Source organism: Taudactylus pleione, unplaced genomic scaffold, assembly GCF_031769625.1.
Source record: "Taudactylus pleione unplaced genomic scaffold, aTauple2 ptg001386l, whole genome shotgun sequence".
In the NCBI taxonomy this organism is placed as follows: domain Eukaryota; kingdom Metazoa; phylum Chordata; class Amphibia; order Anura; family Myobatrachidae; genus Taudactylus; species Taudactylus pleione.
Window position 1 is genome coordinate 695,974 of NW_028285786.1, and position 144,179 is coordinate 840,152.

The 144,179-nt window shown below is 46.3% G+C and overlaps 2 protein-coding genes across 5 annotated transcripts; both read right to left on the reverse strand.

Annotated features, from left to right (window-relative positions):
• Positions 1–29,721: 29,721 nt before the first annotated feature.
• On the reverse strand, positions 29,722–59,869 carry LOC148442941 (uncharacterized). Of its 2 annotated transcripts, XM_088463503.1 has the most exons (7): positions 59,167–59,869; positions 58,254–58,380; positions 57,466–57,616; positions 55,458–55,581; positions 54,386–54,502; positions 51,639–53,905; positions 29,722–30,701 (listed from the first exon to the last, which is right to left on the reverse strand). In XM_088463503.1, the coding sequence occupies exons 3-7, from the start codon at positions 57,511–57,513 to the stop codon at positions 30,000–30,002; spliced, it is 3,258 nt and encodes a 1,085-aa protein (XP_088319629.1). In that variant the 5' UTR covers positions 57,514–57,616; positions 58,254–58,380; positions 59,167–59,869; the 3' UTR covers positions 29,722–29,999. The 2 variants fall into 2 exon arrangements, with proteins under 2 accessions (XP_088319629.1, XP_088319628.1); XM_088463502.1 differs by lacking the exons at positions 29,722–30,701; positions 59,167–59,869 and adding an exon at positions 59,053–59,102 and having other exon boundaries at positions 50,349–53,905.
• Positions 59,870–60,976: 1,107 nt separating this feature from the next.
• On the reverse strand, positions 60,977–93,494 carry LOC148442942 (uncharacterized). 3 transcript variants are annotated; one of them, XM_088463492.1, is made up of 10 exons: positions 93,302–93,494; positions 84,722–84,826; positions 80,633–80,725; positions 80,031–80,138; positions 76,636–76,749; positions 74,949–75,059; positions 72,735–72,839; positions 65,959–66,168; positions 64,505–64,667; positions 60,979–61,954 (listed from the first exon to the last, which is right to left on the reverse strand). In XM_088463492.1, exons 2-10 carry the CDS (start codon positions 84,753–84,755, stop codon positions 61,270–61,272), a joined length of 1,623 nt encoding a protein of 540 aa, XP_088319618.1. In that variant the 5' UTR covers positions 84,756–84,826; positions 93,302–93,494; the 3' UTR covers positions 60,979–61,269. The 3 variants fall into 3 exon arrangements, with proteins under 3 accessions (XP_088319621.1, XP_088319618.1, XP_088319619.1); XM_088463493.1 differs by lacking the exon at positions 93,302–93,494 and adding an exon at positions 93,106–93,274; XM_088463495.1 differs by lacking the exon at positions 93,302–93,494 and having other exon boundaries at positions 60,977–61,954; positions 84,722–84,770.
• Positions 93,495–144,179: the final 50,685 nt, after the last annotated feature.

Genomic DNA, 144,179 nt, shown 5'->3' on the forward strand with positions numbered 1-144,179 from the left:
GGGGTGGAATAGGAGAGGAAGGGGCCCTTCTCTCACCATGGTGCATTTGTGACTCTAGTAAAATGGTGCCTACGCCATGTTCCCGGTGATTTCTGTACTGCAAATGTACAAATCTCTGGGAAAATGGCATCTGTGTAATTTTCTCGGTTACTAATGCAGCGCTGATGCGGGACTCTGGTGAGGTAAATATACTAAGTGCAGGGTGGGCCCCCATGGACCCGTGTGCACCACCCACCCTGCGCCCATTAGATATGTCACTGCTGCCACCACCTGCTGACTAAGGGTCTCATTCAGACCCACTCACAAGCGGGTCGATGTTTCCCAAATGCGCATGCGCACGACGGAGGTGCCTCCGTCGTGCGCATGCACGAGACCCGAATAACGACGGGGTAGCCGGGGCTTGCGACGAGACCCTATGGGAACGCCTACCGTCTGGGGCCGGCCCCACTGACATCACAAGTGATGTCCGTGGGAGTGCTCTCGGCTCTGATAGAGCCGAAAGCACTCCAGGGCTTGCGGCAACGAGACCCTACCGCAAGGGTCTCGTCGCAAGCCCGATGGTCTTGACCATCGCGACCATCTTTTTGGCTGCTCGCTATAGCTGTGGGTGGTCACCCACAGCTATGAGAGCGGCCAGGAGGCCGCTCAAAAAAAACAGAGTGACGGCCCTGATTCAGAGCGAGTGCTCTGTCAGAGCATCCGGCTCTGAATCAGGGCCTGTGGGTCTCATTCAGACCCGCTCGCGAGTGCAGGACGCTCGCAAGCGGGTCGGTGGTACCCAAATGCGGATGCGCACGACGGACGCTGCTCCATCGTGCGTATTCGCGAGACCCGGCGAGCGACGGAAAGCCGTTGCTCGGGGTCTCGCACCAAAGGGGGTGTGCTGTCGATGGTGAGTGACAGCACGCCCCCTTTGGTGGGCGTGCCGGGGCGTGGCTGCCCAGCGGATGCGATCCCATGGGAACGCCTACCGTCTGGGTCCGGCCCCACTGACATCACTAGTGATGTCAGTGGTAGTGATTTTGGCTCTGATAGAGCCAAAATCACTCCAGGGCTTGCGGCAGCGAGAACCCTACCGCAGGGTCTCGTCGCAAGCCCGATGGTCGCAATGGTCTTGACTATCGCGACCATCATCATGGACGCTCGCATAAGCTGTGGGTGGTAACCCACAGCTATGCGAGCGTCCAAGAGGACGCACCAAAATAAAAAAATTAAAAAATGCCCTGATTCAGAGCGGGCGCTCGTTCAGAGCGTCCGGCTCTGAATCAGGCCCTGTGTACCTAGGCATGGAATGTCAACCTCAGCACTCAGCAGATGAAGGTATTGATTAAATTACTCAGAGATAATAATATACAGTAGATTGGCTATTTATTACGTATAGGTACTGTACTGTATGTAGTGTTTTACACACAGTGTCATGTCCATATCAGTTACCTAACTTTAATGATTTTTCTCCTATACCAGAGCCCTATTCAGTTCTTATCACTACAGAACAAACAGATCCACTTGCCTACGCCGACCACAAGCATACCGGGATCATGCAGTTCTTCCATCGCTACGAACAATGGTGGCGACAAGAATGTGACCTGATGGAAGCTCATTTCAATTTGGTTGGTTGGTACTTTGGGCCTTATTCAGGGTGGATCACACGGTTGCGTTCGCACGCAGATGGCCGATGTTTACATTCTGCGCATGCGTGTGCATCTCAATGCATGTGCGCGATCTGGCCAATGCGATCGGGAAGCGATCACAGTGAGCACGCAGTCCAATCGAATAGTGATTGACATGGAGGGGGGGCGATCAGCGGAACGCAGACGGCCTGTGCGTTTGAACGCCGTTACAGGGGGCGTGCATAATTAATCCCCTGCGGTGGCATACGCTGGCAGAGGTCTAGATGGCGACAGGAAGTTTAGCAGATTGTGAGGTAGGGTCAGGTCTCCCACCACTGTGCGAATGGTTCCGATGTTACCGATGTTTTCGCTGACTTGCGGATGCGTGTCATGGGAACTGGGCGGCTTTATACATTGGTGGGCGTCTTGGTATAGTGCTGCGGTTGCCGTGCGATTTAATTCATTAGCATATTATCGCATCGGCTGGGTACGTGCGAACGCAGTCGTGCAATCCACCCTGAATAAGGCCCTTTATCTCTCAACATGTTCTCTCTCTCCCCCCAATCTTTGATAAATACCCCCCTATATGTACTCCCATGTACTAAAGTATATCTGCTTGAGTTTTTCAAAAGGACCCCACCCCCGTAAGCATACATTGAATCTCTGTTTTAAAAAATAAATAAAATAACTATTGTAAGATTCCATTAAGGATAGACAGAGAGAAACCATTAAAGGTCACCATTCAAGGACTAAGCCAGTGATTCCCAAACTGCTCCAAGCACTTACAGGGGTGACGCAGCTGGGGGGTCCAGTCCGGTCTCTAGGGGGCCGATCTCTCGTCGCCAGTAAAATGTTTTACATACAAGATTTATTTAAATAAAAAACAACAACTCCAGTTACTGGCCGTATAGCTGCCTGACATATGGCTGCGAGGGAGGGGCAAGAGATGTCCGGTCACCCAATGAATTGCACTGACACCTTGGTAACTGCATGTGTGGGCATGGTGGTGACGGAGAGTGATGGCTTGTGCTGCCCACCCCTCATCTTTCTCCTATCAGGTTAGGATGCAAAACAATGAAGAATGAGAGGGGTGCAAACAGAAGCGCCCCCACTCATTACCCACAACTGCCCACATGCTGCATTGATGACCTTAGTCTCTATTTCCATAGGGGGGCACAGCTCTACCTCCACTGGGTGTTCAGTAGTGTAATGTATCCCCCCCAGTATGTGTTTCACTATGTACTCTCCAGGCCCCAGTATGTGTACTACCATGTCCCCCCAGGCCCCAGTGTGTGTGTGACCATGTCCCCCCCCAGGACCTAGTGTGTGTGCCACCATGTCCCCCTAGATCCCAGTATGTGTGTGTCTCCATGTCCCTCCCAGGCCCCAGTATATGTGTCCCCCCCCCGTGGGTGCATCACCATGTCGCCCCTCAGGATCCAGTGTGTGTGCTACCATGCCCTCCCAGGCCCCAATGTGTGTGTCAGCATGTAACCCCCAGCACCCAGTGTACTGTGGGTCTCATTCAGACCCGCTCGCAAGCGGGTCGATGTTGAGGCCCCCGCACTGCGCGTGCTCAAGCCCCGGAGCGAGAGAGAAATTCTCTTGCTCCGGGGCTCACTACAAAAGGGGCGGCTATCGATGGTGATCAACAGCTAGACCCATTTTGTAGGCGGGGTGGGGGGTGGCTGGCCAAACGGAGGCGTTCCAGACGGAATGCCTGCCGTTTGGGGGCGGCCCCACTGAGTGATGTCAGTGGTGAGCTTCCGGCTCTATTAGAGCCGAAAGCTCACTGGGGCTTGCGGCAGACGAGACACTACCACAAGGGTCTCGTCGCAAGCCCCGATGGTCGCGATGGTCTTGACCATCAACCTGGCCGCTCGCTAAAGCTGTGGGTGGTCACCCACAGCCTAGCGAGCGGCCAGGAGGCCGGGTCGGAAAATAGATGCGGCCTCCCTCATTCAGAGCGAGTGCCTCTGAATGAGGTCCTGTATGTGCTACCATGCCACCCCAGGGGATCGGTATGAAATACCGCCGGACGGTTCAAATCCCGACAGCGGAAGACCGGCAGTGAAGATCCCGACTGGTATTTAAATTATTACTAACCTAACTCCCCCCCCTAACCCTCCCTTAGGGGTGCCTAACCCTAACCTCCCCCCACAAGTGCCTAACCCTAACCCCCCCTGTAAGAGCCTAAACCTACCTCCCCTTCCCCGCAGCCTAAACCTGTCTCCCAGGGGGGTGCCTAACCATCCCTTACTCTAGCCTAACCCTCCAGGTGGGGGTGCCTAATCCTAAATCCCACCCGGGAGCCCCTAACCTAAACTTCCCCATCACCTTCCCTAGCGCCTGGCTTACCTTCGATCGGTATGCTGGGCGTCAGGCTCCCGGCGTAGGTAAAGACCCCTGCCGGGATTAGACAGTCGGGAAGCCGGCGGTCGGCATTTCGGTTGTCTGCTTCCTGACTGCATCCCCGCCCAGGCCTTAATGTTTGTGTCACCATGTTGGCATCCCCCGGGACCTACCGTGTGTCACCATGTCCCCCCCAGGTCCCAGTATGTGTGTAGCTTTGGAGAGTGATAAAGTGGAGCAGTCATACCAAGTACCAACCAATCAGCTCCTAACTGTCATTTTTCAAACACAGCCTGTAAAGTGACAGTCCCCAAGTATGCGGCAGGTGTTTTCTTCATTGCGCAGAGTAGCGGCAGGTGCATTTTTGAAGAATTTTTAAAATTAACTTTAGGGACTTAAAAATATGCTTACTCCCATTTTCATGTACCCCAAATTTGATAGGAATAGTTATTTTAACGAATAAAAAAATCTAAGTGCTATTCTTCACCACTTCTTAATAGCCGCAAAAAAGCACCTGCCGCGTCTATTTAAAAACCCTTCAGCAGGAGAAAAGGGGGATACCCACAGTTATCCCCCATGTCTGGACATCATTAGGGGAGTCCCAGGATGAATTCCCAAAAATTCTCCTATTTTTCCCGATACTTACCTTTACGCAGGCTCCTGTTTTCGCCGGCTCCAAATTGAATACGGGGATAAAGGGGGCATGCGTCCGATACTTTATCCCCAGAAAACAAACGATGTGGAGCGAACACTCCATCACGGACTTTTCGCTTCCTAATTGAATAAGGCCCTTAGAATCGGTAAGAAGAGACTACCAGAGTGAAATAACAGCAATACAGGATTAGTTATAGCAGTCAGTCGGGAAGGTGGAATAAGAGTTTTTATCGAAGGAATATACCGTATGCATCAAATAAATAGCTTAACTACCCAGCACAAGCTCCATAAAGTTAAATTCATAACTAGAACCTTCACCACAATTAATAAAGTTCTTAGCACCGCTGATGGGGTGGGGGATTTCACCCACAAGAATTTCCTGGTGCACTCACAGCACTTCCGTCTGATCCTCAATCAGTGAACACTGAATGCTGGTTGGCATTCCTTTTTATACATCTCTAATTCGTTGTTTATACATAAACAGGTTCCCCCTATCAGGTCAGCAGGGTTTGAGATCAATAGAGGGTCCCTGTGATCCAATACAGGGTTATCTGGTCTAACCAGGATGTAGCCAAAAACCTGACTGCGGAATGCCGGCTAGGTTTATGATAGGCATCGAAAAACTGCTGTCTATCATAATTCTGACACCGAAACGCCGAGGACACCATCCCAAACTAAAGTAAGTCTGGGGCGCCCTTAGCGTTAGCCGCAGGGGGGCGGGTAGGTTAGAATTAGGGAGTCTAGTGGGATTAGGGCTAGGTTTGGGGGGGGGTATTAGGGTTAGGCACCCCTTGGGGGGAGGGTTAGTGTTAGGCACCCCCATGGAGAGGTTATGGTTAGGCACCCCCCCCCAGAAGGGTTAGGTTTAGGGAGCAGAAAAGGGGGGTTAGGGATAGGCACCCCTGTGGGAGGGGGGTTAGGCACTAGGGGGGAGGTTAGGATTAGGCACCACTAAGGGAGGGTTAGGGTACTTACCAGCCCTAGTCGGGATCTTGATCATGTCAGGCATCCACTGCCGGCATTTCAATCCCATTCCGGTCAAACCAACATGGTCCCTGCTTTAAAGATACTGTGACTACATAGCTCACTCTTCAACTTTCTCCTTCCTGGATCAAAGTAACCATCATAATCCTTGTCTCAGCCTCTATAGCACAACTCAGTGGCATACAGGAATCTGTAGATGTGAGGTAGTGAACCTGGCTATAACAGGAGGTCTGGTTCTCTGAAATTGAAGGATTATGGCTTGTAGAGATAAGAGATGGATATCTCCAATTTTGGTTTCAGGAAGACAGGAATTGCTCCTTCTCCCCAAGTCTGTATTAGCAAGGGTCAAATAGAGGACACACAAACCAAATCACATTTCAATACCATATTATATATATACTCGGATGGAATAATTTCTGGCGATTATTCCCCAGATTAAACACTACACTCAGGCCCTCATTCAGAGGCGGCCGCTTCATTATACAAGTGCGGCCTCCTGGTCGTAAGCTAAGCTGTGGGTTGCCACCCACAGCTTAGCTAATGACCAGGGTGATGGTCGCGATGGTCATCACCATCGTGACCATCGGGGCTTACGACGAGACCCAAATGTTGGGTCTCGGCACTCGTAAGCCCCAGGGAGCTTCCTGCTCTGTATTTGGTTCAAAGTAACTCAATATTTGGTAGCACAGTTCCCAGAAAAAATAATAAACGGTGTATGTAAAGTCTCCTGTTCCGCTGATAAACAGCAGTTCCACTTCAGGATATGAAAAAGAAAAAAAAGATAGAGACTGCAAATACGTCCAGTTAAAACACTGTTTATAGTGAGGCTGTGGAGTCTCAGTATGGGTTTCCGATGGCAATTTTAAACAACATGCATGTTTGGTGAGTGTTTGTTATCCCACTCTAATTTCAACCACAGTGGTATCCCTTGTGTCAATCGCGATGCTGTCGTGGGAAGCGGCCGACGAGTTTGAGCCGGAGAAACGCGTCACGAGTGCTCACCTGTTGATAAGGCTACGGGTCTCTGGGTTTCCGCTTCCCACGACTGTGGTTCTCTGCTGCATTGGAAAGAGAAACGGTGAATGGTAAACTATACTGCTGGCTTTTGACAAAAATATCATTCTCCTGTTTTTATGTTGCTAAGCAGCACTGAACTATGGCCCTGATTCAGAGCCGGACGCTCTGACCAGAGCGCTCGCTCTGAATCAGGGCCCACCTCCATTAATATGGAGCGTCCTCCTGGACGCTCGTATAGCTGTGGGTCACCACCCACAGCATATACGAGCGTGCAGGATGATGGTCGCGATGGTCTTGACCATCGCGACCATCGAAACTGCGAGCAAAAGCCTGCGGTTGAGTTTTTCAACCGCAAGGCCAGGAGTGATTTTGGCTCTATCAGAGCCAAAATCACTCCCACTGACATCACTAGTGATGTCAGTGGGGCCGGACCCATGGGAACGCCTCCGTCTGGCAGGCACGCCCCCGGCACGCCCACCAAAGGGGGCGTGCTGTCAGTCAACATCGACAGCACACCCCCTTTGATGAGACACTACGAGCGAAGGAAAGTCCTTCGCTCGTCGCATCTCGCGCAGTGCAGACCATCGACCCACTTGCGAGCGGACAGCCGCTCACGAGTGGGTCTGAATGAGGGCCTATGCTTTATAGGAGTTAATATATTCTCTATGCTATTCAGTATTCCATCTACTTTGTGTGGTGCGTACTGATTTTTGTATTCATTATTTTTCATTTTTTATTTGTTTTGGTCATTATTCAGGTATTTTTTATTTTCAATTGATGTCATTATTTTTATTGTTTCATTGTGTGATGTCTCCTGGTTTTTAGTGATGATTTGATCATTACATGTGTCATGTTTATGTGTTATTAAATATATCACCTGTTGACTAGCGCCCTTACGCTTTTCTTTTTCTGGTATCTCTTTTTTGGGAATTATCCAGTTTTTCCCATATTCGTAGGGCCAGCTGCATAACAGGTGGAGTGTGCTATTAGCAGGCCCTTGCTGTTTTCATAGGTATCAACGCCTTGGGGTTTTTTTCTTTCTAGCTTCCTGCTCTGTTTGAGCAGGAAGCTCCCCAATGACATCATTGATGTCAGTGCGGCCGCCCACAACATGGCAGGCGTTCGCATGGGAACGCCTCCGTTTTGGAAACCCCCCCCGTTCCGCCTACAAAACGGGGCGAGCTGTCGATCAACATCGACAGCCGCCCCTTTTGTAGAGAGCTCCGGAGCGACAGATTTTCTCTGTCGCTCCGGGGCTTGCGCAAGCGCAGTGCGGGTGCTGCGCGTGCGCAGGACCAACCATCGAGTCGGTTGCGAGCGCATCGGCGCTCACGACCGACTCTGAATGAGGTCCTCAGAATCAGCTTAAGGAGCAGAGACTTAAGGAAATATTAAACTCTTCTTATCACATTGTGTGTTAATACTGTGTGGGGAAAAACACAAGCTTTTGTTTGAATGTACATCAGTGTGTTTATACAGGTGTTATATTCTATTTGCGTGATGCAGCAATTGTGTTAATGCTATGTTCTTTGTTGTAATCTTACCTGTCCTGGTTATCTAATTGTGCTATTCTCTTGCACTTTTGCAACGTATAAAGTTTCTGTGGATAAACCATTAGTGTGTATTTACTCACCTGTTATTGCAGAACCACACTCCGCGGAGATCAGAAAACCTGTAGGTAGATTGAGAAGGTATATTAGAGTGTTATCCTTGTGAGAGAGTAAGGGCCTGATTCAGAGCTGCTCGTAAGCGGCCACTCGTTCGTTCTGACCGATGTTCGCACATCTGCGCATGCGTACGGATTGTAATACGCATGCGCGAACCAGTGCGGCCGAAAATCTTTTGTTCGCTATATAGCGAATGCCAGCTACTTTGAGTGACAGAAGGAGGCGTATGTGGGTGGTAACAGGGGAAGGTGCTTGAAAACGGGGAGTGGAATTCAGATCGCAGGCGTGCTTAAAGGTCAAAACGGGCGTTTTAAGGGAGTGCATAATTAATCCAGCAGCGTCATTGACCACATCACTTGTTTTTTTTTAACTCAGAACTGCTCGCAAAATAGCGGTTGAAAAAACCAACCACAAGAATAGCGAGCAGTTCATACGCTGTACGATGTACTCGATTAATCTAATAAATAGCGGACATGACGTATGGTGCGAGCGGCAAGGGGGCGTATTTTTCAAAATTACAACCGCCAGTTTTGCTCGCTCGTTCAGACTTAGAGGCGTGAACAGACCGCAAAGTGCGAACGGTTCATTTGAACCACCCCTTTTTATAAAACGAACGACCGCAAATAGCGAGCGGCTCTGAATCAGGCCCTAAATGTGCCCATCCACTAGACCAGGGGCGGGGAACCTTTTTTATGCTGAGGGCCATTTGATATATATAACATTATTCGCAGGCCCGGTGCAGGCCACGCCCTCTACATGTATGTCACACGGGAACGGGGCCACAATTGCCGGTGATTACAGCAATGCCCGGAGAATCCTTAGGATGCTAAGGGGAGCAGTAAGGGCAGCGGTGTGACCAACTGAAGCGTCCTAGGCACCATGCTAGCCAGGTTAGGCTAGCAGAAAAAAGCTCAAAGGGCCAGACCAAATGACTTCGGGGGCCTTATACGGCCCCTGGGCCTGAGGTTCCCCATCCCTGCACTAGACGATTTAATTGAGCGATTGAATGATAACAGTAAATCATTTGCAAATCGTATGGAAAAATGTCTAAAACGACCAGCGATGCGCACTCCCGCTGGTTGTTTAGACATCTATCATCGGGCAAACATGCTGGACAACCTGACAATAATATCAGCTTCAGCATGATTGCAGATGATTGATGAGCCTGCACTGAACGACTGCTCGGTCAGTGCAGGCTCATCACAGACTAACAAACGACAGCACGATTACAATGTCGTAATCGTGCTGTCGTTTCTATGTCTGTTAGTGGATACGCACCTTAAGCTATAACATTTCATTACAGTACATCAGACTGTTTTGGGTTTTCCCAAGCAGACCCAGAACAAATACATTCACAAGCTTGGGTGGAAGCACTTAGGGGTATATATTATAAGCTAAAGTGAGAGTTTTTAGAATTGGAGATGTTTGCTCATAGCAACCAATCAGATTCTAGCTATTATCTTCTAGAAGGTGCTAGATATATATTAAGTAGAATCTGATTGGTTGCTATGGGCAACAACTCTCACTTTAGTAAATAACCCCCTTAGTTGAACACCCGCCAAAGTGGGTTACATATGTATCCAGCATTGTTCTTATTAAATTATGTAGAAACAGAAGCTTCATAATTGTATGAATTGTTGCTCTGTACTAACAGCCTAATGCATACCTCCCAACATTTGCTGGGAGGGAGTCGGGACCTGCGTGTCCGAAAAGGGGGCGTGGCCTAATCGTAAAGGGGGCATGGTCAGATGACGCCCCCGTTTACATCACTCCGAGATGCTGGGCAGCCCCTGGGCTTCCCCCCGTACTCTCAATAGATGCTGTGCGCATGCGCACAGCGTCTATTCTACCTCTGCATACACGCTGCTCTGCATAGCAGAGCAGCGTGTATGCTTCCCCCAACTTCCCCCCCACCGCGGGACACTACGGCCCGCGGGCGGGACAGTCCCAGAAAAAAGGGACTGTCCCGCTAAATGCGGGACAGTTGGGAGGTATGCTAATGCAGGAGAGGTCACAGAAATCACCTGCAGAAGGCCAAGTATGGCTGCAGACAGCAGCCCCCATTATTATCAATGGGGACTATGCTATGACCACTATGTGCTAGGGGTGCAGCAAAATCTGAGACTCTAAGGGGTAAATTTACTAAAATTAGAGTTTTTGGAAGTGAGTTTTAAAAGTGATGTTGCCCATAGCAACCAATCAGATTCTACTTAACATTTATCTAGCACCTTCTAGAAGATAATAGCTAGAATCTGATTGGTTGCTATGGTTTTCATAAGTGACAGCATATTCAACTAAAAATAATACTAATAATGTCTTTCCAAATAAATTGGATATTAAAATAAAGTCTATTTTAGACAGTTGTGTTTTGATTTCAATCTATTTTACTCTGCAGGATTAAAGTACATCTGTAACATCTAAACTACATTTTGACCATATACTGTATATTTAAATGTTTTCAAATTTTTTATAAAAATTAAAATAACTATTGTAAGATTCAGCTAAAGATAGGAAAACTATTAGTATTATTATTATCCTTTATTAATAATAATGGTTTATTTTTCTATCTTTAACTTAGTATTACAATAGTTATTTTAATTTTTACTATTAAAGGACACCATTTGGAGAATAAAGAAATGTTAGTTATAAATCAATGAGTTATTGTTTTTGCTTTAGCAACGATGGTAATTTGGGATTGAATCAGTGTATTGATGTCTGTTCACCTGTGAGAAAAGGGAAATAAAGTGGGAATATTATGTAAAGTACGGTAATGACAAAGTGTATCTGTATATATAACTTCCTTACAGCACCATTATAAAGGTATATACTGCTGTATAACGTGTATATCGCACACTCACACCAGACAACAGGCGCCACGGAGGCGGATTATAGTGCACTTAATGGAATATACACGTTATAATAATAACATGGCAGATTATTAATACAGCGAAACATCTGAGGAATGCTTGTTATTTATTTATTAACAGCATATTCCGTAACGCTTTACAACTGGTAACAACATTAATATAGCAAAACTGGGTAATAAAAGACAGACTTAGGAGTTAAGAGGGTATGCAGTCGGGATGCCGACGGTCTAAATGCCGACCGTCTAATCCCAGCAAGGGTCTAATGACAGGCGTTGAAATGCCGACACCTGTCATTTTACCTACGCCGGTAGCCCGACGACCGGCATCCCAATCGAAGGTAAGGCGGGCGCCGGGCGCGGACAGCCGCGGGGGGGAGGGTTAGGTTAGGGGCACCCGGGGGGGGACTTAGGGATAGGCACCCCCCCCAGGAGGGTTAAAGTTAGGTTATGGGAAGGGGGGGGGGTTTGGGTTAGGCACCCCCGGGGGGAAGGTTAGGGTTAGGCACCCCACCGGGACGGTTAGGTTTAGGCAGCGGGGAAGGGGGGGTTAGGTTTAGGCACTTAGAGGGGGGTTACGGTTAGGCAGCCTAAAGGAGGGTTAGGGGGAGGTTAGGTTAGTTAGTACTTACCTTTAGCGTAGTTGGGATCTTCACTGGTGCCGGTCTTCCGGTGTTGGGATCATACCGATTCCGGTGAGAGGACCCTGCTCGCAGGCTTACACTCTGTACCCACAAAATGCTCACTTAGCATATCATGGACAAACATAGAGAAACACAATCATGCATATAAAAATTGTATTATAAAATATTGTATGTTTGATTTTTTCAGGCAAATATGACTTAGGGCCTTATTCAGCATGAGACAGAATTGCAAAGCTGCACGCAAGCTATAGATGATGTATGCACGCAAGCACCTTTCCAATTCCGTCCTTGCAATCATGGTTATGCAGGAGGCGTCCAGCGTCCCACTGCATTACTTATCCGAGCTGCGTTGAACAACACAGCATCAGATAATCTGCGGGAACATCATCCAGTTAAGTGACTCATGAGGTCGTGCAAGCCGGCCGCCGCAGAGGCCAGGAAATCTCCATCTGACGATGGAGATCCTGGCGTCTTCCCTCCCCCCCAATGGCGACAACAACCCTCCGTTTCAGGAAGAGGCCCGCCCACAAATGGCGGCAGACTGTCAATCACTGATAGTCTGCTGCCGGACTGTGTGCAAACATGCAGGACCCGTATGCACCTGCCCAATACAGGTCCGGCGCCTGCGCAGATTCCCAACCATCGAGAATCTGTGTTCACGCTAGAGCACTGCTGAATGAGGCCCTTAGAGTGTTACTCAGAGGAGAGTGTAAGATGTTTGTTATTAATAATAAATGGGAACTTACCACAGAGCAAACACCAGGATGCCTGGAAGCTGCGTATTCCTAGGTCTTTGTGTACTTCTGCCGTGTACTTTTTTCTGACCTTATTCCCATTGGCATCATACTGTATGTAATTAATTCAATTAAACTGTTAACCAAGGAAAAATGTTGTTTATAGACAAAAAAAAAGTGGAATAACTTGCAGGTTATTTGCGGCTTTGTGTTAAGACACCACACCCCAAGGTAAAACTTTTCCAACGCCTTTTGACGCTCAGCGGCATCTTTTTCAGGTGTGTACCTATTCTAAACTTGCTTGTTTGCTAATAACAGGGTGTGCGTTTAAATGAGTTTAAAATAGGTATACACTCACCTTGAAAAAGACGGCGCAGAGCGTCGAAACGCGTTGGGTGAGTGTTTTCTTGGGGTGTGGTGTCTTATACTGTAGTTTATTTTCAGTCTGTGCTGGGACCCCCGAGTTCCATTTGTCTACCTGAGTGAACTTGAAAATGACCAACACGTGACTGGTGACCTCTCAGAAGAAGTATTAAAGATACCTTCATGAGCTTTCCATCCACAGTACCAATTATATGTAAGCAATTGTGCTGTGCACAAAACCTCCTTTCCTCTGCCACACATCAGTGATGTCCAATGCCTGGTGGGACTCTTTCATTTGAACACTCGCTGGGATTGTCTCACAAATATCTGTACAAGTCAGACACATGTGAGAGTGTTTTCCTATCTCATCAGTATTACGCTAGTGTCTTGTTTTTGCTTTTTCATGCATTTCGCCAGAGGACGTCTTTTATAGAGAATAAACTGGAACCTGCCGCGGCAGATTGGGATAGAAAACCAGCCCAGGACATTTATGGAAGCAGCACTAATGGGGGCAAGGTCTGTGGAGTGGGCGGGATCCCTCCTTTTAGGGCTTGATTCTGAGTTGGACCCAGGGGGTACTTCCTTGCGTCTTTTGCTGCAGTTACATCTGTGACTTTATGCTAACACCACTACAATGCCCTTCCCTGGTGTACATTCAAATATGCAAGGACTGAGACGCCCGCTGTCAGTGTCTGCCGATGCTGCAATCATGCTTTGTGCGTCTTTCTCCCCAGCGCTATGATAGGTGCAGATCATGTGTCTGTGTATGAGTGTGAGCAATTCAGTGTCCAGCAACACTCCCATGTCACATGTCACTCCAATAACCCGCCCATACTATCTTACATCTGCGTCTGTTCAGCCAACCTCCTGTAATCGCCTAGGAGCGCCCAACACATGTCTAATACACATCTTGGTGCGTGCGTTTGAATCTGTACTGCGACTCTGTGTGAACACCATTGAGACGCATGTAAAGTGCAACTTAGAAACATGCACATGTATATATACAGCCGCACCATGAATGGGTAGTATTGTATGATCACAAATACACTTCACATAACAGAGAGATATTCTTTTTTATCGGACTGCACACAGGTATTTCCTCTCATTCCACTGTCTTGGTGCAGTGCCGGCATCAGTGTGACTCAGACGCCGTTTAGTGACACACGGAGTGGGCTATATCATACACATGAATGTTAACTACAGGACAGTTCTCATCAATGCATAACCGGATATTATTTCCTCATCGGATCACACAACAGCAAGGTTAAATTATACAATATATTTTAACAGGACAGCACACGGCATTCGCCAATGCGCATTTCGCTTGACAGCTTTCTCAAGGCATATAGAGCCGTCGCCCGCCGGGTTGAATATTTAAATAGCGCTTCCAGTCCAATCACAGGGGAGGATACAAACCTCCAATAGGTAGTGGATTTGCATAGGGTGTATTCCTTGTTTCTCTTCTTATTGGTCCCTCTTATTCCTTATGAGGACATCCTGATATTATCCATTTATTCTTTCTATCCAAATTAGACATTATTATTATATTTGTAAATATTTTTTATTTATGATGTTAGATAAATGAATCACGAGCATTTCATTCTACTTATATTAATTCATTATTATTCCATCTTAATAATGTAAATAATTAATATCTATGTACTCTATTTAATCTATTTTTTATTTATATATATAAATCTTGATATTATATATTCACATATATATCAATCCACTAAAATTAAACCATATTTAGTCCAAAATAATTTTGTAGCTTAATATCATCTAATGTGTTTATTAAAAGTATTCAATTCATTATCTTAGATAAGTGTACTATGTTATTATTTCTTACAATCCACTCTTTACTCTTAAGTGTTATATTTATAGTGATTGATGAAGAATATTAAAGAGTGATATAAAAAATGTGAACACTAGTGCTAGTGAAAAAGAAAAAAATGTAATGTGAAAAAACATTGGTACAAATTGTAAACTTAAAGTGGAAAAAACAAAAATAAAATTATCTTTATTAGTATGATATTATACAAATAAAATATATTGCACAATTACCATATCATATGTATAGGTGAAATAATATAGTGTACTAATAATAAATTTTTTTTTTAAAAGGTGACATCAAAAAAACTGGTGCAGTATATAAGATATATGAATCAATACTTCCATGTGTTCCAACTGTATATCAGTATGTATTTATTATAATTGTATCATCATTTATAATATTAGATTCAAGATTATGATTATTCACCTATCGTTTATTCATATATTATTATTATCATCCTGTTAGATAGGATAGAAAGAATTTTTTTCTTTTATACAGGACTATGTAGCATATCCTGTATATTCAAAGGAGCATTTTTAATATATATATATATGCATTATTTTATTAATGCTCACAAATATCTACAGAAATGCTGAATAATGTATTTCCTCATTCAGTCCCGAGGGTTTTAGACTATTAAGAAGAAAAATTTGTCTTGACTCATGTCTGAGGAGTTCTCTATTTATATCTCCTCCTCTTATACCCAGTTCTATTTTTTCAAGACCGAAAATCTTCATTTTATTACTATCCCCATTGTGTTTGAATAGGAAGTGTTTGGCCACGCTGGTCAGTTTTTTCATGTTCATGTGGTCTCTTGAAGCATTTCTGATATTACCAGCATGCTCTAGAATTCGTTTTTTAAATTGTCGCTTTGTCATGCCCACATATCTTAGATCACAAGGACAAGTTAAACAATAAATCACTCCTTGTGTCGAGCAATTAATGAAGTCCAAAATTTTCACTTTTTTATTATATCTGTTCATATAATTTTTTGTAGGTTGTATATATCCACAAGCTTTGCATTTTCCACATTTAAAACAACCTATGATTTTTCTTTTACTATTGATGTTAGTTTTCTTCATATTAGTAAAATGACTATGTACTAATTTTCCTTGGAGATTCTGCGACTTCCTCCAACTTATATTAATTTTGTCACCTATATGCTCTTTGATATCATCATCTATGGTAAGTATATGCATATGTTTTTGCAACGCTTGGTTAATACTTTTCCATTGATTACAGAAAGTGCCAATAAATCGTGTTCTTCCCTGGTTATTAGTAGAGCGTTTCTTGGGAATCAGTAATGATGTTCTAGGGATTTCTTTGACCGTATTGTAGGCCTGTTTCAATTCCTTACTATTGTAACCTCTTTTCAATAGTCTCTCTCTTAGTTCCTTAGCTCTTTGTTCAAAAGTATCTTTGTCAGAACAATTTCTTTTAGTTCTTATATATTCCCCCTTTGGAATTCCTCTTAGAGTAGATGGAACATGTGCACTGGTATGATGGAGAATACTGTTGGTAGCTGTAGTTTTACGATGCATGTCAGTAATCAGTCTTCCATCCTCACTCTTTGTAATTTTGAGATCCAAGAATGTTACAGAAGTGTCACTAATATCTTGAGTTAGTTTGAGATTTAGATTGTTAGTGTTTAGAATCTTAATAAAGTCTTCCAATTTCTCCTTCTCTCCTTCCCACAAAATTAGGATATCATCTATGAATCTATGCCATCCAATGATATGTCTGGCATAGTCTTCATTGGCACTGTTAAATACTACTTCCCTCTCCCACCATCCGAGGTACAGATTAGCGTACGTCGGGGCACACGTACTGCCCATAGCTGTACCTCGGACCTGTAGGAAGTATTTATCATCGAAGATGAAGACATTTTTTGTTAACACAAAGTGAAGTAGCTTCAAAATGAAATCATTGAACTCTTGTTGTCTCCCCATGCTTAAAAAGTATTTTATAGCCTCAATTCCTGCCTCATGTTCAATGCTGGTATACAGCGATTCCACATCGCATGTGCATAACCAGGTATTCGGGAGTACTTCAATGTTTTCCAATTTTTTTAGGATATCCATTGAGTCTCTAGTGTATGACTCCAATTCCCATACAAACCTCCTCAGGGATTGATCAATGAAAGTGCTCGCTCTTTCCGTAAGACTTCCTATGCCTGATATTATCGGCCTACCCGGTGGGTTTTCTCTATTTTTGTGGATTTTAGGCAGCATATAATATGTGGGTGTTTTTGGATGTGATGTTCTCAGATATTCCACTTCTGTTTTTGTAATAATTTGATCTTTATAAGCGTTTTCAATAAGAATCTCATATTGTTTTAAGAAATTCGCAGTAGGGTTGAAGATTAATCTTTTGTAAGTTGTTGTCTCTAAGCCTCTTTCAGGTAAAGTTCCTTGGCCCATAGTACGATATTCCCTCCTTTATCGGAGGGCTTTATTATTACGTCATCCCAACTTTGTATTTCTTTCAAGGTTTCTTTTTCTTCCTCATTAAGATTGTTCTTATTGATATACTGACCCTCTTCTAAGATCTTGTCAAATTCTTTACTCACCAGGTCTACAAACACTTGTACTTGAGGGCATAATAATGGATTTGGGAAGAAGGTTGACTTTTTATGTAAGAGAGGTCTATGGTTCACATTTTCATCCAGGGTCACACTTTCCATAGCTAAATATTCCAATGCTTCAAGAGCTTCCTCATCTTCTGGATCAAAATGAGAGATAGGATTCGATATATCCTCCAAATTTATATCTCTCTTCTCTTTTATGGCAAAAATTTTTTTTAATAACAATTTCCTAGCGAATAGTTGAAGGTCTTTTTGTAATTCAAACCTATCCATATCTCTGCTGGGTGAAAAGCTTAGACCCCTTGAAAGTATTTTCATATGTATTGGATTAAGAATACGATTAGTTAAATTGATAATCTGTAATTCGTCATTACTTAGAATTTCTTGTACGGTCTCCTTATTCTCTGTGGGTATTTTTCCCAATCTCTTCTGTCCCTCTTTCTTATGTTTCTTCCCTCCGCTTCTGATCTTATTGGATCTGAAGGACCTTGTTCTCCTGGGCCTCGATCTAAAAAACGAGCTTGTTTCCATTTGTTCAAAGGTGTGTCACTATGTCCCTCACTTTCTGATGTTTCAAAATCAGAGGAGCTGTAATTAGTTGTATTTTCTACATTGATCTTTTTAGGTCTTAGATTCCATTTAATGACAGAATTTTGGATATAATCGTTCTTATCCCTTAGAAATTTTTGTTTCTTTCTTTCCATTAGTTCATTTTCAAAACGGTCTAAATCATTTCTGTATTTATCATACATTTTATGAAATTCTTCCTCTTTTTCAAAGGGTTTTAGCTTTTCACTAACTCTGTTGATATCTGCTGTGTATTGTTCCATCAATTTTGTATCATGTTTTACCAAAATCATCATAAGCTCCTTAGAGCATTTCAATAGGGCAAGTTCCCATTCCTTTCTCAAATTCTCTTCCAACTCAAAGGAGGGAAATAGTTTAGGTCTTAGACCACGTGGGGTCATTTCAAATTTAATATAATTTTCAAAAGTTGTTTTGTTCCAATATGTTTTAGTCTGTTTGTACAGAAGATTTTTTAATTCAATTAAGTTTTCTGACCAGTGTTTAGATCTCCCTATTGTGTTGCAATCACTAAACAGAGAGCTGTGGCCTTCATTCCATCTTTCTCTTCTATTGTCTAGTTCTTTACTTAGACTGAAGTCTGCCATTTTATGCTTCAACCTTTTAACAATATATATAGTATTGATACGTTTAATGATATCTTATGAAAATTATATATTTCCAAATAATCGTTATGGATTTGTTTTATTTTATTCGTTTATAAACCTGTGCTGGGAAGATAAATGGTTGTGTTTAGCAACCCTAAAGAAACATGAATTGTAACAGGATTTTAGAAAGGACCCGCACCAGGTAAGGTATTAGTAAATCTATGAGGGGTGATATTTTTAGCTAGTCATATCATGCAATATTATACCAACATATGCTTGCTCCAAATTAACAGGTGCTACCCATTGATTCAAAATAAACGTATATGAATTTGGGAGAAATATAGGAATCAACTACAAACCTGCAAGAGACAAGCAGTTTGTCTTTTTCACTGAACACGATTAGTTACATATGTTTCTATGCCAATGCTACTACTGTTACAATATACTTGATTTAACATTGTAACTCTTATAATACATGTGTAGAAGGCAGTTTACTTGGTGTTTGAGCTGTATGAATAGTACAAGATAATTGAAATAAGTGTATTACTAACAGGACTACATCACACACAGCTATACATCTTATAATTATAATTAAGGACAGCACACGACCTTGTTTTTAATCAATTTATTGATTATGTCTGTATAATCTTTCACATATAATATTCTATCTTTCACTTTATGTGTATCTTTTCTTTCATGATTTTAATATTTCGCTTATGAAGCCCTATTTATGGGCATAATTGTGATAAATATCTGATTAAATAAAATGTATTAGCCATAATTGGCATCAAAATAATATATCAAAACTCGATTGCTCGTTACAATATTATAGGAAATAAAAACGAAAGGATATCAAAAGTAAATTTTAAGCTGTTTAATAAAGTGATCATAATTTATTTTTCAAAGAGGGTTTGAGTGCACTCAATTTGTAGTTGATTCCTATATTTCTCCCAAATTCATATATGTTTAGTATATGTCCCTGGGGTCAGGCAGGTAGTTCATGCGCTCTTATATTACATCATCACCTCACTATTATGACTATACTCCTGTTACATCATCAGGTGGTGATATGCAGTATTGTGTACATTAGACCATATGTATCAGCTGCTCTTGTACAGTATATGTACAAGGGCTGTCGCTGCTCCCGGCTAGCGCCAAGTACCCGTTAGCCGAAGCAGTTGACGGCTTCTGGTTTGAGTTCCAGTGGACCCGGCAACTAGTGTCAACCAGCCCAGCAGGTACTGGCAGCCGGCCCACCGAGAGCATGGGTTGGCCCAGCGGGAACTTACCCACTGGCCCAATCCACCCCTGGGAACTGGTGATTGTATTTAAAGCTTGAGGACATTATGGGGGTCTATTTACTAAGCCTTGGATGGAGCTAAGGTGCCAGCCAACCAGCTCCTGTCATTTTTCAAATACAGCCTGTGACATGGCAGTTAGGAGCTGATTGGCTGGTACCTTATCACAGAGAACTTTATCTCCATCCAAGGCTTAGTAAATAGACCCCTATATGTGTTGGGACAATCTGTAGCACATATGTGACCAACCTCCTGTAATCTATCTTGTCTCAGAATAATTATCTAAGACGCTGAGGCCAGCACAAATGCGAACAAGTTCACAGTGGATGACTAGAAGAAAATGATGGCACCACACCTGCGTTTTCGTAGTCACCCCCTACATTGCCCACACGGTCACTAATTTACAAATAAATTCTCCATGTCCATCAATAATCACAAGGTAGCTGTGATGCATGCGCTGTGGCAAAGAATCACGTGACTGCGCCAAATATTGACATTGCGTGCACCTCTGAATCAGAACCACGGTAAAATATTAAATATGTGTAGCGAAAATGCAGATTTTGCGTCCGCATGGGCATAACTGCGCAGGATATGTTATTGGTATAAACATGTAATGTCCTTTGTATGTGGATAGGTGACAAAACTCTTCTGAACTAATTCCCTTTTGAAGATGAGCAAATAAGGTCATAGGAAGGATTCAGTATGATTTACCACATGGCCGGCGGGTCAAATCCTGACTGCGGCTGCCCGGCAGGGGTGAAAATTCTGATCGTCTAAGGCAAGTATTTACTAACCTAATCCCTCCCCCTAACCCTCCCTTAGGGGTGCCTAACCTCCCCCCAAGTGCCTAACCCTAATCCCCCCTCTGTGCCTAAACCTAACCCCCCCTTCCCCGCCGCCTAAACCTAAGTCCCCAGGGGGGTGCTAACCCTAACCCCCCTTTCCCCTAACCTCCCGGGGGGGGTGCCTAAGCCTCCCCTAACCCTTCCCCCCCCCCCCCCCGTGGCTGTCTGCGCCCGGCATCTCTTCGATCAGGATGCCGGGCACCGGTCTCCCAGTGTAGGTAAAATGACAGGCATCGAGATTTCGACGCCTGTCATTTAACCCTTGCCGGGATTAGACTATCGGGAAGCCGGCAGTCAGGATTCCCTCCATCGGCTTCCTGACTGCTTCCCCATAGGAAGGTCTGTCTTCTGCCCATAAAACTGTCTGGATGTTTAGGGCATAAAGAAAAATGTTTGTGCGACATCAAGCCAGGCCCTTGATAGCCAATCTGTAAGAGTTCTGTGTAGGGTCAGAGATCAAAGACGGGGGTCTGGTTATAACCCCACAGGGGGTCAGGCTTACAGGCCAACAAGAGGCAGACCGACCAGCAAGGTGTCTCCTAACCTCTGAGCTCCAAACAGGAGGGAGTGAGCAGTTACCTAACCCCTGCTCCTATGACTGGGAAACCCAGAGGCTTTAGCCAGCTGGACAACCCTCTCTGAGCTGACAAGTGTAAAACCACCCCAGGGAGGGGGGGGGGGGTCAGGGTGTGCCTGAAAGACAGGCATAGATATGTGATTCAACTATAGTTTGTTGTTCATTCTGGTAGAGGCTATCGACAAGGTACAGATGATCCGAAGCTCGTCAGTAGGACTGCCTCATGCCCGGACCACGGTGTGGTTAATTTCTCCAAATTTGTTATTTTCTTTTCTTTTATTTCTTGGAAATTGTGAGTTATTTGTGTGAACCCTTTTATTGTAACATTATTATATCTTGTAACTTTTTGTAACTAAGTTTTGAAGATTTTCTTGAATTAAAACATTAATTCTAGTTCTGGAACTGTGTTTTTATGACCCAAGGCCTCATATGGCCCATGTTACCTATTTTTCTAAGTATTGATAAGGGTGTACGCAGGTGAGAGCAAAAGCTCACCTTATGCTTTGGCATTACAAATTTCTTTTGCTGGTGGCAGTGACTCAGTTTATTGAACCACGCGTGCTGAGATAACTTGCAAAAGCGGCTGGCTGGGGACCCAGTAGGGGGGCTGACTGGGGACCCAGACGGGGGGGCTGGCTGTGGACACAGAAGGGGGGCTGGCTAGCTGGGGACACAGAAGGGGTCTTGCTGGCTCGGGACACAGAAGGGGGTTGTCTGGTTGAGAACACAGAAGGGGGGCTGGCTGGGGACAGGCTGGCTGGGTGGTGACATAGAAGAGGTCTGGCTGCAGGGACAGAAGGGGACTGGCTGGGGAAACACAGAAGGGGGCCTGGCTGAGGAGACACAGAAGCGGGGCTGGCTGGAACTGGAGAGACACTGCATGGCTGGAGTTGCAGAAACACGGGGGCCCTGCCTATTTTGTCAGTCTCAGGCCCCACAATTTCTGATAGCAGCCTTGCATGTTATTGGTCCTAGAGATTGTGATTCCTTTACCATTTTTCTATGTGGTGTTAATGTTACCTTTATCTCTTATATCGCACAGATCTCACCACCTTCACCTCCAGAGGGTGCCTACTTCAAAGGAGTCTATTGCTGGGTCCAGTCTGCGTGGATAGGACGAGAACCATATGCGGCTGGCATAGAGCTGTATGGGCACGTAGCAGCTGGTAAATGTATTGTGATATAAGTATTTGTGAAAAGGGAAATAAAGTGGGAAAATTATGTAAAGTACTGTAAAGACAAAGTGTATCTGTATAACTAAATAACTTCCTTACAGCACCATTAAAAAGTTATACTGCTGTATAACGTGTATATCGCACACTCACACCAGACAACAGGCGCCATGGAGGCGGATTATAGTGCACTGGATGGAATATATACAGTCAGGTCCATAAATATTGGGACATTGACAGAATTTTCATATTTTGTCCTCTATTCACCACCACAATGGCTTTGAAATGAAACAAACAAGATGTGATTTAACTGCAGACTTTCAGATTTAATTTGAGGGTAATTACATCCAAATCAGGTGAACGGTGTAGGAATTACAATGGTTTCTATATGTGCCTCCCACTTTTTAAGGGGCCAAAAGTAATGGGACAAACTAAACAATCCTAAATCTAACTTTCACTTTTTAATACTTTGTTGCAAATCCTTTGCAGGCAATTACAGCCTGAAGTCTGGAACGCATAGATATCACCAGACGCTGGATTTCATCCCTGGTGATGCTCTGTCAGGCCTCTACTGCAAATGTCTTCAGTTCCTGCTTGTTCTTGGGGCATTTTCCCTTCAGTTTTGTCTTCATCAAGTGAAATGCATGCTCAATCGGATTCAGGTCAGGGGATTGACTTGGCCATTGCATAACATTCCACTTTTTAGCCTTAAAAAACTCTTTGGTTGCTTTTGCAGTATGCTTCGGGTCATTGTCTATCTGCACTGTGAAGCGCTGTCCAATGAGTTCTGAAGCATTTGACTGAATATGAGCATATAATATTGCCCGAAACACTTCAGAATTCATTCTGCTGCTTTTGTCAGCAGTCACATCATCAATAAATACAAGGGAACTAGTTCCATTGGCAGCCATACATGCCCACGCCATGACACTACCACCACCATGCTTCACTGATGAGGTGGTATGTTTTGGATCATGAGCAGTTCCTTTCCTTCTCTTCCCATCGCTCTGGTACAAGTTGATCTTTGTCTCATCTGTCAATAGGATGTTGTTCCAGAACTGTAATGGCTTTTTTAGATGTTGTTTGGCAAACTCTAATCTGGTCTTCCTGTTTTTGTGGCTCACCAATGGTTTGCATCTTGTGGTGAACCCTCTATATCCACTCTTGTGAAGTCTTCTCTTGATTGTTGACTTTGACACATATACACCTACCTCCTGGAGAGTGTTCTTGATTTGGCCAACTGTTGTGAAGGGGTTTTTCTTCAACAGGGAAATAATTCTTTTGTCATCCACCACAGTTGTTTTCCGTGGTCTTCCAGGTCTTTAGGTGTTGCTGAGCTCTCCGGTGCGTTCTTTCTTTTTAAGATTGTTCCAAACAGTTGATTTGGCCACACCTAATGTTCTTGCTATCTCTCTGATCGTTTTTTTTGATTTTTCAGCCTAATGATGGCTTGCTGCACTGATAGTGACAGCTCTTTGGATCTCATATTGAGAGTCGACAGCAACTGATTCCAAATGCAAATGTCACACCTAGAATCAACTCCAGACCTTTTACCTGCTTAATTGATAATGAAATAACGAGGGAATAGCCCACACCTGTCCATGAAATAGCTTTTGAGTTGATAGTCCCATTACTTTTGGCCCCTTAAAAAGAGGGAGGCACATATTAAAACTGTTGTAATTCCTACACCGTTCACCCGATTTGGATGTAATTACCCTCAAATTAAATCTGAAAGTCTGCAGTTAAAGCACATCTTGTTTGTTTCATTTCAAAATCATTGTGGTGGTGAATAGAGGCCAAAATCTGAAAATTCTGTCAATGTCCCAATATTTATGGACCTGACTGTACGTTCGCAGGGTGAATAACATGGCAGATCAGCAATACTGCTAAACATCTGAGGAATGCTGATTGCCCACATAAGGCTCACTTAGCATGTCACAAACAGATGGAGAGACAGACACACAATATGTCCTCATACATCTAGCCTCAATACGCTACGCACCGTGACTTGCCTGGCGAGAGTGAGCCACAAGGTCCAATGTTACTCTGCTAACGCCGGGTGTCTTTTTTGCCGAAAATGCATCTAAGTCGCAATGCGTTGTGACTAGAACGCAACCAGCAGGCTGCGCTGATTAATTTGATATGTGACACTTGTATATCTGTGTGCGACTGAGTCTGTATATGAAGCACAACGGAGCTTGGAATTAAAAAATCTTCGGCCGCTGCATTGTAGCACTTCATATACAGATTCAGGGCACACAGATATACAAGTGTCACATATCAAACTGATCAGCACAGTCTGCTGGTGCGTCCTAGACGCAACACACTGCGAAATAGACGCATATGTCATTTTGCTGATCTTATTCCCCTTGGCATTATATTTAATTTAATTAATTAAAACTTAATTATTATCCTTAAACGGGGATAAATATTCACCTGCATTTAAGCAGATGAAAAAAAATGCAGAATTGGGGTTAAGAAAATGAGCCTGCACCCTTGGGAATGACCCCTTAAAACGAACTGTGTCAAAAAAAGTAGAAAAAAAAAAATCGGGACACCCCAAAATTTTTTTACAATTTTTGGGGTGAAAAAAAAAAAGAAAAGAAAAACCACTTCTAAAATAGTTAAATGTAATCAAGAGGAGGTCAGAAGTATGCGGCAGGTGTTTTTTTCAATGTGGGTGATAGCGGCAGGTGCATTTTTGAAGAAATTTCAAAATGCACTTTAGGGACTTAAAAATATGCTTATCCCCATTTTCATGTACCCCAAATTTGTTATTTATTTTTTTTGAAAAATAACTATTCCTAAGTGCTATTCTTCACCTCTTCTTCATAGCCGCAAATATGCTCCTGCCGCGGCTATTACAAACCTCGACTTCCTTAAGCAGGCAATAATGGGGGCAACCATAGTGATCCCCCATGTCTGGACATCTTTAGGGAGGTCCCAGGCACATTTCCCGAAAATTCAGTTTTTTTCGTAGATAGTGCAAACAGTGAATTTAAATAGATAATTTTTCACGTGCCTTTAGCAGGTAAGAAAAAGTGCAGAACTGGGGTTTAGGGGTGCAGGCTTAAAAAAAATAGCCTGCCCCTTAAAACAAAATGTGCAAAAAAAAAACGGGACACCCCAAAAAAATTATTAAAAATTTTGGGGAGAAAAAAAAAAATAGGGAAAGTGTTTAAAAATAGCAAAATATGTTCAGGGGTATTCTGCAAGTATGCGGCAGGTGTTTTCTAAAATAGGCTATTAGCGCCAGGTGTTTTTTTGTTGAATTTTTTAAAATTTACTTTAGGGACTAAAAAATATGCTAGCACCCATTTTCAGGTACCCCAAATTTGATGGGATCACTTTTAAAATCGAAAAAAAAAAGCTAAGTGCTGTACTGCATCACTTCTTCAAACTCAAAACACCTGCCGCAGCTATTTAAAAACCCGACTTTCTTTTGCAGGCAAAAACAGGGGTACCCATAGTGATCCCCCAGGTCTGGACATCTTTAGGGGGCTCCTACAATTATTTCCCAAAAATTCCCGTATTTTTTTGCCGATCAAAGTTTCGCCTGTTCCCGATTTCGCCTACTTTGGAATTGAACACGGGGAATAGCGGGCACTCGCGCGATACTTTTCCGCCTGGAAAACAGGCGAATGAGGCAAAAAGTCTGGACTTTTCGCCTCAAATTGAATACGGGCCATAATTTCAAGTTCTAAGCAATGTTAGACTGTTATAAATCAATCAGGTATTGTTTTAGCTTTGGCAACAATGTTCATTTGGGATTAATCTAATAATCAGTGCATTGAATTGTCTGTTTCCCTGTGAGGAAAGGGAAATAAAGTGGGAAAATTATGTAACATACTCTGACAAAACAAAAAAATAACTTCCTTACAGTATTACGTCTACAACATGACTATTAATAAAATTATGCTTAATAAAGTAAGAACAGTTACTTTTTTTTATTAAATCCTAGGAGATAAATTAATTCTCTTGTTATTGAAACAAGCGCACACTAACACCAGACAACAGCCCATGGAGGCTGATTATAGTACTGGATGGAATCCTCAGGATCGCAGGGTACACCGCATGGCGGATCAGCCACACGAAATAATCACTTAGCGTGTCACAGACAGATGCAGAGACAGAGAGAAACACACAAGAACTTCAATCATGTATCTAAAACGTTCTACACAAATGCTTTATCTATTTTCTGTTACTTTTACATTGTATTTTTGTTCTTTTGCATGCAAATGTAAATCACTTTGGGCTGTATTCATTTGTTCTAAAGTGACTGGAGATCGCGGGGCGCTATTCAACTGATGCCGGTTATCTCGCTAATTGCGCCCAATGAGGTCGTGTTTAGCTACCCCCCGACCAAAGTGCTGGGCACGATCCCGGAAAGTGCCGATTGGGCGCTAAAAAACGGGTCACTTTTCGCCCATTTCAGCTCGCACTTCCCTGGGGCTGCAAGCTGAAATGATGCGCAGGCAGTTGATCGCGCCCGACAGGAGCAACAATTGAATAGCTCCGTCGGGTGCGAAGGGGGATGGAAGCAATTGAATTCCGCCCTTTGAGTCTTATTCTGAATAGAGGCCCTGATTCAGAGCCGGACACTCTTTGAGAGCGCTCGCTCTGAATCAGGGCGGCATTACTTTTTTTTGTGTCGGCCTCCTGGCCACTCGCTACAGCTTTTGCGAGCGGCCAGGTGATGGTCGCAACCATCGGGCTTGCGACGCGACCCATGTTCTAGGGTCTCGTCCATCGCAAGCCCCAGTGAGCTTCTGGCTCTAATAGAGCCGGAAGCTCACTACTGAGGCCGCCCCCAAACGGCAGGCGTTCCTTCGGGAACGCCTCCGTTTGGCCAGCCACCCCCCCTGCCCGCCTCCAAAACGGGGCGAGCTGTCAATCACAATCGACAGCCGCCCCGTTTTGGTGCGAGACCCGTAGTGACGGAGCACCCGTCGCTGGCCGGGTCTTGCGCATGTGCAGTGGGGGACCATCGACCTGCTGTGCGCTCGCGAGCGGGTCTGAATCAGGCCCAGAGTGTGAGATTTTATTTTACTTTATAAAAGTCCAACAGATGTGCGTATCAATAGATGATGAAATGCGTTACGTACACTATAAATGTCCTTGTGTTCAACCCAGGCAATAAGTAAAACTATAGATATACATACAGTATCTCATAAATCTATTTTAATATTTGTTTAAACTTACCATACATTCCTCACATAGAAGGAATAGCTATGTAATGTATATTATGTGACTAGTGAGACATATCGTAGCTCCTCCAAGAATGCTGCCACCTGGTAACGGAATCCTATTTACTTGGCACACAGAGGAAGCCGCTACAGTGATTACATGAGAGCAGAGGCACCAGTGCCCAGACTATAATGGGCGTGAGGTGCACACGGGACCCACACCGCACACCCTGCACCTATATACTGTATTTAGTACTCCTCTCTCCGCAATCCTGTGGCGGTGGTGGTGGCGCTGCACACATCCCTGGGAAAATGGCAATTTGTGCCATAGAAAAATCACCGGCCATGTTCCCAGACACCTGCGCATTTGTGCAGTTGACTATAGCTCGATGCCAGAGAGGAAGGGGGCCACACGGAGACTGCACACGGCCACCCTCCTCTCCTAATACTCCCCTGGGAGGCATTGTTATGGTGGTATGCAGGTATATCTATTTATAATCGGGAATCTGCGCAGGACCCATTCTGTGCATGTAGAGGGAAGAGGCCGGGATCTCCATCGGCTGGAAAAGATTTCCTGGCCTCTTTCCCTTAACTGCTATGGCCGACCTGCATGACCCCATGGTCACTCTACAGGCCAAGGATCATGCAGATGATTCGATGCTGCGTCCATGGACGCAGCGCGGATCATTAATGCATGCAAGAGGCATGAAGCTCCCTGCTGCGTTAACATTCTTGCAAGGACAGAATGACAGGGCTGCTTGTGTGCTTTGCACTTCTGTCCACTGCTGAATCAGGCCTACGGGCACAGACGCAGAGCAGTCTGGTAGATGGATTGTCGTTGTAAGGTGCCAGGGAAAACCATTTCCCACGGTAAGGAGCATTATTGGTGTACATCAATCTTTAGCTTAACATTAAGCTCTATATAAAATAAACAATAACATAAAAAAATTGAAAAAAAGATGACTGCAACAAAAACTACATTTTCAGGTTCAAGCAGTCAGAATAATACAAAAACAAACTATTAAACTAGCCTACGGAACTACATTTACGGGATAGGCCGGGATACCTGATCGCTGTAACGGACTCACTCAATTCTATTCTCTCTCAGCACGGAATCAGCATGGCCGGCGGTTCAAATCCCAGCAGCGGCAGGCCGACACAGGTGGAAATCTCGAACGTCGTAAGGCAAGTATAAACTAACATAGTCTACCCCCTTACCCTCCCTTAGGGGTGTCTAACCCTAATCCCCCCTCTAAGTGCCTAAACCTATCCCCCCCTTTCCCACCGCCTAAACCTAAGTCAGCCGGGGGGTTGCCTAGCCCTAACCTCCCCCCAAAGGGTGCCTAACCCTAACCCCCCCTTCCCCTAGCCTGACCCTAAGTCCCCCCCAGGAGCTCTAAACCTAACCCCCCCCGCGGCTGTCTGCGCCCGGCGCCTCTTCGATCGGGATGGCGGGCGCCGGTCTCCCGGCGTAGGTAAAATGACAGGCATCGAGATTTCGACGCCTGTCATTTAACCCTTGCCGGGATTAAGCAGTCGGCTTCCCGACTGTTTCCCCTCAGCACATGGCCTGCTGAGTGGTTTTCAGTGCCCTGAATTTCCCATCTGAGTATTCATTAAGGGCATCAACATCCGCTCAGCAGACCAAGCAGTGAGGAGTAAATACACCAGGCTTCTCCCCAGGAGGCTCTATACAAGCTAAGTACAATATTGTCTTTGTTTTTATATTAGCTGCTTGAACAGCACCAAAGCTAAACTTTCACTTCTCGGTACAGTTTTTTAGGGTAAAAATAATTGAATAGAATATGTTTCTTGACCTCATGGTGCGTACACATGGAACGATCGACAGCGATAACGATATCGCTGTACGATCTCCTGCACCTTCCCAGAGTGCTGGATGATCGATATCGATCATCAAGCACACCACCAACGATGGGCCAGCAACCTGCGATCGCGTGTGGCCCTATGTAACCTGGTCGATATCGTTATCGTCCATCCGTGCCCGTGCATGGCTAGTCGTTTTGGGATGGAAGGGGCCAAAAAATACACGATATGAACGATAACGATATGATAGTTATCGTTCATATCGTGCGTACGCACCATTAGTAAAATACATTTGCTGTTGATAACAATCGTAGAAAACAATGAAAACTTAAAACAGATGCTTTTCTTTGTTTGAATTTATGGCAAGTGCAAGGATTTGTGGCTATGGAGCAGTATAAACACAACCAAACGTTTAAGGAAAGGTTATGGAACATCTACGGCCATGGGATTTACAGTACTGTAACACTGGCAAACTCCTACATTCACGTGTAATATCTGTAAATGGAAAAATTCAGAATTATGTTTTCACAATTCTGACGTCACTCATAAAGGCTGCATGCATTATAATGTAGTGTGTCCGGCAACACGCAAACTGTCGCTATCGGTAACACGGCTTTCCTCACGGACTCCAGTCTCCGGCTTGTTCAGCTGAATCCTGAGCCCACTTACGTGTAGTGCGCTTTAAATGTACTTTTCTATGTTTGATAAGGCTTGAGTTTTGACTGAAGCCCTTTCCACACTGATTGCAGACGTACGGTCTCTCCCCGGTGTGCGTCCTCTGGTGTTCGATAAGATTGGACCTCTGCGTGTAGCTTTTCTCGCAGACCGAGCAAGTGTAAGGCCGCAGTCCTGTGTGAGCTCTCTGGTGGGCAATGAGGTTCGAGATCTGAGTGAAACGCCTGCCGCATTCGCCGCAGGAGTACGGCCGCTCCCCTCTGTGCGCCCGCTGGTGAGTGACAAGATGGGAGCTGCGGGAAAAACTCTTCCCGCATTCTGTGCATCCGTAAGGCCGCTCTCCTGTGTGCGCCCTCTTATGCGTTACGAGGTTTGATATAAGTGTGAAGCTCTTATCGCAGTCATTGCAGATGTAGGGCTTCTCCCCCGTGTGGGCTCTCTGATGGGCAATGAGGTTTGAGCTGTCAGTAAAGGTTTTGCCACACTCGGTGCATACGTACGGTCTCTCTCCGGTGTGGGTCCTCTGGTGTTTCACCAGATTGGAGCTATCGGTAAAGCTTTTGCCACAGTCCGGACAGACAAACGGCTTCTCTCCTGTGTGGATTCTGTGGTGGGTGACCAGAGATGATCTCCGGGTAAAACTTTTCTCGCAGTCGGTGCATGCAAACCTCTTTTCCAGTCGTGCTCGGTGTCTGCTCTGTTTTTGTCCCCCTTTACCCAGTTTGTGTATTTTAAACCGGGCGTGTTTATCTGCTGGAGTGTTCTCTCTATTCCCTTGTCTGCATGCCTCATCCTCACTGGACTTCAATTCCGGAAAATCGGATTTGCTCTTCAGAGACTCGCGGTCGCTGTCCGAGCTGCAGGTTTTATCATACTGGGGGTTGTTATCACCCATTGTAACTGGAACAATGGATTATATGCTTAGTGATCTTCAAATCTGCAAAAATTAAAAATGTAAATGTCCTTTATTAATTCATTATTATTGTTTAAATCAGATACACTGGGGATGGAAATTAGGCTTCAATGTTTTATTATTGTGCTTTACAATTGTAGGGTGTTGACTATTTAACATAAACTTCAGATATATATTTGTATTTCATGTTTTTACATTTTAATTTTTTTAATCAAACCATCCATTGATAAACCTGCAGGCTATTTTGTAACTAACCAGCATCCCCGGCAACGCATACTATCAGAGAAAATGTAATAACATTTTGGCCAATATTTTGAACTCTTTTATATTATTTTATTGTTACTTCACTTTTATTGGTGTTATTGTAACAGGGAAACCTGTACTTCTCCTGTTGTTTCCTGACAATGATTAGGGTATTTTCCATACATAAATAATATAGATAAGCGTTGTAACTCATTGGTCCCTGAACACCCTGCCAATGTGTTGTGAAACGCGTCAGTAACATTAATGTCACCTGACAATGTTGTTTTTTTAGTTACAGCCACACTAGGAGGTCTATTTACTAAGCTTTGTTAGGAGATAAAGTGAACGGTGATAAGGTACAGGCCAATCAGCTCCTAACTGCCATGTCACAGGTTGTGTTTGAAAAAATGTCAGTTAAAGTGCCAGCCAATCAGCTCTTATCTCCTAACACAGCTTAGTAAATAGACCCCTAGGTGTCATTTACAGTCACAGTACAACACTGCGGTCAGCAGGATTAATACCTGTATGAGCGCTACAGCACTTCCTCTCAGCCCCTTCACACTGCTTCTGAGGTGATTCAGCTACAATGAGGGCTTGAAAAGCCTTGAATGATATCTAAGTATGCGGAAGCAGACATACACCACATAGTATGTTGGTCATGCGCCGCGTATTACGTCGCCCATGCGCTGGGTAGCAGAATGTTGGCCATGCACCGCATAGGGGAATGTGCCGCGTTGGAGCATATTGGCCATGCGCCGTGTAGGAGAATGTCGGCCATGCACCGCATAGGAGAATGTGCCATGTTGGAGAATATTGCCCATGCGCTGTGTAGGAGAATGTCAGCCATGCGCCGCAAAGGGGAATGTGCCGCGTTGGAGCATATTGGCCATGTGCTGTGTAGGAGAATGTCAGCCATGCACCGCATAGGGGGGACGTGCGCGTTGGAGCATATTGGCCATGCGCTGTGTAGGAGAATGTCGGCCATGCACCGCATAGGGGAACGTGCCGCGTTGGAGCATATTGGCCATGTGCCGTGTAGGAGAATGTCGGCCATGCACCACATAGGGGAATGTGCCGCGTTGGAGCGTATTGCCCATGCGCTGTGTAGGAGAATGTCAGCCATGTGCCGCATAGGGGAACGTGCCGCGTTGGAACATAGTGGCCATGTGCCGTGTAGGCGAATGTCAGCCATGTGCCGCATAGGGTAATGTGCCGCGTTGGAGCATATTGGCCATGTGCCGTGTAGGAGAATGTCAGCCATGCGCCGCATAGGGGGAACGTGCGCGTTAGAGCATATTGGCCATGTGCCGTGTAGGAGAATGTCGGCCATGCACCGCATAGGGGAATGTGCCGCTTTGGAGCATATTGGCCATGTGCCGTGTAGGAGAATGTCGGCCATGCACCGCATAGGGGAATGTGCCGCTTTGGAGCATATTGGCCATGTGCCGCGTTGGAGCATATTGGCCATGTGCTGTGTAGGAGAATGTCAGCCATGTGCCGCATAGGGGAATGTGCCGCGTTGGAACATAGTGGCCATGTGCCGTGTAGGAGAATGTCAGCCATGTGCCGCATAGGGGAATGTGCCGCGTTGGACCGTATTGGCCATGCGCTGTGTAGGAGAATGTCAGCCATGGGCCGCATAGGGGAATGTGCCACGTTGGAGCATATTGCCCATGCACTGTGTAGGAGAATGTCAGCCATGTGCCGCATAGGGGAATGTGCCACGTTGGAGCGTATTGGCCATGCGCTGTGTAGGAGAATGTCAGCCATGTGCCGCATAGGGGAATGTGCCGCGTTGGAGCGTATTGCCCATGCGCTGTGTAGGAGAATGTCAGCCATGTGCCGCATAGGGGAACGTGCCGCGTTGGAACATAGTGGCCATGTGCCGTGTAGGCGAATGTCAGCCATGTGCCGCATAGGGTAATGTGCCGCGTTGGAGCATATTGGCCATGTGCCGTGTAGGAGAATGTCAGCCATGCGCCGCATAGGGAGAACGTGCGCGTTAGAGCATATTGGCCATGTGCCGTGTAGGAGAATGTCGGCCATGCACCGCATAGGGGAATGTGCCGCTTTGGAGCATATTGGCCATGTGCCGTGTAGGCGAATGTCAGCCATGTGCCGCATAGGGGAATGTGCCGCGTTGGAGCATATTGGCCATGCGCCGTGTAGGAGAATGTCAGCCATGCGCCGCATAGGGGGAACGTGCGCGTTGGAGCATATTGGCCATGTGCCGTGTAGGAGAATGTCGGCCATGCACCGCATAGGGGAATGTGCCGCTTTGGAGCATATTGGCCATGTGCCGCGTTGGAGCATATTGGCCATGTGCTGTGTAGGAGAATGTCAGCCATGTGCCGCATAGGGGAATGTGCCGCGTTGGAACATAGTGGCCATGTGCCGTGTAGGAGAATGTCAGCCATGTGCCGCATAGGGGAATGTGCCGCGTTGGACCGTATTGGCCATGCGCTGTGTAGGAGAATGTCAGCCATGGGCCGCATAGGGGAATGTGCCACGTTGGAGCATATTGCCCATGCACTGTGTAGGAGAATGTCAGCCATGTGCCGCATAGGGGAATGTGCCACGTTGGAGCGTATTGGCCATGCGCTGTGTAGGAGAATGTCAGCCATGTGCCGCATAGGGGAATGTGCCGCGTTGGAGCGTATTGCCCATGCACTGTGTAGGAGAATGTCAGCCATGTGCCGCATAGGGGAATGTGCCACGTTGGAGCGTATTGGCCATGCGCCGTGTAGGAGAATGTCAGCCATGCGCCGCATAGGGGGAACGTGCGCGTTGGAGCATATTGGCCATGTGCCGTGTAGGAGAATGTCGGCCATGCACCGCATAGGGGAATGTGCCGCTTTGGAGCATATTGGCCATGTGCCGCGTTGGAGCATATTGGCCATGTGCTGTGTAGGAGAATGTCAGCCATGTGCCGCATAGGGGAATGTGCCGCGTTGGAACATAGTGGCCATGTGCCGTGTAGGAGAATGTCAGCCATGTGCCGCATAGGGGAATGTGCCGCGTTGGACCGTATTGGCCATGCGCTGTGTAGGAGAATGTCAGCCATGGGCCGCATAGGGGAATGTGCCACGTTGGAGCATATTGCCCATGCACTGTGTAGGAGAATGTCAGCCATGTGCCGCATAGGGGAATGTGCCACGTTGGAGCGTATTGGCCATGCGCTGTGTAGGAGAATGTCAGCCATGTGCCGCATAGGGGAATGTGCCGCGTTGGAGCGTATTGCCCATGCGCTGTGTAGGAGAATGTCAGCCATGTGCCGCATAGGGGAATGTGCCGCGTTGGAACATATTGGCCATGTGCCGTGTAGGAGAATGTCAGCCATGTGCCGCATAGGGGAACGTGCCGCATTGGAACATATTGGCCATGTGCCGTGTAGGAGAATGTCAGCCATGTGTCGCATAGGGGAATGTGCCGCGTTGGAGCATATTGGCCATGCGCGGTGCAGGAGAATGTGGCTCATATGCCGCATAGGGGAATGTCGGCCATACGCAGTGTAGGAGAAAGATATAATTTTCCATAATGTAGTTATTATTGCATAGCTATAGTATGTATAGAGCTGTTTCAGTGCATTGCTTCATTAAATACACCAGTTCTCTATCTGCATCTTACATTCAATTCATTTTAATATAGCACAGCTATTGTGATGAAGGATTGCTGAGCACTGGACATGGCCCGGTCCCTGGTCACCCCCGGGTGAGCCCTGCACGCTGTCCCTGGAGCCCCGGCTGCACAGTGTACACCCCCGCCCGGCTCTGTCTCACTCCCGCGCCCCGCAGGCGGCTTCTCTTACCTGCAACAGTACAGCCCGTACATATTCAGCAGCGATGGGCGGAGCTTAGGGGATCGCCCGGTGGGTTCTGGGAGTCGTAGTCTCCTGCGCAGCGCACACACAGCAGAGCCTATGGCACCGTGGGAGAGACTGGACTACAAGACACAGGTACCCACCAAGGGTGACTCCAGCACCTCAGATGCAGCACAATGTGATCATTCTCATTTTAGTCGCTGGTTACTATGGATCAAAAATGGGGGAAAAAAAAAACAAAAAAAAAAACACGAAAGCTGTAAAGAAAAATGTCATCATGTTATACCCTCCATGTTTATTGTCACCATGGTATGAGGTGGTTACGTGTCATCATTGTGACTGCTCCTGGGGCACTAGCATCAAAAGTAAATAAAATATTGTTTTTTAGGTTTAGTATTTAAAAAAAAAAAAAAAAATTAAATTTGCAGCCCTAGTTCTATATAACACATACATTACATGGCATTGTATTTAGCCTTAGTTCTTATTGTAAGTACTATGGCAGTATTAGATGAACCCAAACTCATGGTAACTACCATAGGTGCAGCTGCTATGGGGCCCAGAGCTGAGGGGGGCCCATCTTCCTTGTCAAAGTTACATGTGTTTTATACATTGAGGGGTATTCAATATGGGAGCGAAAAGTCCGTGCTGGACTGTTCGCTCCACTTTCAGAGATTTTTCTGGGATAAAGTATCGGGCGCGCGCCCGATACTTTATCCCCGTATTCAATATAAAATCAACGAAAACGGGACCTGGCGAAGTGGGATTTGCGATAAACTACGAAATTTTCCTGGAAAAAATTGTAGGACCCCCCTAAAGCTGTAAAAACATGGGGGATCACTATGGGTCCCCCCGTTTTAGCCTGCAAATTAAAGTCGGGGATTTAAATAGCTGCGGCAGGTGCTTTTTTCCCGACATTGAAGAAGTGATGCACATTTAGGTTATTTTTTTTAGTTTTTTTAAGTGGTCCAATCAAATTTGGGGTACATGAAAATGGGTACTAGCATATTTTGATGTCCCTAAAGTAAGTTTTTAAAAATTCTGCAATTGTGCACCTGCCGCTAATAATCTATTCTAGAATACACCTGCCGCATACTTGCAGTATAGCCCTGAACCTATTTCCCTAGTTTTTAAAAATTTTTTCCCTTTTTTTTTCACCCCAATTTTTAAATTAATTTTTTGGGGTGTCCCTATTTTTTTTACACTTTTTTTGAGTTATTTTTAAAATGACATTCCCAGGGGTGCAGGCTAATGTTTTCAAGCCTGCACCCCTAAACCCCAATTCTGCACTTTTTTTCGCCACCTATTCATTTTTTTTCAAAGACTTTTCGAACCTGCGAAGTCTTTGAAATTGAATAGGGTGTAAAACCAAAACCTGCGATAATGACGTCATAGGTGCGATATTAACGCAAAAACTGAGTTTTCGCCCCATATTGAATTCCCCTAATTGGGTGGTATATAGGGGCCCTTATAAACTTTTGCTCTGGGGCCTTCAAATACCTAGTTACGCCCTTACCCACACTTACCTATTCTTCTGTAACATCTGGGAGACTCCAGTAAGAGCGGGTTACCCTCCTGCATCACACCCACTTCCTAGAGAAAGGGGCAGGACAGGTGGCCGCAGTGACGCATACTTGCCCACTTTCCTGGGAGACCCACACATTTTTGGGGAGTTCTCGTGGCTCCAGAGAGAATGTGTGCGAAGTGGGTGGGGAAGGGGGGCGCAGTGACGCCATTTGCTATGAACGGCATTATCGTAGCAACTCCTCCTGTGACAAAATGTGGGGAATTGCAGTGAAATATTGCAGCGTACCGGTGGTGCAAATAGCGTCTCTGCGCTCCCACCCTGGCTGGACCTGCCCCTCCACGGACCTTCTAAGACAGCTAAAGTATGCGCAGTTTGATGCACCGGGTGTGTCTGCAGATAGGTGCAAATACATACTGATGTTAATGGCGATGGCAAGCTCTAGCTAACCCCTTCTGATCTGCCTCCTGAAAAAGTCTGCAATTGTGATATCATGGTTCACATTATCACAGCTCGCCCACCACCGTGTGATGGTGCATGATCTGTCATACAGATGCACCTAGTTCATTGTGGCTGACCGCACCACAAAGGATAGGGCTATGGCGCGTCCCCGGTCGCGAGAGTGCATCTCCATTCAGTCCTATGGAGACGCGAATGCGCGTCTCCGATCGCGGGGAGTGCGTCTCCCATTCATTCCTGTGGAGACGCAAATGCGTGTCTCCGATCGCGGGAGTCTGTCTGGCGCCACGCGATTACAGGCTAAGATGGAGCTGGGCATATCTGTAGGTAGGTGTGTGAATTCCCCCTGGCCCACTCTGACGGACATGTTCCCCAGGAAGAAGTAAATGGGACAGTGAGGAATAACTATACTAACAAATTCTTACAAAGTTGCTTCTGGTAATCGGAGAAAACTAAACATTTTGAAATAGAGTAAATAAATGATCCAATATTATTGAGTGATAAAATATATATGATAAATGATAAGTGCAAAACACTGACAAGTCCTTCAATAACCCATAATCAACCAGATCCTCCATAAAGGAGAGATGTGGCGGGAAAAATATTTCTTCTCCCTCTGTAAATGAACTTATATGAATGAGGCAGCTTCCAGGGGGTCTTTCCCTGCGTTGATTTTGATATTCAAGAGATTTCCCATAACATTCACAAATATGTATACAGTGATGTGAAAATGTTTTTGCCCCCTACCTGATTTCTTCTATTTTTGTATATTTGTCACACTTAATTGTTTCAGATCTTCATCAAAGTGAATCTGAGACAAAATTCAGTTTTTAAATGATCATTTCATTTATTGAAGGAAAAACTGGCCCTGTGTGAAATAATATTGCCCCTTCATTACTCCTTCAGCAAATGAACCAAACTGAATTGATAATTTTGTTCAATTAGACTAGACACAATCAGGCCTGATTACTGCCAGCACTGTTGAATCTAAATATCACTTAAACAGAACCTTTCCAGCAATGTGAATTTAGCTAAAAGGCCTCAACAAGCAGCACTGTGTGCCACCATCAAAAGAAATTCCAGAAGAGATGAAAAAGAAACTTATTGAAATATATCAGTCTGGATAGGTTACAAAACCATTTCTAAGACTCAGGGACTCCAGCGAATCACGGTGAGAGCCATTATCTTCAAATGGAGAAAACTTGGAACAGTGGTGAATCTTCCCAGGAGTGGTGGGCCTACCGAAATAACTCGCATTGACGACTCAGTATCTGGTCAGATTGTCAACAGTAACCATGTTAACATTAATATAGTCGACATTAGAATGTTAACAGGCACCATGTCGACATGTTCAGAATAGTGTACAAGTCGACATTGTCAGAATGCCGACAGCTAGGGGCCGCCGGGAGAGTTAGGTTTCTGGTGGAGGTTAGGGTTAGGCTGCAGGGAGAGGTTGGGATTAGGCTGTGGGGAGGGGGGGATTAGGCAATAAGGGAACAATTAGGCTGCAGGGGGAGGACAGGCTGTGCGGAGAGGTTGGGCATTAGATCGCTGGGACCTGGAAGAAGCTGAAGACGCTGCAGCAGAAGGGACCATGTAACTGACCACTCAGCCACCAAGGACATTAGGTCAACATTCTATCAAGTCGACCTAACATACCACACCCGGCGACTCATCTGGGAAGTCACAAATAGAACCTACACAAACATCTAAGGAACTGCAGGCCTCAGTTACTGTCAGCATTCATGATTCCACCATAAGAACGAGCCTGATCACAAATGGTATCCATGCAAGGCAAAAACCACTGCTAACCAAAAGGAACATAAAGGCTAGTCTTACATATGCCAAAAAAACACACACTGATGACCCCCCAAGCCTTTGTGCTAATGTTCTTTGGACAGGGGAGTCAAAAATTGACCTTTTCGGAAGGCACAGGTCCTGTTACATCTGGCATAAAACTAACACATCATACCAATAGTCACACATGGTGGTGGTAGTGTGATGGTGGGTGGGGATTGCTTTACTGCTTCAGGACCTTGGAGACTAAAGGCCCCCATACATCAGCAATCGATTGTGGCAATTCTGCAATCGATTATGTATAAAAATCTGCAATGTATGGGCTTCACACATCGCAGATTGCAACCAAAAAGTGAATGGAATTGTTAAATCAGATTGTCCAACATGTTGGATTTCACAGATGGATTGGGGCTGTAGATTGCTAGTGTATGGCCATGATCAGCAGATTTGCAGACCGTTACCAGTAAAATGATGGGCCTTTCAAGATTGTCCGATCTGTGTTTTCTGCAATCGATCTGCAAATCACTGAAAAAGACCTGTAATGTATGGGCGCAGATTGCTCGATTGGGAAATTCTAAGATCGGGCAATAAATCTTCAAATTGTTCAATTGTGGTTTTCAGATTGCTGATGTATGGGGGCCTTTACACATAAATGATGGAATCATAAATTCTGCTCTCTATCAGGAAATTCCTAGGGAGAATGTCCGGTCAAAAGTCCGTGATCTGTAGCTCAAGTGCAATTGAGTAATGCAGCAAGACAGCGACCTGAAGCACCTCTGGCTCAAAAGAAACAATATTAAGGTTTAGAAGTGGCCTAGTGAAAGCCCTGAGATGCTATGGCAGAACCTTACACGGGCAGGTCATGCTCGAAAAAAAACCCAATGTGGCTGAATTAAAGCAACTCTGCAAAGAAGAGTAGGACAAAATTCCTCCACAGCGATGTAAAATACTGATCTCCAGTTATCGGAGGGCGTTTGGTTGCAGTTGTTGCTGCTAAAGGTGGCACAACCAGTTATTAAGTTTAGGGGTGCAATTCATTTTTCACTTGGGATATAGGTGTTGGGAAACTTTTATCCTATAATAAATTAAATGACGGTCATTTAAAAAGTTGTATACTGTATCTTTGTATTCAATTTTGTTTAAATATCTGAAACAAATAAGCATGACAAATAGGCAAAAATAAACAAAATCAGGAAGGGAGCAAAAAGTTTTTGCGCCACTGTATAATAAGCAAGTGATGTTAGTGTACGGATAAGACACTTAAGGTGCCCATCCACTAGATCAGGGGTGGCCAACCCGCGGCTCTCGAGCCGCATGAGGCTCCTCTGAGCTCCTAATACAGCTCGCGGCTCGGGAGACCCCCATTGTTACGGAGAACGCTGGTCTCTAAAGCCATCAGAGGCCAGCGTTCCCAGTAATGCAGTGCACGGGTGACTTCATGACGTCACCAGCGATGTGAGGAGCCTGCGTGTCTGCTGGATCCAGTTAGGTACAGCAGGCGGCGGAAGCGGCATCAGCGACAGCGCGGCTGGACTCGGGAGCCCTATCATCGTGGAGCGGTGCCAGCTTGAAGGTAAGTTTCTTCATAGGGAGGGGGGGGAAGCTAGTGCTGGGGGCACGACTACAGGGAGCATTGCAGGAGGGGAACAGCTACAGGGGGCATTGCTTAATGGGCACAGCTACAGGGGACAGTGCAGAAGGGGCGCAACTACTGGGGGGCATTGCTTAATGGGCACAGCTACGGGGGGCATTAAATAATGGGCACAGCTACAGGGGCATTACAGAAGGGGCACAACTACTGGGGGCTTTGATTAATAGGCACTGCATATGGGGTACAACTGCAGAGGGCATTGCAGAAGGGGCACAACTACTGGGGGCATTGCTTAATGGGCACAACTACAGGGGGCACAGCATAATGGGCACTGGCATTCTCAATGTATTTTATGTGGTTCTGGATTTCAATATGTACTTTATGTGAACGTGGCTATGTCAATGTTCTCTATGTTGCTCTGGCTTTTTCTTTCACTTCAACAGTGAAAAATGTATATTGGGAAGACTATGTAAAATGTTTATTTTCAATGTCCTGGGCTCGCCCCCAGCGTGACTAAAAACGGGGGTGTGACAACGTCATGCTCCTGCAAATGTCATGCCAAAGGCGTGCACACAAAAATGGGGTGTCGCCTTGTGACAAATAAGCCACACCCCTTTTTTGCGCGCGCACATGCTATCTGCTCTTTCGATCGACTACATATCTTTTTTCGCTCTTTGCCTCTGACTGGTTTGTCACCCCTGCACTAGATGATTAAGTTGAGCGATTAAACGATAGTTCAATCGTTTTTGCAAAAATGTCTAAAACGACCAGCGATGTGCGTACCTGCTGGTCGTTTAGACATCTATCATCGTGCAAACATGCTGGTCAACCTGACGAGAACGTCAGGTTGAGCATGTTTGCAGAGGATTGATGAGCCTGCACTGAACGATTGCTCGTTCAGTGCAGGCTCATCACAGACTGACAAACGACTGCACAATTACAATTTCGTAATCGTGCAGTTGTTTTCATGTCTGCTAGTGGATGGGCAGCTTTAGTAAATGTATAATAGACATGTGATGTTAGTGTACAGATAGGACACTTAGAAATAGCAACTGCATATAACAACTCCATTGTCAGTACTTATAATCAGGGAGCTCTGGTACCATCACTATGGCATTTACTAGGGAAATTGGTGCTGTAAGAGAGATTTCACACCCTCCCGAGAATGACTACAGGTCTGAAACAGATGGACGCTAATCCCGGCGCAAATCCTTATTTATGCGAATACCGCAGCCGATGGAATTTGTAGAGGCTCCCCACAGGCTGCATCGCTAATCCACCGCTTTGTGTAAAGTCGCATTATCGGACAATTGGAGCAGTTCTATGGTTGAGCAGACTGTCTGTCGGAACATGGTCGCCAATGGCATTGCAACTGCAAAATAAGACAGTCGGTGGCCGTGACACATCTTTGTATAGCTAACCACCCCCGTAATCACCCGAACGCCCACTGAAAAGGTCTATGTATCCAAATTCATTCTGCGTCCCCTGGCGGTAACCATCGGAACGCATGTGCAAACTGAAAACATTGGCTACTTACGTCCATCAACGCTGCTTCAAAACCACTGCTGCAGGCCCTACATATAAATATATAACATAATTTTCCATACTGATTTAATGCTACAAATAACCGGTTTATTGCTGTGGTGGACCGGATTGTGTCACCACTTTATGGAGGACATTCCTGGTAATGTAAGATAACAACGCTGGGTTTCCATAGATACCTATATTGCGAAACGTATCTGTCTGTGCTGAGGACACCGTGTACACAGCGCTGGTACTAGAGCAGGTCAGCGATAGATTTCTACAGGTATGGCTTTCTTACTACACAAATGGTCACACTCAATATTAACCGTTGTATTGTCTGTCATTCTTGAAATTTACAAGATGATATATATACGTCCTCTCACTGGTGACTTCACAACTTTACTGTATTTTGAAAGCAGTAGACCAGTGTGGTTAGCATGGGGATTGTGACTGTTAAGAGTCCGGAATGTCCATCGAGGCTGGTCTAAGGGATCGACGGAGGGAAGTGTATAAGGTTTGTGCCTCTCCCAGTGATAGAATGAATCCTCAATATGCTGACCAAAATTACTATGTAATAAATAAAGGAGAGAAGACACTCAGGGCCTGATTCAGCAAGGAACGCAAGTGTGCGCACACACGCGGCGTGTATATGCTAATGCATACGCACGGCAAACGCAGCATAAGACACCCAGCACTAAACATCGGCCAAGTGCAAAAACATTGGAAAAGTGCGTGCGTTCTCTCACTTGCGTTCCTTGCTGAATCAGGCACTCATTGATGTTTAAATGCCGGGAACCATCTATATAGATCAGACTCCAAAGTGATGCTGGCGAGCTACACGTAGGGATAGCCATCGGTGGGTTAACCTTTGATGGCCACCATTATTTGCATGAAACGATTGATGGGGAACCATTGATGGTGTGCACACATTGATGGCCCTCCCTGCTGTGGGGAATGACAGGCTGCGGGCCAATCAGGGAAGGCATGGGGCTTAGCAGGTCACCGGCACCAAGGTAAAAAAAAAATATAGAAAACCATTGCCGCCTTTCCTGCCATTGATGGCAAAACCATGTTAACCACAGATGGCCAAATGCCATCCCTAGCTTCACAAGATATTATCATGTTACAGAACAAGACTGATTACATACTAGTCTGACAATATCGTAGGAGCAACTTCTTAGATACCCAGGACCTAGGCGACACTGGGCTTTACGATTCACGGTGGACACTGCAAATTGTCAGAAATGGACTTGTGCAGTTTCAGTTTCGATAACTCAACACTATCCAGGGGAGTACAGAAATTATATTGTGCCTCAAAAAAAACATAAAACGTGGTAGAAGACACGTCCAAGGTGGACAAGTTTCCCAAGATGTACATGGAAATGAGGGCCCAGGTACAACAGGTCTTAGTACCACAAAGTGTCAGAAGATAGTTTAGAAGAACCAGGAGGATGGGAACCTGCAGCTCCAGGACATCTAAAATATTCTCAATAAAAATATTAGTCACTATTTTCTGGGGTTTATTTCGCACTAGGTTTCAAAATAGTTTGGCAGTAGTAGAAATAGTTAATCTATAATCTTAATAATGTGCAATTCAAAACGCCATGTAAGAAGCAGAATTACTCGTCAGGCACGTTGTGTCTCTCTAGTTTGCTATATATGTTCCACCTTATTTCTGTGGTTCCGCATTCTCTCTCTAGAACATGAATACATAGGCAGAATAGCCCTTACATGTGGAATTTTATAAATCCATAAGAGATGTCTAGAACCCTATTGAGAACATAAATGCAATGACATCAAACTATTCAAACGTATTTCCATAGTTCTAATGAGCAAGAGGTTTAAAATGCAAATTCTAAATGTAAGATTTCCAGTGCCGAAAAATATGTATAAATATGGGTTATAAAAGGAGGAGCCCTGGAAATTCCATATGTATGATCATGTTCCCACATCTACAGAACAGCACAAACCATCAATACGAAGCTCTGTTCCGGGTCCTCCTTTCCTGTTAGTTAATATCATAATAGAATTCATCCTTGTACTGAAATAATATGAGATATGGTAAGAACTTACCCTTGTTATCTCTATTTCTACGAAGTCCATAGGGTTCCACAGGATACCTTGGGGTATAGGTGTGACGTCAGTCGCAGGGCACCAAAGAGTTAAGCTTTCAGCCTCCCAGGATGCACTAGGTCCCCCTCCTATACCCCGCCCCCGGGCCAAGGCACCTCAGTTAGTTACCAAGCCATAGCCCGGAGGAGGAGAAGGAAGAGAGAGAACAAAGATCTGGACACATACAAGAATCACATTCTCACCAGAGGGAGACGGAAAACCGGTGACCAGTGAGCAAAGCCCATCTGCAGCACAGGTGCGACAGGGCGGGAGTCCTGTGGAACCCTATGGACTTCGTAGAAATAGAGATAACAAGGGTAAGTTCTTACCATATCTCATATTTTCTACTTCAGGGTCCATAGGGTATCCACAGGATACCTTGGGGATGTCCCAAAGCAGTATCCTTTAAGGGTGGGGACGCTCCTGTGCAGAAAGGAGAATCCGCTGCCCGAAGGAAGCATCCTGAGAGGCGAAGGTGTCAAACCTGTAATACCTCACGAAGGTATGGACAGAAGACCACGTAGCAGCCTTGCAGATCTGAACTGCCGAGGCACCACGTCGAGCTGCCCACGAAGGACCCACAGACCTAGTGGAATGAGCCTTCAGAGAAGGAGGGACCGGTAGGCCTTCATGAAGATAAGCTTCAGAAATAGCCATACGGATCCAGGCTGCCAAAGTTTGCTTTGAAGCAGGCCAACCCTTTTTACGGAAGCCATAGAGGACAAACAAAGCGTCCGACTTCCTAAACGAAGAAGTGCGGTCAACATAAGTCCTTAAGGCCCGCACAACATCCAAAGAGGCCTCACCCACGGAAAGACCCGGCGAGTTAAAGGCCGGAACAACTATTTCCTCGTTAACATGAAACTGGGAAACAACTTTGGGAAGAAACTCGGGCCGAGTGCGGAGCACTGCCCTGTTCCCATGAAAAACCAAGAAAGGGGGTCTACAAGAAAGAGCCCCTAACTCAGAAACACGTCTGGCCGAAGCAACGGCCAGAAGGAAAACAGTCTTAGCTGTTAGCCATTTAATATCCACTGAGCCCAGTGGTTCAAACGGCGGTCCTTGGAGAGCCCTCAGGACCACAGCCAAATCCCAAGGCGCCATAGGTGGAACAAAGGGCGGCTGAATACGGAGAACACCTTGCATAAAGGTGCGCACATCCGGGATTGTAGCAATCCTACGGTGAAACCAGACAGATAGGGCCGAAACCTGTACCTTCAAAGAAGCAAGGCGAAGCCCATGATCTAGTCCCGCTTGCAGGAAGGCGAGAATCCGAGACAGACGAAACTCCCGCGGTGCATAACCTATCGGTCGACACCACTGGAAGAACGTATGCCACACGCGATGGTATATCCTCGCGGAAGACGGTTTCCGAGCTCGTAACATGGTACGCACCACAGAGCTGGAAAACCCCCGGGACCTCAGCATGGCCGTCTCAACAGCCACGCCGCCAAAGACAGCCGAGTCAGGTCCGGGTGAAGACAAGGACCCTGAGACAGAATGTCCGGTCGTAGCGGCAACCGCAGAGGACTGTCCACGGACAAACCCTGAAGGTCTGAGAACCAGTGCCGTCTGGGCCACGCGGGAGCTATCAACAGGAGCATCCCTCCTTCCTGTTTGAATTTCCGGATTACCCGTGGAAGAAGGGAGACCGGAGGGAACAGGTATGCGAACCTGAACGTCCACCGGACGGACAGAGCATCCACCAGAGACGCCCCTTCGTCTCTTGTGCGAGACCCGTACACCGGCAACTTGTTGTTGTGCCGGGACGCCATGAGGTCGATTTCTGGAAGACCCCACCTGTCCACCAGTAGTTGAAAAACGTCCGGGTGCAGGGACCATTCCCCTGGATGAACGTCCTGGCGACTTAGAAAGTCCGCCTGCCAATTTAGCACTCCCGGGATGAAGACCGCTGATATGGCCGGAAGATTGCGCTCCGCCCAAACCAGGATCCGAGAGACCTCTACGAGAGCCGCCCGACTGCGAGTTCCTCCTTGCCTGTTTATGTAGGCCACGGTGGTAGCATTGTCCGACTGGACCTGCACCGGGTGACCCTGGAGAAACCGCTGTGCCTGCAGGAGAGCATTGAAGACCGCACGGAGTTCCAAGATATTTATTGGAAGCTCCGCTTCTGTCGGCGTCCACCTGCCCTGGAACAAGTGTGGACCCGAAACTGCTCCCCAGCCCCGAAGACTGGCGTCCGTTGTCAACAGGACCCAATTTGGAACCCAGAACGGACGTCCCTTGTTGAGGTGGGTCGTCTTTAACCACCACGCAAGGGACAGGCGAACCTCCGGGGTGAGCACAATCGTCTGGAACTTCAGAGACTGAGGCAGCCCGTTCCACTTGGACAGGATCAGGTGCTGCAGAGGTCTGGAGTGAAACAGGGCGTATTCCACCATGTCGAACACCGACACCATGGAGCCCAGTAACCTCATCGCCGAGTGTAAGGACACCCGGCGGCTGTGCAGACAACTGCACACCCTTGACTGTAAAGCAGAGATCTTGTCCTCCGTCATGAAGATCCTTTGCTGTCCCGAGTCCAATAAGGCTCCAAGATGCAGAATCCTCCGAGACGGGATTAGAGTGGACTTCTGCCAGTTGATTAGCCAGCCGTGCCGTTGCAGCAGTGCAATGGTCAGGTCCAAGTGGTGTAACAGGAGCTCTGGAGATCCTGTCACCAATAACAGGTCGTCCAAGTACGGCAACATGCGGACTCCTTGCAGCCGCAGAGAAGCCGCCATGACTGCCATCACCTTGGTGAAAACACGTGGTGCTGTCGCCAGGCCAAAAGGTAACGCCCGAAACTGGAAATGGTCGCTGCGGATTGCAAACCGAAGGAACTCTTGATGGCGCAAAAGAATAGGGACATGCAGGTAAGCGTCCTGTATGTCCAATGACACCATGTAGTCCCCAGGTTCCAGCGCCAGAATGATGGACCGTAGGGTCTCCATCCGAAACTTCGGGACCCGCAAAGACTTGTTGAGTGCTTTGAGGTTGAGAATCGGACGATATGACCCATTGGGTTTCTGTACCAAAAAAAAAATTTGAATAGAAACCCTGGCCCTTCTGGGAGAATGGAACAGGCACTATAACTCCAGCCTGGAGCATAGTGTGCAATACCTTCCGCAGCTCCGTAGCCTTGTTCCGGTCTGATGGTAGACCCGTGGTGAAGAATCGAGCCGGGGGTCTGTGCCGGAAGGAGAGGGCGTACCCGTGGGAGACCACCTCCAGAACCCAAGTGTCTGTCTTAGTGAACGACCAACACCGGGAGAACTGCAGCAGGCGGCCTCCCACCCTGGGATCCCCCAAGGGGAGACCCGGACCGTCAGGCCGCAGGCTTGTCATCTGGCTTGGGGGCCGGACGTCTGGTACTCCATGCCTGTTTCCGGGGCTTGACCGATTTCTTAGGGCCAGCCTGTCGAGGAAACGACTGTGGTTTGGGCCTGCCCTGGGCCCTAGATGACCGAAAGGACGATGGTCCAGAACCAGAAGGAGCAGCGGCCGACGGGAGACAAGCAGATTTGGCTGCCGCCAGCGTGGCCACAATCTTATCCAGATCCGGACCGAAGAGAACTTCTCCGGTAAACGGCAACGCTTCCAGACCTTTCTTGGAATCTGCGTCCGCCTTCCAGGATCGCAGCCACAAGGTGCGACGAGCAGCTACCGCTGCTGAAGAAATTCTAGACACCAGAGTACTAATGTCTAGAGCCGCCTCGTTGATGTAGGTGGCCGAATCACGGAGATTGCCAATCAACTCCGCCTGTTCGGCCGGACAGTCGGATTCAAAAGAAGCCTCTAATGAATCCGCCCAGCGCTCCATCGCTCTGGCAACCCAGCAAATGGCCATAGCCGGCCGTGCTGCCCCCCCTGCAAGGGAATAAGCGGACTTCAGGCAGATTTCTACCTTGCGGTCCGTAGCATCCTTAAGGGAGGACATGGATGGCATCGGCAATGTGGCACTACGGACAAGACGGGTCACGTGAGAATCCACCTGTGGAGGGGATTCCCACTTAGCAAAATAATTATCCGCGAACGGATAAGCCACCGCCAGGCGTCTCTGCGGCTGGTATCTTTTGCCAGGTTGTTTCCACGCCTCCTCTAAATGGTCCACCAACTGACCCGAAAGAGGAAAGACTGTGGCATCGCCCTTCACATCTTTGAAAAAGGCATACTTAGATTTAGCCGCTGGGGGAACTTCGTCCTCAATCACCAAGGCTGTGCGGACCGCCCGAATAAGTCCAGGAATATATACTCTGGACTTAGCATCAGCGTCCTTAGTATGGAGAGGTTCCTGATCGTAAGGATCCAGAATCTCCCCATCATCAGACGTCCCTTCGTCATCCTCATAAGGAGCGGACAGAGACGCCACCGGCCTTTTATGAGGCCGCATCACAGACTCCCCTTGCAACACATCCGACAAGTGCTGTACAGAACTCGTCAGGGAGTTAACCCACGCTGGCTCCTGAGAACCCGGGAGCGGGGAAATAGGGAGACTGTGGGGTACCACCAATTGTCGTGGGAACCCCTGCATGGGTGACGACACCACAGACTGCTGGGACAAACCCATCGGAGTAAACGCGGGCTGCGGAGCTAACTGGCCCATTAAAGCTGTTAACGCCTGAGCGAAACAAGCCCAGGGCAGCTCCTGTACCGGTGCTGTAACCGTAATAGGCCGCGCCATGGACAAACACTGCCGGCAAAGGCCCTCCGCGCTACCCTCCCCCTCCGCTAACGGTACTTTGCACGTGGTACACTGTAGCCGGAGGGGAAAATCACTTTCAGACATGATGGCACCACGTATGTGACCTCTCTCACCAATTAAGTATTAAATAGGTGAGAGACCACCCTGCAGCACCGCACCGCAAGGGCTTTAGCAGAAAGAACAGGGACAGTAATAAAGCTGACAGTTTAGAGAAGAAAAGTTACAGGCAGCGCTAGCACAGTCACATACAATGCAGAGAAATAACAATTCCTGCACTAACAGCGCTGATCACTCAACTACACAGACACAGGGCCTGGTAGGACACAGCGCAGCATACACAGACCTGAGCCACAGCGGAGGAGAGGTATGCGGGGGAACCCAGACCACGATGCTTCCTTCCAGACTTCCAGCAGCGTTCACCATGCGTTGCAGAGAAGATGGCCGCCGAGGAGCAGAGAGAAGCTGGCCTGGGGGAGGAGCGCTGCCACAGGACCAGTCGGCAGCATGCAGAGAGGGCTGTGTGCAGCGGGGGAGGCGCCGGCTGTGAGACAGGGAAGGCGCGCTCCCCTGGCATGCATTTAACCCCTGGGACGCCGCAGCGCTACCGCTCTGCTGCGGTCCGCTGTCCCAGGGGGTAGTGGAAGCGCAGGTTGGTCGCCTGGCTCCACGCTGCAGCCAGTCCCCAGGGAGCCCCCTGCCTGGGGACTTAGGACCATGTGATCAGCGGGGACCCACCGCGGGACCCCGCTGCTTACCTCTGTCCCCCTTGAATCCGGCCATGGTCCGGAGCATCTGGGGTCACCGCTAGCTGTGACCCCAGACGCCCACCAGCATCCCCGGATCAGTACCGGCGTTCTGGTACCGGCGGGGTGTAGGGAAGACAGCATGGACGTCAGGACTGACTGTCCATGCTGTTCATCCAGATGTGCAGCCACAGCTGCATGAAGAAAAAGCTTCAGGGGCTCTTCTAGCCCCCACTCCAACAGGTGCACCCGACTCCGGCCGGGCACCAAACTAAACTGAGGTGCCTTGGCCCGGGGGCGGGGTATAGGAGGGGGACCTAGTGCATCCTGGGAGGCTGAAAGCTTAACTCTTTGGTGCCCTGCGACTGACGTCACACCTATACCCCAAGGTATCCTGTGGATACCCTATGGACCCTGAAGTAGAAAGTATCTAATGAACTGCTCTCTATAGGCAAAAATGTGTTTGTGGGTTTCCTCCTAAAATGTAAAAGTGTACCTGGTAAGGTTACTGGCTTCTACCACAACAGTCCCTAATGTGTGTGCAGGGAATTAGACTGCAAGCTCCAACGGGCAAGGGACAGGTGTAACGGATTCAGTATCTTCCATAAGGTGCCGCTATATAGACTATAATAAAATATATATACTAAGAAATATATCTACTAAGCAGTGGCCACTACCAAGTGTTTCACATGTAAATTTACATCAATTATATATACAGAATATATATTTTTTTGCTATACTCTCCACTTAGCCAATGTACCCTTATTTGTCAGAACCATTATATTCAGTACCCAGCCATTAGCATTTACATACTGATGGACAGAGCCAATCTTTGATGTAGCACCTGAGCGCAAAGGACGAGGTGTCCCCACCAGTAGACAAGCCACTACAGACACCTGGATTTGCCCAGCCCTACCTGCTTCCACTTACCGCCAGACGTTCGCACCATGCTGATAGATCACAGAGACACACAGCAAACAATCCCAAAGATAGTGACACAAGTGGAGATACTTTGTCTCCCCATGGTGAGCATATGTACAGTGCTTCCACTTATGGAACGGTGTATCTCAGACACACAAACTCATTATTTCCATATGGTGGTATGTAGATCGTTTAATACGGTGTTTTAATCTCTCATCATTGTTTCATACTTAAGAAGGGTACAAACTGAAGCTCATAATAAATCCCCCATAACAAGATCAAGGAGGTATTCCTGTATCTTTACCCAGGAGATGATCTTCCATGAAGGACCCGGGCTTAGATAATCACTAGCAACATTCCCTAATAACCTAAAGAGCACGAGTGCAAATATAGGGGTCTATGTACTAACCCTTGGAAAGAGATAACGTGGAGAGAGAAAGTACCAACCAATCAGCTCCTTTCATTTTTTTCAAACACATTGGTTGGTACTTTATCTCCATCCACTTTTAATTCTCCCCAAGGCTGAGTACATAGACCCCATAATTACCTAAGAGTCTGCCGCAGTCTTCTAACACCACCCATGCACCCACCGGCTGTAATAGCTGACCGTTAACCAGTCAGGAGACATATTCTGTAGTCAGAAAACAGAGGTAGTGTAGTAGCTTTTTGTATTGCCAGAAAACGGTTTTAGTTTAAGAAGGAAAGCATTATATGAAAAGTGGGTTGACATTTAATAGCTAATCCCTAGTACAGCGCTTTTTTTTTGTTTTACAACCCTGCACACATATAAGTCTAATGGTGCATACACACGGTCAGATTTTTCTTCAGATCTGAACGATAACGATTTAAAAAATCGTTCAATCGTTCATATCTGAAGGAAAATCTAACATATCTGACATGCCTGAAAGATGAACGATGCGCGTTCCCGATGGTCAGATAACGATATCTGATGGGTTTGCAGTCAGACTTGGACGATTCCATTCATTTTAATGCAGTCAAAAATCGTTCAATCGTTCAAATTGTTACATCTGACAAATCTGACCGTGTGTATGCTCCATTACAGAGATGTTAGTAAACGTTTATTTCTATTTCGGCAATTCCCATGGAACTATTTCCTACATTCAGGGCACCGTTATTTTGGCGCTGAGGTTCTACCACGACTCCTCGACAGCACTTTTCACCAGTGTGAGTTCTCTGGTGCTTTACAAGAGCGGATCTCTTGGAATAGCTGGCCCCACACTCGTGGCACGTGTACGGCCTGTCTCCCGTGTGCACCCTCACGTGTTCCACCAGTGAAGACTTCCAGTTGAACCTCTTCCCACACTCTGAACAAGAAAAGGGTTTATTCCCTGTGTGGACGGCCTGGTGCCTCGCCAGGCCGGAGCTGCTCACAAAGCCCTGCCCGCATTCCGGGCAAGCAAACGGCTTCTCCCCGGTGTGCACCTTCCGGTGTTTATCCAGATGGGCTTTCTGACTAAAACGTTTCAGACACTGGGAACAGGAGAAGGGCTTCTCGCCCGTGTGTATTCGCCTGTGTTTTATGAGGGCCGAGCTGACGTTGAAACACTTCCCACACTCCGGGCAGGTATACGGCTTTTCTCCCGTATGAATTCTAACGTGTTTAGCGAGGTCGGACTTCTGGGTAAAGACTTTTCCGCACTCCGGGCATGCAAACGGGCTCATGCCTTTGTGAACCTTCATGTGTTGCGAAAGGGTCGAGTACTGGGTGAAACTTCTGCCGCACTCGGAGCAAATGAACGGCTTCCGTTCCGTGTGCGTCGTTTGATGCCGCACGAGGTGGGCGTTGTTTATAAAACACTTCCCGCATTCAGCGCAGGAAAACGGTTTCTCTCCCGTGTGAATTCTCTCATGCTGTTTCAGGTTGGACTTTCTGTAAAAGCACTTCCCGCACTCGGGACAAGAAAATGGCTTCATCCCCGTGTGGATTATGAGGTGCCTAGAAAGGGCAGACTTGGTGACGAAATGTTTATCGCAGTCCAGGCAAGAGAACGGTTTCGCTTTGGCGTGAACCCGCTGGTGTTTTACCACGTGTGCTTTCTGGCTGAACTGTTTGCCGCAGGTAGGGCAGTTAAATGGCTTCTCTCCCGTGTGAGTTCTCAAGTGTGTAGCAAGCGCAGATTTCTCAGCGAACCACTTGCCGCACTCGGAGCACGCGTGCGATTTCACACCCGTGTGAGTGCGCTCGTGCTTTGCTAGCACCGAAATACTGCCAAAGCACTTCCCGCACACAGAACACGGATACGGCTTTTCTCCTGTGTGCATTCTCATGTGTTTGGAGAGTTCGGACCGGTGGGCGAAAATTTTCCCGCACTCCGTGCAAGTGCGCGGCTTCTTCTCGTGCGCTTTTTGATGTTGCGCGAATGCCGCTTCCCGGGTGAAACACTTCCCGCACTCCGGGCAAGAAAACCTCAAGTCTTCATCGTGCACCGCCTGATGCCGGACCAGATGCCTCTTGCGGCTAAAACGTTTGTCGCAGCCAGAGCACGCAAATGGCTTCTCCCCTGTGTGTGTTCTCTGATGCTGTTCGAGGTTTGACCGCTTGTAGAAACATTTCCCACACTCAGCGCAGGAAAAGAGCTTATCGGTGGAGTGTACTCTCTGGTGTTCCACCAGGGAGGACTTCCAGCGGAAACTTTTTGGGCACGCCGAGCAAGAAAATGGTTTCTCCCCCGTGTGGATTCTCACGTGTTCCAAAAGGGACGACTTCCACCGGAACCGCTTCCCGCATTCAGAACATGAAAACGGCTTATTGCTGCTGTGGATCAGCTTGTGTTTTGCCAGGTCTGCCGCAGTCAGAAAGTTTACTCCACACTCCCAACAAAAAAAGGACTTGTCCGCAGAGTGGACGATCTTATGTTTTTCCAGATGCGACTTCTGTCTAAAACATCTACCACAGACGGAACAAGGAAAAGGCTTCTCGCCCGTATGAATCTTGTAATGTTTGATCAGAACTGAGCGAATGTTGAAGCATTTTCCGCACACCGAGCAAGAAAATGGCTTATGTCCGGTGTGATTTCTCATGTGGTTGATCAAGTTGTACCTTTGGGTGAAGGTTTTTCCACAGTCTGAGCAAGAAAATGGTTTTTCGCCCTTGTGAATTCTGTTGTGCAACAAAAACGTTGAGTATTGTGTAAAACATTTCCCACATTCGAGGCAAACCAGCGGCTTTCTGTCCGTGTGCGTTATCTGATGGCGGACGAGGTGAGCCTTTTTCCCAAAACACTTTCCACATTCGTGGCACACAAAGGACTTCTCGGCCACGGGAGGGATCAGAAGTGTTTGTTTGTGAGGAATCGGCTTCCCGCTTTCATCACGAGGGAGTGTTTGCTCCTGGGCGCCACTTTTCTGTGGTACCACAACATCTTGACCACTGAGGCACGCAAGACTCTCTGTACCCAGCAGGCTTGGTTTTACTGCCATATAGAGCGGTGGGGAGTCCGTAGATGCAGCGTTTTCATGTCGCCATACCGGCTGTGTGTCTGCAAACAAACAAAATGTCATTGCTCAGTAAAACACCGTGCCCAAGACTTTAAAGTATCATGACATCATATTAACATTTCCTGACGCAACTAATCAGCGACATAGCGTAAACAGAAAGCCAATCCCTGCTGGTGTCTTTCAGAAGGGAGATCATGCAATGGGAAAAGCTGTAAGAATGCAGACAAGAGCAGTCAAAGGTCACCGGAACTATATGGTTTTTTTTGTACTGGCGTTACAAAAACATTGGACACACATACAACGATAAAGAGCGAGACACGGACATCGCAATCGCATCCACACCTGCAGGAAGCTTCCGAGCCTGGTCACAATTACCTTATAATGCGTTTTTAATAACAGAAGACAGATGAAATGGCGGACAGGAGACATGTTTTATTTGTGAATTACAAAATGGATATATCATCATGAGAACATTAATACACCTTTATTGTAAATTAATGACCAAAGATTGTATTAGTTACCTGAAGTGGCGGCGAGAAGTCTCCACCTTACATTAGACGGATATCCCTCCGTTGTTACCCATGGCTCTTCCCCTTTCTCCATCAAGGATATTATTTCAGGCTTTACATGGATATAACCTTGAGAATAACGAGAGACAACAGAAAGATGAATCTCTGTTGGTATTAATTCCAGCTGTGAGTGTTCTAAACATATGAAGCCCTTACACACCCCCAACCTCATCTACGTGCACAATCTCTCCCACCACCTCCACTCATCCTCCAACTGCCGCCTCACTTCCACTCTAGTCACTTCCTCACAATTTCTCCTGCAGCCCCCCTGCGCTGGGGGAACGCACTCCCTCACCAAGTCCATCACTTTTAAAAGCTTACCAGCCCTCTCTTACCTCCTCTCTCACTCCCTCCTTCTACCCACAATGTCACATTTCCAGGCACCCCCACTTACAAAAGAATGCAGGGCCCTCTTCCCTCATATCAGCTTCTCTGACACTGCCTGCTCTCCTATATAACGGGTACAGGATCACAGAGAGCTGTTGTGCCATCCCCTACAGCTCACCACTGACTCTGGCTACAGCGTGTTACACTACTGGAACAAAAGGTCGACAGGGACAAAATGTCGACACACTAAAGGTTGACATGTACAAATGATCGACATTATTTTTGCTTAAGCCCTAATCTTCACCCTAACCCTCCCCTTGGTGCCTGACCCCAACGTCCCTTCTAGTGCCTAACCCTAAATAAAAAATAAGGTGTTGACCATTTTCATGTCGACCTTTTGTACCTGTCGATCTTCTTACATGTCGACCTATTCACTGTCTATCATCTGTTGTCTATCTAGACATTGTCGACCTTTTTACAGTAGATCTATAGACCGGATCCCATGGTGACTTGGCGACTGGAGGGGACACCTCGTCCTTTGCTCTCAGGTCTTGAATCAAAGATTGGCTCTGTTCATCAGTATGTAAACGCTAATAGTGTCTATCTAGACATTGTCCACCTTTTTACTGTCTATCTATAGTCCGGAGCCCCAGAAATGATTGGTGTGTGCCCAGCATAGGGGAAGGCAGACATATACCTAAAGATGTAAGGGAGTAGAAGGTTTCCATCATCACGTCCTTGTAAACGTTCTTCTGCTCCTCCTGTAGACATCCCCACTCCTCCTCGGAGAAATAGACGGCAACCTGATCGAATGTCGGCACCTTGCAGAGAGAACCAGGTCAGTGCTTTTTTCATAAATTCCAGCTCTACTAATACACTTACAGGACAGAATACGCCATCAGGTGTTGTACAATGCCATCGGCAAACACGCATTGCCATTGCATGCTGAGATTTGTAGTGCCACAACAGCTGTCAATGAGTAAACCAGTCTGTTTTTTAAAAGTACTGTCTGCATTGGGAAGCATTCGCTAAGCTGTGGGTTTATAACAATCATCCACAATACAATGCACACACTCCAAAGCGATAAGTGATTTAAAAACACGGTACCGCGGAAACTAAAACCTTACTGGAAATATCTCCATAATTTAAAAAAAACCTCCTGAAACCTTCATACACACAATATTATTATCTCTAATTTTCAAGGCAACACAAAGTGTCAGCAGTGATGTACAAGGAATACACATAGTATCTGTTTAACTTGACATACAGTACTGTGCAAAAGTTTTAGGCAGGTGTGGAAAAAAATGCTGCAAAGTAATGGTGCGTTCACACGGAGCGATTTAAATGAGCAATTTGAACGATATCGCTATGGTTTAAATCGTTCGTTTCTAGGACCCTACAAACTCACCAACGACCTGCGATGCGCGGGCACGCATGGTCGATATCGATCATCGCCCATGCATGCAAGTCAACTTGCTCGATATCGAGCAAGTTGCTATAGGGACCCGCGATCGTTATAGCCGTTGGTAGGTAGATGGTGTGCTGGATGATCGATATTGATAGTCCAGCACACCCGGGAGATCGAACAACAATGTCATTATCGTTGTCGATCGTCTTGTGTGTACGCACCATAAGAATGATTTTAAAAATAGAAGTGTTACTAGTTTATTTTTTTATCAATTAACAAAATGCAAAGTGAATGAACAGATAAGAAATCTAAATAAAATCAATGTTTGGTGTGACCAGCCCTTAAGCCTCCAACACAGCCGTTTCAGTTTCAGTTAATGACTGCGTTTCAACCCACATATAAAAATGATGATCATTATCACCTGTTTGCTATGATTGGCTAATCATACACCCGACTATAATCCTACAAAATCCCTGACTTTGTGCAACTGTACCTAGAAGAATTGATGCTATTTTGAAGGCAAAGGGTGGTCACATCAAATATTGGTTTGATTTAATTTCTCTTCAGTTCATTCACTTTGCATTTTGTTAATTGATAAAAATAAACTATTAACACTTCTATTTATGGAAGCATTCTTACTTTGCAGCATTTTTTCCACACCTGCCTAAAACTTTTGCACAGTATTGTAGCATAAGTACAATACACTTTAAATGAAAAATAACTTGCAATAATAAAGTGACAGACTAGGAATACCGGACGGAGGAAAAGGGGTGAAGGTAAGATAACGCATTATCTTGTAGGACAAGCTGGGGTACACCGCAGAGAGGAGAGGGGAGGCAGCATGGCTCCCAATGAGCCTGTACACATGAGGGTGAGCACACAGTATTAGGGGCGCTGCATAGAATCTGGAAACAAATGACGAGCAGCACAGGTGGCATGGATAGTGCTAAGGGGAGGACGAGAGGACTGAGGGCCCTGCCTGCGAGAGCTTACATGTACACAATCTGGTATATACTTTTCCCTGAACACAGGGGGACAGAAACTTGTCCAAGGAGCAGACCTAGAACTGGAATCTGGTGCAGATCCCTCAGGGACAGCAACCAAAGAGCTCTCTCCTTCTCAGTCATGTTTGGACAACACTACGTCCGTTGACAGAACAAATGAGAAACTATGATTCATGATTCTGTATGGGACATACTTCTAGATCTAAACATTCAGCCTTAGGAAATAAGAAATTAACTGCATGTGCGCCTCGATGTATAGGGAGATAAAGGGCAATCACCTGAATGACATTTACCTGTTGAGCCTGCAGACGGGATACATTGTGTGAGTGAGCGAGCGTCATTCTCAGGTGCGGATTATCTCATGCGCATTATATGTACTGTATGTTGTCAGAGACTTTGCAGATTGGATGTTGGTTATGGGAGCATCCCTTCCTTTGGTAAACTCTGGAAACAGAATAAATAACACTCAGTCACAACACAAGCATCATAGAAGAGGTACATACATATATATATATATATATATATATATAATATATATCTCATCCCCTTCTTTTCTCTCTAAACATCTCCACTAATAGTTGCATCCATCGGTTCTTTCAGTTTAGAATAGCACTTTTATGGCCCTGTCATTTCTTGCTTGGACTATTGTAACTTCCTACTCTGTGGCCTTCCTCTATCATGAATGTCCTGTCTTACATCTATCCTCAATGCTGCATCTCGTCCTATCCTGCCACTTTGGGTCAGCCACTCATCTCCATGCCAGGCTCCCCCTCCCTTATAGAGTCCAATTTAAAATCCTAACATACAAAGCACTTAATTGTTCCTCCTCTACATAACTACTTTCATTTCCTACCACTCTCCACCTCGCTGCCTCCGCTCTCCCCGACTGGCACGTCGCCTCTGCATTCATTACATCCTCCCACTCCCGAATCTGAGACTTCTTCATAGCTGCTCTCTCCCCTGCCCTATCAGACAGCCCACCAGCCAGCACGGCTCCAAATGCACCTGTTCCTCAAAGCCTAATAGTTCTCCTCATCCCCTTCGCTCCCATCTCTCTGCCCAGATCATCTCCCAGTTATACCTTGTCTCCCGTAGTCTGTCCGCTCTCACGAGCAGGGCCCTGCTCCTTCTTGCTCTCTCCGTGCACTCTCCATGTTATCAGTGCGCTCCCACTCATGGCCGTCTGTGATCCTTTCTGTATGTCCAACCTAGGGAACAGAGTCATTGTGTTAAAGGAGTTTCCCAAGCTCATTCCTCAGGGAGCGCTAACAGTGCAGGGTTTCCATGATTCCTAGTTGGCGCACAGGTGCATTCATTACTGGCTGACACATTATAAAAGATCCACAGGTGGCGCTAATTACTTCACTTGTGATTCTGTGGGGAGACCTGGAAAACATGCACTGTTAGCGCTCCCTGAGGAATGTGTTACACTGCGTTAAACTGTTCTATTCTCATTCATAAGGTCATCTTATTTCACTATTCACCCTCTACCCTTATATGGTTTGTAGTATGGAAATTCAATTTCTGTCCCAAAGACCTTTTACTTCCTAAGTGTAAACAGTTTAAACCATACAATATAAACAGCATCTAATCAATATCAATTATATATATATATATATATATATATATATATATATATAGTGTCTAGGAGCCCCTCTTTGGCCTTTGGGAACGGTGGGAGCTGTGATGTACATTTAGAAGCCTAAAAATAAGCTTCTGTGAATCAATGTTTAACCATAGAGCTATATAGTAAGGCAGGCTTGCGCAGTGTGCTGTGGTGCTACTGCCAGGGCATTCTGGGACTTGTAGTTGCACAGGGATTACAGTAATAGAGTGCCTTAGAGGGAGGCAACCTTAGAGGGGAGGGGCAGTAACTTTACCCTCCATAATATCTGCAGCTCCCATGGTTACCCCCAGCCTGGAGCACACGGAGAACCAGCCAGGTACTCTCTCTCTCTCTCCCCCCTCCCCCCCCCCCGGCGCCCGTATCTAACCTGCCGCTCACACCCGGGAGCTGAACTCCTTCCCTCCAGCACCTGCGGCCGCCATTGCTGCTGCTGTGCCGGGGCGTGGTCAGCGGCGCTCATTGGCTGCTTTCACACGTGCTCCCAGCGTTTCTGGGAGTTGTAGTCTCCTCCCCTTTTACCATACTGTGTCTGACCAGATAAAGACTACGCCCCCCAGAGGTCTGTGCGCTGACTAGTCTCACATGACGGAGAGCAACCAATTAACAGAGGCAGTTCTTGTTCAGTTACAGAGGTCGATTCAGTCACTGCACTGTAAATCAGTAGACTGAGGATTGAGCTTAAAATGCCCTTTCCACCCATTAGTTATTACATCATTTATGACTTATGGAAGGAGTATTTATACATTTTAAGCTTTAATCCTTCCATGTCATAAATTATAGAAAAAGGGGGAAAAATCGATATTTAAGGTAAATTCTCAGTCTGATAATGAGACATGCCATTTTAATAAATGTACTAATTTGCACGCGCCATGCATGGGTTTGGCCCACACAAAATCTAGGAGCCAGTGAGCAGCTTGGCCACTTATCACAATATGCGGCCTGTGCCTCTGGGCCTCATTCGAAGATGGATGCTAACGCCACCGCTGTTGCGAATATGTACGCAGCTGCTAAGCGAAAATATGCAAAATGCTGCAGCCACCAGCGGCTTTGCAGATCCATGCCACAGCGTGCAAAGACGCAGCGTCAGTCACAGGCAAGTCGATTATCGGACTACTGAGTAACCCTATGGTCGCGTAGAATGTCTGCGGGAACGGAGATTCGGTGTACGGAAACCGGTTGCCTCGCGACTGCGCTCGAGTCCCCCCCCTCCCCCGTTGCCGCCCACAAATTCCTGTCAATCACTTTGAGAATAAATCCTCACAGTGAGCGACAACTAAAATTAAACTTGACTCAGACGCATGCGCTGATCACCGAAAATCGCACAACTGCGTAAATATCGGCATCGCGTATATATATCACTGAATCAGACCCTCTGGCTCCACCTGCACACACTGTACCCTGACTGCATGTGTGAGTGATAAGCCGCCAAGCTGATCACTGGCTCCAAGAGTTTTTGTGGCGCCTCGGAACATTAATATAGGCAGTGAGGAGACACTACTGACAGACTGAAGGACACTGCTAATTGTAGCTCAGGTAACATCAGAAAAAAAGTTTCACCTCTTGGCAATCAGATTCTGTCATTTCCTAGTACAGACTACAAAATTTAAAAAATGTCTGATTTTACTTTTACCGTTACACCACAGGTACTCGTGCACTAGTTATAATGAAGATACCAGTATGTTTTCCCCGGAATCACAGGTCTAGCAAACCTGGTTATTTTAATGTTGAAGCATATGAAACTCTCTTATCGGCTGTTTATGCCTGGAGCTGTGAGCTATCCCCCAATCAGAATCTGTGTGCAAACCTCATCTCTATAGAACACATTTTTCTAACACTGAGAGTAAGATTTAATTAGATGCGGTAATTTACCGCTCCGGGAAAAGAGTGGTAGCCTCGGGCTTTTACGCCCCGGGGCTATTCAGTTACAGCCCCATTTCTTTGCGCGGTAAGTTACCAGCTAACGTGCGTTAACCCATAGGATCCGGGATACGTTCCCAGGGGTATGGGTTAATAAATTCGTGACACCTACGATCAGGGTATTTAACGCGGTTGTCTGTTCAAGCCTCCTCAGACTCGAACTGAAATCCATGTTAACTGGGCTATAAATTAATAACCCTGGCAGATCAATTAGCCCGCGGTAATTAACTGCGGATATCTGAATCCAGCCCTGAGTGATGCCTAATGTCAAGTGAGATCACCTCTAGTTAAACGTCATGCAAATAAAGAGTCTGAAAAAATATGTTTTTGTTTTTTTTTTCCTTTTCTTTTTACTTTAACCCCCTCATCTGCAATACATAGAGATCCGGGCACATTTGCAGGGCGTTACACAGACGTTCCTGGCTATGACAGCCCTGAGGAGTAATCTACATGAGATGTGGGGGCAATATAAATAACATTATAAAAAAAAATTATATATATATATAAATATATATAAAAAATATACATTTCCAATGCAACAACAATTCATGGACTACAAGTCAAAATAGTATGAAGAGTCTCTATGGCTTTGTGGGGAGGGGTTTATTGAGGATGAAGAGGAGGATGGAGATGAATATGACTGATGACCCTGTGAGAACTCTTGCTCCTGAGAGTACGGACATGCTGGTGGCTGTGACTGAGAAGCTGTGGGCTTGTACGATGGGTCAAACGTTGGGAAAGAAGGTTGAGGTGAGGTGGGGTGCAGGTAGCTGTGCCTCTGGGAGGGTGTGGGTGGGGTTTGTTCATAAGACGACTGTTGTCGTGGAATGTGGGCGGAGTTGACACTTTTCCACGTGGATGTTTTTACCGACGGTTGAACCGGTCCCATAAACTTTTTCACCACATGCATCATGCTCAGTTGCATGTCAATTTTCCTGTGTTCAGGAACTTTTTTGACGAAAGGCAGCAGGCTCCTCAGGAAGATCTCATCCGGATCCGACTTTTCCTCCGTCTTCCTTTTAAGTGTGTTCATGACGCTTAATAGGTGCTTTTCCCACTCGGATTCGGATGTATTCGCAGCTTTTTTCTTATTTCTTTTTGGCGCCGACGGAGTTGGAGCTGGTGCGGATGCAGGAGGAGGAGGCGGAGGTGGGGGCGGCGGAGGAGGTGGTGGTGGGGTGGGGCTGGCTACTTGTTCTACATCGATTGGCTGTAAAATTTCAACAGGGTCCTTGAAGCTATAAGAAAAGAGAGTTAGTGACCAAACAGCCAGGACTAAGGGGCCAATTCAGCTGAAATGTACTGTGGGTAGGGATGTGCAGGCTCGGATTAGTTCGGAGTTTCCCGCCACATTCAAAATTTTCCCGCCAAAAATCGGGTCTCCGAAAGAGGCAAAACGTCATCTTTCATGGACAAACATCATCATTCCTGGACAAAAGTCCATGAAAGATGACGTTTTGCCTCTTTCTGAGACACGATTTTTGGCGGGAAAATCCGAACTAATCCGAGCCTGCACATCCCTAACTGCGAGTAAATGTAACGTGCACTTCGCGGGCTATTTTCAGCATGGGTTACTTTAGTCTACTACAACTCGCGCAATTCGTACGTTAATTCTACAGTGTGCAACCTGGTGATGGAGGGGGTGCATGAAAAAGTGGGGAAAGCACCCTGAACCCCAGAAATGTGGCAAATAATACTGGATAACAGTACAGACGGCTATTAGAGGCTATGAGCAAAGTATTTTTTTTTTTATTAACAGTGGAAAAATTATAGTAAACAAAATTTTATCACTAATTCAAAACCTCTAAAATATTTTGGGGTACAGAAAAATATTTTGGGGTAACGCAATTGTTTTTTGAAAAAAACACTTGCAACTTCAAAAACCCCTTTCCCATCAATACAACACCCCAAAATACCTGCCCCACATCATTAAATCCATTGAGCCATTTACAGAAAATCACCTGAAAACGGACTTTTCATTATTGGCCAAATTATAACAACATGTAAATCCTCCATGAGTCCCTACAGTTTTACCTTCATATAACATTTTTCCCTACTTTTCACATACTCAGGGGCTGCAAACTAAAAACTTTTAACTTAACAGAGATTTTCTAATAGAATAGCAAAAAATCGCGGCCGTGGGTTTTTCTACCTACGGCAAGCCACGTTTTTCTGCCCCTAAAACATAGAATTTAGTAGTTAGGTAGATATATCTTAAATATCATTCACTAGGCTGTTTAGCCTTGGCTATAGTTTGCAGATTCCTAAGTTCAGAATCATAAGTGCAAAATAGATTTTAGGGAAAATTTCAGCGTTAGACCGAAGGAAAACAGAAGGAGAACATTTCAACAAACACAACTAAACTGCTATCAATACTGCATATGGACACCTATGGAGCATCAAGTGTGAGTTCACTACCTCTTCACAACAAACACCTGCTGCCTGCATAACCAGGACATGCAACACTGAGCTCCTTGTTTGATCATTGCAAAGACATTACATCACTTGCTACTATTATTATTATTACGAGTTTTTTGTATAGCGCACACATATTCCGCAGCGCTTTACAGAGAATAGTTGGCCATTCACATCAGTCCCTGCACCAGTGGAGCTTACAATCTATAGATTACGTCACTTGCTACTATTTGTGCTGCCTCTTTTTTCACTAAAAACTACATTCTTATTTGTACCAATGCAAAGTAACCTCTAAAACCTTTCATATACGGTCTGATTTACCATTGCTTTTTTCCTAGCCTCACAACTTCGAACTACTTTTTTATTCACTCATTTTTAAAAACCCATTAAATCACATATATTACCGTCAATATAAAAAAAAAAAACCTTTGTTCATCAAGCATACGCATTCACCAACAGTGTTCTTTCACCAGCATTTTTGAAAAACCTTCAACACTGTCGTTCTCATACATACACTATTCTCATCTCATTCACACCATGACCATGTTTTCTTCAAATTCTCACTTTAATTAATGCCTACCTAATCCTTTATCCTCCGCCCCCCCTAGTCTCCTCCACTTCTCTCCCCTCTTCTGTCTGTAATCCTCCCCTCTGTTTCCCTCCTTCTCCTCTCCCGTTACTCCTCTCTCATTCTTTTCTCCCCCACAATGGTCCTACTACCCAACCACTAAGCTCAGCACCCACCCTCCTCTCCCTATCACTTCACCGCACCTTCATCTACATCACACTAATCTCCCTCCCTCTCCTACAAATGCAGCCCACCTCTCTTGCCTATTGATCACTTCCTTCCACTCCTACCTCCAAGATCTCGCCCGTGCTGCTCCCTTCCTCTGGAACTCTCTCCCTCTTCCTATCAGACTCTCCACCTCTCTACAAATCTTCAAACGGGCTCTCAAGACTCACTACTTCATAGCCTTCCAGCTCTCATCCTAACCTGCTGCTTACATGCTTCTTCCTGACTGTCTACCCTATCTGTGTCACCCCTGTCTGTCCCTCCCACCCCCCTATAGCATGTAAGCTCTCACGAGCAGAGCCCTCTTCCTTTATGTGCTTTTCCTTCCCTCACTCATACGATCATTACTCAAAACTATCCAGAATGGCACTTAACACTTGGTAGCTGACGCCCTGCTGCTTTTTTGAGTGTTATGATCGCTGCAGCAATGTTTATAAACCATCTTCTTATTCTGTATTGTTTTGTACTGTAAGTCGCTGTTTTACGAGTTTGCTCATTTGTTTATGTACTTTGTGAGGCGCTGCGGAGCCCTTGTGGCGCCATGTAAATAAAGGATAATAATAATATATGCATCACTCACTCTCGCAGCTTCATAGTGGGTTCTAAGAACAGAAGACCATCGTAGTGGACGTATTTCCTTCTCCTATTGGTCGGAATTCCACTTTTCTCCAGTTTCTTCTGTAACGTGAGCTCGCGCCTGAAGCAATCTTTAAGCGAGCGCCACCGTGTCTGAATTTCTTTGGCTGGAGGCAGAACACAGATAGCACAGAAACTGTGAAAGGTACAAGCAATTCCAAATAGAAAATGAAAACGGTACACAATTATCCTCCGATATCGCCAATTTAGGGGGAGATTCAATCAGCCCCAATAACTTATCGGGAGAGAAAATCAATTAGGCTCCCTTTTTCTTCCACTACCTGTGTCAACGCCTGTTAAATGAACGGGATAACGTGCGTTAACTCAGGTTATGGGAAATGAACACCCTGAATCCATGAATAGCTCACGATTCGGGCGTTAGGTGGCTGTTATCCCCCACTAACAGCACACTTATCGGGGATTTCTTTTCAGGTCTCATGAGACCCAAAAAGAAATCCCCGATAAGTGGGACTAATTTAATAGCCCCTGGCGATCAATTAGCCTGAGGTAAATTACCACGGCTAATTGAAGATCCCCCGTAAGCTTATAAATGTATTGATAGATAGAATTATAGGATAATAAAAAAAAAAAACATCCATATCGATCGATGTGTTCGCAACCTGTCGGCTGCCCTTAGTGGTCCTTTAACTTTAAAGAATGCAAATGCAAAAGGAACCGTAGCATGCACCTTACCTGGACAGTATTTTCAAAACGAAATCCCTAATTACATAAACACATTGGGGCTCAGCAGTTTGGAGCAAAGAAAAAAAATAAAGTAATTTTTTATCTGGAACAGACCATAGTACAGAACAAGGGGGACAAATACATTAGTAAATACTGGCGACTTTAGCATGTAGCCACATATGCTGGACAGCTTTATTGTTACACTGCAATTTAGGTGCCAGTTTGGAAGCACCCCTCCCAAATCTAAATCTCTCTGCACATGTTATATCTGCCCCCCGTCAATGTTTTCTTTTTTTGTGACAAGTGCCGTCATTTCCACAGAAGCGCAATTTGAGCTTTTTGGTTTATAATATTTTACAGTTGTTAATGTGTTTTTTTTTATTCACCGAGAGAAGAGTATTTACTGTGCACACTACGCAGATAAAGTTTACTGGGAGCCTGTCAGACAGTGTGGCTGAGCCGTAATCATCTAAGTTTGAAAACAATTATTTATAATATATGAAGATTTCCTAAAATAATTATAAAAAAATGAAACATTAAAAAAAAAAAAAAAAAAAAAAAAAGGTGCCTCGTGCCTCGGTGAGGTTTTAGTGAAGTTGCAGGCTGGATACTGACAGCCTCTGCTGTATAGGTGATATATAGAATGAGACCATTGCAGATGTGAGGATTTAGTAGAAGAATGTATATGTAAATCTAGGTCTTGTTGACGTTCACCTTTGATATTTTTCTCCTTCTCACCGCACAGCTCCCAGTCCGGGACGACCACTGAGCAGATCTCCTCCCAGGCTTTCCGCTTCTTGTACCTATCGGCGTAGGAAGGCACTTTGGGGTCGTACAGCTCCGGACGTTCTTGCACCATCTGGATCAACCGATCAATGTCGATGACCATTTTGGAAGACATTCTGTGGACCCGTCCGTATTTTCCTGGTCCGACACATGCAGCAGAAAAAGGGAAGCGGCATCATGTAATCGTGATTAAATTGCATCTAAGGGCATTCCTACAAGAGCGCGGGCGCTTTCCATGCAATTTCAAGACGATTTCATTTCTATCCGTGGCCGTTTTCAATTAGCGCAGCACGATATGACAGCTGAGGCGCACCAATCGTACATCAACACCTGCTAGTATAGTGCCACTGAAATCACTGGAAAACTGCATAGAAAAACAAGAGATATGGTAAGAACTTACCTTTGTTATCTCTGTTTCTACGAAGTCCATAGGGTCCACAGGGTTGACCTTGGGGTTATAGCTGGAACAGGATCCATGGGCACCACACAGTTAAGCTTTTAGCTCCCAGGATGCACTTGGGTCCTCCTCTATACCCCGCCCCCGAGCCACAGGCACCTCAGTTGGTAAGCAGCCTAGGCCAGAGGAGAATATGGAACAGAGAGAAGGAAGACTGGAACACACAAGAAACCATACTCACAGCAATAGGAGACGGAAAACCGGTGACCAGCCACACAGCCCATTTGAAGCCAGGTGCGTCAGGGCGGGCGCCCTGTGGACCCTATGGACTTCGTAGAAACAGAGATAACAAAGGTAAGTTCTTACCATATCTCTTGTTTTCTACTTCAGGGTCCATAGGGGGTCCACAGGGTTGACCTTGGGGATGTCCCAAAGCAGTTCAACTAAGGGCGGGGACGCTCCTGTGCTGAAAGGAGCACCCGGCGCCCAAAGGAAGCATCCTGAGAGGCGAAGGTGTCAAACGCATAGAACCTCAAAAACGTTTGAATAGAAGACCAAGTGGCCGCCTTACACAGCTGAACAGCAGAAGCGCCACGTCTAGCAGCCCAAGAGGGACCCACAGAACGAGTGGAATGAGCCTTAACAGAGGCTGGCACAGGTAAACCCTCCTGTGCATAAGCCTCACAAATAATGGAACGAAGCCAACGGGCTAACGTTTGTTTGTTGGCAGGCCAACCCCTCTTGTGAAAACCAAAGAGGATAAACAAGGAATCAGACTTCCTAACCGAAGCCGTCCGGTCTACATAAATTCTAAGCGCCCGGACCACATCTAAGGAAGTCTCACCAGCTGAAAGATCAGGGGACTGAAAAGCTGGCACAACAAGTTCCTGATTAATGTGGAACTTCGAGACCACTTTGGGCAAAAACTCAGGACGAGTGCGGAGCACCGCTCTGTCCTGGTGAAAAATCAGGAAAGGAGGGCGACAGGAAAGCGCCCCCAATTCAGACACCCTCCTGGCCGAAGCAATTGCCAGGAGAAAAACCGTCTTAAATGTCAGCCACTTGAGCTCCACCGCCTCAAGAGGCTCAAACGGAGGACCCTGCAGGACCCGTAGCACCACCGCCAAGTCCCAAGGAGCCACAGGAGGCACAAAGGGAGGCTGGATCCTGAGAACACCCTGGAAAAAAGTGTGAACGTCTGGTAGTATTGCAATCCGCCGTTGAAACCACACGGACAAGGCGGACACATGAACCTTCAGAGATGCAAGGCGTAATCCTGACTGAAGAAATTCCAAGATCCTAGAAACTCGGAACACCTGAGGATCATAATGTCTGGACTCACACCACTGAAAGTAAGTGTGCCACACTCTGTGATAAATCCGTGCTGAAGCAGGCTTGCGTGCCCTGAGCATGGTACCAATAACCGAACTGGAGAAGCCCCGAGACCTCAAGACGGCTGTCTCAAGAGCCACGCCGTCAAAGACAGCCGACCCAGATCCGGGTAAAGGCAGGGCCCCTGAGACAACAGGTCCCGACGCTGAGGAAGAAGGTACGGAGCGTCGATGGAGAGGCTCCTGAGATCGGAGTACCAAGGACGTCTGGGCCACGCCGGAGCTACCAGCACGAGCATGCCGCCGTCCTGCTTGAATTTCCGCAGAACCCGAGGAAGCAGGGATAGCGGAGGAAACAGATACGCCAGGTGAAACGTCCATTTCACCGACAGCGCGTCCACCAGACTTGCGCCTGCGTCTCTTGTACTTGACCCGTAAACGGGCAACTTGTGATTGTGACGGGAGGCCATCAAGTCCAGCTCCGGCAGTCCCCACCTGTCCACGAGTAGCTGAAACACCTCTGGGTGAAGCGACCATTCCCCGGGATGCACGTCGTGACGGCTGAGGAAGTCCGCCTCCCAATTGAGGACTCCGGGGATGAAGACCGCCGAGATCGCCGGAATGTGACCCTCCGCCCAAGTCAGGATACGAGACACCTCCGACATCGCTGCCTGACTGAGAGTTCCGCCTTGGTGGTTGATATACGCCACCGTGGTGGCGTTGTCGGACTGCACCTGTACCGCCCTTCCGTGAAGAGCGGGGCCGGACGACTGCAGGGCCCTGTATACTGCCCGCAGTTCCAGGATGTTGATGGGGAGAAGTGCTTCTTCCGCTGACCAACGACCCTGAAGCGACAAAGAGCCGGTCACTGCCCCCCAACCCCGGAGACTGGCATCCGTCGTGAGCAGGACCCAGTCCGGGATCCAAAATGGGCGCCCCTCGACCAGATGAGCTGTCTGAAGCCACCAAGCCAAAGATTGCCGAACGTCCGGAGACAACACCAGCACCTGAGAGCGGATCCGGTGAGGTAACCCGTTCCATTCTGATAGAATCAGCCCCTGCAGGGGCCGGGAATGGAACTGGGCAAATTCCACCATGTCGAATGTCGACACCATGGACCCCAGAACTCTCATAGCCGAATGGACCGACAGGCGGCAACGGCTCAGGCAACTGTGTATCCGCAGCTGTAGGGAGGCGACCTTCTCCGGAGTCAGGAAGATCCTTTGCTGACGCGAATCCAGCAGGGCTCCCAAATGAACCATCCGCTGTGATGGAATCAGGGAGGACTTTTTCCAATTTATCAACCACCCGTGTGCTTGCAGACAAGCGATCGTCAGGTGGAGATGTTGAAGCAGTACCTCCGGGGAGCTCGCCAGCAACAGGAGGTCGTCCAGATACGGCAGCAGCCGTACATTCTGGTTCCGAAGATGTGCGGCCATGACCGCCATAATCTTCGTGAACACCCTCGGTGCCGTGGAGAGACCAAAGGGTAGCGCCCGGAACTGATAGTGGTGTTGAAGGATAGCGAACCTCAGATACCGCTGGTGTGAAGATGCTATCGGAACATGGAGGTAGGCGTCCTGGATGTCCAGGGACACCATGTAATCCCCCGGTTCCATCGCCAGAATGATGGAACGTAACGTTTCCATCCTGAACTTGGGAACTCTGAGGAATTTGTTCAGAGACTTCAAGTTGAGGATAGGGCGATGAGAACCATTGGGTTTCTGCACCAGAAACAGAGACGAATAATACCCCGTCCCTCGTTGTGATAGAGGAACGGGAACAATGACCCCTGCTTTCAGCAAGGACTCTATAGCCTCCTGAACCTGTAACGCCTTGGTCTTGTCCTGAGAAGGACTTGTGCAGAAAAACTGGTGGGGTGGTCTGTGCCGAAAAGACAGGGCGTACCCCTGGGAGACCACTTCTCGAACCCAGGCATCCGTGGTGGTATTGTGCCAGCACTGGGCAAATAGAAGAAGTCGGCCTCCCACTCTGAGGTCCCCCAGAGGGAGGCCCGTCCCATCAGGCCGCAGGTTTATCTTCCTGCTTGGAAGAAGGGCGCCGAGCACTCCAGGCTTGCTTCTTGGGTTTAGAGGCAGTCTTCCTCGCAGATTGTCTCGGGAAGGACTGACCTTTCGCCTTACCCTGAACCCGAAAGGAACGAAAAGCCGAACTCCGAACCTTAGCAGGCAGTGCCGCCGAAGGGAGGAAGGCCCACTTGGATTTAGCCAGGGTGTCCACTATTTTGTCCAAGTCCGGACCAAATAGTAATTCCTTATTGAAAGGTAAGGCCTCCAGACCCTTCTTTGAATCAGAGTCCGCTCTCCAGGACCGCAACCACAAGGATCGGCGGCCAGACACCGCTGCAGCCGATACCCGCGAGGTCAGCAGACTAGCATCTAAAGAAGCTTCACCAATGTAAGAAGCAGCGTCCCTCATTTGTCCCAACAACGCCCGCTGGACATCCGGAGCGTCGTCTGGGAAGGTATCTTCCAATGCATTGGCCCACCCCTCAATGGCCTTGGCCACCCAGGAGATGGCCATGGACGGTCGGGCCACCGCCCCGGAGAGGGAGTAAATAGACTTTAAGCAAGTCTCAACTTTCCTGTCCGTGGGATCCTTCAGCGAGGATATCGACGGTAAGGTAAGGTGGCGCCCCGAGTTAAACGGGTGACATGGGAATCCACCGCCTGTGGAGTTTCCCATTTTTTACAATGTGCCTCAGGGAAGGGGTAATTAGAAGCCAACCGCTTCTGAGGAAGGAATCTCTTACTGGGCGCCTGCCAAGCTACCGCCATATGATCCGTCAACTGATCCGACAGGGGAAACACCGCAGAAGCCACCTTAGTTTTTTTGAAACTAGGAAACTTCGACTTAGGAACCGGTGCCTCATCCTCTATAAGAAGAATAGCTCGCACCGCCCTAACTAGTGCTCGCACATTAATGGACGACTTGGTATCCATTTCCTGGACCGAGGCGTCCGAGTCAGTGTCATCAGGGACCTCCCCATCATCTGAGGAACCCTCTGAGTCCGATACCTGAGCAGCCCGTGTCATGAGTGGGCGTTTTGAAATCCTAGAAGGCATGTCAGTCTGCAACATTGACTGAAAAGCCGAGGAAGCGGCCGCCAAATTTTGCACGGAGTTGGAGAGCACATCCACCCATGGTGGAGGAGTCGCCATAGGGGCCTGAAAAGGTACCACAGGCTGCTGCGGCACAGGGGAAGCCTGTATATACATAGGCAACCCCGCATAGGGACCTACTGATTGAGACCCAGGAGGACTCCGCAATAACTGCGGGACACCCGGGGAATGGGGGATGGTCGGCTGGGGCACCGCCCTAGTAGGGAGAGCAGTCGGGACCGACAGATGGTCCGCAATAGACACCAGCACTTGAGAAAACATCGCCCACGGTGGTTCCTGCGCCAGAGAAGGTCTGGATGGGCCAGGAGCCACCTGGCATCGACTACACAGGCCATCCTGTGACAAATCCTCCCTATCTACTCCTGCAGAACAGCGTCCGCAGGAGGCCAACACCGGAGCCACTGAGCGCTCAACCTCCTCGTCTGACATGACAGAATATATTATATATCTGGCACCAGGGTAGAAGTAAAACGCACTCACCGGTGTGCTGAACAACAGCCCACAATATGGCACTGAGTAGCACACAACTGTATGTGACGGACCTCACAAATACGTGATCTATATAAGTGAGGTCAGTAGAAACGCCCCTCCCCCACACACCTGTAGGGCTTGTAGGAGAAGTAAAGGGATAGGTATAAGCTGACAGTAAGCGGAAAATAAGCACAGACAGGCAGCACTAGCAAAAGTCACATACCATGCAGAAGTAATACTCACTGCACCTTTACACTACAATCAACCTGCCCAGATTCAGTGTCTGGGAGGGCTATAGTGCTGTGTACGCTGTCCTTAATCAGGGGAGAGGTACACAGGGGGACCGGTCCGCGTGCTCCCTGAGATCTGCGCTGCCACTGGGAAAATGGCCGCTGGAGACCTCAGAGGAGGAGTGGCCGAGTAGATGCAGCTCAGCGACGCCAGACTACGTGCTGAAAGGTGCGCTGAGCTGAGGGGAGGAGCCGCTGACAGGGAAGGCTTCCTCCCCTGGCTGGCCATAACCCCAGGGATGCTGGCTTCCCGCTTGCCCCTTTATCCCTGGTGGTCTAGTGGTCCCACGGGTTATGGGGGGGGCCCGCCGCCACTGCCAGCAGCCTCCGGTCTGTCCCCAGGACCGGAGGCTAAAGGACTGCATTTAAGGCATTCCGCGCGCCGCCGCTAGCCAGCGACGCGCGGCTTACCTGAATCCCCGGCGACTCCGGCAGCAGTCCTGGGAGGTAGACAGAGTCCGGCTAGTACGGACTCTGCCCTCCCGCCGCGATCCCCAGATCAGTACTGGCGTCGCGGCGCCAGTCGGGGATCAGAGCGGCAGCGTGGGCGTCTGTACAGACAGCCCTTCGCTGCCGTCTGTAGTAAAAAGAGATTAAAAATAAATAAAATCTAACTTAAAATAAAAAGCTTCTGGGGGCTGCTCCTGCAGCCCCCCTGCGCGGTGACCGACTCCGGCCGGGCACCAGCTTACACTGAGGTGCCTGTGGCTCGGGGGCGGGGTATAGAGGAGGACCCAAGTGCATCCTGGGAGCTAAAAGCTTAACTGTGTGGTGCCCATGGATCCTGTTCCAGCTATAACCCCAAGGTCAACCCTGTGGACCCCCTATGGACCCTGAAGTAGAAAGTTGCTGATATAATTGTCCTTCATGTCACTAGTCATAATATCCGCTGGCTTCAGACCTAGTTCATCAGCTGTTTGTAAAATATAGGACTGACAGCAATGAAGACTTATAATCAGGTGCTAATATTACCTAGGAGCGCAATAAGCCAGGACGCGTTTGGTCATCAATCTACTTTGATCCCACAACATCGCTAACACCTTACTCCACTGTTACTGAGGGAGCCGCTCACCTGTACTGGAGTGAGGACGGATCATTTGCATTCCATGAGGCTGGAAATCCATCTCGTAACACCCGTCCTCCTCTTCCTCCTCTTTAACCTTCACCAGAACGTAATCTAGGAGAAATAGGTTTGTAGGTCAGCTATGGAGCCTCTACAGGTAACAGCTTCAGGCCAGAGAAATATATGGTTATATAAACATCCCCTTTTGTCAGCAGACACTGTGCAGACCTGTAGCCGCAATGTAATAATATCGTACGTCTCATTGTCCTGCCCGTGGTCCATCAGTGGGGACGTGACCTGTAAAGCTGGACGCACCTGCAGCATTATTGGTCTAATACTGCCATGTGCGTCGCCCCTAAATGATCAGTATGACCAAGAATAATCCCATCGAAAATAACTGCGAACATTCTGTGCGCATGCCCCATCTGACTAGCAGGCGCCTCGTGGCGCGGCCGGATGTGATATATCTACAGGCGATACGAGTGACTTAATGTGGACGTTTACAAGTCTACGGCCGGCAGATGGGGTTAACCCTTCGTTGTCAGAGGTGTGTAACACATTCAGAGCCAAAACCAATTTACATGGCTACAAGGATAGAAGGAATCGGTATAACCTTTTGTACTTTATGGGGGGTGGAGGTGACATATTGGGCATTTTTCGGTGGCATATCAGACTATCCCATAGATAGGTAGGAAATGTAAGGGTGCTATCCAATACGTCTCCTTCTACAGTATTCCGAGACATAACGTACATACAGATGGCAAATATGTCTGCTGCATGAGGGTGCCACCTACCTAAGTGAGCCATAATAAAAGAATTTGTATTGAAGTTTGGGTTTATTTCTACAGAGTTACCGGCTTATTACACTCCCTTTACAAAGCCTTCAGCGCTAACAGGTAGATTTTCAAAAGTGCATTAAAATGTGTTGGTTTCATTTTACCCTTTTTATATGGTAGACTTTGAGAAGCGAGGGAAAAGAGGGATGGGAGGGGGGGGGGGTGTTGGGGAGCTTATCCTTTACCATTTGGTTATTTTATTACAAGAGGTGTTAAATCTTTATTAAGATAAGCTTAGCGGACCTGTAGATGACAGCCAGGCAGGTGTCACATTGAGAGGAGCGATCCGGGTCTTACTGACCGCCTGGGGCAGACACGAGGTTCTAGCGACACCTGAGACGCATTGTATATGGAAAGGCTCTGTCTCTGGTTCTAAAGGCAGGAAATCAGCTTTCACACCTCACTGCCCGCTGTATAAAAGGTGCCGAAGTGTAACATCATCATATGTGGTAGCCACTGAGCACAGTATCTCCATGGGAATTAATTCACTTATAGAAGGTATCTGGTGGTGTGAAGGGGTATAACTTGTGTAACAAGAAGCTGATAATATAGGAACACTACAGCTTACAATAACAGTCTATGTGGGTGGTGAGCTGACTTAGTTCTTTTGCTTTCGCCGATTAGCACCCTGTTCCGCTAACAGCGCCAGTTAGTGAATGGCGCTGCAGTTCTATACTGCGAGATATTTCGCCATCTTCCCTTCTCTCGTAACGTATTTTTGTGACATCTTTAATGGTTACCAAAGGTGATATTTTTGAAATGTGTAAAAGTCTCTGCTGAATAAAATAAGAATACCCCATGTCTGGGAGGTGATTGGTCGGGAAGTTACTGTTTGATAAACACTAATAATAATGGAACCACCAGGGGCACTGTCCCATTGGAGTCTATGGCATATATGGGCTTTGTGCCCGGCAAGCATGTAGCATGGCAGCTCCTATTCATGTAGATAAGTGCAAATAATCACAGAATTGGACACATTGTTTATTCACTCATTGTATTTCTCTCAGAATGGACTAAGGGTCTCCTTCAGACCCGCTCGCGAGCGCTGTACACTCGCAAGCGGGTCGATGTTACCCAAATGTGCATGCGCACGACGGAGGCTGATAGAGCCAAAAGCACTCCGGGCTTGCGGCAGACGAGACCCTACCGCAAGGGTCTCGTCTCAAGCCCGATGGTCGCGATGGTCTTGACCATCGCGACCATATTTTTGGCCGCTCGCATAAGCTGTGGGTGGTCACCCACAGCTATGCGAGCGGCCAGGAGGCCGCTCCTATTTTAGGTAGGACGGGCCAGATTCAGAGCGAGCGCTCTTGTCAGAGCGTCCGGCCCTGAATCAGGCCCTAAGTGTGTGTTGAATTGGATAATACCCCCATTAAATGTAAGTTACCTGGGCTAGCATCCGGGGAGCTGTACCTCTCCTGAAAGTGATGGTCGCCCATTACGTACGTCCGGCCATCTTCTTCAATCTTCACCAAAATTTCTGGCTTTAAACTACGTCCTACATCAGGCAGAAATGACATTATGCTAATTTAGGTGTACAGAATAAAGTTGCTGACATGGATTTCTCCGAACACAACAAGCAATAAACCCAAACAGAATATGACAACTAGGGGTGTGATCAATACACCCGTACACACCCTCTGCGGCCCCAAAACACATTTATGTAGATACTGTACACATTGCTCTATGTCCAAAAACATCAACATTCAATTTTACACATACAGTATAGGTCCAGTACTATCAAACACGCTAGGTAGCTAAAAATCACATAACAGGTACAGAAAGGTATTGGTCAGCCAACATCTAGTATGCAGGTTATATACAGGCTAGTCAGCTGACATCTGGAGTATACAGAATGGTACTAGTCAGCTGACATCTGGAGTATATAGAATGGTACTAGTCAGCTGACATCTGGAGTATATAGAATGGTACTAGTCAGCTGGCACCCGGAGGATACAGAAAGGTACTAGTCAGCTGGCACCCGGAGGATACAGAAAGGTACTAGTCAGCTGGCACCCGGAGGATACAGAAAGGTACTAGTCAGCTGGCACATGGAGGATACAGAAAGGTACTATTTAGCTGACATCTGGATGATATATTACGGTATTAGATGATACCAGGATAATATAGAAAAGTGTTTGTCAGGTGACATCTGGCGAATATATATAGATACTAGTTAGCTGACACCTTCAACAGGGGTATTCGACATGTGGCCCTTCAGCAGCTGTGGAACTACACATCCCAGCATGCCCTACCACAGTTTTGTTATTGAGGCATGCAAAGACTGTGGCAAAACATGCTGGGATGTGTAGTTCCATAGCAAGTGAAGGGCCATTAATACCCCTGACCTATGGGATCACCTGGCCGTTGTCTGTGCCTGGCGTGAACACTTGCAGTACACGTCTGTGTGAGCTGAAAGCAAGCGTGGCTTATTATTATTTACCAACATTCATTAATATGGCGGCAGCGTACACCATAGCGCCTTACACATGCCGGGAAGTCAGTCTGCAGATGAGCACTGTTGGCCTGCAAGCACTCATCCGCTAACTGCAGGAATAGGCTCTCACGTGGTCACTAGGACCTGTGCATGCGCGCGGCCACACCGCAGGAATAGGCTCACACGTGGTCACCAGGACCTGTCCACGTGCGGCCACACTGCAAACACAGCTTACTTTTTCTGCAGTTATTTACCAATGAAACGTCAAATGGGATCTTCCATCAATAATACAAATATTATCATTCATACTGAAATTCCTTTCTTACTTTCCCTCCCCCATTATACTGAGCTGGCGATCTGTATAGCTGAACGCATGTAATGTATCTATACGCGTCTGATCGTGATCAGATAAATAGGAAGCACACAGGGGAGAGGTTAGCCTGTAACTAGTGGCGTGTAAATGTCATGGTCCGCATGGATAAAGGTCATAGCAATGTAATAATAACATGTATGTGGCCATCCTCTACACACCAGGATACACACTCTGCCTATATCTCCCAGCCTAGGAGTCAGGTACAGGATTCCCTTCTCTATTCCTGGGCGTTTACCTCCGAATGAGCTCAGTTCCATTAATCACCTGTACTGGTCTCAGGACTCTCCCCCTCCTCATACATCTCGTCATTCCTCATATAGGACTCGTCCTCGTATTCCTCAGTCTTTACCACAACATCAGGATTCGCCATTGCGTAACCTGCAATTATAGATAGAAGAGATATTTCTGCTGCACAACAGAATGTAGAAGAGTCACACCCTGCTCAGATATACGCCAATTCCCCAAACTGATCTATATATATATATTTATTATACATATATACACTGCATCTGAAAAGTATTCACAGCGCATCACTTTTTCCACATTTTGTTATGTTACAGCCTTATTCCAAAATGGAATAAATTAATTTTTGTCCTCAAAATTCTACACACACTACCCCATAATGACAACGTGTAAAAAGTTTTTTTTGAGATTTTTGCAAATTGAATAAAAAATTTAAAAAAAACTAAGAAATCACATGTACATAAGTATTCACAGCCTTTGCTCAATACTTTGTTGATGCACCTTTGGCAGCAATTACAGCCTCAAGTCTTTTTGAATATGATGCCACAAGCATGGCACATCTTTTTTTGGGCAGTTTCGCCCATTCCTCTTTGCAGCACCTCTCAAGCTCCATCAGGTTGGATGGGAAGCGTCGGTGCACAGCCATTTTCAGATCTCTCCAGAGATGTTCAATCGGATTCAAGTCTGGGCTCTGGCTGGGCCACTCAAGGACATTCACAGAGTTGTCCTGAAGCCACTCCTTTAATATCTTGGCTGTGTGCTTAGGGTCGTTGTCCTGTTGAAAGATGAACCGTCGCCCCAGTCTGAGGTCAAGAGCGCTCTGGAGCAGGTTTTTATCCAGGATGTCTCTGTACATTGCTGCATTCATCTTTCCCTCTATCCTGACTAGTCTCCCAGTTCCTGCTGCTGAAAAACATTCCCACAGCATGATGTTGCCACCACCATGCTTCACTGTAAGGATGGTATTGGCCTGGTGATGAGCGGTACCTCGTTTCCTCCAAACATAACGCCTGGTATTCACGCCAAAGAGTTCAATCTTTGTCTCATCAGACCAGAGAATTGTGTTTCTCATGGTCTGAGAGTCCTTCAGGTGCATTTTTGCAAACTCCAGATGGGCCACCATGTGCTTTTTACCAAGGAGTGGCTTCTGTCTGGCCACACTACCATACAGGCCTGATTGGTGGATTGCTGCAGAGATGGTTGTCCTTCTGGAAGGTTCTCCTCTCTCCCCAGAGGAATGGTGTAGCTCTGACAGAGTGACCATCAGGTTCTTGGTCACCTCCCTGACTTAGGGCCCTTCTCCCCCGATCGCTCAGTTTAGACGGCCGGCCAACTCTAGGAAGAGTCCTGGTGGTTCCGAACTTCTTCCATTTATGGATGATGGAGGCCACTGTGCTCATTGGGACATTCAAAGCAGCAGATATTTTTCTGTACCCTTCCCCAGATTTATGTCTCGAGACAATCCTGTCTCGGAGGTCTACAGACAATTCCTTGGACTTCATGCTTGGTTCGTGCTCTGACATGCACTGTCAAGTGTGAGACCTTATATAGACAGGTGTATGCCTTTCAAAATCATGTGATATCAACTGAATTTACCACAGGTGGACTCCAATTAAGCTGTAGGAACATCTCAAGAATGATCAGTGGAAACAGGATGTACCTGAGCTCAATTTTGAGCTTCATGGCAAAGGCTGTGAATACTTATGTACATGTGATTTCTTAGGGTTGTTTTTCTTATTAAATTTGCAAAAATCTCAAAAAAACTTTTTACACGTTGTCATTATGGGGTAGTCTGTGTGCATTGGGCCTGATTCAGAGCCGGACGCTCTGACCAGAGCGCTCGCTCTGAATCAGGGCCCTCCTCCATGAAAATGGAGTGTCCTCCTGGACGCTCGTATAGCTGAGGGTGACCACCCACAGCTATAGCGAGCGTCCATGATGATGGTCGCGATAGTCAAAGACCATCGTGACCATCGGGCTTGCGACGAGACCCTGCGGTAGGGTCTCGCTGCCGCAAGCCCTGGAGTGATTTTGGCTCTATCAGAGCCAAAATCACTCCCACTGACATCACTAGTGATGTCAGTGGGGCCGGTTTACAGACGGATGGGAACGCCTTCGTCTGGGCAGCCACGCCCCCAGCACGCTCACCAAAGGGGGCGTGCTGTCAATCAACATCGACAGCACGCCCCCTTTGGTGCGAGACCCGGAGCGAAAGCTTGGCTGTCGCAGTCCGGGTCTCGCGCATGCGCACGACGGAGCTCCCTCCGTCGGGCGCATGCGCAGTGGGGCAACATCGACCCGTTTGCGAGCGTCCTTTGCTCGCGAACGGGTCTGAATGACCCCCATAATCTTGAGGACAAAAATGAATTTATTCCATTTTGGAATAAGGCTGTAACATAACAAAATGTAGATAAAGTGAAGCGCTGTGAATACTTTCCAGATGCACTGTACATATGTAATTGCAAACACAAGAGGGGCAACATTTAATATTTTAATGGTACTTAGGCCTGATTCAGACCCGGACGCTAAGCAGCGCTCGCATAAAAAAGGGGACGGGTATTCTAATAGCACGATCGTACGGCAAGGCATAAGGACGCCCTCTATGTCTTTGCGAGCGGCCGCTGTGCGATCGTAAAATATGCATGCTAAATGCACTGTCTGCTGCCATTAAAGACACTGCTTTACTGAGTACCTGCCTGTCTTGAGTCCTCATTTCTACACCCCGTGTTACAATACATAACACACTAATATAAATATACATATATATATACACACGCACACATGCATGGATATACACACACATACATATACACACAAATAATAATCTCACTGCTTATGCTTGTTATCCCAAGTTTATTATTATCTTAGTTGAATGCTGTTATTATATTTCAGCTTTAATTAGTCTTTCATGTTATGTGTTTGTTATAATGTGTTCAAATGTATATGTGGTTTTGCTGTATCCGCTTAGGATGTTGCCATGGTGATGGTTCACTTTGATTTTGATACTCATACGTCATCTTCCGCTTCCGGGGCGGCAGACGGGCATTCACACGAGGTTTTGCTATAAAGGTATGTTTTTATTGTATTGTCATTTGTATCCTGACAAAAGAACGTGATTAAAAATTCTGAAACGTTGATATAAACTCCGGGGTCCTGTACCTGTTTATACGTTAGACACCACGAGTGCCACCTTTTCGTTTGTGTATGCTGCGTCCATCCATCTTTGGATGTATCGACCGACGGAGGCACCGATGCATTAAATCATCAGACTTAGCGAGTGCCGGCATTGAAGCTTTTTATATATATGTAAAAATAAATAAACAAAACACACACATGCATACATATATAAAAACACACACATGCATACATACATACACACACACACACACATGCATACATACATACACACACATTACCTGTGCTGTTTTCAGGGAGACTCTCACTATCCTCTGACTGCAGGTCACCCTGTATATACAGCTCTTCTTCATGTCCAGGTCTCACCCCAGGCCTCCTGCCGCCATATCCTATGCAGATAAGGGGAATACAGAACCAGGCTGGTTACTCAGCTCAATGCCTCATCTTTATACTGCGTCTGTCTCTACAATGTACAATCGTACCAACCATTTACAGTGTGCCCGTTCTGCCTTATGTGACAGAGGTGTGCCACCAACGGGATCCCCACAGCTGCCAGACACAGCTACTGTGTGCATGTGGGTAGGGGAGCAGTCACCAGTAGCATATCTAGGGGTCCGGGTGGCTTACAGTGTGCCAACTCTGCCTTGTGTGATAGAGAAAGAGATGTGCCACCAACGGGATCCCCATATCTGCCAGACACAGCTACTGTGTGCATGTGGGTAGGCGAGCAGTCACCAGTAGCATATCTAGGGGTCCCGGTGGCATTTATAGAAAAAATAGGAAAAATATGGATGTTACAGAGGCCACAATATAATAATAAGAGATTGATGTATAATGTTATCTAGGTACCCCAGCAATGCTATATAGTGATGTGATGAGCTACCTGTGCTGGTCTCTGGGCTCCCATCGCTCTGAGGATCGTACAGTTCTTCCTCCTCAATCTTCACTATTACTCCTGGCTTCACCATCGTACATTCTACAAATACAGTATAAAGTCAGAGTCACTGTCTGTGTAATAATCAGTTACTAGTATAAATATACATTACTCCTCCCCCCCGTCCCTTATCGCTCTCATTGTCTGTGTAATAATCAGTTACTATAAATATACATTACTCCTCCCCCGTCCCTTATCACTCTCATTGTCTGTGTAATAATCAGTTACTATAAATATACATTACTCCTCCCCCCGCCCCTTATCATTCTCATTGTCTGTGTAATAATCACTTACTATAAATATACATTACTCCTCCCCCCGCCCCTTATCGCTCATTGTCTGTGTAATAATCAGTTACTATAAATATACATTACTCCTCCCCCCGCCCCTTTTATCGCTCTCATTGTCTGTGTAATAATCAGTTACTATAAATATACATTACTCCTCCCCCCGCCCCTTATCACTCTCATTGTCTGTGTAATAATCAGTTACTATAAATATACATTACTCCTCCCCCCGCCCCTTATTACTCTCATTGTCTGTGTAATAATCAGTTACTATAAATATACATTACTCCTCCCCCCGCCCCTTATCACTCTCATTGTCTGTGTAATAATCAGTTACTATAAATATACATTACTCCTCCCCCCGCCCCTTATCACTCTCATTGTCTGTGTAATAATCAGTTACTATAAATATACATTACTCCTCTCCCTGCCCCTTATCACTCTCATTGTCTGTGTAATAATCAGTTACTATAAATATACATTACTCTTCCCCCCGCCCCTTATCGCTCATTGTCTGTGTAAATATACATTACTCCTCCCCCCGCCCCTTATCACTCTCATTGTCTGTATAATAATCAGTTACTATAAATATACATTACTCCTCCCCCCGCCCCTTATCACTCTCATTGTCTGTATAATAATCAGTTACTATAAATATACATTACTCCTCCCCCCGCCCCTTATCACTCTCATTGTCTGTATAATAATCAGTTACTATAAATATACATTACTCCTCCCCCCGCCCCTTATCGCTCATTGTCTGTATAATAATCAGTTACTATAAATATACATTACTCCTCCCCCCGCCCCTTATCACTCTCATTGTCTGTATAATAATCAGTTACTATAAATATACATTACTCCTCCCCCCGCCCCTTATCACTCTCATTGTCTGTGTAATAATCAGTTACTATAAATATACATTACTCCTCCCCCCTCCCCTTATCGCTCTCATTGTCTGTGTAATAATCAGTTACTATAAATATACATTACTCCTCCCCCCGCCCCTTATCACTCATTGTCTGTATAATAATCAGTTACTATAAATATACATTACTCCTCCCCCCTCCCCTTATCACTCTCATTGTCTGTGTAATAATCAGTTACTATAAATATACATTACTCTTCCCCTCGCCCCTTATAGTTCTCATTGTCTGTGTAATAATCAGTTACTATAAATATACATTACTCTTCCCCCCGCCCCTTATCGCTCATTGTCTGTATAATAATCAGTTACTATAAATATACATTACTCCTCCCCCCGCCCCTTATCACTCTCATTGTCTGTATAATAATCAGTTACTATAAATATACATTACTCCTCCCCCCGCCCCTTATCACTCTCATTGTCTGTATAATAATCAGTTACTATAAATATACATTACTCTTCCCCCCGCCCCTTATCACTCTCATTGTCTGTGTAATAATCAGTTACTATAAATATACATTACTCCTCCCCTCGCCCCTTATCACTCTCATTGTCTGTGTAATAATCAGTTACTATAAATATACATTACTCCTCCCCCCGCCCCTCATCACTCTTATTGTCTGTGTAATAATCAGTTACTATAAATATACATTACTCCTCCCCCCGCCCCTTATCACTCTCATTGTCTGTGTAATAATCAGTTACTATAAATATACATTACTCCTCCCCCCGCCCCTTATCACTCTCATTGTCTGTGTAATAATCAGTTACTATAAATATACATTACTCCTCCCCCCGCCCCTTATAGTTCTCATTTTCTGTGTAATAATCAGTTACTATAAATATACATTACTCTTCCCCCCTCCCCTTATCACTCTCATTGTCTTTATAATAATCAGTTACTATAAATATACATTACTCCTCCCCCCGCCCCTTATCACTCTCATTGTCTGTATAATAATCAGTTACTATAAATATACATTACTCTTCCCCCCGCCCCTTATCGCTCATTGTCTTTATAATAATCAGTTACTATAAATATACATTACTCCTCCCCCCGCCCCTTATCACTCTCATTGTCTGTGTAATAATCAGTTACTATAAATATACATTACTCCTCCCCCCGCCCCTTATCACTCTCATTGTCTGTGTAATAATCAGTTACTATAAATATACATTACTCTTCCCCCCGCCCCTTATCGCTCATTGTCTGTATAATAATCAGTTACTATAAATATACATTACTCCTCCCCCCGCCCCTTATCGCTCATAGTCTGTATAATAATCAGTTACTATAAATATATATTACTCCTCCCCCCGCCCCTTATCACTCTCATTGTCTGTATAATAATCAGTTACTATAAATATACATTACTCCTCCCCCTGCCCCTTATCACTCATTGTCTGTATAATAATCAGTTACTATAAATATACATTACTCCTCCCCCCGCCCCTTATCACTCTCATTGTCTGTGTAATAATCAGTTACTATAAATATACATTACTCCTCCCCCGTCCCTTATCACTCTCATTGTCTGTGTAATAATCAGTTACTATAAATATACATTACTCCTCCCCCTGCCCCTTATCACTCTCATTGTCTGTGTAATAATCAGTTACTATAAATATACATTACTCCTCCCCCCGCCCCTTATTGCTCTCATTGTCTGTGTAATAATCAGTTACTATAAATATACATTACTCCTCCCCTCGCCCCTTATCACTCTCATTGTCTGTGTAATAATCAGTTACTATAAATATACATTACTCCTCCCCCCGCCCCTTATTGCTCTCATTGTCTGTGTAATAATCAGTTACTATAAATATACATTACTCTTCCCCCCGCCCCTTATCACTCTCATTGTCTGTGTAATAATCAGTTACTATAAATATACATTACTCCTCCCCCTGCCCCTTATCGGTCTCATTGTCTGTGTAATAATCAGTTACTATAAATATACATTACTCCTCCCCCCGCCCCTTATCACTCTCATTGTCTGTGTAATAATCAGTTACTATAAATATACATTACTCCTCCCCCTCCCCTTATCACTCTCATTGTCTGTGTAATAATCAGTTACTATAAATATACATTACTCCTCCCCCCGCCCCTTATCACTCTCATTGTCTGTGTAATAATCAGTTACTATAAATATACATTACTCCTCCCCCTCCCCTTATCACTCTCATTGTCTGTGTAATAATCAGTTACTATAAATATACAGTACTCCTCCCCCCTCCCCTTATCACTCTCATTGTCTGTGTAATAATCAGTTACTATAAATATACATTACTCCTCCCCCCTCCCCTTATCGCTCATTGTCTGTGTAATAATCAGTTACTATAAATATACATTACTCCTCCCCCCGCCCCTTATCACTCTCATTGTCTGTATAATAATCAGTTACTATAAATATACATTACTCCTCCCCCCGCCCCTTATCACTCTCATTGTCTGTGTAATAATCAGTTACTATAAATATACATTACTCCTCCCCCCGCCCCTTATCACTCTCATTGTCTGTGTAATAATCAGTTACTATAAATATACATTACTCCTCTCCCTGCCCCTTATCACTCTCATTGTCTGTATAATAATCAGTTACTATAAATATACATTACTCCTCCCCCGTCCCTTATAGTTCTCATTTTCTGTGTAATAATCAGTAATTATAAATATACATTAATCCTCCCCCGCCCCTTATTGCCCTCATGTTATATTTCCCCCCACTCCTTTACCCTTCAGTCAACGTCTCCCCAGCCGCCTGTCCCTCACACATACCGATCCCTACTGGTACTATGGATAGAAGACTGGGTGCATACCGAGGGACTTAAACGAGTGATAATGCTCCATCATCGCCCCCTTGAGCGGTGGCTTTTCTCTGTAAGCAGACAGACTGCAAATCTTCCCGCAGACTCAATTCAGTCCTGAAAACAAACAAACACATCATCATTACTGTCCTAACACAGATTATACTCATACCAAGATAACCACTAGCTCTGAATACAATGAAATGGCTGCTTTATACCATCAAACCTTTCATGTATGATGTATGGGATGTTTTGTAGCCATATAGATCTATGGTCGCTATGGGAAACATCTCCACTTATAAAAACTCTCACTTTAGTAAATATACCCCCTAATACTGAAGACATAAAAGGATGTAGCGTCATTTCTTTTTCATAAAGATACCTAATGAGATTTCCAACAGCAAGGTAATACATTTCTACATCTAACAGAGCTCATTATTAATATGGAAGTGATTTAGGAAGTTTAGAATGGAGATTTCGGGGAAGTAAGAGAAAGTAAGAAGTCCTGAGCAGAGGAATCTACTTTATATTCTGTTTGGGGAACTCATTTGTTTTTGCTTGCCCTATCGCGCCTTATCCCCCTTATAAACTGACGAGGCGACATTCAATTGTTTTTTTTCTGTGCATGTCGCGCCCAAACAGACTAGATTTAGTTGCGTAAAGTGGCTAAACCAGTCTAAAGTCCTGGTTAGCAGAAATCATGCTAGGGCGCCCATCGGTAGGAACTATTGAATATCTGCCATCGGGCGCGCAATACTGCTGCGGGAGGCAAAAAGAAGTGAACTCCACCATGTCACTATTAGTTCGGTCCAGGGATGTATGGGCAGAAGTTCGGTCCTGGGATGTTTGGGCAGAAGTTCGGTCCTGGGATGTATGGGCAAAAGTTCGGTCCTGGGATGTATGGGCAGAAGTTCGGTCCTGGGATGTATGGGCAGAAGTTCGGTCCTGGGATGTATGGGCAGAAGTTCGGTCCTGGGATGTTTGGGCAGAAGTTCGGTCCTGGGATGTTTGGGTAGAAGTTCGGTCCTGGGATGTTTGGGCAGAAGTTCGGTCCTGGGATGTATGGGCAGAAGTTCGGTCCTGGGATGTATGGGCAGAAGTTCGGTCCTGGGATGTATGGGCAGAAGTTCGGTCCTGGGATGTATGGGCAGAAGTTCGGTCCTGGGATGTATGGGCAGAAGTTCGGTCCTGGGATGTTTGGGCAGAAGTTCGGTCCTGGGATGTTTGGGCAGAAGTTCGGTCCTGGGATGTTTGGGCAGAAGTTCGGTCCTGGGATGTTTGGGCAGAAGTTCGGTCCTGGGATGTTTGGGCAGAAGTTCGGTCCTGGGATGTTTGGGCAGAAGTTCGGTCCTGGGATGTTTGGGCAGAAGTTCGGTCCTGGGATGTTTGGGCAGAAGGAGACACCCAATAACAAGTATAAAATGAGATAGAGAACCATGCGCAGTGCCATGTATTACAGCAAATGCAAAGACATCTATTGCAAACCCAATGTTTGATGGTTTTAGGTTCTTGTTATTATAAAGATTATTATATAAAGCATGGAATGTTTATTACTTTATTCTGTGCTTTATTCCTTTCATTTTTATAGATGTAACAAATGCAGCTGTATATTGGGTTCTTGTTATTATATAAAGCATGGAATGTTTATTACTTTATTATGTTCTTTATACCTTTCATTTTTATAGATGTAACAAATGCAGCTGTATATTGGGTTCTTGTTATTATAAAGATTATTATATAAAGCATGGAATGTTTATTACTTTATTATGGGCTTTATGCCTTTCATTTTTATAGATGTAACAAATGCAGCTGTATATTAGGTTCTTGTTATTATAAAGATTATTATATAAGGCATGGAGTGTTTATTACTTTATTATGTTTTTTATTCCTTTCATTTTTAATAGATGTAACAAATGCAGCTGTATATTGGGTTCTTGTTATTATAAGGAATATTATATAAAGCATGGAATGTTTATTACTTTATTATGGGCTTTATGCCTTTCATTTTTATAGATTTAACAAATGCAGCTGTATATTGGCTGGAATTGAATTTGGAGATAAGTTCCGACCACGCGAAAAGCCGAGATCGGCGATACTTTTCCGCATCTAATTGAATACTGCCCTTAGTTGCAAACGGATGCAATAAACTGCTTCACAAGACTGCACTGACTGATTTGATATTTGTATATCTGTGTAAATGAATATGTATAGGAAGCACAATGAATGGAAAAAAAAACACATATACAGACAGACAGACAGACAGACATGAGGTAATAAGATGAAGCAGTTTCTTTGTTTCCGTGGGATCCTAATCTGGCTGTGTATAACCGCTAGATATAACTAGCTGCACATCGTGAATGGACGGCCCAGCATCCAGCTATCCGCCTTCCCCTGGCATCACATGATGCTAAAATAATCCATTACCTCCCCCCCCAGGTCACATGATGATGTTTTTGGGGACAAACAGGCTGCTGGTAATTGATCGCCTACGGCGCAGCCACAGCGCGGCCATTACACAGGCTGCTGGTAACTGATCACCTACGGCGCAGCCACAGCGCGGCCATTACACAGGCTGCTGGTAACTGATCACCTACGGTGCAGCCACAGTGCGGCCATTACACAGGCTGCTGGTAACTGATCGCCTACGGTGCAGCCACAGTGCGGCCATTACACAGGCTGCTAGTAAGTGATCGCCTACGGTGCAGCCACAGCGCGGCCATTACACAGGCTGCTGGTAACTGATCAGCTACGGTGCAGCCACAGTGCGGCCATTACACAGGCTGCTGGTAACTGATCGCCTACGGTGCAGCCACAGTGCGGCCATTACACAGGCTGCTGGTAACTGATCGCCTACGGTGCGGCCACAGCGAGGCCATTACACAGGCTGCTGGTAACACAGCACGGCCATTACACAGGCTGCTGGTAACTGATCACCTACGGTGCAGCCACAGCGCGGCCATTACACAGGCTGCTGGTAACTGATCGCCTACGGTGTAGCCACAGCGCGGCCATTACACAGGCTGCTGGTAAGTGATCGCCTACGGTGCGGCCACAGTGCGGCCATTACACAGGCTGCTGGTAAGTGATCGCCTACGGTGCAGCCACAGTGCGGCCATTACACAGGCTGCTGGTAACTGATCGCCTACCGTGCAGCCACAGTGCGGCCATTACACAGGCTGCTGGTAACTGATCACCTACGGTGCAGCCACAGCGCGGCCATTACACAGGCTGCTGGTAACTGATCACCTACGGTGCAGCCACAGTGCAGCCACAGTGCGGCCATTACACAGGCTGCTGGTAACTGATCACCTACGGTGCAGCCACAGTGCGGCCATTACACAGGCTGCTGGTAACTGATCGTCTACCGTGCAGCCACAGTGCGGCCATTACATAGGCTGCTGGTAACTGATCACCTACGGTGCGGCCACAGTGCGGCCATTACACAGGCTGCTGGTAACTGATCGCCTACGGTGCAGCCACAGCGCGGCCATTACACAGGCTGCTGGTAACTGATCGCCTACGGTGCAGCCACAGTGCGGCCATTACACAGGATGCTGGTAAGTGATCGCCTACGGTGCGGCCACAGTGCGGCCATTACACAGGCTGCTGGTAAGTGATCACCTACGGTGCAGCCACAGCGAGGCCATTACACAGGCTGCTGGTAAGTGATCACCTACGGTGCAGCCACAGTGCGGCCATTACACAGGCTGCTGGAAAGTGATCACCTACGGTGCAGCCACAGTGCGGCCATTACACAGGCTGCTGGTAAGTGATGACCTACGGTGCAGCCACAGCGCGGCCATTACACAGGCTGCTGGAAACTGATCACCTACGGTGCAGCCACAGCGCGGCCATTACACAGGCTGCTGGTAACTGATCACCTACGGTGCAGCCACAGCGCGGCCATTACACAGGCTGCTGGTAACTGATCACCTACGGTGCAGCCACAGTGCGGCCATTACACAGGCTGCTGGTAACTGATCGCCTACGGTGCAGCCACAGCGCGGCCATTACACAGGCTGCTGGTAACTGATCGCCTACGGTGCAGCCACAGCGCGGCCATTACACAGGCTGCTGGTAACTGATCACCTACGGTGCAGCCACAGTGCGGCCATTACATAGGCTGCTGGTAACTGATCACCTACGGTGCAGCCACAGTGCGGCCATTACACAGGCTGCTGGTAACTGATCACCTACGGTGCAGCCACAGCGCGGCCATTACACAGGCAGAGAGGCTTCAGGGTTGTGCAGAGAAATGACACAGAAAGCAGCTTATTTTCCCCCCATTTACCTGACTCCCTGGGAGCAGCTCAGGGGAAGCATCAGTCCTGTGACAGAGGAAGCAGGTACTTAGGGGACAGACACTGGTGATACAGAATGTTATGTCCCAGCAACAAAACAAAAGCTTTAAATGCGAGTTATTAAAAGACACAGACTGCAGATGTGTATGGTCTTCTCAGTATACTCCCTGCACAGTCCTTCTCTCCACATCATCCACCCCAATGACCTGAGTCACAGTGACAGACATATTCTCACCACTGTCCTCATACATTTTCCACATGGCTGCCTTAATCCGTATCAGACCATATCCCCCCCACAATACCCACCCTGTGATCCGTCCGTCCCTTCCCCTGTTGTGGCACTGGCTCAATTATGTACATTTAGTTTGTGCCTGTGTACCCCTGCGAGCGCACTACAACGGGTTCAGGATTGGATATATTTGTACAAATACATTTTTCTTTACGTTTGCACATGGGAGAGCCCGGCCACATGGGAGAGCCGGGCACCTGCGGGCATCCCATAACACACTACAGGGAATTGCTGGCTGACTACAGTAGTGTTTCCATTATGTGACTGTAATTTCCTTTTTAGTGACCCCCGGATGTTACACATGGAGTTTGCATAGATGTCGCTTACTTTGAACATGCAAAATTGGGGTTTGATAAATCATTGCCCAACGTGGGCGGTAACAGCAACGCACAATCGCCTGCTCTGTCACTGCCAGCAGGCAGGTAGGGGTGCTGCCGCAGGACAGGAAGGTGCAAAGGAGACAATAATATATGCCACCATTCTATTTTACTAAACTGGTCACGGTCTGGGCTCCAATACAGTCCCCACTACCATCAAATCCAACCCTGTTAGATCTAATTTAATTAGGTAGGGGGGAAATGATGACACCCCCCTCAAATGTGTGTGGTGCTCCCCAGAAGTAAGGCTCCCATTCATCAGTGATGGATTAAGCCAATTCCCTGATCCCCAGACGCCGGGGTTGGGGCATTGGTGAAATCCAACATGATGGATTTCCCCGATTTACTGATCACAATCTAATTATGATCGTGATCAGCAAATCTGGGATTTTTTTAACATAAAGAATTTATCAGATTCCCTGACGGATCGGAGATCATCGATGACCACCAATCAGCATTTCCGAGCGGCTGTTCCAGTCGTATCGGGAAACCTGTGAAACGGCCGCCTGATGTATGGGGGTCCTATACAGGTAAACAGCTCATTAAACTGATCATAGGTTATTAGACAGGTACTTTGTTATAGCACACCTCCTAGTCTATATAAGTAATCTCACAGTGCTACATGCTTACAAAAATGCTCAAAACACAATTACATTACTCCATGATACAATGTATTTAGTATTGGGAGTCCGAAGGTTCCCATACACAGACACAGGTGACATGTAAGTATGGACATGTCAGGACAAGTGGTTCCTGTGTCCTGTCCGTGCCACGTATTTCACTGTGACCAATATGGACAGCACTGATCAACCAATGGATCTCCGGGCAGGCCCAATAGACCGGTTGCCAGGTAGACCCCTACCTGTACCCAGTGCAATGCTATATGCCCAGGAAAAGAGGAGAGGGTGGCAGGTGATCTTAGAGGAGAGTGACATGATCCCAGGAGAGGTGGTGATAGAGGATGTTATCCCAGGAGAGGTGGTGACAGAGGAGAGGGATGTTATCCCAGGAGAGGTGGTGATAGAGGATGTTATTCCAGGAGAGATATCAGAGGAGAGGGACATATCCCAAAGGAGGGGGTGTCAGAGAAGAGGGACATTATCCCAGGGAAAAGGACAGGGTGGGCTATACCGTATGTAGCACCAATGACCATCATTATTTCTCCCACAGTCTCCCCTGTGCTGGATTGGTTTTTCTCCTCCTTTCAAATGCAAACAGCAATCCCGGATCACCACTGCAGTACTTACCACGCCCCATGCATGCAGCTGCGCAAACAGTGCCACGGTGACATTTATGTAGGAATCTGATGCTCGCAAACTCTTTGGGGGCGATTCAATTAGCATCGCGGGTATGTTGTAGCTCCCAGGGTGCTATACAATTGACTGCGTTGTGCCCAACATGTATCCCGGGAGACGCATCTTACCACCACTAATGCTCGTTGCTTAGTCGCAGTGCGCGATACATTTACCGTATGCGGAGAGCTCGCGACTAGCCCAGAGGCATTAGTTAACACGGATTTCTGTGCGCACCCTCAGGAGGGTAGGAGAAGGAACCCGCTAGTTGCTGTATTAACATGGGAGCAATTGAACAGCATCGGGCACATACTGTAACCTGGGACTTATATGTGGTCCCCTTTTCAGATTTCAGGTTGTAACTGTAAAACAACAGGAGGCCATCAGAAGTTTTGTTTTCAGTTCAAAACAAAATCTGTTGTTATTATTATGTTATTTATATAGCGCCACCAATTTACGCAGCACTGTACAGAGTTTATCACTCATGTCACACACACTAGGGATAAGTTTTGTCAGAATCCAGTTAACCTGCCAGTATGTTTTTGGAGTGTGGGATGAAAAACCGGAGTACCCAAAAAATAAAACGAGCAAAAAACAGAGAGAACATATAAACTGCACACAGACAAGGCCATGGATGGTAACTGTTTTCTTGCCCTCGGCGCTGTGAGGCAGTAACGCTAACCTCTATGCCGTCGTCCTGCCCAATTGACAACAAATCTGTCTATTGATATAGTTTAATAGGGCTCAGGTTTATGTAGTCGACAGCCAAAAACACACAGAATTTTTTTTTAAGAAACACCCCCTCCCCCGACATAAATGCAATCAGCCGGATATTAGTGACACCAAAATGGGGTTTATTTATTAAGCAGCTATTTACGAGCGTGTTTAGGCCCAAAACCTAAAAGAGCAAGGCTTTTAATTGCCACTCAGCAAACACAGCCAATTATTAGATGAATTCAGTTTGCTCCTGGGGTGCATCATATTTCTGTTGGTTAATGAAAACATTTGTGACCAATCTGTCGTCTGTGCAGCGGTTTTTTAAAGTGATCCCTATTTTTTTTTCCCAGTGGTGGAAGCTGTGGTAGTGGTCCACAGAACACGTAACACCCAACACGTTACAGTACATGCATGAGCAGTAATGTATTATAATGTGTGTCTAGAATAAGGGAGCTGGAATGTGCCCCCCTATGCACATGACAGTATGAAGGGACTGGCCTATGCCCCTATACACAGTGACAGGACAGTACGAGGGGACTGACCTATGCCTCCATATACACATGACAGTACGAAGGGACTGACCTGTGCCTCTCTATACACATGACAATATGAGGGGGCAGACTTGTGCCCCACTATAAACATGACAGTACAAGGGCACTGACCTATGCCTCCATATACACATGACAGTATGAGACTGACCTATGCCTCTCTATACACATGACAATATGAGGGGGCAGACTTGTGCCCCACTATAAACATGACAATACAAGGGCACTGACCTGTGCCTCCATATACACAAGAAAGTAGGAAGGGACTGACCTATGCCTCCATATACACATGACAGTATGAGGAGACTGACCTGTGCCTCTCTATACACATGACAATATGAGTGTGCAGACTTGTGCCCCACTATAAACATGACAGTACAAGGGCACTGACCTATGCCTCCATATACACATGACAGTATGAGACTGACCTATGCCTCCATATACACATGACAGTATGAGACTGACCTATGCCTCTCTATACACATGACAATATGAGGGGGCAGACTTGTGCCCCACTATAAACATGACAATACAAGGGCACTGACCTGTGCCTCCATATACACAAGAAAGTAGGAAGGGACTGACCTATGCCTCCATATACACATGACAGTATGAGGAGACTGACCTATGCCTCTCTATACACATGACAATATGAGTGGGCAGACTTGTGCCCCACTATAAACATGACAGTACAAGGGCACTGACCTATGCCTCCATATACACATGACAGTAGGAAGGGACTGACCTATGCCTCCATATATCCATATACACATGACAGTACGAAGGGACTGACCTATGCCTCCATATACACATGACAGTATGAGGGGCAGACTTGTGCCCCACTTTAAACATGACAGTACAAGGACACTGACCTGTGCCTCCATATACACATGACAGTATGGATATGGGAGTCTGGCACAGCAGCCAGAGGGAGCCATGCAGGTTAGAGAGATGATGGGCACAATGGCAGGGGGCGGGACACTGCAGGGTGAGAGGGTGCCCTGGGAAGGATGTCAGTGACCCGGCAGCCATCCTCCCACTCCCCCCGTGTGATATATGACATCTGACCTGGGCAGCTCCGGCGCTGGCCTCCGCCCGGGCTCCGGGGAGCGGCTCCTGTCTGTCAGGTTACACCGCGGAGCAGCCGCTCACCTGCAGCAGCGCTACACGGGGAGGGGGCGTGGCTGGTAGAGCCCGGCGTTCATTGGCTGGGACGCTGGACTGTCAGAGCGGAGAATTCTGGGAAGGCGAGACCCCGTGTAACAGAATCCCGGTGTCTCCTATGGGCAGCCAGCTCCGGTGGGACTACATCTCCCAGTGTGCAGCGCGACACTGGCTAGCTGCCGCTTCCAATGAGAAGAGCCGGAGGGGCTGCTGTGTAGTCGGCACTGCAGCATGAAGGATGCGATGGGCCTTGTGCAGACGGGCGACTGTGGCAGCACCAGGGATGCGGCAGCTGCATAGAGGTGTGGGGAGCGCTGCGAGATGAGGGCACTGACTGTAAACGCTGCAATACCACCCATGGCCAGAAGATGGCAGCACAACTCAGCTGCTCCAAATAAACCAATCTGTCTATTTAAATCTATACATAGTATAAATAGTCCCTGGTAGTCCGAATTGCTGCAAACGTTTCTATATAAGTTGTTCGCACTCTTTAATACTAATATTAGCAATTGTTTATATAGCGCCAATATTTACAATGCAAATATCATATGGACACAGTACATGTCTTTCATTTATAAAGTCACTTACAAAAATAATAAACAAACATTTAGAGAGGAAGTTGTAGAAACCTGCAAATCTAAAAATACTGAGAAACGACATCAAAGGTGGACGGAGAGGAAAACGCGGCTAAACGGAACCCACAGGCTAATTGTAAGGAAAATATACTGACATCAAGGGCGTAGCTATATAGGTGCAGGGATAGCGGCTGCTACGGGGGCCCAGGGCACCTCTGGGGGTCTGGCCCTCTCCCTGCACTGAGTTACACTGCCATCTCCTAAACCATACCTCACAACTGTCCCGATTTCAGCGGGACAGTCCCGTTTTACAGGCACTGTCCCACTCGCAGGGCGCAGGGTCCTGCGGTTGGGGAGGACACGCTAACACCGCTGCTCTGCTGCATAGCTGAGCAGCGGTGAATGGATCCATATACACTGTACCGGCTCTTGAAGAGGCTGGGGGGCTGTCTAGCAGCACCCGGAGCGCTGGGTAAGCCCCCAGCATGATGAAAATGGGAGAGTGGCTCACGGGTACGGCATTTACCACCAGACCATACCCTCTATTTTCAGGCGCGTGCAAAGGGCTCTCCATAAGGATGAAATGTTGGGAGGTATGCCTAAACCCTGGCTTTTCTGTTGTCACCAGAGTGCTGCTGCAGGGCATCTGGGCCCAGAGCTGATCTAAGCTGCAGCCATCTCTAGCTGCTGCCTGCATGTATTGTGATGTCACAGTGCAGGTCACAGCCCTATATAAAGAATGCCCAGCTACTGGTAGCCATTTTGTGGCTATAGCCATCTCTAGCTGCTGCCTGCATGTATTGTGATGTAACAGTGCAGGTCACAGCCCTATATAAAGGATACCCAGCTACTGGCAGCCATTTTGTGGCTATAGCCATCTCTAGCTGCTGCCTGCATGTATTGTGATGTCACAGTGCAGGTCACAGCCCTATATAAAGGATTCTCAGCTACTGGCAGCCATTTTGTGGCTATAGCCATCTCTAGCTGCTGCCTGCATGTATTGTGATGTCACAATGCAGGTCACAGCCCTATATAAAGAATGCCCAGCTACTGGCAGCCATTTTGTGGCTATAGCCATCTCTAGCTGCTGCCTGCATGTATTGTGATGTCACAGTGCAGGTCACAGCCCTATATAAAGGATTCTCAGCTACTGGCAGCCATTTTGTGGCTATAGCCATCTCTAGCTGCTGCCTGCATGTATTGTGATGTCACAGTGCAGGTCACAGCCCTATATAAAGGATACCCAGCTACTGGCAGCCATTTTGTGGCTATAGCCATCTCTAGCTGCTGCCTGCATGTATTGTGATGTCACAATGCAGGTCACAGCCCTATATAAAGAATGCCCAGCTACTGGCAGCCATTTTGTGGCTATAGCCATCTCTAGCTGCTGCCTGCATGTATTGTGATGTCACAATGCAGGTCACAGCCCTATATAAAGAATGCCCAGCTACTGGCAGCCATTTTGTGGCTATAGCCATCTCTAGCTGCTGCCTGCATGTATTGTGATGTCACAGTGCAGGTCACAGCCCTATATAAAGAATGCCCAGCTACTGGCAGCCATTTTGTGGCTATAGCCATCTCTAGCTGCTGCCTGCATGTATTGTGATGTAACAGTGCAGGTCACAGCCCTATATAAAGGATACCCAGCTACTGGCAGCCATTTTGTGGCTATAGCCATCTCTAGCTGCTGCCTGCATGTATTGTGATGTCACAGTGCAGGTCACAGCCCTATATAAAGGATTCTCAGCTACTGGCAGCCATTTTGTGGCTATAGCCATCTCTAGCTGCTGCCTGCATGTATTGTGATGTCACAATGCAGGTCACAGCCCTATATAAAGAATGCCCAGCTACTGGCAGCCATTTTGTGGCTATAGCCATCTCTAGCTGCTGCCTGCATGTATTGTGATGTCACAATGCAGGTCACAGCCCTATATAAAGAATGCCCAGCTACTGGCAGCCATTTTGTGGCTATAGCCATCTCTAGCTGCTGCCTGCATGTATTGTGATGTCACAATGCAGGTCACAGCCCTATATAAAGAATGCCCAGCTACTGGCAGCCATTTTGTGGTGACTGTTATGGTGCGTACACACTGGGCGATTAAAGTGGACGACTGAACGATAACGATATCGTTATCGTTCAGTCGTCCACTTTATCGTCCATTTTTAACACAAAAAAGATGAACGATGACGACGACGCGCGTTCCCGCGGGTCGTTCGTCATCCTCGTTCATCGGGCTGACATGCAGGCTAACCTGACGACCTCGTCAGGTTGCTGCATGTCAGGGAATGGGTGAGAGAGCCCGGCGCTGAACGATATCGCTAATGATATTGTTCAGCGGCTGTGCTCAATGTCATGAACGACATTGAGCACAGCCTGCCGGGGACACACTAGACGATATCGCTCAGGGAGCATATCGTCTAGTGTGTATGCACCTTAAGTCCTACATTGATGCTCTCTGAGTAGTTCCTGATTTATTTAAACGACTCTGGATAACAACTACTGATAAGGACTTTGAATTACATCTTCCTATAATGTCCTGAACAGCAACATCTTCAGAAAAAGAATCTGAGTAACATCTTCAGGTGAGGACTATATAACAAGGTGTGGCCTGTCACCTTTACCCCATCATACACCTCCCTCCATTTTATCTGCAGTTTTTTATTTAGAAACAATGGATAAAGCAAATTATTCATCTGATATGACGCTGCATGACATAAGATGGGTACACCCTTGTCCAATCCTCCAGGGATCCAACTCCAGATCAGACTGTTGACACAATCCTACTGGAGACCTGGACACAGATTCCACACCTAATATACAGTATGACTACACAGCTGTCCAATGTTGCAGCACATCTTAAGCTGGGTACACACTAGACGATATTTTAAACAATTTGTCTCCTCCCCGGGGGCAGAGCGCAGATATCGGGGCCAATACACAGTGAGACATCTCACAGAGTATGCCCGCGGTATCTGCTGGGTGTCAGGCTGCCAGATAAAATGTCTGTCGGTCTGACCGGCATGTTATCTGGCAGTGTATGCCCAGTATTAGTCGCTACCCGATGCAACAAAACCCCCGCATGAGACTGCACTGATTAATTTGACATGAAGCAGTTGTATACATGTCTGCCACTATGAAGTTGTACAACGGAATTTGGTGTAAAAAGAAAAGCTGCGGCCGCTGCACCGTAGCAATTTGTATACAGATTCAGACTCAGGGGTCTATTTACTAAGCTGTGTTAGGAGATAAAGTGAACAGTGATTAGGTGACAGCCAATCAGCTCCTAACTGCAATGTCACAGGCTGTGTTTGCAAAATGGCAGGAGCTGATTGGCTGGTACCTTATCACGTCCACTTTCTGTCCTAACACAGCTTAGTTAATAGACCCCTCAGTTGCACACAGATAACTAGTGTCGTAGACCTGATTAATCAGTGCAGTCTCGTTGAGCGGCTTTTGTCGCATCGCGTTGCGCCTCAGATGCACATTTCAGCGAAAAAAAAATACAAAAAAGATGCTTGGGCGCAAGCTGAGACGCCGCGGGACCAGCCGTGCCGAGAAGGGCTGTTTGGCGTGAATACTCCTTTGTCCAGTTTGCCTCAGAAATGCTTGAATGGATGGTTTGTCTATAATCATCTCTCCACTTCCCTCTCCTCCTACTCTCTCATTGATCCACTTCAATCTGGTTTCCACTCCATTATACATCGTAGGGCCATATTCAATTAGAGGCGAAGAGTCAGAGGTTGGACTTTTCACCATCATCGCCATTTTTCCTGAGATAAAGTATCAGGCGCGTGCCTGCGTATCCCCGTAATCAATTAGGATTCGGCGAAAACGGGACCCGGCGGAAAGGTAAGTATCGAAATGTCCTGTCACTTTAGGGGAAATCAGCCTTTCACCCCCCAAAAGATGGTCTGACATGGGGGATCACTATGGGTACCCCCAAATCAGCCTGCAAAAGGTATTTGGGGTTTTAAACGGCCATGGCAGGTGCTTTTATGCTTATTTAAAGAAGTGGTGAAGAATAGCATTTAGCTTCATTTTTTTTGAAAAAATAAGTAGTCCCATCAAATTTGGGGTACATGAAAATGGGTGCAAGCATATTTTGAAGTCCCTAAAGTGAACTTTAAAAATTCTTCAAATAGCCACCTGCCGCAACCACCTGCATTCTAGAAAACACCTGCCGCATACTTGGGAACTTCTGCTCCACGGGAGGTTTCTGTCCTCCCTGAGCTCGCCTTAGGACACCTGTGTTACTGTTTGTAGGTGTACCGCCCCAGTCAAAATCCCCACCTGCCACTGTCCCTGGAGCAGGAGTCGATTTCGCTAGTTTAGAAGTTTGTACTCCAATATTTTTTTTTTTGCTCCCAGGGGTGTCCTGAGGAACTTTGAAAACATTTTTTGACACAGAATACCTTTGAGGGACATTCCAAGGGGTGCAGGGTACTTTTTTTAAGTCTGCACCCCAAAACCTCAATTCTGCACTTTTTTGTCCACCTATTCAGTGGTAAAAACATATCCCCATTTTTTGACAAAGACTTTTCGCACCTGCGAAAAGTCTTTGAAATTGAATCTGGGGATAAGTGAAAATGGCGAAAATGACATCACTGTTTTCGCAGCCAAATTGAATACGGGCCATAGTGTCCATCTCTCATATTGAACGTGGTTTCCCGTTTGTCCCCTTTTCGAATACGGATCAAGTTGTAGGCTCCTCTTAGATTTAGCTTGGTGAAAACTGTGGATCCTTTAACAAGGTCAAAGCTCTCAGTAATAAGGGACAGCGGTTACTGATTTTTCACTGTGATTTTGCTAAGCCCTCTATAGTCAATACAAGGGTGGAGACCACCGTATTTTGTTTTGACGAAGACTAATCTAGCTCCTCCAGGCGAAGAGGAAGGATGAGTAAATCCTTCTTCCAGGTTGATGTAAGCAGACATGGAAGCGGTTTCAGGTACAAAAAAAGGGATAGGTGCGACCTTGAGGGGGAGTCTATGGGACAATTCCATTCCCGATGTATCAGAAGTCTGTCAGCACCTTGTTTACTGAGAACAGCAAGATAGGAGTTGTCCTGAGGAGGTAACTTCTCTGCTATAGGTGTCTCAGAGGAACACTTCTCTGGAGACAATTGTTAGTACAGGTCTTACCCCAAGATAGAATCTGTAAAATTTGTGGGTTGTGCTTCTGGAACCACAGAAAACCCTGAACAACAAAAGGGGTAACCTTTGGAATAACTAAGAAGGAGATTTCCTCTGAGTAAAATGCTCCTATGCAGAGTTTGAGAGGACTTGTCCAGAAAGTAACAGAGCCATGGGATATTAGACTGCCATCTACTGTGGACAAAGAGACAGCTTGAGGTAATGCCTTGGTGGGTACCTTAACCTGGAAAACATACTCAGAAGTGATGAAACTCTCTGCTGCTCCAGAGTCGAGTAATGCTGGAAGTCTATCCGACTTGTGATGCACCAGGGTCACAGTGATGATGGAGTTAGGTTTACATGGAGAGTGAGAGTAAGTACTCCTAATCTTGTCTCTCCTTTAAAGATTAGGAGCAATTGTTTCCCAGTCTTTTAGGAAAGCAATCAAGAACATGGCCCGCATTATGGCAGTGCAAGCAAAGATTGGCTTGACGGCTACTCAGACGCTCTTTGGAAGAGAGACAGAATCTGTTGACCTGCATAGGTTCTTCCTCAGAGGGTGATGGACCGGGACGAGAAGAGGGATGAATTTGAATTGCTAGTTTTTATTCTCCATGGATCGTTGAGACGCAAGTCGACTTCATTACTAAGTGATATCAAGTCATCCAATCTAGTGGACTGGTCCCGAGTAGCTAATTCGTCTTTGATTTTTTTTCAAAAAGCCCTTTCCAAAATTCTGCCGTTAGTGCTTCCTTATTCCACTGCTGGTCAGATGCAAGGCTCCGGAATTGGACTACATACTGTCCTACCATCTTGTTGCCTTGACGTAACCGCATGATTTCAATGGAAGCAGAAGTTTATCTCCCGGGTTCGTCAAAGATCGAACAGTGAATTTGGGATAATTGGTCAGCAGTGGATCTGACCTCTCCCACAGGGGGAATACCGAGTCGAGGGCTTGGCTGGTTGAGCGGGAATATAGGGGACTCGCGTCTTGGCAGTAGGAAAGTTGGCGGGCTGCAGGATAAAGTGCACATCGCACTGATTTACAAATCTGCAGCATAATTTGGGACTCCCATCAAATTTGTTAGATGTAAGTAAATGAAGCCAGGCTGCTAGCGGAGCAGAAGCCATGGTTCTGGATGTAAGATTCTCATGAAAGGGAAGGAGCCCGGAGTCCTGAGAGATTGGTCTGCAAATTGTCATGGCAAACAGAAAGCTCCTGTAGGCACTGAGCCAGCTGTCGTTACATTTACTCTGTCTAGACCCTCTATACGACCTGCAATGTTCTACCGGAGGTCTTTTCCAAGCACTGAACTGCTTGTCGGATCCATGTGGTCAGTGTAAACTGTCATGTTTGTATTTGTTTTTGGAACCAGACTGAGGGTCTGATTCAGACCCGCTTGCGAGCGCTGAGCGCTCGCAAGCGGGTCGATGGTGCCCTAGTGCGCATGCGCGAGACCCGAATAACGACGGGGTAGCCGTCGTTATGGGTCTCGCACCAAAGGGGGCGTGCTGTCGATGTTGATTGACAGCACGCCCCCTTTGGTGGGCGTGCTGGGGGCGTGGCTGCCAGACGGAGGCGTTCCCATGGGAACGCCTACCGTCTGGGTCCGGCCCCACTGACATCACTAGTGATGTCAGTGGGAGTGATTTTGGCTCTGATAGAGCCAAAATCACTCCAGGGCTTGAGGTCACCGAGACCCTACCAGAGGGTCTCGTCGCAAGCCCGATGGTCGTGATGGTCTTGACCATCGCGACCATCATCATGGACGCTCGCATAGGCTGTGGGTGGTCACCCACAGCTATGCGAGCGGCCAGGAGGCCGCTCCAAGTTTAGGTAGGAGGGCCCTGATTCAGAGCGAGCGCTCTGGTCAGAGTGTCCAGCTCTGAATCAGGCCCTGAAGTCTTTGGCTGGAGTGGGATCTGGGGTGAGCGGCTGAAAGCTGGTTGGCTTAATATAATTCCTGTACATGGACTTTCACAATGAAAGCAGAGTGTTTTGGGTGCACTGTGTATTTACTGGTAGACAAGATGTGACTGCTGGTGACTGAAGGTTCTGGTGTAACAGCCGGAGTCTTGATGGGGGCCAGAAGGTATATGCTGGAAGCAGACAGGAGCAGGTAGACAGAATTAGGAGAGCTTCGGTACATCAACCAGGCAAAAACCATTATGACACTGGATCATGTGGAAACAGGAGTAGCTCTGGATCGGATCACTGGACCGGAATGCTGGATCACCAGGTTGGGACCGGAATGCTGGATCACCAGGTTGGGACCGGAATGCTGGATCACCAGAATGGGACCAAAATGCTGGATCACCAGAAAGGGACCGGAATGCTGGATCACCAGGATGGGACCAGAATGCTGGATCACCAGAATGGGACCGAAATGCTGGATCACCAGAATGGGACCGAAATGCTGGATCACCAGAATGGGACAGAAATGCTGGATCACCAGGATGGGACCAGAATGCTGGATCACCAGGATGGGACCGGAATGCTGGAGCACCAGAAAGGGACCGGAATGCTGGATCACCAGATGGGACCGGAATGCTGGATCACCAGAATGGGACCGGAATGCTGGATCACCAGGATGGGACCGGAATGCTGGATCACCAGGATGGGACCGGAATGCTGGATCACCAGAAAGGGACCGGAATGCTGGATCACCAGAATGGGACCGGAATGCTGGATCACCAGAATGAGACCGAAATGCTGGATAACCAAAATGGGACCAGAATGGTGGATAACCAAAATGGGCGGAATGTTGCATAACTGAAATGGGACCGGAATGTTGGATAACCTGAATGGGACTGGAGTACTGGAACCAGTAGTGCAGCAAGGTGGTTACTGCACTATGAGTCTCCAGGCAAAGCTAAAGAATCTGCAGAAGCTCACTGAGTAGCATACAGCTAGGTTGTGAACAACATTGCACTGGCAAGTGCTGTGTGCAAAGGAAGTCCTTTTATACCCCTGGATAACTTGGGATTGGCTGCAGGTGTCAGGTGACTGGTCTCCCGTTGGTGGAGAGCTGGTCACTTGATCCTGACTGTCGTGGTGGTGCCCAGCATCCTTTGTCGTCAGGGACACCACACGTGGAGTCGGAGAGACTGTTGGAGACCATACGGAAGTGAAGTAGCCGCCTCAGCTGGAGGGAGTCTGCCACGAACCTGGAGCATTGAGCAGGGAGTCAGGTAAGCAAACCAGCAGCTGTGAAGGAGAACAGTGTGGTTTGTGCAAGAGAGAGAGATGGGAGGAGAAGGGGGAAATGGGAGAGAGAGATGAAAAGATAGGGGGGACAGTAGAGAGAGATGGAAATAGGGAAAGATGGGAGAGAGAGGAAGGAAATAGGTGGAGATTGGAGATAGATGGGAGGAATAGAGGGAGATGGGAAAGAGAGATGGGAGGAAGATGGGGAGAGAGAGAGATGGGAGGAGTAGGGGGAGATGGGAGAGAGAGATGGGCAGAGTAAGTGGAGACGGGAGAGAAAGGAGGACTAAGGGAAGACAGGAAAGAGAGAGATTAGAACAATATGTGGTAATAGGAGGTGTAGAGGAAGATGGGGGGAGAGATGGTACGATTAGGGATAGATGGGAGAGAGAGGGCAGAGGAGACGGGCGAGAGAGAGATGGGAGGAATATGTGTAGATGGAGAGAGATTAGAGGAATAGGGGGAGATGGGAGAGAAATGGGAAAAATAGGGGCAAGACTGAAAAGACAAGAGAGAAATAGGCAGTGACATAAAAGAGAGTAATGGGAGGAGTAAGGGGAGACGAGAGAGAAAGAGGGGATTGGAGGAACATGGAGAAATGGGAGAGTGAGATGGGAATATAGGGAGAGACAGGAAAGAGATGGGAGGAATAGGGGGTGATGGGCTAAAGAGATGGATGGAATAAGGGGAGAGGGGAGCGAGATGGGCAGAGTGGGAGGAATGATAGGAGAGAGTAGGGTGGACTAAGGGGAGACAGGAGAGATGGGAACAGTAGGGGTTGATGGGAAGGAGAGAGATATTGGAGGTGTATTGGAGAAAGGAGCACAAGGGGGAGATGAAAGAGAGAAGGTAGGAATACTGGAAGATGTGAAAGAGAAAGGTGAGAGGAGTAGGGGAGTAAGGAGAGAATGGAGGACTAGGGGAAGACAGGAAAGAGATGGGAGGAATAGTGGGAGATGTGAAAGAGAGAGAGATGGGAGAATAGGGGGAGAAAGGAGAAATGGGAGGATAGGGGGAGACAGGAGACAAAGATGGGAGGAATAGGAGGAGATGGGAAGATAGCGGAAGACGAGACAAAGATAGGCGGAATAGGGGGAGATGGGAAGTTGGGGAATAGAGAGGGAAATAAACTCTGCCACAATAGCTTGTGACCCAGAAAATGACAGGTCCAAAGTACTAGTACATGTAGAACTAAGAATTTGTTATGTCTGTCTTATTATCCTGTCACCATCAGGTTTGGATCTATTGTGTAAAAGCATGTCTTCTTGCACAGGGACTTTGTTCCACACACTCAGGGGGATATTTACCAAAGTGAGAGTTTTTAGAAGTGGAGATGTTGCCCATAGCAACCAATCAGATTCTAGCTATTATCTTCTAGATGGTGCTAGTTAAATGTTAAATAGAATCTGATTGGTTGCTAAGGGCAACATTTCTAAAAACTCTCACTTTAGTAGATATACCCCTCAGTATCTGTGTTGGTATAAGTTTGTGGACTTGTTCAACGAGTTGGTCATTGTTTTGTTCAACAATACGTGGGTTTGGGGGTGATATGGCATGTGCAAGATCAATACACTTCAAAGTGCAACAATTATCTTCTGAAGTACTTCCATGGTTGTTGCTTGGTTAGCCAGATTGATATACAGCATTCCTAGACTCACCCCTGCCCTTTTTAAGTGGTCCAATAGACCATCTTCCGCAACTGTATTGGTCTGATGTCTCTTCCAATTGCCTGATGTGGCTTCCTCTTCAATGCTCATAGCTAGCTCTCACCACATGTGGGACAGTTTATGGTTACAGTCTTTATCATATCTGTTGTCACCATGACTAAATATTGTTTTTCCCAATGATAAGAGTCCTTAACTCTCCACGGCCAGATTAGATGTGTTTTGAAATGGCAGGATTTAATAACGCAGTGTCCTCCAATCCAAATGTATCCACTGTGGTCACCCGCGTGATTGAGGTTCTCAAAGTTTGGGAATGACGGTAAGATGGTATCTACATGAAACTTTCATTTTGTGTGCAGCTTCCCAAAAATCTCATATTTCTAAACGAGGCTGTAGTTAGCTTCTTATTCACTTCTTATTCGAGCTCCAGCTTCTTATTCAGAACATGTTATATTCAAACATTTTTATCAAATAGAAATAATAGGCTAACATTGAATAAACAAAATATGGTATCTATTACACAAATTTCAATTGTATTTTGCTTGGCCCACAAAGCTTTCGGGCATGAAATTTGGTGGTAAATTGGGCACAGGGACCAGATTTTCTATATTTGAATAAGTAGCTGTAGTTGTGCAAGGGTTAAAGAGCTTTGGGCAACAAATTTGACACTTGGAATCCACACAGGGGGGTCACTTACTTATGACCCACTTGCAATTGGCCTTGCCCAACAAGATTTTGGGCATGAAATTGGGCATTAAATTGGGCACAGGCACCAATTAATACATTTGAATAAGTAGCTGTAGTTGTGCAAGGGTTAAAGAGCCTTGGGTAACAAATTTGACACTATAGAGACTCGGTCATAGACACTACCACCTATGTAACTGTGCTATATAGACTCTGTCAGAGACTACCACCTATGTAACTCTGATATAGAGACTCTGTCAGAGACTACCACCTATGTAACTCTGCTATAGAGGCTCTGCCAGACACTACCACCTATGTAACTCTGCTATAGAGGCTCTGCCAGACACCACCACCTATGTAACTCTGCTATAGAGGCTCTGCCAGAGACTACCACCTATGTAACTCTGCTATAGAGACTCTGCCAGAGACTACCACCTATGTAACTCTGCTAGAGAGACTTCCACCTATGTAACTCTGCTATATACACTCTGCCAGAGACTACCATCTATGTAACTCTGCCATAGTGACTTTTCCAGAGACTACCACCTACGGTATGTAACTCTGCCATAGATACTCTGCCAGAGACTTCCACCTATGTAACTCTGCCATAGATACTCTGCCAGAGACTACCACCTATGTAACTCTGCCATAGATACTCTGCCAGAGACTTCCACCTATGTAACTCTGCCATAGAGACTCTGCCAGAGACTACCACCTATGTAACTCTGCCATAGAGACTTTTCCAGAGACTACCACCTATGTAACTCTGCCAAAGAGACAGTGCCAGAGACTGCCACCTACTGTATGTAACTTCTTAAGACACTCTGCCAGAGACCACCACCTATGTAACTCTGCTGTAGAGACTCTGCCAGAGACTACCATCTAGGTAACTCTGCTGTACAGACTCTTCAATAAATTACCACCTATGTAACTATGCCATAAAGAATCTGCCAGAGACTACCACCTATGTAACTCTGCTATAGAAACTGCCACCTATGTAACTCCGCTATATTGACTCTGCCAGAGACTACCACCTATGTACCTCTGCCATAGAGACTCTGCCAGAGACTACAACCTATGTAATTCCACTATATAGATTCTGTCAGAGACTACCACCTATGTAACTCTGCCATGGAGACTCTTCCAGAGACTACCACTTATGTAACTCTACCATAGAGACTCTGTCAGAGACTGCCGCCTATGTAACTCTGCTATAGAGACTCTGCCAAATAGAGTACCGCCTATGTAACTCTGCTATGGGGACTTTGCCAGAGACTAGGAATAATGCAAATCTACTCTAGAGAGTCTACCAAAGTGTCTACCGCCTATGTAATTCTGCTATAGAGATCCTGCCAGAGACTACCACATATGTAACTCTGCCATAGAGACTCTGCCAGAGACTACCACCTATGGAACTCTGCCATAGAGACTCTGCCAGAGACTACCACCTATGGAACTCTGCCGTAGAGACTTTGCCAGAGACTACCACCTATGTAACTCTGCCATAGAGACTCTGCCAGAGACTACCACCTATGTAACTCTGCTATAGAGACTACCACCTATGTAACTCTGCTATATAGACTCTGCCAGAGACTACCACCTACTGTATGTAACTCTGCTGTAGAGACTACCACCTATGTAACTCTACCATAGAGACTCTGCCAGAGACTACCACCTATGTAACTCTGCCATAGATACTCTGCCAGAGACTACCACCAATGTAACTCTGCCATAGATACTCTGCCAGAGACTTCCACCTATGTAACTCTGCCATAGAGACTCTGCCAGAGACTACCACCTATGTAACTCTGCCATAGAGACTTTTCAAGAGACTACCACCTATGTAACTCTGCCAAAGAGACAGTGCCAGAGACTGCCACCTACTGTATGTAACTTCTTAAGACACTCTGCCAGAGACTTCCACCTATGTAACTCTGCTGTAGAGACTCTGCCAGAGACTACCATCTAGGTAACTCTGCTGTACAGACTCTTCAATAAATTACCACCTATGTAACTATGCCATAAAGAATCTGCCAGAGACTACCACCTATGTAACTCTGCTATAGAGACTGCCACCTATGTAACTCCGCTATATTGACTCTGCCAGAGACTACCACCTATGTACCTCTGCCATAGAGACTCTGCCAGAGACTACAACCTATGTAATTCCACTATATAGATTCTGTCAGAGACTACCACCTATGTAACTCTGCCATGGAGACTCTTCCAGAGACTACCACTTATGTAACTCTACCATAGAGACTCTGCCAGAGACTGCCGCCTATGTAACTCTGCCATAGAGACTCTGCCAAATAGAGTACCGCCTATGTAACTCTGCTATAGGGACTTTGCCAGAGATTACGAATAATGCAAATCTACTCTAAAGAGTCTACCAAAGTGTCTACCGCCTATGTAATTCTGCTATAGAGATCCTGCCAGAGACTACCACATATGTAACTCTGCCATAGAGACTCTGCCAGAGACTACCACCTATGGAACTCTGCCGTAGAGACTTTGCCAGAGACTACCACCTATGTAACTCTGCCATAGAGACTCTGCCAGAGACTACCACCTATGTAACTCTGTTGTAGAGACTCTTCCATAAAATGACACCTATGTAACTCTGCCATAAAGAATCTGCCAGAGACTACCACCTATGTAACTCTGCTATAGAGACTACCACCTATGTAACTCTGCTATATAGACTCTGCCAGAGACTACCACCTACTGTATGTAACTCTGCTGTAGAGACTACCACCTATGTAACTCTACCATAGAGACTGCCAGAGACTACCACCTATATAACTCTGCCATAGATACTCTACCAGAGACTTCCACCTATGTAACTCTGCCATAGAGACTCTGCCAAATAGAGTACCGCCTATGTAACTCTGCTATAGGGACTTTGCCAGAGACTACGAATAATGCAAATCTACTCTAGAGAGTCTACCAAAATGTCTACCGCCTATGTAATTCTGCTATAGAGATCCTGCCACATATGTAACTCTGCCATAGAGACTCTGCCAGAGACTACCACCTATAGAACTCTGCCGTAGAGACTCTGCCAGAGACTACCACCTATGTAACTCTGCTGTAGAGACTCTTCCATAAAATGACACCTATGTAACTCTGCCATAAAGAATCTGCCAGAGACTACCACCTATGTAACTCTGCTATAGAGACTGCCACCTATGTAACTCTGCTATATAGACTCTGCCAGAGACTACTACCTACTGTATGTAACTCTGCTATAGAGACTACCACCTATGTAACACTGCCATAGAGACTCTGCCAGAGACTACCACCTATGTAACTCTGCCATAGATACTCTGTCAGAGACTTCCACCTATGTAACTCTGCCATAGAGACTCTGCCAGAGACTACCACCTATGTAACTCTGCCATAGAGACTTTTCCAGAGACTACCACCTATGTAACTCTGCCAAAGAGACACTGCCAGAGACTGCCACCTACTGTATGTAACTTTTTAAGACACTCTGCCAGAGACTACCACCTATGTAACTCTGCTGTAGAGACTCTGCCAGAGACTACCATCTAGGTAACTGCTGTACAGACTCTTCAATAAATTACCACCTATGTAACTATGCCATAAAGAATCTGCCAGAGACTACCACCTATGTAACTCTGCTATAGAGACTCCCACCTATGTAACTCCGCTATATAGACTCTGCCAGAGACTACCACCTATGTAACTCTGCCATAGTGACTTTTCCAGAGACTACCACCTATGTAACTCTGCCATAGAGACTCTGCCAGAGACTACCACCTTTGTAACTCTGCCATAGAGACTCTGCCAGAGACTACCATCTATGTAACTCTGCCATAAAGACTCTGCCAGAGACTACCACCTATGTAACTCTGCCATAGATACTCTGCCAGAGACTTCCACCTATGTAACTCTGCCAAAGAGACACTACCAGAGACTACAACCTATGTAATTCCACTATATAGATTCTGTCAGAGACTACCACCTATGTAACTCTGCCATAGAGACTCTTCCAGAGACTACCACTTATGTAACTCTACCATAGAGACTCTGCCAGAGACTGCCGCCTATGTAACTCTGCCATAGAGACTCTGCCAAATAGAGTACCGCCTATGTAACTCTGCTATAGGGACTTTGCCAGAGACTACGAATAATGCAAATCTACTCTAGAGAGTCTACCAAAGTGTCTACCGCCTATGTAATTCTGCTATAGAGATCCTGCCAGAGACTACCACATATGTAACTCTGCCATAGAGACTCTGCCAGAGACTACCACCTATGGAACTCTGCCGTAGAGACTCTGCCAGAGACTACCACCTATGTAACTCTGCCAGAGACTACCACCTATGTAACTCTGCTGTAGAGACTCTTCCATAAAATGACACCTATGTAACTCTGCCATAAAGAATCTGCCAGAGACTACCACCTATGTAACTCTGCCATAGAGACTGCCACCTATGTAACTCTGCTATATTGACTCTGCCAGAGACTACCACCTACTGTATGTAACTCTGCTGTAGAGACTATCACCTATGTAACTCTGCCATAGAGACTCTGCCAGAGACTACCACCTATGTAACTCTGCCATACTGACTCTGCCATACACGACCAGCTATGTACCTATGCCATAGGGGCTCTGCCATAGTCTACCACCTATGTAACTCTGCTATACAGACTCAGCCAGAGACTAACACCTATGTAACTCTGCCATAGAGACTCTGCCATACACTACAAGCTATGTACCTCTGCCATAGACTCTGCCAGAGACTACCACCTATGCAATCCTGCTATAAAAACTCTGCCAAAGTGACTATCACCTATGTTACTCTGCCATAGAGACTTTGACAGAGACTACCACCTATGTAACTCTGCCATAGAGACTCTGCCTTACACTACCAACTATTTACCTCTGCCATAGAGGCTGTGCCATAGACTACCACCTATATAACTCTGCCATAAAGACTTTGCCAGAGACTACCACCTATGTAACTCTGGCCATAGAGACTCTGCCAGAGACTACCACCAATGTAACTCTGCTATACAGACTCAGCCAGAGACTACCACCAAAGCAATTCTGCTATAAAAACTCTGCCAAAGAGACTACTGCCTATGTAACTCTGCTATAGAGACTCTGCCAGAGACTCCTACCTATGTAACTGCTGAAGACACTGTGCCTGAGACTACCACCTATGTAACTCTGCCATAGAGACTTTTCCAGAGACTACCACCTATGTAACTTTGCTATAGAGACTACTGCCTATGAAACTTTGCTATAGAGACTCTGCCAGAGACTACTGCCTATGTAACTCTGCTATAAAAACTCTGCCAAAGAGACTACTGCCTATGTAACTCTGCTATAAAAACTCTGCCAAAGAGACTACTGCCTATGTAACTCTGCTATAAAGACTCTGCCAAAGAGACTACTGCCTATGTAAATCTGCTATAGAAACTATGCCATAGAGACTCTGCCAAATAGAGTACCGCCTATGTAACTCTGCTATAGGGACTTTGCCAGAGACTACGAATAATGCAAATCTACTCTAGAGTGTCTACCGCCTATGTAATTCTGCTATAGAGATCCTGCCAGAGACTACCACATATGTAACTCTGCCATAGAGACTCTGCCAGAGACTACCACCTATGGAACTCTGCCGTAGAGTCTCTGCCAGAGACTACCACCTATGTAACTCTGCCATAGAGACTCTGCCAGAGACTACCACCTATGTAACTCTGCTGTAGAGACTATTCCATAAAATGACACCTATGTAATTCTGCCATAAAGAATCTGCCAGAGACTACCACCTATGTAACTCTGCTATATAGACTCTGCCAGAGACTACCACCTATGTAACTCTGCCATAGAGACTCTGCCAGAGACTACCACCTATGGAACTCTGCCGTAGAGTCTCTGCCAGAGGCTACCACCTATGTAACTCTGCCATAGAGACTTTTCCAGAGACTACTACCTATGTAACTCTGCCAAAGAGACAGTGCCAGAGACTGCCACCTACTGTATGTAACTTCTTAAGACACTCTGCCAGAGACCACCACCTATGTAACTCTGCTGTTGAGACTCTGCCAGAGACTACCATCTAGGTAACTCTGCTGTACAGACTCTTCAATAAATTACCACCTATGTAACTATGCCATAAAGAATCTGCCAGAGACTACCACCTATGTAACTCTGCTATAGAGACTGCCACCTATGTAACTCCGCTATATTGACTCTGCCAGAGACTACCACCTATGTACCTCTGCCATAGAGACTCTGCCAGAGACTACAACCTATGTAATTCCACTATATAGATTCTGTCAGAGACTACCACCTATGTAACTCTGCCATGGAGACTCTTCCAGAGACTACCACTTATGTAACTCTACCATAGAGACTCTGTCAGAGACTGCCGCCTATGTAACTCTGCTATAGAGACTCTGCCAAATAGAGTACCGCCTATGTAACTCTGCTATAGGGACTTTGCCAGAGACTACGAATAATGCAAATCTACTCTAGAGAGTCTACCAAAGTGTCTACCGCCTATGTAATTCTGCTATAGAGATCCTGCCAGAGACTACCACATATGTAACTCTGCCATAGAGACTCTGCCAGAGACTACCACCTATGGAACTCTGCCGTAGAGACTCTGCCAGAGACTACCACCTATGTAACTCTGCCATAGAGACTCTGCCAGAGACTACCACCTATGTAACTCTGCTGTAGAGACTCTTCCATAAAATGACACCTATGTAACTCTGCCATAAAGAATCTGCCAGAGACTACCACCTATGTAACTCTGCCATAGAGACTCTGCCAGAGACTACCACCTATGTAACTCTGCTGTAGAGACTCTTCCATAAAATGACACCTATGTAACTCTGCCATAAAGAATCTGCCAGAGACTACCACCTATGTAACTCTGCTATAGAGACTGCCACCTATGTAACTCTGCTATATTGACTCTGCCAGAGACTACCACCTACTGTATGTAACTCTGCTGTAGAGACTATCACCTATGTAACTCTGCCATAGAGACTCTGCCAGAGACTACCACCTATGTAACTCTGCCATACTGACTCTGCCATACACGACCAGCTATGTACCTATGCCATAGGGGCTCTGCCATAGTCTACCACCTATGTAACTCTGCTATACAGACTCAGCCAGAGACTAACACCTATGTAACTCTGCCATAGAGACTCTGCCATACACTACAAGCTATGTTCCTCTGCCATAGACTCTGCCAGAGACTACCACCTATGCAATCCTGCTATAAAAACTCTGCCAAAGTGACTATCACCTATGTTACTCTGCCATATAGACTTTGACAGAGACTACCACCTATGTAACTCTGCCATAGAGACTCTGCCTTACACTACCAACTATTTACCTCTGCCATAGAGGCTGTGCCATAGACTACCACCTATATAACTCTGCCATAAAGACTCTGCCAGAGACTACCACCTATGTAACTCTGCTGTAGAGACTATTCCATAAAATGACACCTATGTAATTCTGCCATAAAGAATCTGCCAGAGACTACCACCTATGTAACTCTGCTATATAGACTCTGCCAGAGACTACCACCTACTGTATGTAACTCTGCTATAGAGACTACCACCTATGTAACTCTGCCATAGAGACTCTGCCAGAGACTACCACCTATGTAACTCTGCCATAGAGACTCTGCCATACACGACCAGCTATGTACCTCTGCCATAGGGGCTCTGCCAGAGACTATCACCTATGTTACTCTGCCATAGAGACTTTGACATAGACTACTGCCTATGTAACTCTGCTATAGAGACTCTGCCTCAGACTACCACCTATGTAACTCTGACATAGAGACTCTGACAGAGACTACCACCTATGTAACTCTGACATAGAGACTGACAGAGACTACCACCTATGTAACTCTGACATAGAGACTCTGACAGAGACTACCACCTATGTAACTCTGACATAGAGACTCTGACAGAGACTACCACCTATATAACCCTGCCATAGAGACACTGACAGAGATTACCACCTATGTAACTCTGACATAGAGACTCTGACAGAGATTACCACCTGTGTAACTCTGCCATGGAGACTTTTCCAGAGACTACCAACTATGTAACTCTGCTATAGAGACTTAGCAAAAGAGACTACAGCCTTTATATTTCTGCCATAGAGACACTACCAAAGAAACTGCTGCCTATGTAACTCTGCTATACAGACTCTACCAAAAAGACTACTGCCTATGTAACTCTGCTATAGAGACTCTACCAAAAAGACTACTGCCTATGTAACTCTGCTATAGAGACCCTGACAGAGACTACCACCTTTGCAACTCTGCCATAGAGACTCTGCCAGAGACTTCCACCTAATTAAACTCTGCCATAGAGACTTTTCCAGAGACTACCACCTATATATCTCTGCCCTAAGAGACACTGCCAGAGACTGCCACCTACTGTATGTAACTGCTTAAGAGGCTCTGCCTGAGACTACCACCTTTGTAACTCTGACATAGAGACTCTGCCAGAGACTACCATCTATGTAACTCTGCTATAGAGACTGCCACCTATGTAACTCCGCTATATAGACTCTGCCAGAGACTACCACCTACTGTATGTAACTCTGCTATAGAGACTACCACCTATGTAACCCTGCCATAGAGACTCTGCCATACACTACCAACTATTTACCTCTGCCATAGACGCTGTGCCATAGACTACCACCTATATAACTCTGCCATAAAGACTCTGCCAGAGACTACCACCTATGTAACTCTTGCCATAGAGACTCTACCAGAGACTACCACCAATGTAACTTTGCCAAAGAGACACTGCCAGAGATTGGCACCTACTGTATGTAACTGCTTAAGACACTCTGCCAGAGACTACCACCTATCTAACTCTGCTGTAGAGACTCTGCCAGAGACTACCACCTTTGTAACCCTGCCATAAAGACTCTGCCAGAGACTACCACCTATGTATCTCCGCTATATAGACTCTGTCAGAGACTGCCACCTATGTAACTCTGCCATAGAGACTCTTCCAGAGACTACCAAATATGTAACTCTGCCACAGAGACTCTACCAGAAACTACCAACTATGTAACTCTGCTATAGAGACTCTGCCAGAGACTACCACCTATGTAACTCTGCTATAGAGACTCAGCCAAAGAGACTGCCGCCTTTGTAACTCTACCATAGAGACTCTGCCAAAGAGAGTACCGCCTATGTGACTCTGCCAGAGACTACCGCCTATATCTTTTTCCTATAGAGACTCTGCCAGAGACTACCAATAATGTAAATCTACTCTAGAGTGTCTGCCAAAGTGTCTACCGCCTATATAATGCTACTATAGAGACTCTGCCAGAGACTACCACCTATGTACCTCTCCCATAGAGACTCTGCCAGAGACTACCACCTATGTAACTCTGCTATAGAGACTCTGTCAGAGACTACCACCTATGTAACCCTGCCATAAAGAATCTGCCAGAGCCTACCACCTATGTAACTCTGCTGTAGAGACTCTGCCATAAATTGCCAAATATGTAACTCTGCCATAAAGAATCTGCCAGAGACTACCACCTATGTAACTCTGCTATAGAAACTGACACCTATGTAACTCCACTATATAGACTCTGCCAGAGACTACCACCTATGTAACTCTGCTGTAAAGACTCTGCCAGAGACTACCACCTTTGTAACCCTGCCATAAAGCCTCTGCCAGAGACTACCACCTTTGTATCCCTGCCATAAAGACTCTGCCAGAGACTACCACCTATGTATCTCCGCTATATAGACTTTGACAGAGACTGCCACCTTTGTAACTCTGCCATAGAGACTCTTCCAGAGACTACCAAATATGTAACTCTTCCACAGAGACTCTGCCAGAATCTACCAACTATGTAACTCTGCTATAAAGACTCTGCCAGAGACTACCAGCTATGTAACTCGGCTATAGAGACTCAGCCAGAGACTACCACCTATGTAACACTGCTATAGAGACTCTGCCAGAGACTACCACCTATGTAACTCTGCCATAGAGACTTTCCCGAGACTACCACCTATGTAACTCTGCCATAGAGACTGACAGAGACTACTACCTATGTAGCTCTGCTATAGAGACTCTGCCAGAGACTGCCACCTATGTAACTTCTGAAGACACTCTGCCAGAGACTACCACCTATGTAACTCTGACATCAAGACTCTGCCAGAGACTACCACCTATGTAACTCTTCTATAGAGATTCTGCAAGAGACTACCACCTATGTAACTCTGCCATAAAGATTCTGCCAGAGACTACCACCTATGTAATAATGCTATAGAGACTTTGCCAAAGAGACTACAGCCTATAGAGACTGTGCGAAAAACACTGCCGCCTATGTAACACTGTCATAGAGACTCTGCCAGAGACTACCACCTATGTAACTCTGCCATAGAGACTTTTCCAGAGACTACCACCTATGTAACACTGCCATAGAGGCTCTGCCAGAGACTACCACCTATGTAACACTGCCATAGAGACACTGCCAGAGACTACCATCTATGTAACTCTGCTATAGAGACTCTGCTAGAGATTACCACCTATGTAACTCTGCCATAAAGATTCTGCAAGAGACTACCACCTATGTAACTCTTCTATAGAGATTCTGCAAGAGACTACCACCTATGTAACTCTGCCATAAAGATTCTGCCAGAGACTACCACCTATGTAATTCTGCTATAGAGACTTTGCCAAAGAGACTACAGCCTATAGAGACTGTGCGAAAAACACTGCCGCCTATGTAACACTGTCATAGAGACTCTGCCAGAGACTACCACCTATGTAACTCTGCCATAGAGACTTTTCCAGAGACTACCACCTATGTAACACTGCCATAGAGGCTCTGCCAGAGACTACCACCTATGTAACACTGCCATAGAGACACTGCCAGAGACTACCATCTATGTAACTCTGCTATAGAGACTCTGCTAGAGATTACCACCTATGTAACTCTGCCATAAAGATTCTGCAAGAGACTACCACCTATGTAACTCTGCTATAGAGACTCAGCCAAAGAGACCTCCGCCTTTGTACCTCTACCTTAGAGACTCTGCCAAAGTGAGTATAGCCTATGTAACTCTGCTTTAGAGACTCTGTCAGAGACTACCACCTATGTAACTCTGCCATAAAGAATCTGCCAGAGACTACCACCTATGTAACTCCACTATATAGACTCTGCCAGAGACTACCACCTATGTAACTCTGCCATAGAGACTGCCACCTATGTAACTCCGCTATATAGACTCTGCCATAGTGACTTTTCCAGAGATTACCTCCTATGTAACTCTGCCATAGAGACTCTGTGTCACAATTGGTGCTCAAGGGTTACCTGTATCAGGTGATGAACTATAAACACTGGAGGCCGGCTGGACTGGAACCATGGGGGCAGTGTCGGACTGGGGCATGAAGGGCCCACCGGGGGAATGCAGCGATAGGGGCCCATACTTAGGGGTGTGGCCAGCCTCCAAAGAGGCGTGGCTAACCATTAGAGAGTGCATGAACTGGGCCCCTTAAAAATGTACATATAGTAAATACTGCTGGTGCATGCATGATAATGTACCAGATTAATAGTAGTAATGCATTGTAGAAAATACACCATAGTACTGTGCAGTATAATGCAACATACTGTATGTATAATGCATAGTTCAAGTTCACAGTCTTGAACCTGATCCCTAAAGGAGGGGGTGGGCCCTCAGGCAGTGGGGCCCACCGGGGGATTCCCCTGTACCCCTGTGGGCCAGTCCAACCCTGCTCCTGCTTGATAATCTGTAGTGGAGGATGAGTCAGCCAGCCCCTGACATAAGGATACCCACTTCCCCTTACTCACATCAGTATACGAGGGCAACATAGCAAAACAATCGGTAACATCGGATCCATGCGCAGACTTGCACACGCCCTGACCTTACTCAGAAATTGCTAAGAGCCACGCTCGCTATCAGTGCTTTGTCTGCTTATGGCCACACAGTGAATAATTTATGCACGCCCCTGCAACGGCGTTGATACGCACTGGCACGCCTGCTTTCGCCCAACCACCCACAAATGGCACTTCCTGTCAATCACTCTGCTCTGGGTCTGTGCAGCCTCTGCAATCGCAGTCCCGATCTCAATAGCTATTTCGCGCACTGCAATGCATACGCATGCGCAGAATGCAACAATCGGACGACAGCATGCGTATCAGCAACTGCGTTCATTGCTGAATTGGTCCTTAAGTACGGCCTCCAGTGTGCGCGATTTCAGCGTCTGTGTACACAAACACATCAGCGACGCACCCATAACACGCCCATCCATGTGTCTGCTTATCCACCTCCCAGTGGACGCCCAGGTACACCCAGTACTTTTCCGAGACATCTTTGATACTTTGCATCTCAATGTCAGAAGCGCCAGTATGCAAGCACAGTGTAACGTGTGCGCCATGGAGGTACTTAGGGATTTTCGTACACACGCCATAGCAAAAAGTCACTTAACTCTGCGAACATCGGCCTAGTCTGTGGCTCTACGAGCTGCAGTAAACCAAAAAAAAACCCCATACATTTTAAACTCCTTTTCTTGTTCCTGTAACAGGTTCACATGGATCTGATTTTTTATATATTATTTATAATTCATGGTATTTACTTATTTAATTGTTGATTTTTTAGATTGTGCTAATTTTTACATTTATCTATAAATGTAAATAAACCTATGAATGTTGGTATTCTCACAGCCAGGGCACTCTGGGCCTGATTCTGACCTGCTCGCGAGCGCTATAGAGCCAAAATCACTCCAGGGCTTGCGGCAGCGAGACCCTACCGCAGGGTCTCATCGCAAGCCCGATGGTTGCGATGGTCTTGACCATCGAGACCATCATCATGGACGCTTGCTATAGCTGTGGGTGGTAACCCACAGCTATGCGAGTGCCCAAGAGACCGCTCCAAGTTGAGGTAGGAGGGCCCTGATTCAGAGCGAGCGCTCTGGACAGAGCATCTGGCTCTGAATCAGGCCCTCTTTCTACTTGTTCTCTCCTTGGCTTACCCATATCACCTGTGCACCTTTTGTCTGCAAGTCCTGTCAGTGACTCTGATACTGTATGCTCGCCCTTAGGTTGGGAAAAGCATCATCAAGTACCAAACTGCCTTCCTGTTCCCACAACCTACCACCGGGCAGTGGGTTGACCATTCCTTGCACCGTGTCTGGGGCCAGTTTAAAAGGGGGCCCGTGTGCATTTTCTCCTCTCTCGCAGTAGACTCTGGCTCTACGGAATCTATTGCACATGTGCAGGTCTCCGGAAACATGCCGCCCACGCCATGTTCTCGATGACTTCTATACTACACAGGAGCAAATCACCAGGAAAATGGCCTTTGCACCATCTTCGAATTGAATTATGAAGCGCTAACATGGGACACCGGGGAGGTAAGCATAATATTTGGGCAGAGGGTGTGCGGGCATTGGCCACCCTGCACCTATTATAGATACACCATTGCCCGTGTCCTGCCTAGTCTGTTTTATTGTTATGACATGTGTTGTTCCAAGATATGTCAATTTACATTGTATCGTACTTAGGATATGTTAAGTACCAATCTTACTATGTATGTTCCCTATAAGGTCCCACGGACACTTTGGGCCTTATTAGAGTTGCACACAATTCTGTCTGCAGGTGGATCTTGAGATTTTTAGCCAGCTGTACAGGCCTCGGAGCCTGCATACGCAATTTACAGAAATCACAGGCCACTTAGTTGTACGGGATGCAGTCAGGAAGCCGACGGTCGAAATGCTGACCGCCGGCTTCCTGACTGTCAAATCGCTGCAGGGTACAAATGACAGGCGTCCAGATCCCGACGCCTGTTATTAGACCTACGCCGGGAGCCAGACGCCTGACATACCGAACAAAGGTAAGCCGGGCGCGGACAACTGCGCGGGGGGGTTAAGTTTCAGGGCTACCGTGGGGACTTAGGGTTAGGCACCCCTAAGGGAGGGTTAGGGGGGGAGTAGGGTTAGGGTTACTTACCGAAATCTGCAGTCGGGATCTTCACCCATGCCGGGCTTCTAGCGTCGGGATTTGAACCAGCGCGGTAATACATACTGATTCCGGTTGTACGGATTTCATTTGTATCTCTCTCCCCGACCTCCCCTCCTGCTTACCTACGCGGCGGCCGCGGACTGTCATGGGCTGTGCAGCTTTATAGTACCAGGTAGCGCGGTCCCTGCACCGCACCAAGGAGGAAGTGTAATGTGCTGTGATTTAACTTAAACACCGTACATTACACCTCCTCCTCCATACCGTGCAGGGGCCGTGCAGCCTATTACTATGAAGCTGCACAGCCCCTGACAGTCTGTGGCCGCCGCTCCTTTTAAATGTTTGGGGGGGGGGGCGAGCTGCCCGCCCCGTTCTGGCACCCATGGAAAGCCAGAGACCTGTCTGACTTCAGATGGATGACTAGCACCAATTATGGGGCTGGTGCAAATGCGCGCTGATAGTGATGACAGCTACTTTCACCACTGGGAGTGATTAACGTCATGTGCACTGTACTACTCCTGTACTCCATATGGTTAGTATGGCAAATTCTATTACTTATCAGCTGCATTGAGGAAGGATTTGGCTCTCTCCCCTCAATGACAAGTCAGGTGGCAGCAGAGAGTAAGGGGGAGATTTGCTAATGGGTGATTGGTCAAAGTCGCCAAAGTTTTTATAATGATGATAGATAGTAATTAATGCCAAGCAAGCCTGATTTAGCATTAACTACTGCCGTTTGAAAAACTTCAGTCAAAACCATCGATCATCGGCGGCTTTGAAAATCCGACATTAAAGAAATATCTGCCCCCAAGTGTTTTATCGTTTTTTTTTTTCCGTGATGGGAAGCTGATGGCAAGAGAAAATATTTTAGAATCACGGGAATATTGACATGGAGAATTGCTAGCATTACATGTGTAACAATAAGCCAGAAACCAGAGAGCTTTTGGCAAACATGGAGGAACGATCCTGGCAGCAATGATGGGAGGCATCTCGATGTATCTGCTAGTCTCGTTGGCACGTAATATCATCTGTATATAATTGCTACCTAATAATCATTCTTTATCCTGTAATCCAAATCAAATTCCCTCTCTAGCTCATGTGGATCATTGTCATGCGGATTAGGAGATGTCCCTTAGCGGTAGCTTGTCTCAGAGCGGTACATCTATAAAGGGTGCAGGGTGTACCCATTGCATTTACTTACCTTCCAACCACTGGTGCCATTTTCCCAGTGATTTTATACCAAAATATGACACACACACCATATTTCTGAGGTAATAACTGTAATAATGCTGCTACGCCATCTTACCATAGACACTGTGCTTGCGCAAAATACACTCGTACAGTTTCAGAGTCTTATGCACATGGGCCGGAGGTGTGTGTGCTCCCTCTTTTATGTAAGTGCCCGTGCTCAGATTCCATGGCAGGAAGGGATCTCTGGAATTGGCTATTCTTAATGTGGTCACAAAATTGTCTAAGTTGTAGATAATAAAATACATTTTTATTCTTTATTAATCTGGTGTTCTGTGGAAGCCATAACATAAAGGTAAAAAGCATAGTATATGATACGTGCGCATTGAGTACTAAATATTTTATTTACTGAACAAAAAGACATAAAAAAACCCAGTCAAATGTGCTTGTTGAGCCGTCCTGACAGATGCGTCGATGACTTTGTTCTCATGGTTTCTATCCACTGGGACTTGAGACCAATTTGTCTTACAGTGTTCAGAGAAGGAAGATCCTGGCTGTTCCTGATTATCCTGCAACGTCAGAGAGTCACCATACAGAACGTGTTGTGTAATGAATATAATGGCAGGTTGCATACATGGAAAACACATAATATGTACTAAGCTCTGGAAAGTGATAAAGTGGAGAGTGATAAACTACCAGCCAATCAGCTCCTAACTGTCATGTCACAGACTGTGTTTGAAAAATGACAGATAGGATCTGATTGGTTGGTAGTTTATCACTCTCCCAATGTATCACTTTCCAGAGCTTAGTAGATCACCCCCATAGTATTATAACTAGAAATATACAGTAGCTGCCCTTTCGTGCAATCCTGTTCAGGGGTTCCAATTAGGTGCCTAACGCGTTTCCCTGTATCAAACAGCTTCGTCAGAGCCTTTGACGAAGGTGTTTGATACAGGGAAATGCATTAGGCACCTCCTTCTCTGCACATAGAACCCGGAGGACTGACCACAGCACACTTTGGAGCTTTATCTCTAACATCAAGCAATCCACTTGTCCTTAATCACTGAGCTGTAAGATCACAGGACTAATTGGAACCCCTGAACAGGATTGCACGAAGTTGCTTATATTTTCCAAGACACCAAGGGATACCACCTGTGCTAAGGAATACAGCCATCAATTGGACATTTCTACGGCTTCCGCCTACCTGCAGGTTAAGTTAAGACTATTCCAAGCTTTCCAGCATGCTATTTATCAGCCTTTCGAGGCATGTGCATACCATATATATGGTTTCTCTTGAACCTTTATTATTGAACCTCCATCATTTGGGTTTTTTATAACCAATCTATTGCCAATAATTTCCATGAAATTATTGTGTATGTGTTTTTTATGTATTCGTTTAGATATTAAAATATTTTTTATATTTAATTTATCTGCCACTGCACTTATTTATTACCTTTTTTATATATTATTTATAATTCATGGTATTTACTTATTCAATTGTTGATTTTTTAGATTGCGCTAATTTTTACATTTATCTATTTGTTATATCCAATCAGATGACCTCTGATTTCTGTTAGCAGCATCTTCATATTTACATTTCTGTGACATTTCTTCACGGGACTAATAGCGTAGTCCTTGCTTTTTCTTTTTATACTTTTTATTATTTACATTTATATCTTCTGGCCGCACACCTAAAGGTATTATTATTAATGGGTGGGGACAGACTTAGCAGCTCCCCCTGCTGCATGCAGAAGGAATTGACTTGAAAGCTCCACAGTTCTGTTGCAATGATAAATTCCACCGTTATGCCTATACTGGTCCATGTGAAGTTAGTCCTTAGTTCTTTAGATGAATTTGACCCTGAAGTTCAATTTACCTCACACTTATAATAGTATAATAGTATGCCCTATATAATTCAGAAGTTCATAAAATTTAGTCATTGAATTTCTATCTTATGCTCACTGTCACTCCTCAGACACAACTACGTGTGCTGGCATGCAAGAAAATTCATGGTCTGTCAGTGCATGCTGGCTTTATGCCTATACTGGTCCATGTGAAGTTAGGGCCTGATTCAGACCCAGTTGCAAGCGCTGAGCGCTCGCAACCGGGTCGATGGTTGCCCAGAGTGCATGCGCATGACGGAGCCGGCTCCGTCGTGCGCATGTGCGAGACCCGTATAGCGATGGGCAAATCGTCGCTCCGGGTCTCGTACCAAAGGGGGCATGCTGTCGATGTTGAGTGACAGCACGCCCCCTTTGCTGGGCGGGATGGGGGGAGGCTGCCCAAATGGAGGCGTTCCCATGTGAACGCCTACCGTTTGGGGCCAGCCCCACTGACATCACAAGTGATGTCAGTGGAGAGATTCCAGCTCTGTTAGAGCCAAAATCTCTCTGGGGCTTGCGGCAAGGAGACCCTACCACAAGGGTCTCATCGCAAGCCCGATGGTCACGATGGTCTTGACCATCTCGTCCATCTTCCTGGCCGCTCGCTATAGCTGTGGGTGGTCACCCACAGCTATGCGAGCGGCCAGGAGGCCATTCTAAAAAAAAAAAATAGACCGGCCCTGATTCAGAGCGAGCGCTCTGTCAGAGGGTCCGGCTCTGAATCAGGGCCTCAGTCCTTAGTTCTTTTGGATGAATTTGACCCTGAAGTTCAATTTACCTCACACTTATAATAGTATAATAGTATGCCCTATATAATTCAGAAGTTCATAAAATATAGTCATTCAATTTCTATCTCATGCTCGCTGTCCCACCTCAGACACAACTACGTGTGCTGGCATGCAAGAAAATTTATGGTCTGTCAGTGCATGCTGGCATTTGTAGTGCCACAAAATCTTACACCATGTTTATAATGACAGTATTGTCTTGTTACCCAATGGTTTGGGATACCAAGCTACTCAGCATTGGGGCTTAACTATCTAGATGCAGGGACATTTTTTTTTGCCACCCTCCTCCTCCTGGAAAATGGGACCCAATGCAGAGTACGACGGGCTGTTATTTCACACAGTAGCCGGCGGTTTTGGGGTTTGCAAATTGCTACACATCGGATGCGGTTTGAGGGCCTGATTCAGCAAGGATCGCAAGAGATTACACATACCTGGCCGCTGCGAGAATATGCTAATGAATGCATACGCACAGCAATCACAACACAAGATGCAGACGCCCAGCACTACATAAAGCCAGCCCACCTCCCTTTACTCTATGCTTGATCAGTACGCAGGCTAGCGAAAACACCGGTAACATCGAGAACCGTTGAACCCATATGCACAACTGTGGTAGCCCTGACCTGCCGCAACTTCCTATGTACATCGAGACGTACGGCGGTACGGTTTACAAACTTCATATTGAGACTGTGGTTCATACTTGCCTACATTCAGCTGAATGTCTGAGCACAGCGGGGGGGGGGGTGTCCGGGTTATGATGCGGCAGTGGCGGCGGGGCCATGCATTCGCTTCATTATGGCTCCGCCCCCTCTTCACAATGCTGAAAATATTGGCATTTGGAAGCAGGGGGCGGGGCCACGATGACGCGATTCAGCGTGAATCGCGTCACTGGCCCCCTCCGCTGTGGGGGTTTCTGTAAGTAACGTGGGGGTCAGGCAGCAGCTGGGAGGCTTGCCTGGCTTTCCAGGGGGTCGGGAGCAGCACCCGATATTCGGGAAGCTCCCAACCAAATCGGGAGGGTAGGCAAGCCTGCTGTGGTTTAGTAAGATTCCCGCAAAATCTCTTGTTGGGAGATACCAGACATCCTTCTGCCAAATTGCACATGGCTTGTTTGTATGTTTCCTAATATTCTTCTATTTCAATATTTTGCAGGCTTGCCCACCCTCCCGATTTGGCCGGGAGCCTCCCGATTTTCGGATGCCACTCCCGGCCTCCCGGTAGCCAGCAACCCTCCCGGCCTTCCCCCAGAATAAACTAAAAAACCCCGCAGCGAGGGTGCCGGTGACGCGATTCTCGCTGAATCGCGTCATCATGGCCACGCCCCCTGCTTCACAATGCCGAAAATAACAGCATTGTGAAGCCGGGTTGGGGTCACGATGACAGGATCATGTGCATCCTGAGGCACATATGGTAAATACGTTGCTGGGTTTAACGTACTGCACCGTTTAATGGTGATGTTTGCAGGTGTTATTAGAGCTAGTTCCCATTTTGTGAACCTAGCTGAGGAAACATGTCTGGTTTGGGCAGAATTCAGCAAAGCAGATACAGCATGGGGAGTATAAACAATCATTTCATGGCCTAATACTACATCATCACTCTTACTGACCAATAGAGCAGTTGCTGCTACACTTCTTAAACACGTTGGGAGTGATCTTACCACAGTGTCCAATTGTGCACTGTAGTATGCTACGGGCCTACTGGCATCACCATGTTTTTGTGTGAGGACACCTGCTGTGCAACCATCAGCTTCCGTACAATATAAATCAAAAGGTTTTTCATAATCAGGTATTCCCAATGCAGGTGCTCTTGTCAGACTATCCTTAAGATTAAGGAAAGCCTGCTATGTTTCCTCTGTGTGTATGACACGATCGGGCTTTGAGGAAGAGACTAAGGCCCTCATTCAGAGGTGGTCGCAAGAAGCGATCGCTCTCTCTGAATGAGGGCGGCTGCTTCATTTTTGAAGTGCTGCCTCCTGGTCGTTAGTTAAGCTGTGGGTTACCACCCACAGCTTAACGACCGATCAGGTTGATGGTCGCGATTGTGATCACCATCGCGACCAACGGGGCTTGCGACTAGACCCTAAGGTTGGGTCTTGGCAACCGCAAGCCCCAGGGAGCTTTCTGCTCTGATGGAGTAGGAAGCTCCCCACTGACATCACTGATGATGTCAGTGTGGCCGCCCACAAAACGGTAGGCATTCCTTTATTAATGCCTCCATTTTGGAAACCACCCCCCCGGCCCACCAACAAAACAGGGCGAGCTGTCGATCAAAATTGACAGCCGCCCCTTTTGTAGCAAGCTCTGGAGCGAGAGAGTTTCTCTCTCACTCCGGGAGCTTGCGCACGCGCAGTGCGGCCGCTGCGCGTGCTCAGGGCTACCCATCGACCCGGTTGTGAGCACATAGGTGCTTGCGACCGGGTCTGAATGAGACCCTAAGTCCCGTAATGGTAAAGCCAAAATAGAAAAACCTGGGATCCACATTCTGCAGTATCCACACATTCCCAAGAAGGTATGGATTTGCTGTTGGTTCGGAGGCAGTGTCATGGTCTGTATGGCCTGGATTCTGTCAGTAGTCAGATGTCGTAATCCCTGTGTTAGACAGTGTCCTAAGTATTTAACCCAGGACTGGCATGGCTGTAGTTTGTCCTTAGCAACTTTGTGTCCTGTTTGCGAGAGATGAAGCAATAAAAGTTTAGCATCATTTAAATGACATAAACGAACCAGAACACAACAACAAATCATCCACATATTGTATTAGAACAGATCCATTGGCAGGTTGAAAAGGTTGTAAACAGTTGTGTAAGGCCTGGGAGAAGATACTAGGGCTGTCTATGAAGCCCTGGGGCAATCGTGTCCATGTGTATTGTACCCCCCTGTATGTAAATGCAAATAGGTACTGACAGTGAGGATGAAGAGGGACAGAGAAGAAGGCAGAGTGGAGGTCAATGACAGTAAAATGGGTTGCATTTGGTGGGATCTGCATAAGAATGACAGCTGGATTCGGCACTACAGGGAATTGGCTCTCTACTACCTTATTAACCCCTCTAAGGTCCTGTACCAGCCTATAACCCCTCCCACCACTCTTTTTCACAGGAAAGACTGTTGGCTACACTCGCTGTACGGACTAAAATTCCCTGTTGTAATAACTGCTCAATTAAGGGATAAACCCTTATCTCTACCTCCTGTTTTAGTGGGTACTGGGGAATTTTTGGAGCTTGCCTACCACTTTTTAGATTTACCATTATGGGAGCTACATTTGCCATCAACCCAGTGTCCTGTCCATCTTTGGTCCAAAGTGAACCTGGTATTTGAGATAACATCTGCTCTACCTGAGATGGATTCTTATCTGGAACAGTAGAGTGAAACATTAACCTTTGGGGAGTGTCTAATATATCCCTCACCTCGTGCACAACTCTCTCTGGGATATCTAGAAATATACCATCAGTGGTACAATAAATGACACATCCCATTTTACATAAATCCCTTCCCAGTAGGTTAGTAGGGGCCGCTGCTGCCAGGAGAAAGGAATGCCTGGTATGCAATGGACCGATAGTAGCCTCTGCAGATTTGGTTAAAAGATAATGTTGCACTTTACCCATTACACCCATTGCTGGTACTGTTTTACTGGTCACCTGTAAATTAGATGGAGATTTTATCACTGATCTGGTCGCCCCTGTGTCTACAAGAAAAGAATGTGTAGTACCAGCTACATCAACTATCATTACAGGTTCTTCTCTAGTACCCCCAGTTAACCTGACTGGCTGTAGACTACAGGTGTGACCTGACCCCTAGAGCTGACTATCTTCTTCCAGCATAGCATTCACTGCTGCGATGTGAGCAGGTGATGGCTGGAATTGTCTTGACTGCTGTGGGTGCCCCTTCTGTGGGTATCTCATGTGTTTCCTGGTTTGGTATTTCCCACTTTCTGGCCTTACAGAACTTACTTATGTGGTCCTCCTTGTTACATCTATAACACCTTCGTGGTTGACGTGTTGTGAAAGGTTGTTGTTGTGTGGGTTGGGGAATGAGGAAAGTTGTGTTTGTGTATAGGGATAAGGGTTTGGAGGTTGTGTGGGATGAGTGTATTGTGGCTGAGTGTGGTAAGAGTGCTGCAGTGTTATTTGCATTCCTTCCAGAGCTTGAATACTAACAGCCATTAGTTTCTCTGCATTTCTCTCTTCCTAAAGATGTTTTTGTCATGTTCAATTGCAGATTCCCTGAGTGTGTCTACCGTAACTCCCCTCCAACCAGGAAGTGAGGTCTGAACCCTGGCCTTTAGAGTGTCTTTAAGACCATCCATAAGCACTGTGATTGTCATTTCCCTGTGATGAGTGTTGTATTTTATGTCCTCTATACCTGTGTATTGAGTAATAGTCTGCAGCGCTCTGATAAAATAATCTGCTTGCAGACTCACTCTCTTTCTGTTTAATCGTGAAGATTTTACTCCAGTTAACAATTAATGGGAAAAATACAGCCAATTGGGTAACAATATGGGTTATATCGTCTTGATTACCATCATCAGTTATGGGACTATCTCCATCCAATACACAGGCCGTGATAAACTTTTTCACGTTGGTATTGTGTGGAAGACAAGCCCGTAATACCACTCGCCAATCTTTATTGGTTTGCTCATGAGCATTACCCAAATCCTTTACAAATCTCTGGCACTTTGCTAGTTCTTTCCTAGGGTCAGGGAAATCTGTCATTATGGAACGTAGTTCTGCTCTTGTCCATGGACAATGCGTCGCTACATCCCTTGTGGCCACTACACCATGTGCATCCGGATTCCCATTGGGAACGGTTATTGTCTGGATGGGATGGATGCCTGCCACACTGCTGCCTTTGACCTTACTACCTGTTTGAGGGTTCAGCCTACTGCTACTATGTATGGTATTAGTAATCTCCGCTACTGTTACAGCGGGTGTTAATACTTCCTGCACTGGTTGGGCTACCTCCATTTTTGGTACTAGCGGGGCAGCTACCTGTGCTTGCTGTGGTAGTCCATTTAACATTTGTGCAACATGTGAAAGAGCGGACATCCCAACAGGTTCATCATCTGCATCATAAACATGTTCCTTATAGTTACTTAGAAGAGGGTACAAGTTACTTGTTACATTTTTATGATTTTTGAGATCGACTGTACCTTCACCCCCATCTGCATAGGGCGGTGGTGGTGCTCGTGCGCTACTAACATTACCTTCTGCAATGCTACCTCGCTGTGCGTGCGCACTACTTTGCAGTGTGCACGCAATGCTATTTGCGTGCACGCTCCCTTGCGTCATGCGTGCAACGCTAGTTTGCATCGCATGCACACCACTAAGCCACATGTCCCCCTCGTGCTGCCACAACTTCAAGCAATCATTAAACTTTACCCTTTTCTTCAGAGACTTCACTAAACATATACTGTCTCTGAGATTGTTCAGAACCTCTGAATCAAAGCTACCAATCTTAGGAAAAGGTGTTCTACATTTTGACCCACATGTCGCAGTAGAGAATTTCAATTGGTGAACGTTTTTCAGTGAGCTACGTTCACGCACTCCCTCCCGTTATTCACAGCAGACCTGGGGTTAGTCGGCTTGTATAATGAGGAGCAGAATAACCACCTATTGAAAATTATTCTACCTGCGATGATATTAACTCAAGCTTCCGTCGCTCGCTTCCTTTGAGTTTACTCCCACTGGTAGCATCTAGAAGTTCCAATAACTCCTAACCTTGCCAGCAGTTTCACTCCCACGACAACCCACTTCACAATCACGGTTTATATAACCATGTGGTTTGATTGCTTTGCCCAAAGAACCTAACTGGTCAATGGACTTTGTGATTAATGGGTGACGGACCAAGAAACCCCTTAGTTTCTCGATAACCACAATGTACCTGCTTTGTACACTGGCCCAGTAGTTTGTACCTACCGAGTTTATACTGAGGTTTAACAGACAGTAACCTCCACTATTTAGGCTTAACAGACAGTAGCCTTTACAATCACAACGTTTCAATTTACATACACCTTTTCTGCGCAGAAAATAGAACCTTTTCTCTTAATATGGCAGTACAATACAGAGGTTTAACAAGCAATCATGCTATGCATATAATGACTGTTTCAACACGTGGCAGCAATACAGGAAATATGTGTACGCTATTGTGCGACTTCCCCTTTTAACACAAAACTTTATCAACGAAGGAAAACAAACTTTTTCCTTCCTTGTCTCTGGATTCTAATCAGCGCTCCTTGAACTCACACAATAACGGATAGCGGTCTCTCAGCATAAAGTGGTAGCAGGTTTTCGAAGGCAATGCGTTCTTTCCTTCGTATGGCGCCTCCACCCTTTGCTGAGGGATCGATAACCGTGTATTATCATGTAAATTGGCAGCGTGATCACACTCTATGAGCCCCCAACTATGAATTCCTATTTAGCCTCTATACCCTAAAGTCGCTGTTTAGCGTTGTGTACACATATGAAATAATTGCTTTCCAGACTTTGAGTGTGGTTCTAAAGCACAAAAGTTATTATTCACATAAAAGCATATAGTTACACGCCTTGATCTATAATACAATTAGCGCAAAGGTTATACAAAATACAAGCTACAGTCGAAACATACGCATGCGCTCTGGATCCAGATTTCCCGGCATCAACTATGCAACCTACATCAACAGAAAAAGAAAGATGACTAACTACCAGTTCTAGAGTGCTTGCATATAAACCCTTGCAGAGATAGGCAATAGAATAGAACAAGTTGGCATAATCCCATTGGTTCTTCTTCCTGGTTCTTCTGTTACGATACAGTTCATAGGTCAGTTCGTATTGTAATAGTTCAGCCCTCCAACAGCTCTTTGTGTGTGTTTTCCCGCTGAAGAACAAGTCTAAACTGGCTAATAAACATTACATTACAGAGTACATTTCAATGCCTATCTCTCCATGATCTATAATCCGCAGACGCATGTTGCGATCTCCTTGCCGATGGAACCGGAATTCTGCAAATAAACAGTGGTTTAGAATGGCACCAAACGTCGTCTGCTTATCATATACTAAACCTTAGATACCAAATATATGTATTTCACAATAGACTTGATAACGTATAAAACCTCTAATATTAATGTTAGGGAACCTTTCTTCTTCCTGGTTCTGACTGTAAATGAGGCAAAGAATAATTAAGCAGCTGTGTGACTGTCCTGTCTAATATAGTTTACAAACGAAATTCAACTGTTTACTTCACTACATCTAACTGCACATGGAGACCTCTGAGGCAGTATAATGGGTACAGATAGTGAGGGATACCAGACCCTCCGACATGACCCCTTCCACAAGGTACAAAATGCTCTGCACCTGGACTTCCCACTTCATTTATGATTGCAGTCACCTGTGATGAACTAATTAAGTAATGATAAGGATATTTCTAACACAGATGACTGCAATCATAAACCAAGTGTGTGAGTCTCTCCTCTATCTGCCCCTATGTTGTCCCCACATTCCCCAAAGTGTTCACCAGCCCAGACTGTCACCCTTCCCCTAGTGTCACACAGCCCTCTCCTACAGAACACTCTATAGTAAGGGTGTGCACCGGCCACTTTTCGTGTTTTGTGTTTTGGTTTTGGATCTGGATCTTTCTTTGTGTTTTGGATCTGGATTGGTTTTGCCTAAACCACCCTTCCGTGTTTTGGGTTCTGGGTTTTGTGTTTTGGATCTGTATTTTTTTTTAAAAAAAGCATAAAAACAGCTAAAATAACAGAATTTGTGTGTTTTTCTGCTCCTATGCTATTATTAACCTCAATAACCTTAATTTCCACTCATTTCCAGTCTATTCTGAACACCTCACAATAGTGTTTTTATATCCAAAAGGTTGCACCGAGGTAGCTGGATGACTATGCTAAGAGATACGAGTGGGCGGCACAAACACGTGGTCCATCTAGGAGTGACACTGCAGTGGCAGACAGGATGGCAGTTTGAAAAACTAGGCCCCAAACAGTACATAATTCAAAGAAAAAAAGAAGTGCAAAATGGAATTGTCCTTGGGCCTTCCCACCCACCCTTATGTGGTATAAACAGGACATGCACACTTTAACAAACCAAACATTTCTGCGCCAGGGTCTGCCACACGACTGTGGCTGAAATGATTGGTTCGTTTGGGCCCCCACAAAACAAGCTGGCAATTAATCTGTCCCTGCACAAACTGGCTCTTCAGTGCGCTTGAGTCAGGTGCATACCCCCTCCTTTGCCTATGTCATAGGTGGATGTATAGGCTTGTATGGCCTTTTGCTGCTCCTCCATCCTCTGAAGCATATAGAGGGTTGAGTTCCACCGCGTCACAACCTCTTGCTTCAGGTGATGGCGGGGCAGGTTCAAGAGTGTTTGCTGGCGCTCCAGTCTTCGGCACGCAGTCGCTGAATGGCGAAAGTGGCCAGAAATTTTTTGGGCCACCCAAAGCGTCTCCTGCACGCCCCTGTCGCTTTTCAGAAAATTCTGCACCACCAACTTTATTGTGTGAGCAAAACATGGGACGTGATGGAATTTGCCCAGATGTAATGCCCGCACAATATTGGTGGCGTTGTCAGATATCACAAATCCCCAGGAAAGTCTAAGTGGGGTAAGCCACTGGGCGATGATTTCCCTCAGTTTCTATAAGAGGTTGTCGGCGGTGTGCCTCTTACTGAAACCGGTGATACACAGCATAGCCTACCTTTGAACGAGCTGGCGTTTCTGAGATGCTGCTACTGGTGACGCTGCTGCTGTTGCTGCGTAAGGTGATACATCTACCCAGTGGGCTGTCACAGTCTTATAGTCCTTAGTCTGCCCTGTTCCACTTGTCCACATGTCCGTGGTTAAGTGGACATTGGGTACAACGGCATTTTTCAGGACACTGAGGACACTTTTTCTGATGTTTCTGTACAGTCTCGGTATCGCCTGCCTAGTGAAGTGGAATCTAGACGGGATTTGGAACCGGGGACACACTACCTCCATCAATTGTCTAAATCCCACTGCACTAATGGCGGATACCGGATGCACGTCTAACACCAACATAGCAGTCAAGGCCTAAGTTATACGTTTTGCTTCAGGATGACTGCTGTCGTACTTCATCCTCCTCGCTAAGGACTGTTGGAGGGTCAATTGTTTAGTAAAAGTAGTGGTGTTCCTACTTCCTCTCTGGGATGATGAACGACTCCCAGCAGCAGCAACAGCAGCAGCGGCAGCAGGAGGCGTAGCAATGCAGGATCCTCTGGAGGAATCCCGGATAGGAGAGTCAGTCATGCCAGTGACATGGCCTGCAGGACTACTTCCGATCCTGACTAAGGAGGAAATTGACGAGGAGGGAGTTGACGGTGTGGTTTGCAGGCGCTTGGATACAACAGGACAACGGGATTTAGGTGTCCCTGGACTGCTTACGGTCTTAGCCAAAGTTTCTGAACTGGACAGTAACTTTTTATGAACGCGCTGCAGGTGCCGTATAAGGGAGGATGTTCCTAGGTGGTTAACATCCCTACCCCTACTTATTTCACCTTTACATATGGTACATATGGCAAGACAGTTGTTGTCCGGATTTGGATAGAAATATTGCCAGACCAAAGAGGTGGAATGTTTGGTCTTCTGCCCAGGCATGCCCGTGATGAGCTTTTTCATCCCACGGACAACAACTGTCTCCCCCGGAGCCTGATTTAAACAAACCACATCACCATTAGAATCCTCCTCGCCAACTTCCTCCTCAGCCCCAGCTACACCAGTATCCTCATTCTGTTGTACTTCAACAGTGACATCTTCAATTTGCATATCAGCAAGTGGACTGTGGGTGCTCCTTTCAGCACTTGCAGGGGGCATGCAAATGGTGGGAAGAGCCACCTCTTCCCGTCCAGTGCTGGGAAGGTCAGGCATTGCAACCACCACCACACTTGGACTCTCCTTGGGGATTTGTGATATCTTCTTAGAACGCACAGTTCTTCACTGTGCTTTTGCCAGCTTAACTCTTTTGATTTTTTTAGTGGGAGGAGGGTTTCCATCGTCATGTGAAGCTGAACCACTAGTCATGTACATAGGGAAAGACCTTAGCCATTCCTTGCCACCCTGTGTCGTAAATGGCATATTGGCAAGTTTACGTTTCTCTTCAGATGATTTAAATGTTTTTTTCAAGGTCATTTTCCTGAACTTCTTTGCCATTTGGGATTGAATGTGCCCTCTACTATGACATTGGGCATCGGCCTTGGCAGACAACGTTGATGGCATGTTATCGTCTATGTCATGGCTAGTGGCAGCAGCTTCAGCACTAGGAGGAAGTGGTTCTTGATCTTTCTCTATTTTATTTTTATCGGAGAAAGTTTGGTCCTCCATTTATGTTATATCGATTTGATATATACGGGCGGCTAAGGCGCACACAAACACAGAAATATTTTTTATTTTTGCTGGAGAGTAGTGCACTTAGTGGGTTACACCACCCTTTAAGAAATGAGCCAGCCAGCTCTTTACTTATGGGACACAGGCACATGCTTGGCGCTGCTCCTTTGTTGATGCACGTGTGGCTACTGCGCACACAATTCACAAACACAGAAAAAAATATTTTATGTGGTTTGTTTGTAGTGTACTTTGGGGGTTACAGCACCCTTTAACGGTCAAGCCAGCCGGCCCTTTACTTATGACACAGGCGCACGCTTGGCACTAATTTGTTGATGCACGTGCGGCTACTGCGCACACAATTCACAAACACAGAAAATATTTTTTTATTTGGTTTGGAGTGTACTTTGGGGGTTACAGCACCCTTTAACGGTCAAGCCAGCCGGCCCTTTACTTATGACACAGGCGCACGCTTGGCACTACTTTGTTGATGCACGTGCGGCTACTGCGCCACAATTCACAAACACAGAAAATATTTTTTTATTTGGTTTGGAGTGTACTTTGGGGGTTACAGCACCCTTTAATGGTCAAGCCAGCTGGCCCTTTACTTATGACACAGGCGCACGCTTGGCACTACTTTGTTGATGCACGTGCGGCTACTGCGCACACAATTCACAAACACAGAAAAATTTTTTTTATTTAGTTTGGAGTGAACTTTGGGGGTTACAGCACCCTTTAACGGTCAAGCCAGCTGGCCCTTTACTTATGACACAGGCGCACGCTTGGCACTACTTTGTTGATGCACGTGCAGCTACTGCGCACACAATTCACAAACACAGAAAATATTTTGTTATTTGGTTTGGAGTGTACTTTGGGGGTTACAGCACCCTTTAACGGTCAAGCCAGCTGTCCCTTTACTTATGACACAGGCGCACGCTTGGCACTACTTTGTTGATGCACGTGCGGCTACTGCGCACACAATTCACAAACACAGAAAAAATATTTTTTTTTTAGCACTTGGGGGGAGCACCCCTGACAGACAGAGCACCCCCTGGACAACACTACAGCACCCCTTTAGGACTGGGACACTGCACAGGACTTTGGAGTGGACACAGCCCCTATGGACAATTGACTGCACAACACAGTCCAGCCAGCCCCTATGGACTTTGAAGTAGTGGACACAGCCCCTATTGACAACAGCAGCACAGCACAACACAGCCAGCCCCTGTGGACTTTGAAGTAGTGGACACAGCCCCTATGGACAACAGCAGCACAGCGCAGCACAACACTTCTCTGCACTACACTACACTACACTACACTACACTACACAGCCCAGCCAGTCCTAACTCCCACCCTCCCTCTTCACTGTACACAGCCGAGTGAGAAAATGGCGCCGACGCGGCTACCTTATATAGGATCCAAAACCCGCGAGACCCAAAGGCGGGATGATGATGTTTTGCCTCGATTTCAGATCCGAGTCAGGCGGGAAAAGTCGAGCTTGACTTGTCCCCCAACATCCCCCCATTGTGTCAATGTGGCCAATGTGAAATTATTAGAAGGTGTAAAATGGTTGATTTGGGGGCATTGTAGGTGTAATTTGAATTTTGGCACTACTATGGGGCTTATATTGAACTAGGGGATACTATGGGGCATACATTGAACTTGAGGCCTGATTCAGAGCCGCTCATAAGCGGCCGCTCGTTCGCTCCAAGCGATGTTCGCACAACAGCGCATGCGTATGGGTCGTAATACGCATGCGTCAACCAGTCATTGCGGTCAGAATTCGTGTGCTCGTAAAGCAGCGAGGGGCTGTTAATTTGAGTGACAGAATGTACCGTTTGTGGGTGGTAACAGGGGAAGGTGCTTGAAAACGGGGGAGTGGAGATCCGAACGCAGGCGTGCCAAACGGTCAAAATGGTGTTTAATGGGTGTGCATAATTAACAAAGCAGCGTCATCGACCACGTCACTTGGTTGTCTTTTAGCCTGAACTGCTTGCAGTGATTGCGGGAAGTAAATCCTACCACAAGCACTGTGAGCAGTTCAGACGCCTTTCGATGTTCCCAATTAATCAAATAAATAGCGGAGATGACGTATGATGCAAACTGCAAAGGGGCGTCTTTACAAAATAGCGAGCACATTTTTCGGACGCTCGCTCTGACATAGAGGCGTCCACAGACCGCAAAGTGCGAGCGCTCAATTTAAATATCCTTTTTCAGAACGACCATCAGCAAATAGCATCTGACTCTGAATTAGGCCCTTGGTCATTACTAGGGGGCATAAAATTAACAACCAGTGTGGGGAGAGGTCTCTCTCTTGAAGCATTGGGATGGGGGCCCCTTCAAAATGTTGCTATGGGACCCTTGAAGTTTTGGCTACACCCCTGTCCAGGCCTATTGGAAGTATACAATGCATATAAGTATGATTACAGTTATACATTACATTCGGTGTATAAGCACAGTATGCTGTGAATGCGCATTTATAGTATACGTGGGCTATACTAAGTGGTAATAATGTTAAATTCATGAACTTGATGTTGCTTATTTTTACAAGAAGCTCCCAGTTGCCTTACAGTGATTCTCTTTGGTTTGCGAGAACTAGTGATCCAGGCAGCAGGTACTGTACATGTGCGCAGCGCTGCCACCGGGAAATATGGGGCCTAGTAAAATAGCGGTCCCCGTCCGGTCCCCTTACTGCTGTACCCCCCATTCCCCCCAATAGAGGCCCTGTGTGCATGATGGAGACCATGAGTCAGAAGCCTGGCCTGCCATGGTTATGCAAATCAGTGATGTCACAGAGGCCAGTGACATCATAGCACAGGACTGCAGGTCAGGCTCACACAGAGCAGCAGACACATTATAGTTACAGATTCTTAGCGAGGTGCATCGTTTTTATTATAAGACAAATTTTCTCTAATTGTACAACTAGAGAAGCTTCTAAGAGGCTGTACGACTTAATGTGAGGCGTCATGGCCTCCCCTAGGTAAGTGAGAAGAAGCCGGGACACTTTAGCATTGGTTTTACAATTGTTGTTATTTGTTTTTGGGAGAGGGGATTGTATTATTTTCCTTATTTAAAACAGCTTGAATTATTTTTAAATGCAATAGTACTAAGTAATGTGTACATACCTGTAATATAGTTGCCTAGTCGTTACAGTTAGCCGTCCAATCAACATATAACACTAAATTCAAAATGATCAGGGGAAACAACAATTTAATAATACTCAGACATGACTCTGTAGGCAGAGCTAGTCCTGCACGGGTACTACTGGTCTCCCAATATATACTTACATATGAGAATGTTCAATGAGGTACAACCTATATGGTTACATCTCAGAGAGAAATCCTAAAAAGAAATATATTAATAACACTCAAGGGCACTTATCTGCTTATATAATCTATATACATTCTGCAGAGTTTGGTAATAATCACTTAGTCACATATAAATCTCTGCCATCATAATCGTGTTGGATGCACAGACTGTAGAATGTCATTAGCAGCTGCAGCATCATACAAATACAATACTGGAAATCTCCCAAACAGGTCTTTGCAGTGTGATTGAATTTACATGCATAGAAATATGATTTGTACTGGCAGAACCTGGCTTAGGTTAGTAACTAGGCACAGCATCCAGGTATTTACACACAGGATTAAGACTAATCCATATAAACTAAATTTGCCACAATGTTTGAGTCACAGGTTGGGTATATGTGTTTGTTATAAGATAGGTTAACAAGTCCCCATTATGACTGAGCTATTACCAAATGTAAGAAGACTTATCTGTAGAAAGTACCTCCAGGTAATATGTAGGAGAGGGTATGTACATGAAAGACCCCAGACCATGAGTGACAACCTGCTTCTGCTGTTACTCTGTTATACAGACCCCATCCTTTTCCAGGTTCTCATGATGTGTTACTACTGACTACTGAACGTTTCTCATGCCACTCCTGTCTCCCTGCTCTCTCATCCACCCTCCTCTGTATAATGGTGTGACAGCAGAAGTAGGTTAGCACTCATGGTCTGGGATCTTTCATCTACAATCTGCCTCCTATATACTACCTAACATTGGTGTAATTACCATAGGTGCAAGGGGTGCAGCTGCTATACAGCCCAGAGCTGAGGGGGAACCATCTTCCTTGTCAAAGTTACATGTATTATATATATATTTCACCATTGGGTGATACATATGAGCTGTCATATTGCATTAGTTTTGTAACAAGTACTCAGTGAAGATTACGTATTTGCATGCAAAGCAAAAATATACAAATACAATTCCGACTAACTAACACTTTGGTTTGATGCACCTGGTGCAGATGGACAGGCTCATGTATGAAAGTAAAGTCCCACATCACACACCTGGAAATACACAGGGTGTTATAAGGCAGTGCATGCATTTGCAGGCCCAGATAGCCTCATATAGTACACTTCTGCCAATGTACCATTTACATACACAAATGTGACACCTGTAATAGGCACAGTCCTGATGTCCCCTCACTCTCATGATATTATGTAAGACATACTGTGAGATGGAGCCGAGCAGTATTCTAGGAGAAAAAACAGATAAATGCGGTGGTTCTAGTGTCGGTTGGGTGTGGAAGTGATGCAATCTTTCATCATGCACAATTATATTTTCTAGTGTATCTGCTGCTGCTGTATACCCACAGAGGTCCAGAGTCATTGTCTGAGGGCAGTCCCAGGGACTGTGGCCTGTTGAATCACGTTTGCACATAGAGAAGTGTCCAACTTCTTGCAGTTTGTAAATGACCCTTAATGAAAGCAATCTGATTGGATTATTGCACAGTTACACGTAACCCCTATACAATATATGTGTGCACAATCTTTACCTCTTAGCGTGTGGTTGCTGTGAAGCCTTTGGGTGGAAGTCATACATGTAGTTATGGTTTGGTTGGACATTAAGGGTCTAGTGTGGCTGTTTCTGATCCTCTGGTCTTTCGGCACCTTGCGACCCACTTCCACTAAAGCGCCAGCTCTCAGAATACACTGTATAGGACACATACATAAAGGAGGGTTATTATGATATGCACATTTATGGCATCATTTTGTTTTTGTATCTTTGTTTAGGAAAAGAAAGCGAAAGACAAATAGGGATCCGGCTCCAAGCTCATCGCTGGATGCCGCTCCCGGTAAGAGAGGAGCCAGGAGAAGTCTTATTACACCTTCAGTAATATAACTGTAATTACACACATTGCTGGTGTCCTGAGAGCTGCCTCCTAGTAATTATACAGTGGGTCATTAATAATAATAATGCTCTTTATGGATTAGGGTTAGTTCTCCCGCACAGCTTTACATTGTAGTAAAATGATTGCTCTGTATTGTACCACAGTGCTCGGTGCAGGTCTCAGCCACTATCTAGTTACTAGGAGCTGCCATGTCTGTGTGATATTCCAGCAATGATACAGTATCCCAAATGCTGCTATTGTTGGGTAGGGGGAACCATGTCAGAACTAGTCCCATAATACAATGTTATATAAATGATATATTCTTGGGGGCTGTAAACAGGAACAATCAGACATTGTTTGGAGACACCTTTACCCTCCCCAGTAATAACAATATTGGGCACATTATGCTGGAATATCTGTAAGTGATGGTGATTACCGGTGATTATATCATACATGCCTACTCTCCCGGAGCGTCCAGGAGGCTCCCAAAAATTGTCTTGCACTCCCAGCCGCCTGGAAAAGTGGTCAAGTCTCCCGGGCGGCCACATTCCCTTGGACCCCCACACACACCCCTGCAGCGGAGGGGCAGATAAAGTGATTTGTGATGAATCGCATCATGATGGCCTTGCCCCCTGCTTCACAATCCTGGTAATCTCGTCATTGTGTAGTGGGGACGGGGCCACGATGAGGCTATTCTACCATCACGCCCCCGCACCGCCCCATGAGCCCCATCACGTCCCCCGTCCTGTTATATAACCTATGCTCCCTCCCTCTGTATGCTCTGCCAGCTACAGTCCCTCTAGCCCCTATTATCTTAGCATTATGCTCTCCCTCTAGTCTATGAGCTCTAATTAGCGCCACCGTCTACCCTCTGTCTCACAGCTGCCATCCTTCACCAACCTTATATGTACTTGTGCTGTATTGTAGGTGTAAGTTGTATTTTGTATGAGTTATATCTCCGGCACTACATTATTATTACTTATTTATGAACAGTTATATATATATATTCCCTATCACTTGGAGACACATTACTGCAGGGTTAATTATTTTCAATTTTTTGGCAAAAGCAAATTAACCTGCCAGTGTGTTTTTGTGTTTTTGTGTTTTTGTTTTTTGTGTTTTTTGGAGTGTGGGATGAAACCTGAGGAAACCCACCTAAACACAAGGAGAACATGCAAACTCTACACTCATAGTGGCTTGATCAGGAATCGAACTCAGGACATTATTGCATGATGACACTCATTTTAAACATGTATTGTTGGAGGTGACACACATATAAATAGCACATCTTACAGGTAACCTCTTGTCTTGCTTCCACAGAATGCGTTTTCTGCGGCCGTGCAGAGAATGACGTGGCCAAATTTGGAGATTTGCTAACTAATAGCAAAGAGAAGCTGACCGTCCACCACTACTGCCTGGTATATATGCAAATAAATGATTGATGAACATCAGTATATATACACAGGCTGGGACTGGCCCACAGGGGTATAGGGGAAATCCCCGGTGGGCCCCACTGTCTGAAAGCCCCACCCCCTCCTCTAGGCGTCATGCTCCAGACTGTGCACTGAATTGTACATTGTTACTATATTAGAGGGTCAGTTACCTTGTGGAGCAGGACCCCTGATAAACATCAGTTCATGATTCACTTCTATAGAAACTACATCAAGATTTGCCTAATGGTTAGCTAAGCAAATGTGGCAGCTGTCCACACCCCCTCTATTGGATGACCACACCTCTTTGTTGGATGACCACACCCCCTCTGTCAGATAGGCCCCTATCACTGCTTTTCCCTGGTGAGCCCTTTATGCCCCAGTATGACACAATATATATATATTTCCTCAATTTTTAACTTTAGACATAGTGAATATTTTTTTGCGGAATCTTCCCCTAAGGATATGTAGATATCTGAACAGTTAATGCTAAATGCAGGAAACAGTGTAACAATGTACTCCCAGTAATAACACGGGAATATACGCTACAGACACAAGTGTATCACATTGTTATTGGGAATGCAGTACAGGTGTTAGCTCAGTGATTATACCCATAAGTACATCTCCCCTCTCTCTCTGATCCAGCTGCTATCCACCGGTATGCCGCAAAGAGGCAGAGACAGCCAAGGATTCTACGGCTTCCTCTTCACGGACGTGCGGAAGGCAGCGAGACGGGCAGCAGAGATGGTGAGGGGGCTGATCATGGTGATACTTCCTCATGTTGTGTGACCGGCGCCCAGGAAACATTCTCTTTTTATGTCACAGGAAAACTGAATTACACATATTGTGCCTGATCCTGAGTACACACATCGTCTAGTGTGTACCCAGCATAAAGTTGGGTACACACTAGGTCGACAACCTATCTGACGATTGGTAAGTGTATACTTACCAATTCGTCTGCCCAATGTGCCAGGCTTGACAGCTCAAATGGGAGGGCATTTAAATCGCCCACCCAGTTGAGCTGACAATCACCACCAGGTCTAGCTGTATGTGTACGGGTGATAGGCGGATCGTCCGTACATACCAGCAGATGGCCGATGTATCTTTCAGATATATCGGCAATCGGCTATGCCGCACAACAGATCAGATATGGCTGTGAACGACGTCTCCTATACACATGTACACACCCGGCGATGCATTATAGTTATATCACCCATTTAAGCGAGCAGGTGATATATCTATCAGTGTGTACCTGGCTTTAGAGCTGCTGTTTCCTATCTCTTCAACTATGGAGCAGCACAGAAGGTGGTTAGCAGAGGACCTGGCTATACGTGTTAATTACAGTGATGATTTTATTATTAGTAAAGGGGTTATTTAGGGGTGGGTAAGGGAAGCCAGCACTCAGGATCCTGGTGGTCAGAATCCCGATGCAGGCATCCCGACAGGTTTAGGATACTGACACCTGCAGGTAAGTATCCTAAACCCTCCCCCTAAACCTATCACTCCCTCCCCACAGCCAAACCTGTCCCTCCCTCCCCGCAGCCTAAACCTGTCCATCCTTCCCCACAGCTTAAACCTGTCCCTCCCTCCCCGCAGCCTAAACCTGTTGCTCCCTCCCCACAGTCTAAACCTGTCCCTCCCTCCCCGCAGCCTAAACTTGGCCCTCCCTCCCCATAGCCTAAACATGTCCCTCCCTCCCCACAGCCTAAACCTGTCCCTTCCTCTCCACAGCCTAAACCTAGCCCTCCCTCCCCGCAGCCTAAACCTGTCCCTCCCTCCCCACAGCCTAAACCTATCCCTCCCTCCCCACAGCCTAAACCTGTCCCTCCCTCCCCACAGCCTAAACCTGTTCCTCCCTCCCCGCAGCCTAAACCTATGCCTCCCTCCCCACAGCCTAAACCTGTCCCTCCCTCCCCGAAGCCTAAACCTCTCTTCCCTTCCCCCCTGCAGCTTAAACCTAGCCCTCCCCCAAGTGCCTAATCCTAACCCCTAGCACCCTCCCCCTATCACGCAATACTTACCGTCGGGATGCCGGTGGTTGAGATGCTGGTGCCGGGTACTAAATGGTGTCTGGATTCCAGCACTGGCATTCTGAGCGCCGGCTTCCCGACAGCTGGGAAATAAACTACATCCCATTATATATAGTGGGGAACCTCCTTACACCCATTGTTCTTCTCTTATTCACTATTGTCATTTGTCATTTATAATGTTTGCAGACCTGCACAGTGTGTAAGGAACCGGGAGCATCCATCCACTGCAGCAGGAAGGGCTGCACAGAGAACGTGCACTTCCCATGTGGCCAGGAGAAGGGCTTCATCTCCCAGTATGCCGAGCAGTTTCTGTGAGTAATCCATTTACTTCTAGGTATTGGCTACATCCCATTAGTTATAGCTAAAGTGCATTAAGTGCGAGAAATGCCATGTGCAATGTACGTGATATCATACTGTATTATTGGAGAATGTGGACGTGGGGATAAAGACTAAATATATAGATGATAGAGACCTGGCATTGAGCGTCGGGGAAAGGGGTGGTAACAAAACTTTGCTTTTGGGTGGATTGTTTAGTCTTTAAATGTAGAAGAGGTCACACATGGGGTGACAGCAGGAGGTAGCTCTATGGGAGAACATGCAGTTACAGAGGCTCTATTGATGTTTCCTTTGAAGTACTCACAATTTGTACTCTTACATTGTTCCCTTATAGATCATTTTGCACAAAGCATCGGCCCTTTCAGAAGGCTAAGCCACAGGAAGACCCCAGTGCATGCACCATCTGCCTGGAAGATCTGACACCTTCTCCATCTTATGAGGTGATTAAATGCCCCTGCTGCAAACATACCTGGCTCCACAGGACCTGCGTGCAGGTAAGTTCTCACGTTACTACTTACTCCTCACCGGGACAGACTCTTATCAGAGCCAGTGTCTTGGCCAAAATAATCTTGATAAATTGCCCCAAAAGTGCGATGAGATAAGCAGGAGGTGAGCCAGGAGGAGCCCCATGGAGTGGAGGGATTAGAGGAGAATGGGGGGTGGTCACCAATATCAAATGCTGCCCTGAGGTCATGGGATATAAGAATAGTGAACTGGCCATGAGGAGGCCACCAGTGATTGTGGGGGGAATGAAGGGACCCAAAGCCTGATTGGAGAGGACCTAGGAGGGATTGGGAGGAGGGGAATGAGGTGCTGTCATTGTACACTAATCGCTCACAGGGGCTTAGGGGTAAGGGGAGGACAGATGGGACACTACATATATCGCTCTGCATTTTATGGATGATCTAATGCAGAAGCTGATAACTGTGTCCACTCTTTATACTGTATATGATGTTTTATGACACATGATGATGCTGCCTGACATTAGGCTGGTGTCTTATACTCACTCAGTCAGCTCTTGTGCAGGACTTTTGCTTTATAGCTGTAAGTATGTTATATATATATATATCTCCAAATGACAGCCAGCACACGCTGTATATATCAGTAAGGCTTTGTCTGTGGTGACGCCTCATTGGTGCTCAATGAACACCAAATCCACATCCAAAGTAGTTGCACAAAAGCAGAGGTCACTCACCAGGACTTCTCTTCATAGTGGTAAAACACCTACTTTACTTGTCACAGCATTGGTGCAATAATCAAGAAGGTCGATGTTTCCACCGCAAAAACGCTGTCTTTTTCAAGACACCACCAGTGCATAGGACAGGACACGTATATATATATACATTAATTAATTCGAACCTCTAACTGTACATTTATTACAGATGCAGGCACTAAGCGCAGGAAAGTATTACCTGAAGTGTCCCATATGCCAGAATATGGAGCGCTTCCAGAAGGAGATGGTACGGATGGGCATCTACATTCCTCACAGGTATATTATATAACTGTTTTATTTACCTTTAACATAATACTGTAGAATCCGGCACCACCCTCACCCTCATCCTTCACTGGGCGCATAGCTAAACGGATGGGCCGACCAGGGGCATAATGAGGCTGGAGGGGACCACGTGCAGATGTCTGTGAGCCACACACCCCCCTGACAATACATGTCAGTATTCTGGCATTATACTTGGAAATGTGGTGCCAGCTACACTTATCTGGTGATCACGCCAGAAACTTGGTGCCGGCGCCACTTTGTATAATAACAGAGTAATGTTGCTGGGCAGCAGCGGGATGGACTGTACATAGGTAACTGAGATGGCTGCAAGGAGTGCACTGTGTGTCCCCTGCACCCATTATAGAGATGCCACTGGTGCCGATACATGTACATAGCTTACACAGGGAAGTGACCGCTCACTTCTGTGGTTGTTCACCTTGTATTTCATACTAATGTAATGCTATAAGCAACATGTGCCCAATACTAATGTAATGCTATAAGCAACATGTGCCCAATACTAATGTAATGCTATAAGCAACATGTACACAATACTAATGTAATGCTATAAGCAACATGTGCCCAATACTAATGTAATGCTATAAGCAACATGTGCACAATACTAATGTAATGCTATAAGCAACATGTGCCCAATACTAATGTAATGTTATAAGCAACATGTGCCCAATACTAATGTAATGCTATAAGCAACATGTACACAATACTAATGTAATGCTATAAGCAACATGTGCCCAATACTAATGTAATGCTATAAGCAACATGTGCACAATACTAATGTAATGCTATAAGCAACATGTGCCCAATACTAATGTAATGCTATAAGCAACATGTGCACAATACTAATG

Bases quoted from the DNA above. Each gene is read 5' to 3' on its own strand.
- LOC148442941 (XM_088463503.1), bottom strand. From the start codon at position 57,513: ATGACGCTCGCTCACTCACACAATGTATCCCGTCTGCAGGCTCAACAG. The intron at 55,582-57,465 runs GTAAATGTCATT...TCTCTCTGCAAG, and splicing joins CCCGTCTGCAGGCTCAACAG to GTGCCGACATTCGATCAGGT. The intron at 30,702-51,638 runs GCCAGCTATTCC...ACCGACTGCGAG, and splicing joins ACACGTGCCACGAGTGTGGG to AAAAGTTTTACCCGGAGATC.
- LOC148442942 (XM_088463495.1), bottom strand. From the start codon at position 84,755: ATGATGGAGCATTATCACTCGTTTAAGTCCCTCG. The intron at 72,840-74,948 runs GTAACTTACATT...TATTTCTCCTAG, and splicing joins CTCCCCGGATGCTAGCCCAG to ATTACGTTCTGGTGAAGGTT. The intron at 61,955-64,504 runs GTGAGTGATGCA...CTTTTCTTATAG, and splicing joins CCCACTATGAAGCTGCGAGA to CTTCAAGGACCCTGTTGAAA.